The following is a 144,179-nucleotide window of genomic DNA, read 5'->3' as shown; positions in this document are numbered from 1 at the left end:
TATGAGTGTACAGATCCCATAATGATAATCATAATAATAACAATTGTGGAATGCTAGGTAATAAGCTGTATAATATTTTATATTAGTGTACAGATCCCATGAAGATAATCATAATAATAACAATTGTGGAATGCTAGGTAATAAGCTGTATAATATTTTATATTAGTGTACAGATCCCATAATGATAATCATAATAATAACAATTGTGGAATGCTAGGTAATAAGCTGTATAATATTTTATATTAGTGTACAGATCCCATAATGATAATCATAATAATAACAATTGTGGAATGCTAGGTAATAAGCTGTATAATATTTTATATTAGTGTACAGATCCTATAATGATAACCATAATAATAACAATTGTGGAATGCTAGGTAATAAACTGTATAATATTTTATATTAGTGTACAGATCCCATAATGATAATCATAATAATAACAATTGTGGAATGCTAGGTAATAAGCTGTATAATATTTTATATTAGTGTACAGATCCCATAATGATAATCATAATAATAACAATTGTGGAATGCTAGGTAATAAGCTGTATAATATTTTATATTAGTGTACAGATCCCATAATGATAATCATAATAATAACAATTGTGAAATGCTGGGTAATAAGCTGTATAATATTTTATATGAGTGTACAGATCCCATAATGATAATCATAATAATAACAATTGTGGAATGCTAGGTAATAAGCTGTATAATATTTTATATTAGTGTACAGATCCCATAATGATAATCATAATAATAACAATTGTGGAATGCTAGGTAATAAACTGTATAATATTTTATATTAGAGTACAGATCCCATAATGATAATCATAATAATAACAATTGTGAAATGCTAGGTAATAAGCTGTATAATATTTTATATTAGTGTACAGATCCCATAATGATAATCATAATAATAACAATTATGGAATGCTGGGTAATAAGCTGTATAATATTTTATATTAGTGTACAGATCCCATAATGATAACCATAATAATAACAATTGTGAAATGCTAGGTAATAAGCTGTATAATATTTTATATTAGTGTACAGATCCTATAATGATAACCATAATAATAACAATTGTGGAATGCTAGGTAATAAACTGTATAATATTTTATATTAGTGTACAGATCCCATAATGATAATCATAATAATAACAATTGTGGAATGCTAGGTAATAAGCTGTATAATATTTTATATTAGTGTACAGATCCCATAATGATAATCATAATAATAACAATTGTGGAATGCTAGGTAATAAGCTGTATAATATTTTATATTAGTGTACAGATCCCATAATGATAATCATAATAATAACAATTGTGGAATGCTAGGTAATAAGCTGTATAATATTTTATATTAGTGTACAGATTCCATAATGATAATCATAATAATAACAATTGTGGAATGCTGGGTAATAAGCTGTATAATATTTTATATTAGTGTACAGATTCCATAATGATAATCATAATAATAACAATTGTGGAATGCTGGGTAATAAGCTGTATAATATTTTATATTAGTGTACAGATCCCATGATGATAATCATAATAATGACAATTGTGAAATGCTAGGTAATAAGCTGTATAATATTTTATACTAGTGTACAGATCCCATAATGATAATCATAATAATAACAATTGTGGAATGCTAGGTAATAAGCTGTATAATATTTTATATTAGTGTACAGATCCCATAATGATAATCATAATAATAACAATTGTGGAATGCTGGGTAATAAGCTGTATAATATTTTATATTAGTGTACAGATCCTATAATGATAATCATAATAATAGCAATTGTAGAATGCTGGGTAATAAGCTGTATAATATTTTATATTAGTGTACAGATCCCATAATGATAATCATAATAATAACAATTGTGAAATGCTAGGTATTAAGCTGTATAATATTTTATATTAGTGTACAGATCCTATAATGATAATCATAATAATAGCAATTGTAGAATGCTGGGTAATAAGCTGTATAATATTTTATATTACTGTACAGATCCTATAATGATAACCATAATAATAACAATTGTGGAATGCTAGGTAATAAGCTGTATAATATTTTATATTAGTGTACAGATCCCATGATGATAATCATAATAATGACAATTGTGAAATGCTAGGTAATAAGCTGTATAATATTTTATACTAGTGTACAGATCCCATAATGATAATCATAATAATAACAATTGTGGAATGCTAGGTAATAAGCTGTATAATATTTTATATTAGTGTACAGATTCCATAATGATAATTATAATAATAACAATTGTGGAATGCTAGGTAATAAGCTGTATAATATTTTATATTAGTGTACAGATCCCATAATGATAATCATAATAATAACAATTGTGGAATGCTAGGTAATAAGCTGTATAATATTTTATATTAGTGTACAGATTCCATAATGATAATTATAATAATAACAATTGTGGAATGCTAGGTAATAAGCTGTATAATATTTTATATTAGTGTACAGATCCCATAATGATAATCATAATAATAACAATTGTGGAATGCTAGGTAATAAGCTGTATAATATTTTATATTAGTGTACAGATTCCATAATGATAACCATAATAATAACAATTGTGGAATGCTAGGTAATAAGCTGTATAATATTTTATATTAGTGTACAGATCCCATAATGATAACCATAATAATAACAATTGTGGAATGCTAGGTAATAAACTGTATAATATTTTATATTAGTGTACAGATACCATAATGATAATCATAATAATAACAATTGTGGAATGCTAGGTAATAAGCTGTATAATATTTTATATTAGAGTACAGATCCCATAATGATAATCATAATAATAACAATTGTGGAATGCTAGGTAATAAGCTGTATAATATTTTATATTAGTGTACAGATCCCATAATGATAATCATAATAATAACAATTGTGGAATGCTAGGTAATAAGCTGTATAATATTTTATATTAGTGTACAGATACCATAATGATAATCATAATAATAACAATTGTGGAATGCTAGGTAATAAGCTGTATAATATTTTATATTAGTGTACAGATCCCATAATGATAATCATAATAATAACAATTGTGGAATGCTAGGTAATAAACTGTATAATATTTTATATTAGTGTACAGATACCATAATGATAATCATAATAATAACAATTGTGGAATGCTAGGTAATAAGCTGTATAATATTTTATATTAGTGTACAGATCCCATGATGATAATCATAATAATAACAATTGTGGAATGCTAGGTAATAAGCTGTATAATATTTTATATTAGTGTACAGATCCCATAATGATAATCATAATAATAACAATTGTGGAATGCTAGGTAATAAGCTGTATAATATTTTATATTAGTGTACAGATCCCATAATGATAATCATAATAATAACAATTGTGGAATGCTGGGTAATAAGCTGTATAATATTTTATATTAGTGTACAGATCCTATAATGATAATCATAATAATAGCAATTGTAGAATGCTGGGTAATAAGCTGTATAATATTTTATATTAGTGTACAGATCCCATAATGATAATCATAATAATAACAATTGTGAAATGCTAGGTATTAAGCTGTATAATATTTTATATTAGTGTACAGATCCTATAATGATAATCATAATAATAGCAATTGTAGAATGCTGGGTAATAAGCTGTATAATATTTTATATTACTGTACAGATCCTATAATGATAACCATAATAATAACAATTGTGGAATGCTAGGTAATAAGCTGTATAATATTTTATATTAGTGTACAGATCACATAATGATAATCATAATAATAACAATTGTGGAATGCTAGGTAGTAAGCTGTATAATATTTTATATTAGTGTACAGATCCCATAATGATAATCATAATAATAACAATTGTGGAATGCTAGGTAATAAGCTGTATAATATTTTATATTAGTGTACAGATCCCATAATGATAATCATAATAATAACAATTGTGGAATGCTAGGTAATAAGCTGTATAATATTTTATATTAGTGTACAGATCCCATAATGATAATCATAATAATAACAATTGTGGAATGCTAGGTAATAAGCAGTATAATATTTTATATTAGTGTACAGATCCTATAATGATAATCATAATAATAACAATTGTGGAATGCTAGGTAATAAGCAGTATAATATTTTATATTAGTGTACAGATCCCATAATGATAATCATAATAATAACAATTGTGAAATGCTAGGTAATAAGCTGTATAATATTTTATATTAGTTTACAGACCCCATAATGATAATCATAATAATAACAATTGTGAAATGCTAGGTAATAAGCTGTATAACATTTTATATTAGTGTACAGATCCTATAATGATAACCATAATAATAACAATTGTGAAATGCTAGGTAATAAGCTGTATAATATTTTATATTAGTTTACAGACCCCATAATGATAATCATAATAATAACAATTGTGGAATGCTAGGTAATAAACTGTATAATATTTTATATTAGTGTACAGATCCTATAATGATAATCATAATAATAACAATTGTGGAATGCTAGGTAATAAGCTGTATAATATTTTATATTAGTGTACAGATCCCATAATGATAATCATAATAATAACAATTGTGGAATGCTAGGTAATAAGCTGTATAATATTTTATATTAGTGTACAGATCCCATAATGATAATCATAATAATAACAATTGTGGAATGCTAGGTAATAAGCTGTATAATATTTTATATTAGTGTACAGATCCCATAATGATAATCATAATAATAACAATTGTGGAATGCTAGGTAATAAGCTGTATAATATTTTATATTAGTTTACAGATCCCATAATGATAACCATAATAATAACAATTGTGGAATGCTAGGTAATAAGCTGTATAATATTTTATATTAGTGTACAGATCCCATAATGATAATCATAATAATAACAATTGTGGAATGCTAGGTAATAAGCTGTATAATATTTTATATTAGTGTACAGATCCCATAATGATAATCATAATAATAACAATTGTGGAATGCTAGGTAATAAACTGTATAATATTTTATATTAGTGTACAGATACCATAATGATAATCATAATAATAACAATTGTGGAATGCTAGGTAATAAACTGTATAATATTTTATATTAGTGTACAGATACCATAATGATAATCATAATAATAACAATTGTGGAATGCTAGGTAATAAGCTGTATAATATTTTATATTAGTGTACAGATCCCATGATGATAATCATAATAATAACAATTGTGGAATGCTAGGTAATAAGCTGTATAATATTTTATATTAGTGTACAGATCCCATAATGATAATCATAATAATAACAATTGTGGAATGCTAGGTAATAAACTGTATAATATTTTATATTAGTGTACAGATACCATAATGATAATCATAATAATAACAATTGTGGAATGCTAGGTAATAAGCTGTATAATATTTTATATTAGTGTACAGATCCCATAATGATAATCATAATAATAACAATTGTGGAATGCTAGGTAATAAACTGTATAATATTTTATATTAGTGTACAGATACCATAATGATAATCATAATAATAACAATTGTGGAATGCTAGGTAATAAGCTGTATAATATTTTATATTAGTGTACAGATCCCATAATGATAATCATAATAATAACAATTGTGGAATGCTAGGTAATAAACTGTATAATATTTTATATTAGTGTACAGATACCATAATGATAATCATAATAATAACAATTGTGGAATGCTAGGTAATAAGCTGTATAATATTTTATATTAGTGTACAGATCCCATGATGATAATCATAATAATAACAATTGTGGAATGCTAGGTAATAAGCTGTATAATATTTTATATTAGTGTACAGATCCCATAATGATAATCATAATAATAACAATTGTGGAATGCTAGGTAATAAGCTGTATAATATTTTATATTAGTGTACAGATCCCATAATGATAATCATAATAATAACAATTGTGGAATGCTAGGTAATAAGCTGTATAATATTTTATATTAGTGTACAGATCCCATAATGATAATCATAATAATAACAATTGTGGAATGCTAGGTAATAAGCTGTATAATATTTTATATTAGTGTACAGATCCCATGATGATAATCATAATAATAACAATTGTGGAATGCTAGGTAATAAGCTGTATAATATTTTATATTAGTGTACAGATCCCATAATGATAATCATAATAATAACAATTGTGGAATGCTAGGTAATAAGCAGTATAATATTTTATATTAGTGTACAGATCCTATAATGATAATCATAATAATAACAATTGTGGAATGCTAGGTAATAAGCAGTATAATATTTTATATTAGTGTACAGATCCCATAATGATAATCATAATAATAACAATTGTGAAATGCTAGGTAATAAGCTGTATAATATTTTATATTAGTTTACAGACCCCATAATGATAATCATAATAATAACAATTGTGAAATGCTAGGTAATAAGCTGTATAACATTTTATATTAGTGTACAGATCCTATAATGATCACCATAATAATAACAATTGTGAAATGCTAGGTAATAAGCTGTATAATATTTTATATTAGTTTACAGACCCCATAATGATAATCATAATAATAACAATTGTGGAATGCTAGGTAATAAACTGTATAATATTTTATATTAGTGTACAGATCCCATAATGATAATCATAATAATAACAATTGTGGAATGCTAGGTAATAAGCTGTATAATATTTTATATTAGTGTACAGATCCCATAATGATAATCATAATAATAACAATTGTGGAATGCTAGGTAATAAGCTGTATAATATTTTATATTAGTGTACAGATCCCATAATGATAATCATAATAATAACAATTGTGGAATGCTAGGTAATAAGCTGTATAATATTTTATATTAGTGTACAGATCCCATAATGATAATCATAATAATAACAATTGTGGAATGCTAGGTAATAAGCTGTATAATATTTTATATTAGTTTACAGATCCCATAATGATAACCATAATAATAACAATTGTGGAATGCTAGGTAATAAGCTGTATAATATTTTATATTAGTGTACAGATCCCATAATGATAATCATAATAATAACAATTGTGGAATGCTAGGTAATAAACTGTATAATATTTTATATTAGTGTACAGATCCTATAATGATAATCATAATAATAACAATTGTGGAATGCTAGGTAATAAGCTGTATAATATTTTATATTAGTGTACAGATCCCATAATGATAATCATAATAATAACAATTGTGGAATGCTAGGTAATAAGCTGTATAATATTTTATATTAGTGTACAGATCCCATAATGATAATCATAATAATAACAATTGTGGAATGCTAGGTAATAAGCTGTATAATATTTTATATTAGTGTACAGATCCCATAATGATAATCATAATAATAACAATTGTGGAATGCTAGGTAATAAGCTGTATAACATTTTATATTAGTGTACAGATCCCATAATGATAATCATTATAATAACAATTGTGGAATGCTAGGTAATAAGCTGTATAATATTTTATATTAGTGTACAGATCCCATAATGATAATCATAATAATAACAATTGTGGAATGCTAGGTAATAAGCTGTATAATATTTTATATTAGTGTACAGATCCCATAATGATAATCATAATAATAACAATTGTGAAATGCTAGGTAATAAGCTGTATAATATTTTATATTAGTTTACAGACCCCATAATGATAATCATAATAATAACAATTGTGAAATGCTAGGTATTAAGCTGTATAATATTTTATATTAGTGTACAGATCCTATAATGATAATCATAATAATAGCAATTGTAGAATGCTGGGTAATAAGCTGTATAATATTTTATATTACTGTACAGATCCTATAATGATAACCATAATAATAACAATTGTGGAATGCTAAGTAATAAGCTGTATAATATTTTATATTAGTGTACAGATCCCATAATGATAATCATAATAATAACAATTGTGAAATGCTAGGTAATAAGCTGTATAATATTTTATATTAGTTTACAGACCCCATAATGATAATCATAATAATAACAATTGTGGAATGCTGGGTAATAAGCTGTATAATATTTTATATTAGTGTACAGATCCCATAATGATAATCATAATAATAACAATTGTGAAATGCTAGGTAATAAGCTGTATAATATTTTATATTAGTGTACAGATCCCATAATGATAATCATAATAATAACAATTGTGGAATGCTGGGTAATAAGCTGTATAATATTTTATATGAGTGTACAGATCCTATAATGATAATCATAATAATAACAATTGTGAAATGCTAGGTAATAAGCTGTATAATATTTTATATTAGTTTACAGATCCCATAATGATAATCATTATAATAACAATTGTGGAATGCTAGGTAATAAGCTGTATAATATTTTATATTAGCGTACAGATCCCATAATGATAATCATAATAATAACAATTGTGGAATGCTGGGTAATAAAGCTGCATAATAGTTTTCATTTTACATTTGTCCTTGTACAATAATGATTGTAGTTATGAAAACACTTAGTGCTTTTCATTTTTGTTAGTTTTTAAGGCATACATTCATTTCTTTTACTACCTCAGGCCATATAGACTTCACATAGTTGAAAAGTAAATTTTGTAGACACCGTCTTTCTCCAAATGTATTCTCAAGAAATATAATTTCTGTATTGGGCACTCATTTATCCTGTCAGTTAAGTCTAGTTTTATGGTGACAGTGTAATCCCATTGCAATATTTTGGTATAAAATGCTTGTAAAAGACCCCATATTTGTACATAAGTTTCCAGGGATTCTTCATATGTTAACACGTTCATGATTGCGTTATGTTGTCTATTGGACAACATACAAAAACATGGCAATGTAGTATAAAATGCTGCTAAAGATTAAGTGGTTATTTGCAATTATATGTTAAATTTTAAAAGGCCCTCCATCTATCAAACGGGAAGTGAAAAATCATTATTCATTTACATATGCAAGAAAATAGATTTGTTAACATTAGATTCTTAGCTTTGTTACTCGAATAGATGTGTTAGCATTAGATCCTTAGCTTTGCTACTCGAGTAGATATGTTAGCATTAGACCCTCAGTTTTCTTACTTAAATAGATGTGTTAGCATTAGACCCTCAGCTTTCTTACTTAAATAGATGCGTTAGCATTAGATCCTCAGCTTTCTTACTTAAACAGATGTGTTAGCATTAGACCCTCAGTTTTCTTACTTAAATAGATGTGTTAGCATTAGATCCTCAGCTTTCTTACTTAAACAGATGTGTTAGCATTAGATCTTCAACTTTGCTACTTACTTTGATCGCCACTTTGAGGAAATCTCTTAGTATAAAAATGCATTCCATACATCTTTAGCTTTCCAGATGAGGATGGTCGAGGGATGATGTGAAACTTTTCTGAATGTGCCTCTAAAGGACTCCAAATTTCATGACTGAGCTCATTTTCGGTAATTTTGTGAACATTCTTCCAATCTTCCAGGAATATCCTCAACTTACGTTGTACATGGTCTAGTCTAACAAGTGCTTTTAAAAGCGGATGCTCTTTTTCATTCACGAGTTTAGTGAAAAGGCTATCAGAACCATTGACACCTTCAAACATCGTTGACAACTCTCTAGAGTAATCTGCTTTCTCGGACCAGTTTTGATAGTCATCCTGGGCAATTACAGAAAGGTGGTTCATAAACCATATTTCAGCAGCCAGGTCAATCAGTGAATCAGTGTCTTCCGAGTCATGATTAGCGAATTCCCAAGTCACATCATTTAATTCTCGTGTTACAAATTCATATACTGAAAATATTTCTCTGTCACCTCTTTGTTGGGAGTGTGCCCAGCGTGCACTTAAGATCCCAGAAATGTTACCGGGCTGTGTCAAAGATTGCACATGTTCCAATAGAGAATGTGGATACTTTTTAACTAAGTCTTCAAATGCTTTGCTAGCGACTGGACCCGCTAAAGCTCTCTTAAAATCTGCTAGAGCTTCAGATATTAACTCGCTGTCTGCCATCGTAGAGTCACAGTAGACCTAAAATAGACGAAAGAAAGAGAGAATTGAGGAATAGTTTCAGCTACCCAAATTCATTTGCTGCTAGTCCCTGAAACACGCTCAAGGAAAATTAAGTCACGCTCAAAGAAAACAGTTCAATTCTGGAAGTCGTTTATGTTTGGTCATAAATAGTGCAACACAATGCTAAAAATTTCAGTTTGTTTTTTGCAATAATTATTGCTTAAACTTCATATTTGATCTTTTTTTGAGTTTAATGGTCAAACATGACATTTTTGAAGTAAGAGAAAAGTCAAAATTAAGCTTTTTATGCTAAAAAAGTCAAAATTCTGTTTTTTGTAAATTCTAATAATAAAAGATTTTAAGTTATCAATTAGCTTTCTATTTTATTGCTTGTTCAATTAAGGTAGTTTCCAATTAATCTGCGTAATTAATTAATATTTCAGCTTTCTTGTTCTATTTTTATATGGATGGTGGATGTATGACCAAGCTGATACAATACACTAGCAACGCAACTCTAGAAGCCCAACTAGTGTTTTAAGTAGATGTGATACACTGAAGTAGATTTGATATACTGAAGTAGATGTGATACATTGAAGTAGATGTGATACACTGAAGTAGATGTGATACACTGAAGTAGATGCAATACACTGAAGTAGATGCGGTATGCTGAAGTAGATGTGATACGCTGAAGTAGATGTGATACACTGAAGTAGATTCGATACGCTGAAGTAGATGTGATACACTGAAGTAGATGCAATACACTGAAGTAAATGTGATACACTGAAGTAGATGTGATACACTGAAGTAGATGCAATACACTGAAGTAGATGCGGTATGCTGAAGTAGATGTGATACGCTGAAGTAGATGTGATACACTGAAGTAGATTCGATACGCTGAAGTAGATGTGATACACTGAAGTAGATGCAATACACTGAAGTAAATGTGATACACTGAAGTAGATGTGATACACTGAAGTAGATGTGATATGCTGAAGTAGATGTGATACACTGAAGTAGTTGCAATACACTGAAGTAGATGTGATACATTGAAGTAGATGTGATAAACTGAGGTAGATGTGATACACTGAAGTAGACGTGATACCCTGAAGTAGATGTGATACACTGAAGTAGATGTGATACACTGAAGTAGATGCAATACACTGAAGTAGATGTGATACATTGAAGTAGATGTGATAAACTGAGGTAGATGTGATACACTGAAGTAGACGTGATACCCTGAAGTAGATGTGATACACTGAAGTAGATGTGATACACTGAAGTAGATGCAATACACTGAAGTAGATGTGATACATTGAAGTAGATGTGATAAACTGAGGTAGATGTGATACATTGAAGTAGACGTGATACCCTGAAGTAGATGAGATACACTGAAGTAGATGTGATACACTGAAGTAGATGCAATACACTGAAGTAGATGTGATACATTGAAGTAGATGTGATAAACTGAGGTAGATGTGATACACTGAAGTAGACGTGATACCCTGAAGTAGATGTGATACACTGAAGTAGATGTGATACACTGAAGTAGATGCAATACACTGAAGTAGATGTGATACGCTGAAGTAGATGTGATACACTGAAGTAGATGCGATACGCTGAAGTAGATGTGATACACTGAAGTGAATGTGATACACTGAAGTGAATGTGATACACTGAAGTAGATGTGATACACTGAAGTAGATGTGATACACTGAGGTAGATGCGATACACTGAAGTAGATGTGATACGCTGAAGTAGACGTGATACACTGAAGTAGATGTGATACGCTGATCATCTCAAACACGACACGTTTGCTTGATTTCCTTTGGTATTTTTCAGTGCCAATGCTGCATTCATTTGTCATTCACCTCTAGTTGAATTAGTTGGTGTTTTGTGTTACGCGCATTTATAATCAAGTAAAGTGAAAAATCTCCTATCAGAGATAATCAGTTGGATCTGTTGCTTTAATGACACTTTCATATTACCACTTGAAGATTGGTTCTGCATCATTCAATGTATGTAAGAATGTTTAAACTATGAACTGCTTCTCTTATGGTGTGCATCTTAAAGAGAACTGGTTTAAAGACGCATCCATATTACCACTTGAAGATTGGTTCTGCATCATTCAATGTATGTAAGAATGTTTAAACTATGAACTGCTTCTCTTATGGTGTGCATCTTAAAGAGAACTGGTTTAAAGACGCATCCATATTACCACTTGAAGATTGGTTCTGCATCATTCAATGTATGTAAGAATGTTTAAACTATGAACTGCTTCTCTTATGGTGTGCATCTTAAAGAGAACTGGTTTAAAGACGCATCCATATTACCACTTGAAGATTGGTTCTGCATCATTCAATGTATGTAAGAATGTTTAAACTATGAACTGCTTCTCTTATGGTGTGCATCTTAAAGAGAACTGGTTTAAAGACGCATCCATATTACCACTTAACAAAGATTGGTTCTGCATCATTCAATGTATGTAAGAATGTTTAAACTATGAACTGCTTCTCTTATGATGTGTATCTTATAGAGAGCTGGTTTAAAGAACACTTTATTGTATGAAAACAGTAATCATTGTGATGTGACATTTGGTTTGTGTTTAAAAAAGAAGGCTGTAAATTTTACCATCGCCATTTTATCAGTGTTCTATAACAGGAATTATTTACATTCAATTACTTTGTTAAGCCAAAACTGAAAAAATGAATTTTGAATTCTAAACAACTCAAAAAAGTGTTAAATTGCATTGTAAATTGATAGTGATAACAACTAGAATAAGTCAGCCACCATGTCACATGTGTTTGACAGGTTGTTAATTTCTGTACCTGCATTGGTTTTGGTCTGGCTATATACTACAAATTATAAAGTTTAGGCCCCTGTTATTTTTGGAATGTATAGAAACCTATTATAGATGTAATCATTGAAGGAATGATGAGTCCTACAGTATGCTGTACATCTCTCCTAAATATTCAAACAGAGCAATTGAATGCCTGGGAGTTCTACAGAAATCCAGTCGCTATGAAATACAGCTTTTGTGAAACAGAAAGAAAACTAATGTATACATTATGCATAAGCTAAACCTCAATATCACAAAGCAAATAGAACATTATAAGTTTATTGCGAAGGTAATCTAAAGCTTGCTTATTGGTTACCAAAAGTATCGTAAGCATGCTGGTAAAAAAAGCCTGGGAAGTGTGCAGGCTAAATTTATAGCTAGGCACTTCTGTGAAATAATCCGTACAATTAAATTTACTTTGGCATGCTGAACCAATGTGTAGAGCATTACTGGTCCAGATTTGCTACAAGCAGTGCTATTGTCTGGCATGCTAACAAGCTTAGCGTCCGTTACAAGCAATGCTATTATCCATCATCATAATAACTTTAGCTTATATAAAGACTTTAGCTTCTAACACTTGCCACTAGTTGGCTTACAAGGCCACCTTAAAGAACTATTTGAAAGTGTGCAAATTTTCAACTTCTCATCTACACACATAAGGAACATCTGGTTTTACAGTAAGCTCATCTTTTGCTGCTTTTACGACATGTGTTTTGGGGCATGTTCATCATGTAATTTTGCACTTTTATTAATGTCTTTTTACACATGTATTAAGATGGACTTAACTGTTTTATTCCAGGATGCAATCTTTACTGGCCAATTGATCCACAAGCAACAGCTAGTTTTTATTATATCTCACCTACTTTAACTGAGGCATGTTACAGTCTTACTGGTGTTTGAAGGATATCTCTCCAGGGTTGAAACTCCCCTCAAAAGGCCCATTAGGCACGGCCCAAAATCACGTTTTATGGGGGATTATCAGACCATGGGGCACTGTCAGTGAGTTTGCTACTTAAGGGAGGCCCAAATAAAATTTACTAAGTTTTTCTGAACAATTTCTTTCATTGATTGGCCTGATTAGGTGTTTCCCTAGATACATAGGGGATACATATGCTATAGGCCTAGTGGAAATTATTTTTATAGCTTTTTAATCATATGGGATGTTTAGCGGGGCGTGGAACCTGGGCACCCCCTAGGGAACTCCCAATGTTTAGGGGGTGTATTTCAAATTGACCAATCAGGTGATTGGGGGTACAATATCCAAGTCTGGGCCTAGCCAGGTGAGTGTTTCTTTCAGAGTATCAACCCTGGGGATATCTTCTAATTATTGTAAGTTTTAACAACGTACCATATGTGCAATTCAATGGATGTATTTGCCTGTTTTCTACTAATCACCATGAATATTTTGTTAATATTTGTGCACATTCTTTTTGTGTTTGTATGCATGATTGTTCTGATTTGCTGTATACAGGGCACAATTAAACAAATAAGCCAAATCAACTGACGAAAACATCTATCCGTTTGTTGCCATCCATATATCTTACCCAGATACTAGCACAATTGTACCACCATAGTATGAACATCAACTAATATTAGTGAACAGTCCAATAAACTTGTATCTATATTGGTCTTGGCCAGGCAATATACTACAACTGCCCTACAGGATGAAAATATTTGTTGGTTATAAAAATTCGCGATTTCGCGAAGTCAATTCCGCGAATTATTAAATTCCTGAATAATTAGTTCTATTTTTAATCACAAGGGAGAATAACTACTGCATCAAATTAAAAACTAGCTGCTAGGCTAGTTTTTAATATAAATACTAAACGTAGTTGAGCTCCAAAGCATTTTTAAAATCATTGCCTGGGCTTTGAGCTAACACCATTGCCAATGCATCACATTTCTTTACAAAATTATTCAAGGTTGTCACAAATTGTGCAGAATGGTGTCATCACAAAAATAGTCACTAGGCAGAAGTACTAAACGTAGCCGAGTTCCAAAACTTCTTTAAAATCATCGCCGGGCTTCGATTTTTATTGCCATTGCATCAAACTTTACAAAATTATTCAAAGTTTTCACAAGTTATTCAACATGGCTTCGTCATCGCAAAAATCTCTCCTAGTCTTTTTACATTGAAATCGACTCCATCAATCTCTAATACCGAAGTTGAGGACGATCATGATTCTGATCTGGACATTATGGTATGTATTTGATTTGCAGTGCAGATACGTTTTTCCATAATTAACTGCATTAGTTAATTCTTTTGTTTAAAAACTGATCGCTTTCATTAAATACTTCAGCTATTGTTTTTGTACTTCCTTAACACTTATTAATATTTTTTCTTTTTTGTGTTTACTGCTGTCATACTTTGTAATATATATATAATGCAGGATGCTTGGTGATGATAGAGGTAACAAGTCCAGAGCCTTGTCATTTATTGTTTGCTAGCCAAAGCACAATTTCCGATGTCTGTGGTGCCCATGCACAACCGGACATTACATAACATCATATTTTTTCCCAATACCAATAATAGATCAAAACACAGAGCAGAAAGCCAAAAGGTATATAAATTGGAATATCCTAACTGAAAAGCCTAACTACTGTGTTTCTACACGCTAAAGCCTCCCTATGGTGAGTGACTAGTCTAAAAATTGGGCCTTTATATTGCACCATGCAAGAGTAACAGTAAATGAAAATCAGTATTAACCAAACATTGAAAATGAATTATACGCTTCAAAACAACAGTGAAGCTTAAAAAGAAATACCTATAGCTGGGTAACCCTGCAAGGGCTAGTAGACACAGAGCTTCACATTTCATAGTCTGCAAACCTTACTGGCAGCCTAACTCGCCTGCCACTGCTAGTAGTTTGCTCCAAGCCTACCTTGCCCGGTGAGGCCCCACTAACAACAGGGTCTTCCCGTGGTGTTACATTTCCGGAGTGTACTGAATCAGTAGATTCAATTGTAGGCGTACTCAATGGAACCCGAGGTACCTGAAGGCTTCCCTGTGGATTAACTACCTGACTTGACCGGACATGCATTCTATTTTGCCTAAAGGTATTACCACTAGATGTACTGATTATATATGACCTAGCACTGTCTACACCCTGAACTGTACCTGGTATCCATTTCCCTCTTGCTGGCTTAAAATGGCAAGTTTGACCAACCTTTAAAGGTGACTTTTCAGCACCACTTTTCCGATCAAAATAATATTTCTGCTTCGATTGCCTCTCTCCTAATTGCACCCTTACGCCCTCGATGTCATAGCCACTGACCAGGTACTGAGTAGATGCAACAGGGATATTGTTCCGTAACACTCTACCTTGAAGGAGTTGAGATGGAGAAGGAAAGTTTTGATCCACAGGGGTGTTTCTCAATGACAGCAGAGCCTTCCACCAGTCCTTGCCTTCTGCACCACACTTTTGAATCATGGCTTTAACTGTCCCTACCCAGCGCTCAACCTGACCATTTCTGGCAGGGTGTAAAGGAGAGCTAGTGTGGTGCTCTATTGTCCAGTCTTTACAGAATGTAGCAAACTCATTACAGCGAAACTGGGGACCTTTATCTGAGATTACTACCTCAGGACATCCAAAGTCTAAAAAGACTTCCCTTAGACTACTGATCACCTGAGAAGCAACAGTAGAATGTTGGAGGCATTTAACCACTGAAAATTCACTCAGGTACTCTACAACTAAAAGGTAATCATCGCCACGAACAGTAAACAAATCAGCACCTACTACTTGGAACGGATATTGAGGCACCGGAGTAGATATCAATGGTTCCTTAGCCTTTGCTCTATCAAACTCCCTGCATTGTTCGCAAGACAGACACTTCTCTTCTATTCTTCGTCTGATCTCTGGCCAAAACACTGATGTCTGAGCTTTTTGCAATGTTTGGCTTACTCCTTGGTGAGCCAGATGTAAACCTCTAAGGACCTCATGTCACAGCATGTTTGGTATCACTAAACGAGACCCATAAAAAACTACTCCATTAACTACAGTGAACAAGTTTTTAAGACTCCAATAGGCCAGTGCTCTACCAGCACAGCTTTTTCGCTCTGTAGGCCATCCTTTATTAACATAGCTCATAACCATCGCCAGCTCCTCATCCTGAGCAGTGGCTCTTTGATATTTAGCCAGAACTTCCTCTGAGCGTATCACCACAGAACATATCTGTACCATTGGGTCAATATCTAGCTCGGTATTTTCTTTCCCATCAGGGGGACAACTCCTTGATAGAATGTCGGCTAAAATCATTTCTTTACCAGGCTTGAAGGTTAACCGCATGTCAATAGGATAAGTCAAAGGTTCATGACTCATCTTTGCTAGCCTGGGAGTCAGATCTCCCACATCTTTCTGAAACAACCCTAAGAGGCTTCTATGATCTGTCTCAATCTTGATCGGACCCCTTCCCCATATGTAGTATTTGAACTTCTGCCAGGCAAATACAATGGCCATAAGCTCCTTCTCAATTTGAGAATAGTTTTGCTGTGACGCCGTCAAAGACTTGGCAGCAAATTCGATGGGTCTGCCCTCTTGAAGTAACGCTGCCCTTAGACTGTGAGCACTGGCATCGGATGAAAGAGTGATCGGTTTGTCAGGGTGAAAGTATGCCAAAACAGGTGATTGCAGAATAGACTTCTTGATACTCTCAAAAGCATCAATCTGTAGCTTTTTCCATTGAAACTGGACATCCTTTCTACACACTTGTCGAAGTGGCACAGTTAGCTCAGAGAGATTTTCAATAAACTTGGACAAATAAGCGACAAAACCCAAGTAGCTCTGTAGTTCCTTTTTGTTCTGAGGAACCATCATATCCTCAATAGCTTTCAGCTTACCCTGCTGCTTGATACCTTGGGCTGTCAATAAGTGACCCAAAAATTCTACCTGCTCCTTACCTACCACACACTTATCTTTGTTGAGGGTATGCCTGTGCTTTTCAGTTTGGCCAACACCTGCTCTAGCCTACTATTATGTTCACTAAGTGTACTGCCATGAACCAAAATATCGTCAATGAATACCTCTACTCCGGGCACTCCTGCCACTGCCTCCATCATTAACTGGTGGAACAGTTCCGGAGCTACACTGATGCCCATAGGCAGTCTTAAGTACCTATACTTTCCATAGGGAGTGAGGAAACCCAACAGCTTTGATGATTTAACATCCAATGGCACCTGATGAAACCCTTGCTTGGCATCCAAAGTACTAAAGAAACGTGACCCCGATATGCGAGAAAGTATTTCCCCACTGGTTGCTATCATGCATTGAGACCTGATTAGTTGTGAATCGAGATGTTGAGGAATGAGGCAAACCCTTATTGCTCCATTAGGCTTGTTCACAATAACTGCCGGTGACAACCATTCTGTAGGCTCTCTATCTTTACAAATAATGCCACTCTGCTCTAGGCTGTCTAGCTCTTGCTTGAGTTTTGTTCTAACACTATACGGAATGTGTTTAGTAGGCAATGCTTTATAGGAAGCGCATCTGGTTTCAGTTGAAGAGATACTGTTTGTTTGTATTTGCCCAACCCCTGAAAAACCTCCCCATATTTACCAAGTATACTTGTTATGCTAGGGTCCTGTGTTACCTCAGACACAATGCCAGGCAATAAACCCAAATCCCTGCTAGTGGATAGACTCAATAGAGTAACAGCTGACTGATCAATTACATAGAACTGGGCTACTGTATCATTTGATTTGTGCTCAACCTCCATTGCTAACCAGATGGGCAATTCTACTTTACCAATGACCGATATTTTGTACCCCGAATACCCGGACAGAGTAGCTCCAGAGCGAACTACAGCGTTAACTCCCAGTTTTTTCAGATTCTCGATGGACATTACATTCACTTCTGCTCCAGTGTCTACTTTCGCCTTGCGGGGTAAACCTTTAACAACTAGATCTACTAACCACTCACGATCTACCTTACTAGAACTATTGACAGGAGAAATACAATTTACGCTAAAACAGTCTTGGCCATCATCAAAACCTTCTCTACTATCATGTACAGTAATAGCAAGTGCTTGATTGCTAATGCGAGTTCTAGCTTTACACACCCTAGCAAAATGGTTGAACTTATTACAGATTTTACAGCGCTTGTTATAAGCAGGGCATTGTCCTCTGTTATGGTCTAACCCACAGAAATTACAGTTTGTTATGTGGTTTGACTTAGCTGCACTGCTTTGAGACTGCCCTTTGTAGTTTCTAGATACTGTACTGCTGCCTTCTGCTTCTGCCCGCTGACTACCATGCCCCAGGGACTTTTGGGACAACTGGTTCTTAGAATAGTGGTTGTCTCCCATTGACAGCTGATGAATCAAGAGCTCTGCTACTGCCATAGCAGCTCCATCAATCTCGCACTTCTGATTTTGCAAGATAACCTCTTTCGATCTCATGGCTGATTTAATGTCCTCCAATGTGACATTAGGTTTTAACTGCAGTTCCCGAGATAAAGCTTTGTCACACATTCCAGCCAATAATCGTGTTTTTATCATGTCTTGTTTAATAGCATCTTCAGTCCAGCTACATTTAGCTGCCAAGTCATATATCTCTCAAATGAACTGTTCATTCGTCTCCTTACTAGACCGCACTCGCGAACTAAACAAAATTCTGTAGTGTAACGTATTCTCTTGAGGTTTGAAATAATCATCAAAAGCCTCCATTGTTCTGACATAAGTTGTATCTGCAGCATCTGCTGTGCCTGATACCACTCTTTGTGCTCTTATGGTTAACTGATTATGTATAGACTCGGCCTCTTCTCCCATGACATATACCAGAATATTGACTTGATCATCTGCACTCTTTTCAGCCAATCCATTAGCTATTCTATATACCTTTCAAAGCGTTGTTTCCAAGCTCTCTATATACTCCTAGCATTAGCAAAGTCCATTCCTTTGGGAGGATGTATTCCCGCCATTGCCATTTTTTCTTAGTACATCAATTTACCTTATAAGTAGAGTCAGTGCGATTTTTCTTTTCTAACTGGTGATATTTCGTTTACAATATATCCATGATCCTGTCTACGACGCCATGTCATACTTTGTAATATACATTATATATAATGCAGGATGTTTGGTGATCATAGAGGTAACAAGTCCAGAGCCTTGTCGTTTATTAATTGCTAGCCAAAGCACAATTGCCAATGTCCGTGGTGCGCATGCACAACCGGACATTACATAACAACTGCAGATTGAGAATGAAACAACCTACTCCGATTACAAAACTAGAGACAAGTAGTAATATTCATCAAGGCAGGAACATTGGCAGAGAAGCAACCGGTCAACCTAGACCTCTTCATCGACAACAACTCCTTGATATCGCTGCAGCAAACATGATTAAATTATATATTTTATTTCAAGTATAGATATATTATAATTTATTACAAACTTGAGTGTACAAATAAAATATTTCAAATACAAATAAAATTTTACAAACGATGAATGGAGTAAATATAAACAGTTTAGTCTATATGGCGGTTGTCTAGAGCAATAAAATTAAACTGATACTCTTGATAAGTGAATACTAGTGTGTAATGGTGCTCTCTGATTAGTTATTTTGGTAATAGCAGCTCTATATCGCTGTCACTGTCTTGGGTAGATGTTAAAGGCGATTATCTTGCTACTACATGGCTGGTAAGGAAGTTATCATCAGAACTCTCCTCGTGGCTTCCTATTGCAAAGTTCTGCCGGTTGGCCAAAGATTTGTGCTAGTAAAGGCGTTTTTGTTCCTTTTTTAAAACAGATATATTCTCCTCGCGAGTAGCTGCAGTCACTTCTACCTCAATTTCCAGACTTCCCTGAATGATTGGTGATCTTCTAAGAATGACATATACCACCCTTGCAGCCATTGTGCATGCGTGTATGATGAAAAATTTCTCTCTCACACTAAAACAAATAATGAAGCGCTAGGGATGGAAAAAATAAATATTGCGTTTTACCGAAGAACCAAAGTGAAATTCAACTAATTTAGTAAAGGGTTTTGAAAAAACTCATTACTTACCACAAATTGTTGGTTCATCAAAGGCCTCCAAATCTATGAATATTCGTGAAAACCTCTGAACGCAGCAAAAAATTTATAGCTTAGCACGATCGACCCGTAGTTGTACGCTAAATAGAAAACGAAACACGCAATGCACGCATGCGTAGGGTTAAATCTAATGCTAGACGTAATAGAGTTAACTCTTCATAGAGAATGACAGTTTTCAGCTGCGAATAAATAAATCTGCGAATATGCATGAAATGGCAATTTTCGCGAAATTTAACTCCGCGAATAAATTCATCCTGTAGGGTAGAACTTGAGGTCTTTTTTATTTTGATGGATGGTATAGAAACCTACATGCAAGTATTGAAGGAATGACGATTCCTACAATATACATCTCTCCTAAATATTGAAAGTAGGCCTAATGGCCTAATTAAATCGTTGAGCTCGGCTGAAATATAGTCGCTGTACATATGCAGATTTTGTGAAACAGAAAGAAATCTACACAAGTCAGCGGAAAGCTTGTCAGCAGCGTCTCATATTCATTGTTACATTCCATTCTTATGCTAAATGCAAATTTAGTGTGAATTCATGGGTACTAAAATCAACATAACAAACTAAAACAGTGTTTGATCTCAGCTTGTGGTCATCATAATAGTTGCTAAGCTAAGATGCAGGAAACCCTGGCTTGTTGTTAGCATTGCGAGGTTGCTACTGTAAAATGAGACGCTTGTATAACAAGCAAAACAATGTCTTGCTATATAGTCTAATGATGAAAATAGCCCGCATTCATTAAGACTAGAGCAAGACTTTTGTGTTTGCTAAACTCTGTAATACAGGTTAAGAATGAGCTTGAATCATGGCCACAAAGATGGCGCCAAATAAAATTACTCATTGCTGCTTCAGTAGGGAGCTAATGGTGATCAATGTTTTATCATTGCTGTCCTGAGCTGTAGCTTCAGCTGAGGCATTTTGATGGATGCTATAAAATTTAAGGCCAGTTGTTTTTCTACAGTGCCTTTTTTCAATAGGCAGTGCAGTTTTTAGCATTATATAATATATTGTCGCAAAAACCACATGTGGTTTTGTGCAAAACTCTTACATTTTCCTGTAGTTTATGAAACGGATGAATTTCTATTTGTTGAAATTAAATACTTCTATGTAAAACTAATCTCGGCAGTATTAGATTTCTATAACTGGCTGAATAATATTACTACTAGAAAGTGAGAACTTGCTTTACATGCCAGAATCACTTTTGAATGGTTTTCCTATGATTTCAGGTTTTTGCTAAACTCTTCCACGGATTCAAGTTAACAATGAGCTTGAATTATATGTACAAAAATGGCATCATATATAAACACTCACTATTTCTTCTATAATGAGCTAATGGGATCAATGTATTAACATTGAAGTCCGAACCTGTAGCTCTGGACTTCTGTTGGTCACAAATTATACTTTTAAACTGTGCCGCCTTTTTACTAAGTAAGCAATGCTTTTAGCATTGTGTAACCTATTTCTCCATATCTTTGACCTCGGCAGCAGTCACAAGCTGTTGCTCACCGAAATTTTCTCTCAGTCCATTGTAAGAGGAAGTTTCAAATGGTTGGAAAAAAAAATATTTGCTATGTAATACTGGACAAGGTAGTTTTTGTGCTCTTTTCTTTCCTCGAAACACAATAATACTACAAGTGAATAATGGGTGATTGATTGACTTACAATCTAGGCTCTCCTTTGATTTGTCTTTTAATATGATTCGACGCTGTCTCAAGGCGCTCCGGTGAGACTGGATCAAACTGAGAGAGCGTAAAGACCACCTTACTTGAAAGCTTGATGCTCATTGGATACAGCTTACACGCTTGATACATAGAATAGGCAAGGCGAAGAGTATGACCGCATCAACCAGTTCCATTTCTACATCTTTTACTTTAATGTTTGCAAACTGGTTTTACATTTTTCAGCGTGAACAGCAACCACTGTGACACGGGCATTACCTCTTTTGTAACGCCTGATTCTCAATGGGGCGGAGCTTTGATAAGCAAAACCAGCAGCTGTTCATTTTAATAAAACGGTTTCAAGTAGTTTCATTTATGCAAACTTTGATGTGGGCTGACCATGAGATACGATATTACCAATGAACGCCAACTGTTTATCTAAGTGGAGAAGGGGAGAGATTACCTACCCGTTACACCAAATACCCATTGTACTTGTCCAACGTTTTTTTAAAATACATGTAACTTCACAGAAATGGCCTATCAATCTAACTATTGTGAGATTCTATTAAAGGGATAATACAAGCTTTGATAAGTAAAAACACCAGCTATTCATTTAGATGCAATGGCATCGAATAGTTTTATTCGTGTGAACTGCAAGTCACACAAACATGGTAGACTAACTCCTAAAAGAATTGTATTTGTATTATTGCATGCTGTACGATTTACCAAATGCAAACACATAGTAAATGATGGTATATGATCACTGTACTATTCTCTGTTCCATACAATACGCAACAATCGTGGTAAGAGTAAATCCTTAAAAAAACTCGAGATTATTTTCCTAGGACCATAGATTACAAATATTGTAATCTACGTAGAGTTGGGGCAGCCACCTGCTGCATGTATTAGCGCTAAAAATAGAAATCAGTGTTGGGTAGCTAATGGCTGACTATCGATATGTTTCTGTATTTTAGAAGGAAATACAGAAAAGCTATTTGCGAAGATGGCATCGAGCAAGGAAATGGAAGAAATCTTTGCCTTACATCAGCTGAGCCTCTGTAATAAACAAAACACTGTTATAGTGCTAGTGAAAGGAGGTTGGTTTAAGAAGGCGAAGTGGGCTTTTAAAGTGATATATATATAGTTTACTAAACAAAATATACACCGTAAAACCTCTTATTTAAATGCCACCTCTAATAGAACATGGTCTAATAGAACGCCACTATAGAAGTACTGAAAAATAGAGCACCACCCTTTATTTGAACGCCACCTTTATTTGACAGCCACTTTGACATTCTTTGATTTTTAGAAACCCATGTTAGCAAGTGATTAGTAAAAAGTGACCACAAATGATGCTAAAAATGACTGGATCACATCATTAAAGATGTGGTTGCCTAAAAAAGATCGATTTGATGAAACTAAGACCAATAAAAGGCTAAAACATCAGCTACAATTTGATGTCATTTTTGTCTTTGTAGACCAATCCTGTCCGGAGATATATGCGTTTGAATGAGGCCATCTTTTAAAAAGCCCACATTCCAGCGGATGCTTCATTTGTGACGTAACGAGTGATACATCTGAAAAGAGTTCATGAGCGATAAATATAAGGTCGCTTCATTAGCCAATCATCAGCACGAAATTTTTATGTAGGTCGTAATAAATGTTACCACTCGTAAAACGCATTATCTGTGATCTTGAATTTAGGGATTTTACTCTATTATTAAATCGCATGGACACTGATATTTGCTAAATTAATTAACATCGTTACTTTAATGAATTACTTGATTGACACGTTTTATTGACGAATAACAAAATTGTAAAAGTTACTGCGAAGGTGACTCCGAGTTTTCTGGGCATCAGGTGGTTAGAGTGCTACGGAGGAAAATACGAGAATGGAGGTAAATTTATCTTTTACTTTGAGTCTCCTATAGATAAACCGTTGAGTTTACATTCAGATTATATTTCTCCGTTTGAGGTTATAATGTAAATTCCTGCGCGTGCAAGAGACGTATGTACAGTGAGTTCTTGAAGGCTTCTTTTTAATCCATAGCATCTAGCAATGCAATGGCTTAGACTGATGAATATACTAAAGGTGATAATTTTAGTACTCATTAATACATGTACTAATTAATAAAATTATAACTTTTTGCTATCACCAATCATCGTTACTATTTTTTATCGTTTCACCTAGCTATATTTGCGTCAAATTTTCTTTGGCAGTTTTATCTAGTAAATTAGATTTATGATTTGACTTTAGATGTTCACTTCTCACTTGTAGAAAGTGAAGAAAATTGATTGATCAATGCAAATCTTTAACTTCCAGAACCAAAGCTTAGACTCGTTGGCTTGGCGTACTTATGCTTTTGTTAAACATTTATTCATTTTTAAAATTACACTCGCAATCTATTTAACTCCCAAATTGAAAGCTTTCAGATACGCGTTAGAATGACATATCTATGAATGACATATATTTATTGCATTTGTTTTATTGATTACAGGATGTTTATGTGGTCCCACCAGCCGAAGCAGCTTTGTCAGTGTGGAAACTGCCATAAATGGGAAAGAGACTTGAATGTGTGCTGCATAAACCATGATGTTTTGTGTGAGTTTGCTGCAGTAGATGAATTTGTTGTATTGTATGAGCTGAAACTATGTGAGTGGCCACGACTTGGATGGATATTTTTAATCAAAGCTTGATGCCGAAATGAAAGTTTTTTGCTTGTAAAAATTATATAATAAAATAATATTGTTGAAGATGATGCAAAACATGATTTGCAGAACATTGAATACATCATAGCCCCGTTGACACCTGTGCTGAAATCTTGTCTGAGAGATGGATTTATGAAGTGCAATCAGAGCTGCATGGACAGGCACTTTTGCATAGCTCGACCATTGGTTTAGTACTTGAATCAACTGATCAAATGTGACCAGTGAATTTTTTCTACAATTTGATACCAATAATGACTCGATAAGGTTGACAGTCGACTATACAACGCACATGACTTTTATGGATGTAGTTGGTTTCGCCACATAATCTTTTTAAAGACGCAGCTAGCTTATTCTACTTAGTAAGAAACTAGTTTTTGGTGTGGGCAATGATATACAGCCCTCTCCCCAAGGATAGGCGACGAGCATCATGTGGGCGAGGCTTTTGAGGGGCTGTATATCATTAGTGCGGGTAGCGACGGAACTGTGCCGATACAAAGACCTTTTTCTACATAGTTTGCTTGACAAAATTACCGTAGACTGGTAGAATTGGTAGTCGGTACTAAGATGTTTACACAGCATTTAGAAAAAGCTAATATGACAAGCTTTTAATTTTCCTTGTTTGAGGCGTTTGAGACATTAGTAATAATGTATCTGTAGCTAGATTTCTAATATTATTCTAGCCAACACAAGCAAATATAAGATAAAATTTATGCCAATAGGGCCGCGTAGGACTAGACTTTTATCGCAATATCCGGTGTGATTACGAGAGTTAAAGACAGGTTGTATCACGCGTTACATCACTTTGGGCAAGTCTGGGCATGTTTTTTTGGCTTGAGCGTTTTTACCACGATCAAATTTTGTCGATTTTAATCTTCAAATATCTTGACATTGAGATCGTCTAACACAACAAACAACATATCAACTGATAGACAAAAAAATACTTTCTTTTAAAATCAACTCAAATTTGACGCAACTACATGTTTAACAATTAATTTCTTTGTAGTTGCTGTCCGTATCGAAGTCCGTTTTCCAACTCTAAAGCTTCCTACTTTTTTTTAAAACATGGTAACGAATGCCATAGAAATAATTAGTAACTATCAGGCTAATAGTAGTGCCTTTCATAACGCAGTCTTGATACTTCAACGTATATGATAAACCGTTTACAATTATGACGGAATCTTTAGGTACTACTATTTTCAGACTATAACTTGTGCCTAGTGGTCAACGCCTAGAAGTTTATCATTATTTGCGCTAAAGTTTTTTTCAAATAGTACCACGTAAAAGTTTTGCTCAGCTAAAAAGATTGTTTTTATAAGTTAATATCGACTAGTTCAGCAGCGCTGAAGAAGAGTTGAGGTCGGCCGACACTGTGGAAGGTATGGAACAACTAAAGGAAGATTGCAACCAGTACAAGATGAAATTGTTCCATACGAAAGTAACAATCAGAGCTGCTGAGCAAAAAATGCAAATATTTTGGTTTCAAAAATGCTAATTTTTGTTTCTGCATGTATTATAATTATGGTTGGTAGCATATTATTTGATAACATCATTGCGGTTACAAAAACTCGGCATACAATGGATTGACGCTCATAGCTCACCTTCTACTGCACATAAAGATCTGTTTTGGCTGCAAACTGTAGCAAACATCAATGAGTGTAATGAGCTTTAATGCAATATTGTTAAATATAGTTATAAAATAAAAATATGCCTTTACATAAAGAACGAAATAAAAAATTGACAGCTCCACCAAATTGCAATGCAGGCTATAAGATCATCGTAGGTTGATTGTAAGCAATAGATATCAACTGATATAGATATTTCTCAGCTTGCCAATGTATAATTATTCAGAGATCCATGACTAGTTGGAGGTAAGTTATAGCAGATTTGTTGCACCTAAGGATTAATGTCGCTCCACTTGAAGGAGTGTACATAATAATATAGGCGACATTCACTTCCCCCGTAAAAGAGTTAAATGTAGCTGCGCAAAATTGTGACGAGCTATTGAAAAAATACAATGCCACCCTCTATTTGAACGTCACCGCTAATAAAACGCCACCACAGAGAAGGGTTAAAAAAAAGAGGGACATGTCGGTCATTCAAATAGAGATTTTACGGAATATATAGAATATACTAGATATAATATACATACGCGATAATATAAAAAGTTACAGATTATTGACAATAGGAACAAATAACTTTCCATGGAATATACGTTAAATTTTTAAATCGTAAAGAAAAGACTGGTTCACAAAAAATTATTTTACAATTAGGCTACCTCATTGTTAAATATCTTGCTTTGAACAAAATTATATTTTCCTAACAACCAACATTTAGTTGAAGGGTCTAACATATCAATTAGCGCTTGTAAAATCAACCAATCAGTGGATATCAAAAGATAATTTCATATGATGACTATAAGACACCAGCTCACCTTGCGAGCAAACCGTGGTAAGGTGAAGGCAGCTTCGTGTATCTCACTGGTGTAATAGTTAAGATTCAACTGCTCGCACTCTTCATCTGTCCATCTGTGAACTGGTTTCTGTGTGACAGGGAAGAGCAGGTGCAGAGTGTCATTATATGTAAAGTCGTACATCCAGTAGAGTCGAAGACTTCATAGAGTTGCTCTTTATTCAACAATGTTTTTCAACAAGTATTTCAATGCATTCAGCTTTACCTGTGGTTTTATTGCCGCTGCCCACAAACAATATAAGCAATATAATATCTGTAATTCTAAAGAGAGCTTCATTTGAATAACTCACCAACATGCTTTGAGCATTGCGAGCTAGAGCTATAGGCATTGACAAACCAATTGGCAATACTAATTACTATGACATAAAATGACACCAAACATATTTTGATTGTAGGAAGGTGTATAGCATAAGGTCTACATTCGAGTAGATTGGCAAGCGCTTAATAATTATGGTGTATGAACTGCAATTGATAAAGAGAAAGTCATCCTCACCCTGAAATTGGTTTCTGGGTTTTTAGAATTGAGGAGGAAGCCAATTTGTCCGCCAATATATGTTGGAATAGATACGTATCCATAGTCTACGACTGGAAAGATCTCCTTGCAGGAGTTCTTCAGACGAGCTATCAACTCCAAGTCAAACCAGATAGTCTCACCTAGTAATAATGTCAGGGTCGTGACCACTATGAAATAATCATAACTGTGCATTGATAAGTCCTCATTGTGTTGTATTATGGGATTTGTGAGACTCAGGCTATATTGGCTTCTGAGTTCAAAGCCATTATGGTGAGTGGATAAAGCCAGTGGATTAGGCAGTATTGGGTAGTATAAAAAGTGGAAAGTGACACGGAGCTTCGTCTTTGCTACAATTCCGTGTGAGTAGATACACTTGTTTATACAACACATAAATGTCCAGACGTAAAATGCATTAAGTTGCAGTGAATTTTTTGCCAGGATAACCATGTTGTTGAAATCTGCGCAGTACATAGCATATATGCAGTACTATTTTCTAATGCACAGTAAACAGTATTGGCGCTGTGGCGGTATTGCCAAATGCGCAGTGTACAGTGGTGGATACAGTGGGAGATGCTGCTAGTGCTCATTTCAGCAGAAACTTTTGCATTACAGTGTACATACACGCACAGCACATTTACATGAAAACTCATCACAGAATTAAGTATTTGAGTTGACTTGGACGCAACCACAACACAATTGCAAGATGTGAATGCTGCTCAAACTTGAATATGAGTGAGCAGACAGATTAAAGGTTGACTTGCAACAAAATTCACATTACCGTTATTTGATATGGAAAGATTCACCATGTCTTACTCTGTTGTATTGTAGGTGTAAAATATGTGGAAAGGTGATTACAAGCTCTTTAAAGCTCAAAAACGAACAGAAAATTGCAGCCACACGAGACCGCCGTAGTTTGGATTCCTTTTCCAAAACGGCTCAAATGTGATGTAATTGTGAGATATGGTTTCTGTTTACACATTCTTGCAACCTTATTCGTCGAAATATTTTCACAAACATACTTCACGCATTCAATAAAACTATGTCTATTGTTCTTACGCGTCTATTTTATCGTCATTGTAATGCTGTCACTTTTAGCACTGATATCTTATAACTTACCATAAAAAATCATTAAACTTTTTAACCTTAGCTCAAAAGAGTACATATCATTGTCTGATAATCATGACGAGCCTGTTAGTCACCTGTGATAATCGAAAAGTGCTGCAAAAATTATTTGCGAAGTAGTGGGTCACATGATCAAAGAACAACTAGACGATTGAATAATGCCAAAATAAAACTGTAACGTAGCGAGCATCTATATTCGATAAGGGGTCTTCGGTAAAACCCGAAGTGTTTGTCATAAACTAGTACTACGATAAGTTTTATATTGAGCTTTTTATTGGCCTTTCAATTCACGTGAGAGCATGCGTGACAAGACGATGACCAAATTGCGTGGTTACGTCATCGAAATAAAGAGATTTTAATCTACGGCCGTTTTTCGTTTTTGAGCTTTTAAGAGCTTGTAATCACATTTCCACATATTTGGCACTTACAACACAACAGAGTAAGACATGGTGAATCTTTTGATAACAAATAACTGTAATGTGAATTTTGTTGCAAGTCAACCTTTAAGCAAAATTAGCATGTTCGATATGGTTGAAATGTGAATCTATTATGGTTTTAATATGAATGTTAATGAAAATGTAAAAATTCCACTTTCATCGGAATGGTGATAATGCTTGGCTGACACCCTATGCCAAAATGCTATGGGAGTGTGAGTTCATGAGATTGCACTCCCATAGCATCTGGCAATGTACAATGCAGCACACTTGCTTGAAAAGCCAATAGTGCCAGTTTATATACAGTGTCAACTTCATACAAATGCACAGTTGCAGCAAACAAGCAGTTTCTAGTTTTGAAGAATTTCTGGTTGTAGGTAATGCACCATGACAGTAAATGCGAAGTACACGGCAATGGGTAATTTGTAGTGGGAGCGCAGGCGCAGTAAATGTCTACTGTGCATTAGAAAATTGTAACGCACTGCAAAATCTTCAAGTACAGCACTGCAATGATGCAGAGGAATTCTAATGCGCCACAAACGCAATAGTGCGGGCGACCAGAGAGAAAGAGAGTCTGTAATGTTATAAAAAGACCTAGTAGTAGAATGACAATTAAGTTGGTACCAACCCTGTGAGCAGGTCAGGCCTCCATCTCGTAATGCCTCACTTAGCAACTTGAAATATTCTGACTGAAAGAGTGGTGCTGCTGGGGCTGAACCCTCGGAATCTAGACGAATGAGATTAAACGCACCATTAGACAAAGAACATACACTTGTAGATGCATAATACAAGAGAAAAGCCTGCCATCAAATTGACAGCACCACACATGAGAGGATATAAAATAACAAGGAAAAGAAGTGAAGTAGTAGTAGGAAGAGGAAGCTAGTAGTAGTGAAGAGAGGAAGAGGGAGCTAGTAGTAGTGAGGAGAGGAAGAGGGAGCTAGTAGTAGTGAGGAGAGGAAGAGGAAGCTAGTAGTAGTGAGGAGAGGAAGAGGAAGCTAGTAGTAGTAAGGAGAGGAAGCTAGTAGTAGTAAGGAGAGGAGTGAAGCTAGTAGCAGTGAATATAGAAAGAGGAAGCTAGTAATAGTGAGGAGAGGAGGCAATGGTCAGTAGTAGTGAAAGATAAACGATGTTAGCCTAAGTGGGAAGAAAAAGATAAAACGGCAGAAGCATACTTTCGGGGTCAGATGAGTCAGTTATGATCACATCAAACTGGTCTTTCTGTTTCTTCAAATACTCAAAGCCATCTCCAATAACCAACTCAAGTTTTGGACTGCTTAATCCAACAGCCATTGAAGGTAGATATTTTTTTGAGACATCTATTACCATCTATGGGAGAAAAAACCGCAATAGATAATTCAAATACTACATAACGTCGGGCATCCCCTAGTATTACATAATTGCATGGAGGAGATATTCAATCTACCCCTAAATAAAACCAGCCATAGGATGAGTATTTGTACAGTGTATACCAAAGAACAGTCATACCTCGACATAAGACTGCACCAAAATACCAGAAAATCAAGATACAAGCAAAATTTCAAGCAAGTCACTGCCATGAGATAGGAGAAACCTTTGAGATATGAGTCGGTTCTCGATGGAATGGCCAAGTCTACAAAAGGCTGCTTCTTGAAACTTGAAACTTAGCTTTAAGTGCACGCTTAGTGAGCTAAATTCGTTGAAATTAAATTCAAAATATATGTTATGTCAGGTAGAGTCACAAAAATTCTAGCATACCAAAAATGTTGCTGTAAAGAGTTTCCTACTGCTGTTAGCTACTACATCCGTCTCGAAGGTAAGAACTCCAAGCAGTACTGTATATAGTAATATTACATTTTATTGCAGATCATAATCCCTAAAGAGGTAATTGTTTCGCATCTTGATCGTATGTACTGAATTACAACAATCAAAAAACATTTTTCCATAATAATATCCTGTTTTAGGTGGTTATTCATAATATGAGAACGGATTAATTTGTATTTAGTTACTTCATATAGGTAATATATTAAACTGACATGCGAGCACATTAACATACGGGCTCAGTCCCAGAATGCATAAAGCTCCTATGTTGAGATATGACTGCATGTTTATCAAACAAAATGTTTATCAAATTGCAAGGTACGTTTCACTCACAATAAGACAAAAAATTAAAAGCTGTAAAACAAACATGGATTCAGTTAACAGACAATGCATCCATCTAGTCGATAAACAATGCTGGGTTCAATAATATTTGCAGGAGGCATGGACAACAATAGCCATGCATATCCAGCGCTCAGCACATAAGAGCTGGAATTGAGATTAAGCCGGCACTTCACTGGTGTGGCTACATACATCAATGAAATGCATAATTTGCGTAGCCAACATTTCGTCGATGTACTTCATCAAAACAAAGATTATGGTCTCCATAGGTAGAGACATACATGCAACTGTTACATAGATCTGTGATTGACCGAAACAGCCAATTCCAATAAAAATCATCTCGATTCTATTTTAACCATGTCAAGTGCTAGCTGCCTAATATATGATTTGCTCTTGATGAGAATGGCTATTAGTTAATATGGATAAGATATTATCACTTGAAACAGATAAATGAATGCCACATATATAATTCCAAGCTGGAAACCTTTCACGAAACCATTCAAATAATTTTTTACGTAATTGAATCAGTTGAAGCACAATTTTATTCATAATTTGGCCAAAGTTGTGCTTTCACTGTTTTCGTTGCAAGAATGTAGTGCTTTTTCTTCGAGAAGAAATATCGCAACGCAAATGGCCGTACAAACATTATTGTTGCAACAAATTGTCGATGGTCTATATTAAATAATGAGAATGCTACCGGTAACGGAAAGTACATCATGACCTTTGCATGACGTAGGATATATCTCATTGGTCAATCTACAGTGTATATGTCCACAGTGTGTGTCCATGGTGTTTGTGTAATCACAGTGAATATTCACAGTACACATCGGTTATGCGTTTCATCGATCTAAATAACCAGGCAGTTAGTCGATGACTGAACAAAATTAAAGAATAGCAAGGTCTGTTTTTTGCGAGTTGTACATATACAGCGCTATAAGTTGTACATATACAGCGCTATAAGTTGTACATATACAGCGCTATAAGTTGTACATATACAGCGCTATAAGTTGTACATATACAGCGCTATAAGTTGTACATATACAGCGCTGGTTCAATTAATTATCACCATATTCAAGATGAACTTACACAAAATTTCAGTAGATTTTATCAGAAAGTATCAGTATTTTTCTATTATTTGCGATTCTTTTTTGTGTTTGAGGTGATCTAACTGCTAAGGTGTTTCAAGATTCAAATTGACAAAACTTGATTGGGGGAGGGGGGTTAGATAAAAAAGGCCGAAATGATGTCACTAGTTGCTATTGTTGATATCGGCTATTGCTTCAGATTGCAGCGTTACGCGCCTCTATTCTGTCCGTCTCTTCAATATAGTAGAAGTCACAATCGCACTTTCACTTGATCTGAACTTTTTACAGTGATCACGTTTTATCGAATTTAATCTTTAAGCATCCTGGCAATCAGATAATCTCAAACATAAAAAAAAATCACAAATGATAGAAAAATACCGATACTTTCTAATCAAATCTACTAAAATTTTGTGTAAGTTCATCTATAGGATTGATTACCACCAGTCGTGAAGTTTCCCGTTTATTTTTAGCTCCAATCCATTAAACATTTTCATAGATTCTCAACATGTGTGCTTTAGATATAACACGAAGTGATGTGTATTCAGTCTGGTAGTTTACGCTACAAACAAATAAATGTCAAACAATATTTCCACAGTAACCGTTTTGTATTTGTAAGGGAAAAGAGGAAGTTTGACTGACTAGTAGTTACCTGATCAATTTCACAGAGGACAACCTGTTTAACCTTTGGATGCTTGACTGCCTCTCTTACAACGCCTCCATCACCTCCTCCGATCACCAAAACCTGTTGGTCAAACGATTTAGAACAGTAGGCTTCAGAAACTAACCAGAGATTTCAAGAAATTACCAACTTGGGAGACTTTCGATAAAAAAAGTTCTCTGAGGAATCATGGATACATATGAAAAGCCTGGCCTAGTGCCAGAGGCTACCCAGCCTTTAGTTAGCTATCTACCTTTTCTGGGTTAGGGTGACTGTTGAGTGGTAAGAAGGTACACATCTCCTGGTAAGCGAACTCATCTCTAGCTGTCACCTGTATGCAGCCATCCAGGACAAGCACGGTGCCATAGCTTTGCCTGCAGTTTGCAGAATAACTTAACAACGCGTGGAAAGCTTTCACTTTAATTTCACCGACTCTAACAAAAACAATTTATGATCTTGTTAATCCTAGCGGTGAACGTACGTGTTCAGCACCATCACATCCTGATAGAGTGACTTCTCATGAAACAGCACCTCCTCAACCCTCAAAGAAAGAGCTTGTCCCGGCCACATCTTCTCATTGATATCACTAAACCAGCCTTCGCGCAGGGCATTCATGGTAATCTGTAATCTGAACAAAACTTTTGTACAAAAATCAACATTTACAATTGAAGCTAACTACATATAAACCTCGAAAAATATTATATATTTACATGCCTAAAATTGCAGTGGTCCAAACCCTGGTATACTGTGGACATACATAAAATGATTTATGATTATCCATCGTTTGATGATTTTGACAAATTTAGTATGTGAATAGCAGTAAGCTTGGTGAGGCTCCGGATTTCTTATATTTTCAATCGTATAACCTGAGTATAGGCTGCAGGTAGATGTTTAACTCATTCGCTAAGAAACAACCGAAACGTCTTTCATCGGTTGCGTGGGAAAATGATGTCAACGTCATTCATCCATGTGCGTAGAAGGTTAAAAAACTGCCACCTTATAACAATCCTTCGGTTTTTGACGCCATCAATTCTTCTGCACATGCGCTTGTTTGCAGAAACGCCACCATATTTGTATAAAAACAATCGTCATTCTTGTTCACTTTATGTTATTGAATAGTATTTTTGGGTGTTGTTTCGATATTTGATAGAACATTCTCAGGAAAAAGTATTCAGTGTTGCTATACAAAATTGCGAACGACAGAGTTGCAAAAGATTAACAGCAAAAATTAACGGCAGAAGCTTCCTGTTTTCAACGGTGAAAGTTGTCTACAAAGATGGTGGACCACGATAGAATGACGTCACGAAAAAAAAAGGATAAAAAGGAATATGAACATTATGAAGCCCTAAATATTGTTGGCAAGATATTCATCTATGAATTATAAAATTATTATTGTGAAATTTATAATGTCCAAACTGCTGTCCAAACTGCATTTCTGGAAAGGTATTACAGTAGAGCGACCAGGGGCATTTGTTTGTGGATGGCTCATAACAATGCAGCTTAATTTGATGGAAAGTATAACAGCCAAAACCACCCGGTATTTCGAGAGACAATGAGGACCCAACCTCATGCTCAGATTTTTACATGTTTCTGACAGCACTAGAAAGCCTCCACACTTGAGCAGAGGTTATGATCCTCATTACAAGTTTAGGAAAGTTCTAGAACATTTAACAGCTAGGAGGCAAAGCATGATCGCTTTGCCAAGGCCAGGTGGCTAGCTAACATGATCTCTACAAAGTAATCTCAATAGATGAAACAATAAAAGAATTTAAAGGCCGCCACCAACTAGTCAACTACATCCACATAACACCACCAGTGGGGCCCGAAGGAGCACAGTCTTGTCAATTCAAAGACTGGATACACGCACAGCACTGTCTACCATACATCAGACCTCAAAATATCTAGCAAGGGGTAGCCATTCGATGTCTGTAATAAACTTTTAGAAAATCACAGTAGCAAAAATCATCATTCGGTAGTTGATAACTATTACACTAGCCGAGTTCTCTGTGAAGAAATGCCCAAAAAGCAAATAGATGACTGGCATAGCACGTACAGGCCACCAAGGTCTGTCTGATGGCGTCAATGCTTAGCCTGTCAACCACAGGACACATGACAGTGATGAGCGATGGCCAGATTTTGGCATTGTCTTGGGTAGATAGGAAACAAGTATGCATGCTATCTAAACCCGCTTTTGCACACTTGTGAGAAGGCGCTTTGGAATGCTCAGGTCAAAACCTTACCAGCTGTAGTGGCAGAATACAATGCTGGAATGAACGATGTCAAACAACTACACTTTTCTCATGATATGTAGTTTGAAAGTTAGAATGGCAAATGTTGTTACATGTTAAATAGAAATAAATTTTCAGTCCAAAAAACTTTATTACTCAGGTAACGCCGGGTAGTACAGCTAGTTATGTATAAGGTAAACTCCAATGTCACAAAGCAAATGGAACATTGTAACTTTATTGTAGAGGTAATCGAAGGCCTGCTCTTGACCAGGCAACTTACTACAACTTATAGAACTTAGGTCTCTTCTATTTTGATGGACGGTATAGAAACCCACATGCAATTATTGAAGAAATGACGATAATGAAACAAAGTAATTAAATGGTTGAGAGCATCACTAAAATCCAGTCACTATATAAATTGTCCTATTGATTATCGCCTCGCATTTTTATGCTAAATGCAAATTTAGTATGAATTCCTGGGCACAAAAGTCAGCACAACAAACAAAAACGGTGTTTGATCTCAGCTTGTAGTCATAATAGTTGCTAAGCTAAAACACTGGAAACCCTAGCTTGTCAGCATTATAAAGTTCCCAGCGAAAGCTGAGAGAGCTGTATCACAAGCTCCATATGAATGTTAATAAAGATAATCAAAATCATGAGACATTAAAAATATACAGTGATCCCTCACTTATCAGCAGTTATTGTGTGGGGTTAAAGGGTTTTTGCCTCGCGTTCACTACAACTTTTAGCCAACTTTGTAAAAACCTTTTTTATACTGATTTGAAGAGAAAGACCGAGCGGTGCTGTTCTCGAAAGCGACCTCTTGCATACTTGGCTATGTAGTGTAGTGGTGATCAACAACTGGTTTGTATGCTCGTATCTCATGTAAGAAACTTGCAAGAAAGTCAACCCATATTTCAAATTTCTCGTGTGTTGGGGCGCACTCACATGTGGCGGTATGACTGTATTGTGCTTATTACTGTGTAATTCATACAGAACTGGCTGCAGTGCCTATTACAGATCTATACTGATTGCAATTCATCAATCTCGTGTAGGTAAATTGGTAAGGGTTTGGACTAGTGAGCAGGAGGGTCCGAGATCAAATCTTCTGTGATACAAATCTTTTATTCCAAGATTTTAATAGCTATAGCTGGACAAACACAAATAAAACACAGACAAACTTTGATATATATATATATATATATATATATATATATATATATATATATATATATATATATATATATATATATATATATAGATGGTTGATAAAGAACCTCGTAAATAAACAAAAGAATCGTTTTGGGAAGAACTGTGTATAAACGAGTATTTGAACTGATGCACTTTTTATGGAAATAAAAATTAGCAAATTCATAACATTCTGAAACTTGCTTGAGTATTCGACAGTTGTAAAAAAAACATTCTTTAAATACCATGCGTTAGTGCGATAAGGGCTGCTCCAGTCATAAATTATTACCTTAAATAATGCTGATGGTATAATTCTAGAAGTAATTGATATTCTTCTAAGTGTAGTCTTAGAGACTTAGACCCATTCAAAGGAACTATGGAGACAGTAGAAATGAGAGAAAGGCTTCTGGTTATTAACGAATTGTCAAAAGTATGGTAAGGATAGGAGCAAAAGGAGGCATAGAGATAATAACGAAATGTTTCCAGCTAAGGAGTAGGATGTAGAGAACATAATTAGGAAAGAGTTTGCAGCAGTTGCAAGCTAAGTGGCCATAAGATGTGTTATCCTAAAAATAAAATGCTTCTCTTGCGGGCTGAGAGTCCATTTATCCCGAGACTGCATGGATAGGTTGAGAGATGCGATTCACGATAGAAGTCACGGTACTAACAGCAGTAGGTATGTTTGGTAGTGGCAATAGCAATTATGAGCGGCATGGTGTATGAAATGGCAATAGGGAAATATGCAACAAAGTGCGCAATAACACCAGGGAGAAATATATGGACAAAGAAAGTCCTCATGACATATGAGATAAATGTCATACATCTACAATTGTGGACAAATTGTTATAATTTGGTAATACTAAACAGTTGTAAGTTGGGGGTTGTGAGGACCAGTCTACATTGTTGTCTGAGGTCACAGCAGTTGCAATAAGTTGATGTAGTAGTAAAGCAGTACATACACGTATGTGAGTGGAAAGGGTAATACAAGCCATCTTTGAGAATATACCATGTAACTTATCTTTATGCAATTACTAATTTACAGTATATCGTATATATGTAAAGTATATTTTTTTCAAAGTTGAGTGTAAATAAGTATTTTATTTTAAAATATAGAAAACATCAAATTGATCAGCATCATATTAAACTAGAAATTCCCTGTCATACATCCCACGACCTGATAATGGAATAAGTGATAATGGAAAAAAGAAAGGGTAGTGCTGGTTGTTGAAAAAGTAGTTGTCAGCAGGAATTGACAGAGCATAATGTAAATGAGAGTTGTTCGAGATGATATAAAATAAATTTGAGGGAGCACGACTTCAAAAAGAAAATTCTAGTAATCTAGGAATTTGATGTCTGCCTAGAAAGTTGTTACGCAGTTCTTGAAAATCAGGATAATCTAAAGATTGAAAATGAGTAATGTGATGAAGGGGACAGCATTGGGAGGAGCAATATTGTTTTGTGCAATATTTTCATGGTCAATGATGTCCATAAAATCATGATCATCATCTGGAAACAAAGGGGCTGCCAAGTCCATGTCATTTACATCACCTACAACATCTACTAAAGAATTCTCTGAATCAGATGAGTTGTTGTTATTAATTTGAGTAGCGAGCTGTTGAACATTAGCATTTGATGTTGATGGTTGCTGTGAGGACCTTCTATTTATCCTCCTATTGAGCTGTAATAATTGAGAGACATGTGGATGGCTACTGCGTCGGCCACGACGTGGTGTTCTGGGATGTTGTATGTCCATGGTAGTTGTAAAGTTGTTTTGAAATTAAATTCAATAAGTCAATTATGCAAAACAAAAGGTTGTAAAAAAATCACACCTAATCTGCTACTATCTCAACCCTATGTTTTACAACAACATAAATGAATCTTAATTAAAGCTGTAGGCCTAACCTACTGTAATGTATGTAATTTAACAACAACAATAAGGAAATATGTCCATTATATCTCTGAAATGCAATATTAGCAGTAAAATGGCAAGCTGTTGTGTAATATGCAGTTTGAAAGTTGGTTGTGTTGAACGTAGAATGGTTTTGATAGCGATCTAGCAGAAAGCCAGTATGAGCGTTCACACGTCTGGAAGTTTTCTGCAAGCTGGAGCAAAATAAAAAAATGTTCTCGTCATAAAGGGGCGTTGTAGTTCGGCCTTAGCTTGTACATAAGATGTAAAGAATTTTGGCTAACGTTCTAAATAATTTAATGAAACCTTCGGTAATTGGGAAAAAACATAGGCTGATAATCTGTGTACCACAATTTCGTACCTGTAAATCGGTCTCCGCCTCAAACGGTCTACATTTATTACAGAAACCTTCGGATAAATTCGATTACAAGTACACAATGCTATAGACTGGTGAAATGAGCACATTTTTTTCGTGAAATGTGCTCTGCTTAATAGTTCTACTATCTGTCGCACTGCTTTATTGGCGTACCGTTGGCCGGTCTTAATTTTGATTAAAAAAGCTTGTCAAGTTTGTTTATTGCAAATTTCGGCCAAATTAACCTGTCTTTTTGTGTATAATCCGATCAGATGGGTAAGTTTTAGGATATTGTCGACAATTTTCAAAGACTTGGTAACATATTTAAATAGGTTTATATGTGTTTTGTATCGTTATTATACTTAAACGACTCCATTGAAAAATGGTTAAATTTGTTGATGAGATTTCAGTACAAGGGTTTACGACGGTGTTGATGAATAATTTTCAAGGGGTCTGTGCACATGCATTTATCATAAATCTCTCAAACAATCGCTCCACTCGTGTTTGGTCGTGGGAATAGTTCATTTTTTTTAAATATGATATACTTTTCGAGGGAATGTTAAGTTCAAATGATGAAATGAACGGTGTTGACATTTTGTTAACTTCCCTTTAGAATTGTGACCTTTCGCATTATATTATGGCTATATTTAAATTTATGATTTAAACATTTAAAATGCAACATTTAAAATTTCATTTTTTATGAATGAGCATTTACCAAAATTGCATTAATTAATGCTTAGTTACAAAATATTACAGAGATGTAGAGTTCGATAATAAGGTTGCATTAGCCATCTATTTTTTGAGGATTTGCTCCATGTTTTAAATTTGATCAGAAAATAAATAACTGCTTGTTCTAACTACTCTGGACACATTGACATCTGTTTCAGATACAACACAAATGACAAGTATCACAGATGTTACCTGTACAGTACAAGTTTAATTTTCAAGTTCTCAGCTTTTACTAAGTGGCTTTTTACTCATAAAAACAGAAGTTGTAAGTAAAATAAGAGTATTCGGAAGCAGCAAACCCTAATTGTGCTGTCATAGGTCTCTTGAGATCATTTTACAATTTGCTAATGAGTGTATTCTGGTTCGAGCAAAAATGCATGTCACTTGATGACCAAACATTTGTTAGATCCTGATTTTAGTAATAATTTATGCCAGAATTCCATGGCTAATACATGTATATGGACATTAGTTATGATAGAAGGGGTCATGAGGTTGATTGGTCTAGTTAGTTATCTTGATTTCTCTTTATGTGCAAAAACATTCATGGTTTATGCGATAATTTTCATGAGTAAATGGTCACATTGTAAACTCTGATAGCTCCAAATTTTAATTTGTCCCTGAAAGTTGTGAAATACTTATACTACAGTAATGAAAGATTATCAATAATCAACACAAAATAGGAGTTCTCATATAATCACATTTTTCATTATGAAGGCTAGGAGGAATTATGCAAGTTAAAAAATTTTATGGAGTGTGTGGATTGAAACATTTAGCTATAACATAATGAAAAATTACAATACAGTCATACCTCGACTTACGAGCTTAATGCGTTCTGGGACTGAGCCAATGTCAATTCACTCGCGGGTTGGTGCAATTTATTTGTATATTGAACAATTAAATAAACAGTCTAACATGGATAACTCAAACTTCACGGGACCGAGCGAAAGTGTTTAAGTTATCAGAGCGTTCAAGTTATCAGAGCGTTCAAGTTATCAGAGCGTTCAAGTTATCAGAGCACTGTCACAAGTCCATGTATTTATTTATTTATTAGTAGATACATGCACATATACAAACTAGAATAGAAATCAAAAGCATAAATGGCTTGTTTCAAATTAAATGCTTCTAATGTAAAGTTTAAAACTTTTTTATCAAAAAGTATAGGAGATTTTTCTATCACTTGAGATTGTTTTGTTGTTTGAGGTGATGTTATTGCCAGGACATTTTTTAGATTAAAATTGGCAAAACTTGATCGTTGCTGGAATGCTCAGAAAAAAAGACATCTTTTTTTAGCGTTTTAACCGAGATCACTTTTGCCGATTTTTCTTCAAGTTTATGCAAAGGTCACCTCACTTTTCCATGCTTCCGAAAGGCGATCGCTAAGCGGATGTTTGGTAAAAATCAAAATTCACCAAACCTTTAGAAAAGTTGTTGACAAAAATATTTTACCGACGGTGGTAATAACGACGTCTATGATTTACGAAAAGATGAGGTTCACCTCTATGACTTGGAATAAAGTGATTTTCTAAAGCGATAACAACCGTCTCGGTAGGCGTTGGGCAAAAAACTGTTCGAGTTAACAGAGTTGAGGTCGAGTTATCTATAGCAATTTATCATTACGTGGGAACGGACCAAAGAAACCATTCGAGTTAACCATGTGTTCGAGCTATCCGTGGGCGAGTTATCCATGTTTGACTGTATATTGATTGGTTTCTATACTTTGCAAAACACAAGCAAAAACACGTAAAACAAGAAATTGTAATAGAAAGAACATGTTGGTAATTGTCCTAACTTACCACATGCTTTCAAAGCAACAAATAAAAAATAATGCAAAAAAATGTGATTAATTAAAATGTAAAATTAAATATATACAATAGCAGCTAACGCTAAAATTTGCCAAGGAGGAAGAGAAAAGTTGTCTTTATTTGTTTCATTACAACATTTGACTCTGATAAATTTGGATTCTGATGCAGACTTAGAAGCAAACTCTATTTTAAACCTAACGTAATTAAAATTTCTTTGGTGCTCAGTTTTAAATTTCTTCTCGCGATTTAGCAAATTTTTCTTTTGTTTCGCTCTCATGATCAGCCAGCCGTTTTAAGAGAAACTTATCTTTGGACGTTTGACTTTGTCGCCCTTTCAACATGTTGTGAAAAGGACGAACACATGTGTTGTCGCAAAGGGCTAATGCACGATCACTAGCCAAGTTGTCCGAATGTTCATTTTTATTGTCTTGATGGATAGCACTGGCATTTTCCCATATCGTCTCAATTACGCTGTGGCCAGCCAATTGTTTGTCTTTTATCCAAAGCATGAGCAGTCTCTCCATCTCATTGTGAAGATTGCTACATCGTTTGGAAACTATGGTTAGTCATTTTGCAGGCTTAATGCCCTTAATATTATCCTTCTGTTTGGTAATTGTTTAGATTGTAGATATATTTCTGTCACATTGGCAACCCAGCTCAATCACGCGTTCACTTTCTCATATTTTTTCATAATTTTACGTTTAATATAAATTATCCCACGACCAAACGAGCGGATGCGAAGTTTGGGAGTTTTTATGATAAACGCATGTGCACACAACTTACGAAAATTATTCATCAACAATGAGACGAACCCTTGTATCAAAATTTCATCAACAAATTTAACCATCGTTTTGTAGATTAGTTAAAGTATAATAACAATACAAAACACATATAGGCCTATTTAAATATGTTACCAAGTCTTTGTAAATTATCGAAATTCTCTAAAAACTTACCCATCTGATCGGATTTTACACAAATAGACAGATTTATTTGGACGAAAATCGTCACAAAACGTTTGAAAAGCTTGGTTTAATAAAAGTTAAGACTGGAAATTGAAACGCCGGGCGACAGAGAATAGAACGATTAAATCGTGTGCATTTCGCGAAAAATAACGTACACATTTCACCAGTCTATGGCATTGTCGACGGTTTCTGTAATTAATGTAGGAGTACTGAAATCGTTTCATTTTTGCCGATTTCAAATTGACATTTTAGACACTTGAGTACTTTGATATTCTAACCGATGTCCAACGCAGTGTAAGTAAAGGAAATGACGATATTTTTTCTAACGATTCTTTTGAGATTATTACGATATTTAATTATAAGTTTGGATGACTACAGAACAATGACTACGTAGTACAGATTTTCTAAAAATTTATATAAATATCACAACTTCTTAATATCGCTAACTATGACGTTTTTAAATGCAAACAAAATTGTGCATTGGTTTTCTATTATTACTATATTAATAATATTGGTTATTCTAATAATACCAGTGCATTTTACTGCTAATATTGGCCAGTATTGCATTTCTCCTATTGCAGGGGGAGAGATGTAAACATATAATCTTTTCCTTTCATTATTGCTGTTTGTTGTATATAATAACACCCACACCCAGTACATTACAGCTACCATTGCAGTTATCCTATTGCACAGCAGTGCCATTTGACTGCTAATATTGCATTTCTCAACCATCAGTACCCGTTCTTTTTTCCAATATCACTTTGGTCGTGGGCTGCATGACAGTGGAATTTCGAGTTATTATTATTCGATTTTTCTTTGCATTATCCTTTATTGGATCGGTTGGCTTTAGGTCTGCGCACGGTACTTTCAATTCACTTAATTCTGCACTGATAAACATGCACAAAAAAAATACTGCAAAAGTATAACCTGAGCAGTTGAAAAATACAGACTGATGTCGTTCTGATAAGACAACTCTGACATACTTGGCCACTGACTCGAGTGCTCGTATCGCAAAAATGGCTCGTATGTTAGTGCTAAAACTTGCTTAAAAGCTGGCTCGTATCTCCAGTTTCTCATTTGTTGGGGCATTCGTAAGTTGAAGTATGACTGTAATTCAAAGCCACTTCATTAACGGCAACCAATTTTTACTGCTTCATAAAAATCCGGACCCGAATACATGAGATACGCAGTAATTAATATGTTGGTTAGCCAGTTTGCACATAACCTTTGACCTTTAGAAAAAGATTAACAGAGGAAATTTTAAAATTGCAATTGATTGTAACAACAAAATCATGTGATTCATTTTTTAGCAATGGGTTTGACATTAGTGTAACCATAGTCCTTTTGTATAAATAAATACATTTATGCCAAAGCTTCAGCCAAATGTAAACACACAAGCTACTAGAATCTTCTTTACGTCAATGGTGGGTAGCCAATATGATTTATAATTACCATACGGCGGGAGTCATGGTTAAAGATTTCTTGCGTATTGAGCTAGGTGCATGTTTTAAGCACACGACATTGAAAAGAACCTCCAAAAAAATATTCTAAAAGACTTGAAAGAAAATATTTAGTTCGAGTTTTTGATAAGCCAAAGTATTGTTTTAGCCAAGTATGTTTTACTGCCAAAGTATCGTTTTAATCAAGTATGTTTCACCTCCAAGGTATCTATTTAATCAAGCATGTTTTACTGCCAAGGTATCTATTTAATCAAGCATGTTTAACTGATGTTGATTTAGTTGGCATAGCTGTAATGAATTTAACCCTCATAAACATGATATTGTGCTCCAAATCGCAATTTATTCATATGTAAAATGGTTAATGGTGTTCATTGAAAACTACGTAATACTAGCAGCCTTTTTTGTTTGCCTACTTTTGCGAATACTATGCTGGTTCAATTAGTTATCATCATATTAACACTTTAATAGGACTGATTACCACCCCTCCTGAGTTTCGCTCATTCACGTAGACCCATTTCAACATTGCTCATAATGACAGAAGCGACTAGAATATGCAAGAGCAAAAAGAGAAAGATGCAGACAAAAAAGATGAAGAAGAGTGGCTGAAAAAAAACAAGAAAAATGGAAAGAATAAGACCAATCATTTGAAGACGAAAGAAAGAGAGAAATAGAGAGAAGAAAAAAAGGAAGAACAGGTAGTAAAGGAAGCAAGAAGACCAAAAGGTTTCAGAAGAAAAATAGGAAAAAAAGCAACTGCCTGGTCTTAGAGTTCAGCAGAGGTCATGTGACATGGTTTGTAACGGATCAAATTTTATATAATCAAAAATAGCTGGTTGCAACCCTATGTTAGAGTTGAGCAGAGATCATAAGCATGGTTTGCAGCAGGCTAAATTTTATAGATTGCAACATGGTTTGTTGCGAGTAAAGTAATGAGAAAAATAAATAAATCAATATGACTTGCATGCACAAGAACTAAACAACAATAATATAAAACCAAAAAAATTTGAACAAAAAAATATGTGAATGAGCTAAGTAGATTTGACGGATATAGCGAGTGAGATGGTCGAATCCTAGAGAACAAACCATGAGAATTGGTGGGGAGGCTATATGAGTAGGATGGATACACCGGCGACGTTTGACTAATTAAGAGAGCTTGAAAGTTAAAGGCGACCATGAAAGACCTTCACAACCTCCTATAGATAACCAAAGCACTAATGCATACTTTTTAGTCTTTCCCATTTAAGCCAATTTTAAATACAAAAAAACTAGATCTGTTGACATTTGCTACGTTACAAACATTACATTCCAGTACAGTATGTACCAAAAGTGTGATGTTGCTCAAATACAACTCGGGGTATGGGTTTAAAATAAACAAAAGCATTAGGCGAACAACTTTTAATTGCAGTCGACTACACAACAAATATATAGAAGCAATATCAAAACACATTGTTAAAAAATTATATTCACAATAAAGGCGTTAAGCTATAAGCACGAGTACTGCATGCTTTGCGAAAGCCACGTAGTTTTCGTAGCTGAAATATATGTGATTTTAATTCTGTTATAGGATAAACCATCTAGAATTATTCTATATCCCACCTTTTTTTCAGCTGCAGTCCCGTTAGAAATGTGATATATTTTTCACAGGGATTTGCTCCACCTATCTGTACTGTAGTCTACACACGTTAGGGTAAGCAACTAAATGCACTTTTTGTCAAAGCATGATCGACAGCTTTTTAGTCGCTAACTTTTCAACTCAAAATCACAAACATATGGCTCGCTAATTTGAAATAAAATTACTACTGATAAATAAAAACGTTTACAATAAAGCTGAATGCATTGGAGTAATTCTCTAGGTTAGTATCTCTAAATATTTTAATATCTGTCGGATATGGTACTGGAGACATAAGCGGCAAAGCACTGAGGAAAGCATGGGTTAGCCAAAGTTTTTTTTGTAGTTTTGTTTTTGACATAAAATCAACGCAGGGTTTTGATAATAGATGGATCAAAGGCGATAAGCTCAAAGACTATTTAGTTGTACTTTGTCATGTCTCTTTTTATATAATCACAACTGGCAATGATTCTAAGGCTAGAACTATATTGCGCGATGTTATCAAACTAACGGTAGGCGACAACTCTATTGGTTGGTACGTAGGTAGCTTACGGTAGGTATAGTACGGCCAGCGCCATATAGCGCAGTCCCGTGATACAACCAAAACAAAAGTGCTCGTTTCGTAACAACCAGACCATTTTAACTAAGCTATAATGGAAAGACCCCAACATTAATCAACAAAAATATCTCCCAATTGCAGATGCTCTAAAATAAATTTTTGTAGTATAGACCATTTAAAAGAAGACAAAATTCCCTACAAAATGATACCAACTTGCAACAAAATCCAAATTACAGTTATTTGATATGAAAAGATTCACCATGTCTTACTCTGTTGTGTTGTAGGTGCCAAATATGTGGAAATGTGATTACAAGCTTTTAAAAGCTCAAAAACGAACAGTCAATCGCAGCCACACGATACCGCCGTAGTTTGGATTCTCTTTCCAAAACGGCTCAAATGTGACGTAGTTGTGGTAGATGGTTTTTGTTTACACTTTCATGCAACCTTATTCGTCGAAAAATTTAACAAATATACTTCGCGCATTAAATAAGACCATGTCTATTGTTCTTACGCTTCTATTTTATCGTCATTTTGAAGATGACGATAAGAAGCGTCAAAAATTCGATTTAATGAAATTAAGACACATGAAAGGCTAAAACATCAGCTACAATTTGATGCCATTTTTTCTTTGTAGACCTACCGTGTCCATAGATATATGCCATATATGCGCTTGAATGAGGCCCTCTTTTAAAAAGCTCACGTTTCAGCGGGTGTTTCTTTTGTGACGTCACTAGTAATACATCTTAATGCTGTCACTTTTGGCAGTGATATCTTATAACTTACCGTAAAAATTCGTTTGATTTTTTAGCCTTAGCTTGAAGGAGTACATATCATTGTCTAATAATCATGACGAGCCTGTTGGTTATTTGTGATAATCGAAAAGTGCTGCAGAAATTATTTGCGAAGTATTGGGTCACATGATCAGATTACGACTTGCCGATTAGACAGGGTTGCCAGATTGGCCTTTTTAGAGGCAGTTGGCACAAAAAATGATTGTTTGACTCCTTGGCTCTTTTTTTCAATATTTGGCTTTTTTTGGAAGCAGTTGGCACATACTATCAAACTAGCTATTTAAAGGTCTTTTTGAAAATTGTTATTAGGCTTTTTTAGACAGTGCTTGGTTTATTTTATCAAAAGTTATCTGGCAACACTTATCTCCCAAACACAGGATTCGTTCACTTTAGTTTTTGTCGTTGTAGGTACAGTGATGTGCAAAAGAAAGGGCCCACCCTAAATTGTTGTGTATTTCGGACAGTAAACCGGTGCTGAAGCAAAGGTGTTTGCTCCAAGTATAATAATGTATATATTTTTGGATTCAGCAGCTTCTGGGGAATCAGAACCTGATGTCATTTTTGATCTATCCTGCAAAATGTAATGTCTGGGATGGAACTTCCAATGCTCGAATTCCTGAAGTCCCAATTTCGCTGCCTTATATACACAAATTCTAAATTTTGCAGAATGCTAAAATTTTAATATCATCTTAAGAATGAGTTGAAGTGTCAGACAAACTTCAAAGTGAGTGAATATCTCACTTCAATCAGAAGCTAGAGCGAATTAAAAATTGTCCATTGTTTGACGGGATTAGCGAAAATAGAGTAGGATCAAAGGAGGCTAATTAGTACTTGCTCATCCATTGCTAATCTATTTACACTAAAATTACTCACACCAAAAAAAAGCTGAGTAAATACTGAGTCTATTGATATATAGTTTAGGTAGATTTCAACAAGTTGGCACAATTTTATGAGCATTTGAAATTTGGTCTACATGTACATATATTGGCAATGAGAATCAGAGGTGGGCCTTTTCTTTTGCACATGACTGTATACTAGGTATCGTTATACACCATAAGCTAATTCAATTTATGAGTATGGCATCTGCAAAGTGGAAGAGCAGTTATGATAAAGGGCGGAAGTACAATAGTTACTGGAAAAAGACATTTGTTTTGGTGAAGAAGGCGAGTGATGGTTCAGAAGATGCATATTGTAAGTTATGCCATACTACAATCATATCAAAGCACAATAACTTGATAAGGCATGAAAAAACCGAAAAAATATGAGGAAAGTTCCATCAAAAGGACAAACTGCGCTCAAAGTTGTTAAGACTTCAAGCAGCAAAAGTGATAAACTCAAAATGGCTGAACTTCAGATTGCCGTAAGCGTAATCTGTCACAGTGATATTCGTTCTATTTATCACCTTGGAGAAATCCTGGTAACACATGGAAAAGGTAGCACTTTAGAAGAAATCAAGATGCTTAGAACTAAGTGTACATGCTTAATAAAGAACATTATTTCACCTTCCAAGAAATCAGATTTAATTGATGATTTTAAAGACAAGAAATATGCAATTATTGTCGATGAATCAACTGACATCTCCATCCAAAAGCATTTGTGTATCCTGGTTTGCTATTTTAGTGAACAGAGTAATGAAATAATCACTGCATTTCTGGGTTTAATTCCCGTACTTGAGGCAACAGGAGAAAATCTTTTCAATTTGATTGAGAAAGAAATTACAAGCAGCGATCAAACTCTGGCAAACTGCATTGGTTTTGCCTCAGATGGAGCTTCAGCGATGATTGGTTGCAACAATTCTGTGTGGTCTAGGTTGGAGAAAGTGTCCCCACAATGTGTGCAACTCAGATGCACCTGCCACTCACTTGCATTATGCATTCAGTATGCAGTATCAAAACTGCCATCAAACATTGGATTCTTGCTTTCAGAAATACCATGCTGATTTTGTAACAGTGAGTTAAGAAGGGAGGCATATAAGCAGCTATTCATTGTCATGAATACCACAACACCTGTTGAGCCCATGTCAAGTATTCCACTTCCATTTGAAAAACTCATCTACCAGATGGTTAGTACGGGGGAAGGTGATGTTTAACATTTTAATGAACTGGCAGGAGCTCAAGGCCTACTTTACCTGTGCTGAATTAGCCACAAACAAGATGGATGCAAAGTACAAGGCTCGACTTCTGAAGGAAATGCTATCTGATGACAGCAATTACTTATCTTTTGTGTTTGCAACACCCATTGTTTAAGAATTTGAAAGGATGAAGTCTTTTTCAGCAAACAAAAGCTGATGCACACACTTTGTACCGGGATCTACATTTGCACCAGCAGAGCCTTCACAATAGGCTTTATGACACCAATGGAAGGAAAAGAAACATACATGATGTTGATTTTGGAGTCAAATTTATAACAGAGTGTAACCATGTCCAAAAAAAGAATTCCAAAGCACTCCAAGAAGTAGACAATGTTAAAACAATGTGTCTATCTATGCTTGAGGAAGCAGATCGTCAGGTTTCTAAGAGACTTCCCCCTTTCAAAGATACTTTCCAGAATTTGGCAAAACTGAATCCTATTGTTCTCTTAACCAAATATTAAGACCATCTTTTGCAAAACTGCCATTTCTACACTTGGCAGGGGATAATATCTGTATGATTGAGGAACAATACAGAAAGATTATTTTCATTGACTGAAAAGAAGAGGCACCATTCAAGGCACATGGAATTCCACACGACAATGAAGAATTTTGGGTTGGTGTGCTTAGTCATGATTCATTCAAGGAGCTTGCAACGTATGCATTAACATGCCTTGTGACTCCAGTGAGCAATGCTGTTATGGAGAGAATATAACTGTAATGTGAATTTTACTGCAAGTCAACCTTTAAGATAAAATAACCTTTCCTAAGCTCAAAACAAGGCACGTTTTACCTAAATTGCCAAATACTGGTAGCTAAAATTCTGATAGGTTTTGTATATGCAACGAGTTTATAGTTTACGTTGTTAGAGAAATTATGAGTTTTTAAATAAAATTAACTATTTACTTCATATTCAAATTAAATTATTGTAATATGTTGTTTATAAGTTGTTCAAGTAAAGAATGTTGCTTGGAGAATTGAAACGCAGTTTATTGTTCGCAGGTCTAGACCAGAAGAAAGTTTCAGTACAAGACATATAGTTATGAACAAAGCTGATAAAGCAAAGCTGATAAAGCTAACACATAATATTATAATACAAAGCTGATTAAGCTGACACATAATATTATAATGAGAGCCACGTGATTAGTAGAGTTAAAAGGCGCCGATGCGTAGAATATACATTGAATGTTACATCCTTCCCCTAATCGTGATATCGAATTGGTTTAAAAACTGCACGCCCTGATCTATTCACTGTCACAGGAGTGTCAGTTGCGGCGGCGAAGTCGGCGGGTGTCGAGCGTGCTGGCCAGTCACCTGGCTTGTCATCTGAGGTGGTAGACATAGTAGGTGGCGGCGGAACCACAGTATCAGCAACATGTTTGTCAGCAGGAGTTGGTACGTGTAGCAGGTGGCGACGGTTACGTCTGTATGTTTTTTCGTTCTGCTGCACAATATACGATCGGAGGTTGGTTGTTCCGACAGTAGTGGTGGTGGTGTCACAGAAGCCTTTGTCGATCTGCATACGCACGAAATCACCTGGTGTGAGTGTCGAGAGTGTAACAGCAGAGTGATCAGCGTATGATTTCTGACGAGCACGCTCTTGTGACAGCTTGTGTTGCACTGCCTCAGGGTCGATGATTGTGGGTCCTAGAAGCGTCTCGGCGGTCGGTATCGGTGTGCGAGTTTGGCGGGATATGTTTCTCTAAGCTGGCGAGCCCATATCCTTTCTCGGCGTGTTGCGTTGGTTAAGTATTTGTCATGCAGATGTCTCCACCCTCCTTAAACGTCTTCTCAAGCGGGCGTTTGGCTGTCTGAACAGATTTCTCTGCAAGTCCGTTGCTGGATGCGTGGTAGGGGCTAGATCTTATGTGTTTGATATTTCACGCTCGCATGAACTTTCTGAATTCCTCTGAGCTGTATGGCTGACCACAATCAGATATTATAGCCACTGGTCTACCAAATCTTGCGAAATGGGCTTTCAGTTTCTTAATCACGGTCGCTGCAGAGGTGTCGTGAAGTGTGTCAATATCATACCGGCCTGAGAATGAGTCTACAGTCACCAAATACGTAATCGATCTCCAGTAGAACATGTCAGTGGCTACGATGCTCCACGGATGCAATGGTACAGGATACGATAGTAACGATTCTCTCGGCTGGTGATTTCTGGATGTCTGGCATATACTGCGGAGAGCTAGTGCTTTGTCGATGTCAGTACTCATGCCTGGCCAGAATACTATGTCGTTGGCACGTCGCTTGGTTGCTTCGATGCCAATATGTCCTCGATGGAGCTGCTGGATTTAGTCGTCTTTAAGCGATTGAGGTACGATAGCACGCTTAACTCTGTAGACTACACCATTCTCAACAGCGAGTTCATCACAAAATGTAAAATACGGCTTGATATCTTCGGCTACGCCGGCCTCCTTTTTAGGCCATCCAGTCAGTATGAGTTCACTTATCTTACTGAGTGCGAGATCACTGGTTGTGGCTTGCTGTAGCTCTAGATACTTCCAGTCAGTTATCGGCGTTACGGCAAGTACGTGAAAGTCTATGTGTTCGTTATTGTCATTGTCCAGTAGATAGGCGCGAGACATTGTATCAGCGAGGTATAGTGTCTTGCCCTTTTTGTATATGATGTTTAGATAATACGGCTTCAGCTGTAGTAACATACTTTGAAGTCTCCTAGGCGCTGCGGATAACGGCATTCATAATTGATACAAGCGGCTGATGGTCGGTTTCTGTGGTAAAGTCTCTGAACACATAGTCTCTGAATTGGTTGCAGGCGAATCTTACGGCCAGCAGTTCTTTTTCTATCGGAGAGTAGCGTTTCTCGGTATCCGTCATGGCTCGCGAGGCGAAACTGACAACTCTTTTGTCCTGAAGGCAGGCTGCCCCCAGCCCAGATTGCGAGGCATCGCAGGTAAGTGTTACTGGCTTATTGACATCGTAGTAGGTAAGAGTCGTTACGTTAGCGACCTCGTCTTTTATGGCTTTCAGCGCTTGTGCCTGCTGTGACCCCCAGGTCCACGCTGTGTCTTTACGGAGTAGGTCATTTAGTACAGCGGTCTTCTCGCTCAGGTACGGTATAAACTTGGCGAGATACTTGACCATGCCCATGAATCTTTGTAGTCCTTCTACATTAGTTTGGTTTGGCATGTCGGTGGCCCAGGTCGATACAGATACGTACGTCGTTACTGTCCTTCTTGGCGGTTACCGCGAGTGCGGATACCCAGTCGGTAGGTTCGGTTACCTTGGTGATAATACCACGATCCTCTAGTCGGTTTAGAGCTGCTTCTACTTTGTCACCTAGAGGCGCTAGTACAGAGTGGACAGGTCGAATGACTGGTGCTATTTCTGGATCTATCGTTATCTTGTAGTTACATGGCAGTGTACCTAGTTTGCCATCAAACAGCTCTGGATAGTCTTCTAGTAGCTTAGTCGGAGCCTGCGGCTTTTGCTCTACTTCGAATATTTCCTGACTAAGTGTTACAAGTCCTAATCGTATACTAGCACTAAGTCCTAGTAGGCATTTGGCGTCACTATCGACTACTTCGAATCGCAATTTCGACTGAGGGTGCGGTATAACTACGGATCCTACTGTCACTGTCTGAGCACCTCCAAAGCCTAGTAGCGTGCTAGTACGTGATCGGTCAATTTTATTGTGTAGTCCTATATGGTGTTCTTGATCGAGCGAGATTACATTTACTTTTGCACCTGTGTCAATCTTAACCTCTTGTTGGTGTCATTGACAGTAAGATGAGTTCGTATGTCTCCATGATTGTTATACGGCAGTGATACTGTTTCGATATGGAACTTTTCATGATACGATTCTGTGAGTTCATCTACAGTTCCTGGCTATTTGGCACCTGACCTGCACAGTTTTGCATAGTGATTGAGTTTACCACAATTGTTACATTTACGACCATACGCTGGACACTGTTTCGGTGGGTGCCATTTCCCACAGTTACGGCATGACGATGTGCTATGACTACTTGAAGTTCTGGGTCGCATTGACGATTTAGCGTGATTACTACTACAGTTAGTGTTACTGATATTCGGGCACTGCGTATACGATTTGCGTTTTACTACGTCTATGATCGGTTAACTGAATTCGGCTGCGTTCTGCTTTGAAGACTCGTATATCTGACAAATCTGTATAACTTTGGCTAGTGTTAGGTCACTGTTTCTGAGTAGTTGCTTACATACATTATCACTACGGAAACCGGATACAATTCTGTCACGAAACAACTCATTTTGCAAGTCTGCAAAATCACATTGCGCAGCTTCAGTTCTAATGTCTGCTAAAAAAGTTTGGAACGGCTCACTTTCCTTTTAGCTGCGTGCATTGAATCGATGGCGTTCTAGAAGGACATTGGTAATCGGCCTGCAGATCTTTCTGAGCTTCCGCTTTAAAGTTGCTACCTGCTCCCTGGTTTTTTGAGGTACAGCTACAATGCCATGCTCCGCATCTTCTGCTATTGCTTCATTGTACGTAAACGACCGTTCTCTCTCTATCGCTTTTGGCCCTGCCAGGTTAAGCAGCATATACGCCCTGGCAGCCTCTGGTTTGCCACTATATATGGCATTGACATAAATGTCATATTCTTGGTCAAATATCCTCCAATTGTCGGACACATTTCCCTCAAACGATAGCAGCTGTGGCCTCCTCAGTCCACTGTCCATGATTGACTAGTAGGCAGACTCTTGACACCATGTGATATGTTGGTTATAAGTTGTTCAAGTAAGGAATGTTGCTTGGAGAATTGAAACGCAGTTTATTGTTCGCAGGTTTAGACCAGAAGAAAGTTTCAGTACAAGACACGTAGTTATGAACAAAGCTGATAAAGCAAAGCTGATAAAGCTAACACATAATATTATACAGAGCTGATAAAGCTGACACATAATATTATGAGAGCCACGTGATTAGTAGAGTTAGAAGGCACCGATGTGTAGAATATACATTGAATGTTACAATTATGCATTGAATTAACAAACTCATTTTGTCAAAAAAAGTACATTCATATATATATATATATATATATATATATATATATATATATATATATATATATATATATATATATATATATATATATATACAGTAGATGCAGTATGAACAGTCTCTTGCATGAAAGTGCTCAATATTAAAATAGAGCAATGTAAAATTGAGTAAAAATGAAAGTTAAAGTTAAGTTTAAAACAACTTTATTACTAATAGTTTCATATTGCCATGCAATAATCATCAGATAAAATTGTTAGCACTGAAAACGACTTATATATAGATGGAAATAAAAGCGTAGGTCTTAAAATACCTAAATACACCACTGATACGTAGGATTAAAATTAGCAAGCAACACGATTTAAAGCCTCAACAATGCAGAAGTTTAAAAGTTAAGTCTTAAAATTGCTTAAAAGGAATTTGCCAGCATGTCTACATGTTGAAACTAGTTCGCAGCGTTTGTTTAAGGTAGCAATGTTAGGATTGTATATAATATAAAATTTCTCATACAGACATAGGTTGCATCTGCCTGTGGTCTTGTTGTATGATGTAGCTCTTTTGACTATGCTCCACTTGATGTTATATTCTATGCCTTGGTCTTTTAAGGTCCATATGTGCTTACTGAGCTCGGTGCTTGATCTTTTCTCTACATTTCTAAAGGTTGTCATATGATTGTAATAGCGTTGTTTGAATGTGGTGTCGGTCAATCCTATGTAATGTTCGTCCGCAGATTGATCATTGGTGGTGACTGTCGCCTTATATATAATTGACTTGCTCAGGCACTTTCCTTGTAGTGGGCAGCCATTCTTATGTCGGCAGTTGCATTCTCTTGGTTCTGTAGTTATAGGGGTCTCATTGTGATGCTGCAGCAATCTGGTATTATGAGCGCTAATGATACTGCTCACATTGTTCATACAGCTGTAGCTTAATTTCACAAAGTTTCTATTGAAGATCTTACGAAGAGCGTGTGATTTAGGGAACTCTGTGTCCAGGATATTAAAGAAAATCTTACCGATGTTATTAGCTACATTTTTGCTGAATGGCGGGTTGTACCATAGTATCGGTCTTCGTCTGGTATTCTTGTCTCTGTTTTGCGCATTGTTTGTCGGGGCAGGCTGAAACACAAGCTTGTGTTTGTGTCCGCTTAGGTTGAGTGCCTGCTGGTATATGTCAGTTTCGGTGGTAAATGTGGAGTTGTCTGATGACAGGCTGCTCAGTCTCCTCATATATATATATATATATATATATATATATATATATATATATATATATATATATATATATATATATATATATATATATATATATTCATGCTACAGACAGTACTGTTTCGGCTATTGAAGCCTCATCAGTGCAGCTCAGAGCTTAGGCTTGGGACACAAACCCCATTACCAATGAGAGTTGACTTCCTGCCATGAAACAACGAGGTTGTCTCACAAACTTTAAGAAAGCCAGTGTGCTGGCACCACAGTGCTCAAATCACAAAACTGATGAGCTTTGCACAAAGGCTTATTGTGCCGCACCTCTCACAGACCGCTCAACCAAACCAAAATGTGTATATAACCAAACCGATATATATATTATATATATACTAGAAATTTCCCTGTCATACAGCACACTACCAAAGTGATATTGTAAAAAAGAACGGGTACTGATGGTTGAGAAATGCAATATTAGCAGTCAAATGGCACTGCTGTGCAATAGGATAACTGCAATGGTAGCTGTAATGTACTGGGTGTGGGTGTTATTATATACAACAAACAGCAATAATGAAAGGAAAAGATTATATGTTTACATCTCTCCCCCTGCATTAAGAGAAATGTAATATTGGCCAATATTAGAAGTAAAATGCACTGATATTATTAGAATAATCAATATTATTAATATAGTAATAATAAAAAACCAATGCACAATTTTGTTTACATTTAAAAACGTCATAGTTAGCGATATCAAGAAGTTGTAATATTTATATAGATTTTTAAAAAATTTCTACTACGTAGTCATTGTTCTGTAGTCATCCAAACTTATAATTAAATATTGTAATAATCTCATAAGAATCGTTAGAAAAAATATCGTCATTTCCTTTACTTACACTGCGTTGGACATCAGTTAGAATACCAAAGTACTCAAGTGTCTAAAATGTCAATTTGAAATCGGCAAAAATGAAACGATTTCAGTACTCCTACATTAATTACAGAAACTGTCGACAATGCCATAGACTGGTGAAATGTGCACATTATTTTTTCGCGAAATGCGCACGATTTAATCGTTCTATTTTCTGTCGCCCGGCGTTTCAATTTCCAGTCTTAACTTTTATTAAACCAAGCTTTTCAAGCATTTTGTGACGATTTTCGTCCAAATAAATCTGTCTATTTGTGTATAATCCGATCAGATGGGTAAGTTTTTAGAGAATTTCGATAACTTACAAAGACTTGGTAACATATTTAAATAGGCCTATATGTGTTTTGTATCGTTATTATACTTTAACTAATCTATAAAGCGATGGTTAAATTTGTTGATGAAATTTTGATACAAGGGTTCGTCTCATTGTTGATGAATAATTTTCGTAAGTTGTGTGCACATGCATTTATCATAAAAACTCCCAAACTTCGCATCCGCTCGTTTGGTTGTGGGATTATAATACGTATATATATATATAAAAAAATTGTTTCGTCACCCTGGTTAACCCGCATGGGTGGTAATTTCTGCTCTAACTCGGTTCTCCTACCAGAGACCTGGGAGTTTGAGCACTTGCCTCAAGATCTTAGCTGTTCCTAACAGCACACTTTTCTGCAACTCACCTGAGTTGATTGCTGTCGGTATCTGGGCAAGCAACATTCTATGCGCCGGTGTTATTGCGCCCAGTGCCCAATGACTACTGGAATTACAGTTGGTCTTACATCCCAGCATTTTTCAATCTCTTTTCCAAGAGGGAGATATTTCTCTACCTTTTCTTTTTTTTTGCTGGCTATATTGTAGTCATTGAGTACTGCTATATCTATTATAGTAGCCCTCTTGTTCTCCTTGTCCACCACCACTATATCTAGTTGGTTTGCTAAGACATGCTTGTCAGTCCGGATGTAGAAGTCCTAGAGAATCTTAGCACGGTCATTTTCATTGACCTTACCAGGAGCTTCCCACCAGTGTTGTGGTTTATTAAGGCCATACTCATCCCATAGACTTCTATACACAACACCTGCGACATAATTATGCCCCTCAGTGTATGCTTTTCCTGCTAGCTGCTTGCATCCATTGATGATGTGTTGGATAGGATCAGGTGCATCTTTGCACAGTCTGCATCTAGGATCATCTCTAGTGTGATAGATTTTTGTTTAGAGTTGCCTTGTTGGGAGCACTTGCTCCTGGGCTGCCATGAGTAGCGACTCGGCGTTGGCCGTTTGGTTTCCTTTGTTCAGCCTCATATATGTCTGGCAATGATTGCCAACTTTAGATATTTGTCGGTGGTAAGCACCATGAAGAGGTTTCATGTGCCAGTCAATTTCCTCATCATCAGTGCAAAGCTCCATTGTCAGAGCAGCCGATTGAAAATCAGCTAGCAACTTATCTGAAGTGGCCATGGAGGCTGCATAGGCTTTGATGCTTTGTTCTTCCTTTTTCACTGTCTGCTGTACACTTTTGAGTCCCCTACCGCCATCTTTCCTATCGAGATACAATCTAGTAGTATCAGATTTTGGGTGGAGTGCTCCATGCATAGTCGGCAGTTTATGAGTTGCTATATCCGTTTCCTAGATGGCTTCCTCAGTCCACTTTATTATGCCTGCTGGATATCTTATTACTGGCAGTGCATAGGTATTTATTGCCATGACTTGATTTATGGCATTGAGCTGGCTCCGTAGGACTTGCCGAAGGCATTTCTTGTATTCGGTAATGGCTTTGTGATGTACCTCGGCTTCATAGTTGATGTTGCTTTGCACAATCCCCAAGTACTTGTATCCTTCTTCTATATCTTTGATGGTACCATTTGACATTCTTAGGCCATAGGTGAGCATAGAATGGTCTTTCTTAAGAATTAGCCTTCCACATTTCTCAATACCGAAGGTCATTCCGATGTCCTTGCTATATACCTGAGTGAGGTGTATTAGTGAATCAATGTCCCTTTCTTTGTTAGTGTACAGCTTAATGTCATCCATAGAGAAGAAGTGGTATATATATATATACATGTACATGTATATATATATATATATATATATATATATATAAGGTAGAGAAATATCTCCCTCTTGGAGAAGAAATTGAAAAATGCTGGGATGTAAGAACAACTGTAATCCCAGTAGTCATTGGAGCACTAGGCGCAATAACACCGGCGCGTAAAATGTGGCTTGCCCAAATACCAACAGCAATCAACTCGGGTGAGTTGCAGAAAAGTGCCCTACTGGGAACAGCTAAGATCCTGAGGCGAGTGCTCAAACTCCCAAGTCTCTGGTAGGAGACCCGAGTTAGAGCAGAAACTACCACCCATATGGGTTAACCGGGTTGAGGAATCAATTTTTTTACATATATATAGTAATAGTTATGTAAAACAGTTACACTTAACTTTCAGCTACTTGCAGTTTCATTACTTCTTCTGTCAATCTTCAGGCTGCTACTAAAATTCAAGATGGTGACTCCATCTTGGTAGTCACCAACTTTAGTAGCAGCCTGAAGATTTTTACTTTTTAGTCTAACCGTGTCTGATGAGTGCATCGCACGAAACAAATTTGTAGCACAGTTACTAAAAGTTCACTTTCTTAATATTTTTTTCAAATATATATGTATATATATTGTGGTATTGTTGGTAGATGCTTCTGATAAAGTAGGAGTATAGTAAGCGTGATGCGATCCATGCGATAGGTGACAAGAAACTGTTTATTGACAGGAAAACATAAAGTGGGAAGATAACTTTAAAGTACATAATACAACATCTCTCTTTCTCTGAGAAACATGAACATTGAAAGTGTAACATTTACACAAAGACATATTGATTGGAAAATGATTGTCATAATAATATCAACAATAGTACGTCGACCTACAGAAGTTACAGAACCTTGAGTGCTAGAGTCTGAACCAAAGGTCTGATACGCTGTTGGATTAATAAGTCGAGCTTCACAGGCTGCTGAACCATTTGATCAAGTCTCGATATATAGAGCCCCTTAGGACTGTTCGGTGGCCGTTTAACATCGTCAGCTATATCTTCGATTGGTCATATGTCGATTCGGTTACGATGAATTGAAGTTCCACCCGAGTTTTGGAGAATATAGGACCGAGGAGCATTTGGGGCAGCTGCTGCTTCTTCAGCTACACAGTTTACATCTGGAACGAAGACCAGTTGTCCAGGGTCAAGCAATGACAGTTCTCTGGCGCGGTATCGATTGTCATAGAAGGTCTTGCTTTTCTCTCTCTGGTCCTCCTCCCAAACACAAATGCTTTGGAGATTAGGCTTAGAGACCTCTAGCGTGACGGGGACTGCAAATACATTTGTTCGGAGTTGTCAGCCCATAAGCAGCTTGGCAGGAGATAGTCCATTCTCAAGGGGTGATGTACGATACGCTAGTAATGCAAGATAAGGGTTGGTCTTTGTTTTCAGGATGAACTTTATCATTTGAACGGCTCTCTCAATCGCGCCATTCGATTGCGAGTGCTTTGGCGATCTAGCGATGTGCGTAAAACTATAGCCTGTGATAAACCTTTGAAACTCTATCAAAGAGTACTGGGGCCCATTATCTGAAACCTGTAGCTCAGAAATACCATTGCGTGCAAAGATACTTTCCGTGTGATTACTGGTTTCTAGGCTGTTAAGCTCTTTCAGCATGGCAACCGCGACGTAGTGAGAATAATAATCAACTAGCAATAGATACCAACAGTTTTTAAAATATAATAGATCTCTACCAACACGCTCCCATGGACAAGATGGGAACTCTGATCTCCTCAGTGGCTCCGAAGGAACTCGAGCTAATTTTCAACACAATTCACATTAGCGTACCATTTCCACAATTTGCTGGGACATACCAGGCTACCAAATTGACTTCCTTGCTTGCTCTCTGCACTTAGTAATGCCTAGATGGTCTTGCTGAACTTTCAGTAGCACTTCGAGATGGTCAGCAAGAGGAATGATTATTCGATTGTCGAAAACGAGTAGTCCATCAAATATGGTTATCCTAAAGCAAATCTCAAAGAAAGAACGTACTAATGTCCTTGGAGGTCATATACGCAGGCCACGTCGTATTAACAAAGTGGTGAATTTTGATAACACCTTGTCGTTCTTCTGTGACTCTATGAGTTTGCTGAGTCTCTCATTGGAGGCGGAGTAAAGCAGAGTACTGCGAGCATGATTTTCTACTTCCTCCACGAATGTCCTCCACAGTAGGAGCAGCCTTTGAACAGGAAAGTGCATCAGCCACAATATTTTGTTTCCCAGGAATGTGTTCCATCCGGTACTGGAAGCGTAACATGCGCATGCCAAATAGTTGAATGCGAGCAGGCATTTTGCTAAGTGCAGTGTCACTAAATAAAGAGTTGAGTGGTTTGTGGTCAGTGTGAACACTAACAGTCATGCTTACAATGCAATTTTTGAACTTTTCACATGCCCATACAATGGCGAGGGCTTCCTCTTCAATTATGGCATATCGTTGCTGTGAAAGCTTGCGATGCGGCATAGACTTAACGAAGCAGCGTGTCATCGGGTTGTACTTGTAGTAATGCAGAACCGATGCCATTCCTACATGCATCTACATGTAACTGGATGATAGTTTTGCCGAGTAGGGTGGTATACCACCACCTCTACAGATCGGGACAGCTCGTCTTTGATGTTCGTAAAGGCTTTAGCTTGCCGGTCCCTCCCGTACCACAGACAGTTTTTGCAGAGCAAATCCCTGAGCAGTGTACTGAGACCACCTAGACGCATAGTGAACATACTAAGTTGGTTGGCCATACCAACTTGGGCATACCAACCATAACCAACATGGTTTCGCGAAATCTCGGATGCCCTAGATGGCATCAGGGTTAGGTTTAACGCCACTAGAGCTTATTACATAGCCTAAAAATTTGATGTTGTCACAAGCAAACTGACATTTGGATTCGTGTAGTGTGTTACAAACCTTTTCTGGTTACACACAATTTTTAAATTTATAACTAACTAGAGTGTTGAAATAGATTAATATTACTTATCTTTCTTCCAGATTGATGTTTTTTGGGGTCGCGACAGGCCTGTTAAGCATGAAAGCACAAAACAGATCTGTAATGACCACAAAGAAAAACACCAATCTGGAAGGAAGTTAAGTAACATTAACCTATTCCAACACTCTAGTAAGTTATATATATACATGTATATAAATATATACATGTATATATATATATATACGTACATGTATTTTTCAAAGTATGTCTGTGGATATGCGTGTCATTCTGGCTATGGATCTCAAAATCTTGATATTCAAATTCTGCGTAACGATGGATTTGGGCTCAAGACAAATGCATCATTAAGTTACTTATCCGGACGCTCTACCACTGAGCTAGAACGCCATAGTGATACGATGCTACGAACTCGGTTTTCAAACAACCTTCTGGAACGAATTATGTTCGAGAACCGATGTTCCACTGTACGTTATTAAAAGATATACTGTATGTCGCTGAAAGTTATAAAATTTTGAATTTACATTGGTTTGAAAACCTTTACAGATGTTTTATTTATTTTAAATTTAGTTTTCCTGCTCATAACTTTGTCCTCATGATATAAAGTTTGAAAGTTACAGTTGTTTGAAAAAGTTTGAAAACCTTTACAGTGGTTTTTATTTTTTCTCTTAATTTATTTCAACTACACAAAAAAACTTCTCTCATGATATGTAGTTTCAAAGTTATAATGGCTTATATGTTGTTATATGTTAAATACAAATCAATTTTCGGTCAAAAGACGTTTTTATTACCCGGGCAATGCCGGGTAGCACAGCTAGTATATGTATATATCTACATATATGTACATATATATGTACATACACATGTACATATATACATGAGAAGGCATGTATATCTATTCCTAAAATATTGGACGCAAAACAAACATACAATGTACGAAGCATTCTTTACAACCATGTGGTCTTTTCTTTTGTTCCATGGGTCATTTCAAATGTCCTTAGTTGAGAACTGAGAGCGCTGTAAAATTATGATGGCACATGATAGTAATCCAATAATACATTGTGGCATTAATTTTCGCATTTATAAAGTGGTTTCCACGTATGGAAAATAAGAATTTCTGCAAGGCTTCTGCACACAGCTAAAAAGATTTGAAATAATATTCGACTGACATAATATAGCAAATATATGTAATGATAATGACATAATGACGACAAATATAGCAGCTTCAAATAGTTGCTTCAAATATAACAGAAGATACATGAATATCTTTCTCTGTCTACCACGTAATGTGAGAACGTTGGTGATCATATTTCTCCCCCAGCTATTATCACCATGACTTTATAACCTGTTGGGTGTTTTTATATAGACACCATCGCTAGCTACCTGACCTTTGGTTCACAAAGGAGCTCCTCCATCCTTTGTCAGGTTTTGTTTTTCAGTCCTGCAGGGTTGCTAACCACCCTCTTTATCCACACTGAAAAGCAGACAGGGAGCTGGTTTAGCTGATAACCCGACCAGATTTGGCATAAGACTAATTGTGGTTGGATGCTCTTCCTAACACCACTAATAGTCCTTGTGTGACTCAAACCACTGAACTATTTATTATAAGCCCTAGCCACTGGACCATTGATGCTCATATACATGGAAATACTAGAATGAAGTTATATAAAACATTCTGTTTATACAGTTACATGAATTCAATAATTCATGAGTTCATCACATTAAAACTATTAGTTGCAGAAGGTTTTAGAGGAGCTGAAACCTTCATTGACACGACTCCAGAAATACACCAACTTTATACGCTTTAAACTAGAATGCCACTATACTACAGCAAGTAGGAATAATGAGCTAGATAGATCAACCAGATAGCTAACTATCTGAAAATTGTCTGTAGCTAGCTATCCGAAAAGCTATCTAAAAATCAGATAGCTATCAGAAAATGGTTTTTTGATGTCAACAATGTTGATGTGTACCAAAATGGTTGAATGGCAGCAACACGCCTTTTCGATGAAAATGTGATTCGGACCGTAAGGGTCATAAATTGGTATGTTCAATAGCCATAGGCCTCTTTCTCTATTAACGTGATAAAATATGATAAGTGGTATTCGCTCGCCGTGCCTGACCTTTTCACTAAGAATCACTCAATGTTCCTCACGTTGTATCTAGCCAGATAGCTAGCTATCTGCCTAGATAGCTAGCTAAAAGCTCACAAACATAGTTATCAGGCTGAACTCTATCATAATGGCAGAAAATGAAAAAACTAAAAAGTCAATTGCCGAGTTGTAATGTTAAGTTGGACCACCAGATCTCAATCGAAATGTAATCTTTGGATACAAACAAAACGGTGTTATTAATAGAGGCATGAACAGCTTGAAGCTAACACAATGTACGTATACTAAGCACGTATACTACGTATGCGTACGTATACTATATACGTACGCACTTACCTCTGCCTAATAGGTTAGATGCAAACTAAACAAACCGTTGGCTGAATGGTATCGGTTAGCAGTTGGGCTCCCATGGTAGATATGTTTGGTTGATCTGTGGCATCATCATGTACTTCAACAGGGACAGTCGTAGGACAATATTTCAATGACACCGGGACACTTATCAAGGTGTCGAAACTCATTAATGAACATCAACAAAACACAAAAATGAAAAAGTTTTAATGTTTACCTTTAGGTGCGGACTTTTCTGACGCAACCCCGATTAACGCTACAATTTTTCAGTTACTTTGATAAGTTTCAACACATTGCTTTCACTAATACAATACTTTTATGTCATATGCTACAGGTATCTAAATAGTTAAGTCTCAAACTCTGTGTGTAATTTAGTTTTTCCATTTACAACCATTTAAATATTGGAATGAAGAACCTGTAGCGCAGAGGATTTGATCTCGGAACCTTCAGTTCACCATACGAATGCCTTACCAATTTATCTACACGAGATTGATGGGTTAAATTAGTGCTGTGCGATATGACACCACATGCCAAAACGATATATTGGCCCTGTGAGCTATCGATATCGTTCAGTATCGAAACTTTGGAGTAATGCTCTCAAAGGCTATGCTCTCGATATAGATTATTGTGACATTTCACTAAAAAAACGGAAATACAAGGGCGATAATCGTGTCCAAATACAAAAAGATTAAGAGTTGTCTTTTTTCTCTAACTTTATTTAAGAAACTTTTATGAAACTTTTTTTACCTCGCCGGTTCGTTTCTAGAGGATTCTCAACGATAAAGGAAATCCACGGACGCGCAAAAAAATTTTCAGAAACTAGTGCTGTGCCGATATTGAGTCACGAAAGCCGGCGATAATTGATGTTGGTTTTGCCAATTAAACACATATATTTATCATCTTGACATGATATCGAAAACGCTGATATACTCGATTACATAATCGACCTACAAAACGCCTCAAAATGATATCGTCCCACACAAAATCGCCACCTATCGTGCAATATCGTTTTATCGTGCAGCACTAAGTTAAATGGGTGATATATGTTGCTACGCAGGTGAAAATATGCTACCGCTCTCCGTTACGGCGCAACATTATTTTATGCCTGCTCCTGTTGAAAGCAAATAGTAAGCTCTTATTGGTAAGCTTACTTAAATTAGCCTTTGGCAATGTGCCAGGCTAATGGCAAGTGACAGGCAACTACATTACCTCTCATTGTTTATAAGCTGATTTTTAATACCCAGTTGCAACACCGGAAATTCCACTAGTACAAGTCAAGTGAATACAGTTAAGCCAATGGCTAATGAGGTGATCGATAATTATGTAAACCAATAATTATGCTCATTGTTACGACAACTTCCCTAACCACAAGTCGAGATTGCAGAGAATTTCAACATTGAGCGAATTATATAAAAATGATAGCAATTTTACGACAGCGTTAAGCTACTCAGTTGACATTTTTTCCAAAAAAACAATAACCTGAAGATACCCAACAACATGAGTTAAGCTCAACCCTTGAATATCTCTAGCCCCGACTCATGCCCTCCATGCACGCTTGACCATTGCCAACTCATGATTGCCTCCTGGTGTTCTTCAGGAACATATGCAACTCTCTCTCATTTTCTTCTAACTCGGCGTTAGTTTCATAATTCTAACGAATCTAGCCTCTGTTCTTGACAAAGTGAATAAAAAATGTATTTTATTAAAGATAACTTTAGTCAAAAGTATAAGCCAATATCATTAATTTATATACCATTGCCTGGAAGTAATAGAATTTTTATAAAATCTTATGTACAATTGATCGGTTGTAATTATATATACCAATAATAACAATAATGCACAAAGTTGTTTTGCATAGCGATGCAAAGCTGTATCACTCGATGCAAGTTTTTTCTGCCACGGCTGGGGTCTACATGGAGTACTCAACCTCTGTATCCACATAGTCCTTTAGATTATACTTAGGGGCGTCATAGTGTGTGTCCTTGACCCCCTTATCCTCTGTCACATGGTGTCCATTAGCATACTCGTCAGCCACTTCTTGACTGCTCTTGGGAATATCGTACTGCATCCCATTCGAAACGTTACCGCAGCTTTGCGAGTGATTAGGCATATGCTGTGGACTTTCGTAAAGGTATGTATCATCATCGACGGGCAGGGGGCTCCTCATTACCGGCTCAGGAACATCATAGTGATCGGGTATCACAGTTGGGACAGGTGCTTTAAAATCCGACACATCAGCATAAATGTGCTTCTGTTGCATGTAGCCATCGGGTGTGTACGACCCGCATTCATCCAAGTATCTGCTCTTCAAAGTCGATTGTTCATTGGCCTTTTCATCATTACTCATATTTTCCATAGACTCAGATTGCATCAGCGGTGAATGCATGTACCTCTGGTTTGAGACGGCTAGTGGAGTATCATTAGCTGTAATAAAGACAGCTAATTCAAACTTTGTACCCTATACACACCCTATACACACCCTATACACAGGTGCGGTGAATTGCTCGTTTAACCATTTCATAACAGAAGGAAACAAAAACCGTAAATGACAGTTATGCTGTGCATAATTACACAATCCTCTACGCTCTTACAGAACATGCCTTAAAACCTCTATTTGAACGCCATGGTGCTGCATTTTCCAACCCTTCCCCTATAGTGGCGTTCTATTAAAGGTTGACTTGCAACAAAATTCAAATTACAGTTATTTGGTATCAAAAGATTCACCATGTCTTACTCTGCTGTGTTGTAAGTGCAAAATATGGGGGAATGTGATTACAAGCTCTTAAAAGCTAAACAACAAACAATTAATCGCCGCCATCACGAGACCGCCGTAAATTAGAATCTCTTTCCAAAACGGCTCAAATGGGACGTAGTTGTACAAGATGGCTTCTGTTTACACTTTCACGCACCCTCATCCGTCGAAATATTTTCACAAATATACTTCACACATTCAATAAAACCATGTATATTGTTCTTACGCGTCTATTTCATCGTCATTGTAATGCTGTATTGCGTCACTTTCAGCACTGATATCTTATAACTTACCGTAAAAAATCGTTTAATTTTTTAACCTTAAGTCGAAGGAGTGCATATCATTGTCTGATAATCATGTCGAGCCTGTTGGTCACCTGTGATAATCGAAAAATGCTGCAGAAACTATTTGCGAAGTATGGGTCACATGATCAGATTACGACTAGACGATTAGACCAAGCCGAAACAAAACTGTAAAGTAGCGAGCGTCTATATTTGATACGGGGTCATAGTCAAGTGTTTGTCATAAACTAGTGCTACGATAAGTTTTATATTGAGCCTTTTATTGGCCTTTCAATTTACGTGAGAACATCACTTGACAAAACAATAACCAAATGTAATGACTACGTCAGAGAAATAAACTGATTCCAATCTACGGAGGCTTTTCGTTTTTGAGCTTTTAAGAGCTTATAATCACATTTCCACATATTTAGCACCTACAACACAACAGAGTAAGACATGGTGAATCTTTTGATACCAAATAAATGTAATGTGAATTTTGTTGCAAGTCAACCTTTAAAGGCGACGTTCAAATAGAGGTTTTACGTTAACTAGCATGTATAAACAGGCATTGGAGTCTAGGCTATACATTAGAACTTGGCCTCTGTGTTATGCTAGTCTACATTCTACCGGTGCTGGTAGCAGACGCTTATTTAGCAGACGCTTATTCTCGAATCTTCTCTAATTTAAGCTAAACTTTGCAACAGATTATAAATTGACCACCATTACCGCACTTCAAATATATACAATGATAGGAATTGTTCCTCCTTCGATGAAGTAATAGTCACGAGTTTCTATACTGACAGAGGAAATCAAAGGTGATCATGTTTCCTAAATTCTAACAGAGGCCGTACTCAAGCCAAAATAGGACCTGAGAAACTGATTGTTTTACCTAAGTGCTATTGCGAGCGATTTACAATGCTGACTTACTTTAAAACTAAAATTTGAGAGCTTAAAGCACATGAATTATATAAATTTTTGACATATATTTCAATACATCAGAGTCTTGGCTTTCGAATGAGCCTATATTCAATACACAAAGAATAATAGAACTATAAAAAACAGGGTATCAAAAGTATGTCCTGCAATAAAAAACACTTGGTTGGGTTCCCGCAATGTGATGTCCTAATTATTATTTAGCCTTAGGTAGTCGATCCCTTTCGCTGCCATTGAGGCTGCGCTTTTCTGTGACAATCGGTGCTCTTAAACCCAGAGAGCGTTAATAATAAACTAGGATTCTAGATAATCAACAATACCTGGGATGGTGTTAACGCCGACCAATACAAACACATGTTCTGGGTTAATTAATTATGCTTCAATAAATATACTGTCGTTGATAAAGGTAATGAAATCGCATCGATTAAATTGTGACCTGCAGTGGCATCGCCCTGGGACTATATATGTCAAGTGCACTTTCGCGAGATCACGCAGTGCTTGAAATTAATTAGTCTCTGTTGTGCCCCTCAACATCACAATAAAAAGAGAGGGCTAGTGCATAATATCATCGGGAAAACATAGTATGGTGCTTGGAATCTGAATCTTGGAATTTCTTTGTCATCTTCATTGGTTCTCTGGAGTTGTCCTACCTTCTTCTGCCACTAGCGTCATTATCGTAGTTGATAAATATAAACGGTAAGCAATAAAATAAGCGGTAAGAGCACAAAACACCGAATATTAAAATTGGGACGTCACAATTTTCGAGGCTATACCATAAACATTTCTGCGGTAGAGCTCTGAGGAAATCCTATAAACACCAACCATTGTCTGTCTCACCATGTCAAACAATGGCTCATTTGAAAGCCAAGATATTGAAGAACCTGAATAAGCTGAAACAGTGCTTATGTAATTGATGTGCTTTAACAGTCATAAGGTTTTATGAAAATAGTTTTAATTTGAAATAACTTTAAATTATTTTTTTACTTTAGCAGACAGTAAAAATTACAACATGCTAGTCTTTGATAATAACTGCATAACACTCACTACCTGCAGTTGAAACTTTTGAAGATTAACATTTTCATTTGTCCGAGAAATATGCTGAATGATAAACCTCAGAGGCAAAACATCGTTAGAACGATATTTGCCATGTTTTGCCTGTTTCCAAGTATCACGATGTTATCAAGAAACGATTTTCCGAAAATGGAAATGCCGTGCTATACAATATCACCAGTTCTACGCACCAGTGAATGCAGCTTTGGGGTTGTCTCCCACATCCACATACACATTCACGTTGCCTTCCAAGCCCAGATCTTCGCATGTCGCGTACGGATTGTCATCCCTGTTGAGGTCATTTGTGCATGCTCGGCCAACATAGCAGGGGTTAGCAAGGCTATGTGCCAGAGGAAGGTTGTTTTTATCCCTCCTATAAACACATAAACTCTTAATACAAAACATCCATGACGGCTAATAATAGACAGTAGGATGACACAACTCCATTCTATTCTCCCAATATACCGCAAAACCTGTATTTGGATGTCACCTTTATTTGAATACCACCTCTATTTGAACGCTATCTCTATTTGAGCGCCATTGGGGGAAGGGTTGAAAAATGGAGGGTCACACTGTAATTGAATGCCACTTGCATTTGAACACCACTTGCATTTGACTGCCACTATTTGACATTATTAATCTTTGCGAACTCATAATAACAAGTGATCAGTAGAACAGTGTCCACAAAACCGTACTAATAATGATTTGATTACATCAATAACAATTAATTTGTTTGTTGTTTCTGTTCGTATCGAGGTCCGTTTTCCAACTCCAAGTCTTACAGTAAGAAAACGGACTTCGATACGCTGATACAGAGTCGATATAGACTTCAATCGATATATACTTCAATCGATATAGACTGATATGCAGAGGCTAGAAACGAAAAGAATCTTTACGGTTTGTTCGTTAAAACTTTGAAAGCAACACCGCAAAAATAATTAGTATCTGTATCAGGCTAATAGTAGTTCCTATTTCAACGTTTTACTTCATTGGAACGTCACACCTAATAAAGGGCTACTCTAAGGGAAGGGTTAAAAAACAGAGCGCCATGACGTTCAAATAGAGGTTTTACGGTAATTCTATTATTAGCCAGATAAACCCAAGCAGTATTACTGACTGAGGCCTATTCTTGCAGCTGAATATATGTGTTAGCAACTCTCGATCAGGTTGATTGTTAGGATGAGTCTAATTTATAATGCAGAACAATCGAGTCGAGATGCATAGCAATCGAGTTGAAATGCATAGCAATCGAGTTGAAATGCATAGCAATCGAGTTGAAATGCATAGCAATCGAGTTGAACTGTATAACAATCGAGTTGAAATGCATAGCAATCGAGTTGAAATGCAGAACAATCGAGTCGAAATGCATAGCAATCAAATTTAAATGCATAGCAATCGAGATGAAATGCATAGCAATCAAATTTAAATGCATAGCAATCGAGTTGAAATGCATAGCAATCGAGTTGAAATGCATAGCAATCGAGTTGAAATGCATAGCAATCGAGTTGAAATGCATATCAATCGAGTTGAAATGCATAGCAATCGAGTTGAAATGCATAGCAATCGAGTCAAAACGCATAGCAATCGAGTCGAAATACATAGCAATCGAGTCGAGATGCATAGCATTTGAGTCGAAATGCATAGCAATCAAGTCGAGATGCATAGCAATCGAGTCGAGATGCATAGCAATCGAGTCGAGATGCATAGCAATCGAGTCGAGATGCACAGCAATCGAGTCGAAATACATAGCAATCGAGTCGAGATGCATAGCAATCGAGTCGAGATGTATAGCAATCGAGTCGAGATGCATAGCAATCGAGTCAAAATGTATAGCAATCGAGTCGAGATGCATAGCAATCGAGTCGAGATGCATAGCAATCGAGTCGAGATGTATAGCAATCGAGTCGAGATGCATAGCAATCGAGTCAAGATGTATAGCAATCGAGTCGAGATGCATAGCAATCGAGTCGAGATGCATAGCAATCGAGTCAAGATGCATAGCAATCGAGTCGAGATGTATAGCAATCGAGTCGAGATGTATAGCAATCGAGCCGAGATGCATAGCAATCGAGTCGAGATGCATAGCAATCGAGTCGAGATGCATAGCATTTGAGTCGAAATGCATAGCAATCGAGTCGAGATGCATAGCAATCGAGTCGAGATGCATAGCATTTGAGTCGAAATGCATAGCAATCGAGTCGAGATGCACAGCAATCGAGTCGAGATGCATAGCAATCGAGTCGAGATGCATAGCAATCGAGTCGAGATGCATAGCAATCGAGTCGAGATGCATAGCAATCGAGTCGAGATGCATAGCAATCGAGTCGAAATGCATAGCAATCGAGTCGAGATGCACAGCAATCGAGTCGAGATGCATAGCAATCGAGTCGAGATGCATAGCAATCGAGTCGAGATGCATAGCAATCGAGTCGAGATGCATAGCAATCGAGTCGAAATGCATAGCAATCGAGTCGAAATGCATAGCATTCGAGTCGAAATGCATAGCAATCGAGTCGAAATGCATAGCAATCGAGTCGAGATGCATAGCAATCGAGTCGAGATGCATAGCAATCGAGTCGAGATGCATAGCAATCGAGTCGAGATGCATAGCAATCGAGTCGAGATGCATAGCAATCGAGTCGAGATGCATAGCAATCGAGTCGAGATGCATAGCAATCGAGTCGAGATGCATAGCAATCGAGTCGAGATGTATAGCAATCGAGTCGAGATGCATAGCAATCGAGTTGAGATGCATAGCAATCGAGTCGAGATGCACAGCAATCGAGTCAAGATGCACAGCAATCGAGTCGAGTTGCATAGCAATCGAGTCGAGATGCATAGCAGTCGAGTCGAAATACATAGCAATCGAGTCGAGATGCACAGCAATCGAGTCGAGATGCATAGCAATCGAGTCGAGATGCATAGCAATCGAGTCGAGATGCATAGCAATCGAGTCGAGATGCATAGCAATCGAGTCGAGATGCATAGCAATCGAGTCGAGATGCACGTTAAGCTGAGAAACAGAGCAATGAAGATGAGTAAAATGACAAACCTCCGTTTAAGAAAAATTACAATGATGAGAATAGCAATGATGAGAAAGAGTGCTGCAATGAGGCCGACAGAGATGCTCGCTGTCTTTTTACTTTGGGAGTCGTCTTCATCTGCAATCCATGTACAAATTGGAGAATTGAGACTTCTGCATATAAAGTTACAAGCTGCAGATTTAACTTGTAATTATATTATATTAAATATAATTTGATTATATTAAATTATTACTATTAAATTATAGTAAATCATAAACCGAAAAATTAGAACTACAACTCTGGCAATTAGATCCTATAAAATATTCCCAATAAAGTGAATATCGTCTCTTAACTAATAATAACACAGCGTGTTCTAAGGAGTTCTTGAACTTACATGGTCACTATCAATATTATAACCCGCGGTAAGAACAGGCATGAATTTGCATTTTTTAAAACATCCGGCTTCTCATTCGTCTCAACACAACAGCTTTTGCACATTTATAAAAAGAAGCAATTGGACCTTCAGACTGAAGCACACTAGAGATGAAACTGAATGGTTGCAAAAGGCTAGTACCAGTATCAACTTTACAAAGCTTACTGGAGGTGTCAGGCACGAGTATAATCTATCATCCTTAAATTTAATTTATTAAAAAAATTTTATTACGATTTATTATGATGTATGCAATATAAATTGTATAATTTGCGTGGTATTAGTTCTTCATGATTTTATTTCACAAACAAATTTAACCAGAATGGTGTTATATTACTCTAGCGTGACTAAGTGTTCATCTTCGAGTCAAACTAATGTCCTTCATCGTGTTTGTATATCGTTTTAAAATGTATTCTCCGACGATCTACTAGCAAATCATGACAAATCTGCGGGTGAAAACATCAAGTACTTTTAATATACACAAATTCATCAGCATTCACCACTAGCATTCACTCGATATTTCACCAGGATGTTTCAGCCTTGACACAACTCTTATAACTGAGCAAAACATTGTAGATAATCTGCTAGCCTTTGTCAACATGTAGCAGTGTTGAAAACTTCTAGAGTATAATTGATTACCTGAAGTCACGAGTCCAACCTCAGAATGATCACCTATCTTGTCCGAGTTCCCGTCACTATCTCCCACATCTATAAGGGGCTGGGGAGGAGCAGGTACCTCACTAGTTGTCTCTGTATATATATATATATATATATATATATATATATATATATATATATATATATATATATATATATATATATATATAAGAGTGGTTAACTGCAGTAGTACACTAAAGAGTTCACGCTGGATGTCATTTAAACATTTAGAACAGTGCAAACAAGTGTGCAATTGACATGGATAAACCTTCCCTGACTAATGTAAATATTGTTGGCGTCATAAGGCATCTTTATTCGTCAAATTGTGCTATATTAATCAATTTTAAATTTTAAACATTTCTAACATTTTAAAATATTTTTATAGAGTTCTAAGCATTTTTACTGCAGTTGGCGGAAGCAATGTTTCGGCCATGAGCAAGACAGGTTACTATGACAACACTATGCTTACTCTATGACAACACTATGCTTGAGGTTACTATGTTGTTCATGTTATAGGCTGAGTCTGTGTTGGTGCAAAGGCGCTAAGGCGTTAAGGCTATGTAGTAGAGAGACAACACGTTATTAAAGTGTGTGATACACAGATGTTAATATAGCTTCCTGGTGCTTTAAATGTTAACAAAATATGACTGACTCCTACAGTGTCCAGTGGGAACCACTATGGATCAGCGACTACCATACTAGGTTTTCAAGTCTATTCATCAGCAGACAGTGCACAAGTACCAAGCTGTTGGATAAAAAGGCAAAGCTGGTTAAAAATGAATGTGCACAAAATTTTAGCAGAATTTATCAAAAATTGGCAGTTATTTTTCTATCATTTACGATTGTTTTGGTTGCTTGCGGTGATCTGACTGCCAGACTGCTTTAAGATCAAAATCGATTAAACTTGATCGCGGTTAAATGCTCAAGAAAAAAAAATGATGTCATTAGTTGCTATCGTTGCTATGGTCGACATTGGATATTGCGTAGAAATTACAGCGATACGTGTCGCTATTCTATCGGTCTCTTTGCCACTATAAACATCATCATAATCATACATTCACTTCAATTCTGAGCGTTTTATCCGCGATCAAGTTTGGTTGATTTTAATCTTGAAACATCCAGTCAGTCAGACCACATCAAAACATCAAAAACAATAGCAAATGATGGAAAAATACTCACAATTGTTGATAATTCTACTAAAGTTTTGTGTAAGTTTATTTTTATTGCGCGTGATTAGTTAGTAAACACGAGTAAACCAATCATAACTCCTTCACAATTTTAGGCACATCACTGTAGTTTTTGACTAGGTTGGAGTACACAAAGGTTTGTGAAAACTGTGTTGGCTAGAATTTACTGATAGTCGGGAAGTGCATGAAAGAAGATGCAACATGAAAAGCTGTGGCGAGAGACTTTTATAAATAGTTTGAGATTTTTAGGTTTCGATAACGGAAAGCTTACGTAAACCACATACGATGGCGATATGCCAAACTTGTTTGATTTGATTTATTTTGGAGTCATCAGTGCTGCAGAAAGCGACTAGTAGCAGATAACTCCAAGTGTATGGATACGTATAGCTTTCAACGAACATTTCTAGAGAACCTCCATTACTTAATAGCTTAAGTTTTCTACGTTTGTCAAGCGGAAGGAATCCAAAGGCACCCTCAATGGAAGCATAGCGTGTGAGCATCTAACATAGGGCAAAAGAAAAACAAAGCAGCCAAGCAGCGATTAGTGTTGGTTTGGTGTTAACTGACATGAGGGTAAAGTAAGGGCATGAGCGCTTCGGTTCAGAGAACTACGGGGAGGTCACGGAGAGATTCATGCGAAACCTACTCAACATTGTTTGCGGAACTCCTAGAGTAGTTGCAGTAGTAGTAGTGTAAACCGGTTTGGACACTACTGTCACTGGTTCAACAGACGTCGTGGTAACCGCTGATGTCATTATAGATGTGGAAAGCGTGGATGTTGTAAGAGGATTGCTTGTAGTTAGCAACGCTGCTTGTGGGGCTGCAAGTTTCCAAGGTTATGAAGAACACAGTCTAACTAGCTAAGCAGAATGTTGAGCAAGGTACATAATCTTTTGGAATTCTTAGTTTAAAGAGTACTTCTGAGCTATATAGCAATAGAGAGTAGTACTTCTAAACTATATAGCAAAATAGAATAGACACAAATGAGCAGATTAAGCAAGCATGACAGTTTAGTAAAAAGCCCAAGTGGAATATATTTAAGTCTCTAGAGGAGAACCAGACAACTAAAGACTATACTAACTGGTTGAAGGTGTGGTAGAAGGGGGAGCAGTGGACCGAGGCAGTGTGGGCTTCGTAGTAGGCTTGATAGTTGTAGGTACTGTAGTTGTTGTTGTGGTAGTTGTTGTGGTTGTTGTGGTTGTTGTGGGCAACTTCTCTGTAAAGTATGCGCATAGTGTTATGTTTCTCAATAACTTGAAGTTTATAATGTGGTTATTTCTAAGGTTTGAAATACTGAGTTCTTCCAGTGCTTAAATAACAGTAGTAGTTTATTCGTAACTTGAGATTAGATTAACTTGAGATAAGTACAGAATGTGATTTCATTTACGTGTATATAGCAATTTGTTAGCTTTATAGCTAGAAAAAGCATAAGTTTTAAATATGAACTTACACAAAATTTTAGTAGATTTTAATAGAATATATCGTTATTTTTCTATCAGATACGATTGTTTTTGACGTTTGAGGTGATCTGTTTGCCAGGATGCTTCAAGATTAAAATTGACAAGACTTTATTAAAACTAGATTAGAACGCTCAGAAGAACAATAAATGCCAAAATGATGTCACTAGTATTGCGGCTGCTTGTCACTCTCACTATTGATAATGCTATATCATTGCTATAGGTGATATCGGCTATTGTATTCAAGTTGCAGCGTTAGACGTCTCTATTCTGTCCGTCCTCTGAACCGAAGTGTAACTGTAGACGTCATAATTACACTTGTACTTCAACTTGAGAGTTTTAACAGTCAGATCATCTCAAACACCAAAAACAATTGCAAATGATAGAAAAATACAGATACTTTCTCTTAAAATCTACTAATATTTTGTGTAAGTTTATCTTTGAGACGTTAGTATTTTTAAGAAAACTGCCAAGCTGCAAATTTGCATATGACACATAGTTACATGTACTAGACACATAGTCACATGTACTAGCCCCATAGTCACATGTACTAGTCCCATAGTCACATGTACTAGTCACATAGTCACATGTACTAGTCACATAGTCACATGTACTAGTCACATAGTCACATGTACTAGTCACATAGTCACATGTACTAGTCACATAGTCACATGTACTAGTCCCATAGTCACATGTACTAGTCACATAGTTACATGTACTAGTCCCACAGTCACATGTACTAGTCACATAGTCACATGTACTAGCCCCATAGTCACATGTACTAGTCCCATAGTCACATGTACTAGTCACATAGTCACATGTACTAGTCACATAGTCACATGTACTAGTCACATAGTCACATGTACTAGTCACATAGTCACATGTACTAGTCCCATAGTCACATGTACTAGTCACATAGTTACATGTACTAGTCCCACAGTCACATGTACTAGTCACATAGTCACATGTACTAGTCCCATAGTCACATGTACTAGTCACATAGTCACATGTACTAGTCACATAGTCACATGTACTAGTCACATAGTCACATGTACTAGTCACATAGTCACATGTACTAGTCAACTAGTCACATGTACTAGTCAACTAGTCACATGTACTGGACACATAGTCACATGTACTAGGCACATAGTTACATGTACTAGTCACATAGTCACATGTACTAGTCACATAGTCACATGTACTAGTCACATAGTCACATGTACTAGTCACATAGTCACATGTACTAGTCAACTAGTCACATGTACTGGACACATAGTCACATGTACTAGGTACATAGTTACATGTACTAGTCACATAGTCACATGTACTGATCACATAGTTACATGCACTAGTCACATAGTCACATGTATTAGTCACATAGTCACATGTACTAGTCACAACATAGTCACATGTACTAGTCACATAGTCAAATGTACTAGTCACAACATAGTCACATGTACTGGGTCACATAGTCACATGTACTAGTCACATAGTTACATGTACTGATCACATAGTCACATGTACTAGTCACATAGTCACATGTATTAGTCACATAGTCACATGTACTAGTCACATAGTCACATGTACTAGTCATATGTACAATTTGTATTTGTCATAACAACTAGAGCGGACAACTCTAAAACACAATATTTTACCCCTTACCATACTGACAAGCGAATGAATACGTTCTTCCGATATGCCATGTGTCACCACAGCCGACATCAACCCACTTCCAATTGTACGAGCGCCTCATATAAACGCAGTCCTGTCCTGTGATGTCATTTGGCTCTCCAGGTTTCCAGTAGGACCAGGAGAGACTCGAGTCTACAAATGAACAAGATGAGACATATAGGCACACTAACACTGCAGATGGAAAGTTTGGCTAGTTATTGGTAACTGATACATAGAACACCCAACGACAGGTCGACTAGCAGATCTTTGGCCAAGCGTATGAAAGAGAAATATCAGACAATGAGCACCGTGAGGACCATTGAGCGACTCTCAGTGGAAAGGCCAGGCACGGCGAGCGAATACTACTTATCATACTTTTATCACAATAATGGAGAAAGAGGCCTATGGCCATTAAACATACCGTTTTATGACCCTTACGGTATGAATCACTTTTTCCCAAAGAAATTGCTGCCTTCACGTTGCTGCCATGCGACCATTTTGGTACACGCCAACATTGTTGACATTTATCAAGAGACAATTTTCTTTTTGTCACATGGTATATTCTGTTCTGCATGCCAAGATGGCATATTCTCATACCCACCATGTAACAAAATACAGAACTAAGAGCTGAAAATGTGCTGTCCGATCTTGAGCCTACCTTGGTTGCCCGGACCCTCATCCCACAGCCACCTTCCCTCAACGCTTCTGTCGTGAAGTCCAAGCCAGAAGCCCTGCTTGTCATAGACAGATTTTAGGTTATTTTCCAGGACGCTGACAAGCCAGGTGTGTTTCCTGAAATCCAAAATGAAGCTCGGGAAATGCCCCTCTTACAATAAGGTTGATATTCTGATGTAAATTAAACATCAACCCCCTTACTGCAATTTATACTTGTTGATAAATAGATTTAAGTGACCAATATATTAAGAATGTTCTACCGATAGCTCTCAGATAGCGCTCAACGCTATGTTTAGGTCTAGTCAAGCCAGATGTTAGTAGCAAAAATGTACAAACAATGCAGACACACGGCATCCATTATTCACAAGGAAACAACTCCGGTGCTGCCTGCTAACTCACGCGCTATTCTTGGCGGTGGCTAGGGAGGCTCCTCTAGCGTAACAGTAAGATTTAGCATCTAGCCAAGTTTTCTCTTGCAGTATGAACTGGTAGCACTCATTCCCGTACTGATAGAGATAGCCTGAGCTCTTACTGCTGCTCGGGCATCTTTCGTTATCAGCAATCACACTTACTACAACAAGAAGACAATAAACGATTCTCAGCTGCTCACATGAGTTTCGAAATCGAATGAAATTTTAATTATGAAACATAATCAAGAGTTGAATTACTATTTGATTTAGAAACCTAAAAAGTAAAAGAGAGGAAAGCATGCTTATAATGGCAACAAGAGGAGCAGAGTAGTAGTTGTGCTCCCACACAGAGCTTCCATGAACTGGTATAAAAACACTGAGTTCTTCGGTATGTAATATTAGTCTAGGTTCCTTAACCTAAGCAATGTATTATTTCAAGGCTATTTTGTATAAAACTGTATTACGTGGCCTTATTAAAACAATAAAATAAAACATTGATAACAAAGCAAGTTAATATATCGATAGAACAAAAGCTGTGGTTAGCGTGAGTTCAATGGCGGACAAGTCAAATTCTTTTCATACACGTGCTTGAAGAATCGCCACCTCGAAGCTGGTTGCAATAGAAAACATGGTACTACTAGGGAACATGGTACTACTAGGGAATGTGGTACTACTAGGGATTGTGGTACTACTAGGGAATGTGGTACTACTAGGGAGCATGGTACTACTAGGGAATGTGGTACTACTAGGGATTGTGGTACTACTAGGGATTGTGGTACTACTAGGGAATGTGGTACTACTAGGGAGCATGGTACTACTAGGGAATGTGGTACTACTAGGGATTGTGGTACTACTAGGGATTGTGGTACTACTAGGGATTGTGGTACTACTAGGGATTGTGGTACTACTAGGGAACATGGTACTACTAGAGAATGTGGTACTACTAGGGATTGTGGTACTACTAGGGAATGTGGTACTACTAGGGAACATGGTACTACTAAGGAATGTGGTACTACTAGGGATTGTGGTACTTCTAGGGATTGTGGTACTACTAGGTACTACTAGGGAATGTGGTACTACTAGGGATTGTGGTACTACTAGGGATTGTGGTACTACTAGGGATTGAATTATGTAAAAGTTTTACTATGAAAAACGAATTGAAATGGTTGAGCTTATTTTAGACTCTAACGTTTGACGGTTTGAAGGGGATGATGCCTGACATACACAGAATGCAGTCGAAGGCGCATAGCGCTTGGTGCAGGCAAATACAGTGAAACTCGACCTTCACGGGACCGAGAGAAAGTGTTGAAGTTATCAGAGCGTTCAAGTTATGAGAACACTGTCACAAGTGCATGTATTATTGTATTTATCAGTACATATACAAACTATATATAAATCAAAAACATTGATTGCTTGTTGCAAGTTAAGAGACCTCTCATGTAATGTTTTAACAATTTTTATCAGAAAGTATAAATATTTTCCTTTTATTACTTGAGATTCATTTGTTTGTTTTAGGTGATGTGACTGCCAGGACGTTTTCAAATTAAAATAGGCAAAACCTGATCGCGGTTGAAACGCTCAGAAAAAAAGACATATTTTTCTTTTGAGCGTTTTAACAAAAACCAGTTTTGCCGATTTTTTTCCCGATTTATCTGAAGGTTACCTCGCTTCTCCTTGCTTACGGAGGGCTATCCCCAAGCGGATGTTTGGTAAAATTTGAATTTTTGCAAACCTTTATAAAAGTCGTTAACGAAAATATTTCGCCGATAGTGGTAATAATGACACCTAAGAACTACTAAAAGTTGATGTTTATCTCTATGGCTTGGAATAAAGTGATATTCTAAAGTGATAACAACCGTCTCGATAGCCGTTGGGCAAAAAACTGTTCAAGATAACGAAGTTAAGGTCGAGTTATCTAAAGCAATTTATCATTGCGTGGGAACGGACCAAACAAATCCGTTTGAGCTAACCATGTGTTCGAGCTATCCGAGGGCGAGTTATCCAGAGTTTCACTGTACATGTGTTCCCGCCTGTATCATGTGAAACATGTGTAAACCAGACTAGATCCTCCTTTAATAAATTTATCCTGTCACTGGGTAATACCCTAAGACACTTATATTTCGCTAGTATTTAGTTTCGTGAGTAGCACACAGAGTAAAATTTCGCTGCAACTTAATTTCGCAGCTCTGATGAGTGCGAAAATATAGTGATGTGAAAATAAATACAGTGGAACAAACAAATTAGATTCCTCAGGTCCGGTCCTCTAGTAAAAAAAGTTGTTATATTTGCGACTAGTTTGTATTTGTAACCCGCAGGTATAAATGTATGGCAGAAATCGATAATTCAACGTGATCGCTTGCTGCCATTTGTTTCTTGGACTATCAATGACGTCTCGGTCCTTTCCGTCGTGACCGATATGGTACCAATATTAGATCTCAAGTATTTATAGCAAGCGATGGCCATGGCACGTTTTGAGTTCACAATATTTCAAATTTAAAAAAAATCAAATACAGTACATGTCTCATAAAAAAGAAAATAGATAACAACCAACATCACAACCAGAACTGTATAACATGGTTGGACCTGGTGAGGGTTGTTATCGTTTTTGGTTGGCAGTAAAATTCATCACTACAATAAGTATTATTTAATTGTATGACTTCACCTACCAGACTTTCATCCTCATCAGTTACAAATTCGGTGACTAAACTGATATCATCATCTTCTTCGTTTGTCTTGGCTTTTCCAAAAAAACTTGTTATCTTAATTTGCTTTGTCATGCTGCTCATTCGTTGTATTAACAAATTTACTAGAAATTTCCCAATGAGCTCCATCACACACAAAATTATCTGCATTTCTAATATGACGATTTTGTTGTGGATATCAATGAACTACAGGTCCGTATTTCCTTGGACAGCTGGCCGGCTAAGACGCCCCAACTTTTTAGGAATTTCATAGTCCAACGGCTATAGAAAGGTTTTTATCGCTGTAGAATATCACTTTATTCGAAGCCATAGATACAAACGTCAACTTTTAGTAGTTCTTAGGCGTCATTATTATCTTCATCAGCGGCAAAATATTCTTGTTAACGACTTTTATAAAGGTTTGCAAAATATCAAGTTTTAGCAAACATCTGCTTGCCCATATCCTACTTAATGAACTTGAAATAAAATCGGCAAAAATGATCTTTGTTAAAACGCTTAAAAAAAAGATGTCTTCTTTCTGAGCTTTTTAACTGCATACAAGTTTTGCCTGTTTTAATTTTAAAACGTTTTGTCAGTCACATCAGCTAAAACAAAGCAAATCTCAAAAAATAGAAAAATGTTGATACTTGCCAATAAAATTTTTTAAAACTTCACGTGAGAGGCCCGGCTGAGGCCCTGCATAAGAGAAACCTGTTGGGAGCTTACAGCACCCCCCCCCCTTCTCCACACCCCAGATGTTCATAACTAGTCGTCTAACATTAGCCCCCCCCCCAACTTGCAACCAGTGAATACAGGCCTGCGTAGAACATAGCTATTTAATTTCGAATTTTCGCTAGTTCGTTATGATAGTTTAGTTTCGCGCATGAATTTTTCGCGTGATGATGACTCCGCGAAAACGCGAAAGTTAGATGCCGCGAATACTTAAGTGTCCTAGGGTAAATCACTTTTAGAACTTGAAATTTATGACTGCCAGTTGACGGAGCTCGCTACATGAGCCAGTCAAATGAGAATAACTTGTAACCAACAAATAAGGCAAGATATGCACCTCCATACAAAAGCTTGAAATACCAGTGCCAAAGTCTGTTTATTGGAGGAACACTTGGCAGCGCAGAACAGCATTGCCACATGTAATTGTGTTAAGCACATCAGATATGTGATAAAAAGTTGGCAGAATAGATGTCATGTAGGCTACATGGACAGTCGTCTCATCCTAAAATATCAGTCTGGTTACTGATAAGGTTACAGAAATGTCACGTTCCTAGAGTCCTGGTTGCAACTATATGCATGGCATGATAACCTTCCGTTGGTTAACTAGCAATTGTTAGCTGACCCATGTGTCTAGAAAGAAATACCAAAGTCTGGCTAGTGGAGTCATATATGGATGGTCTCTCTTCTCTTTCTCCCGACTAGAGGATAGTTACCTATCTGACTTAACGATGAACTTAAACCAAATTTTAGGTTTTATCAGAAATTATCAAGTATCACTATTTCTCTATCATTTGCAATTGTTGTTGATGTTTGAAGTGATCTGACTGCCAGGATGTTTCAAGATTAAAATAGATAAAACCTGATCGCGATTAAAACACTAGATCAAGCGAAAGTGTGATTATGATGTCTATAGTTGTAAAGAGACCGACACAACGAGGACATGTACCGCTGCAACTTGAGCGCTATGTATGATATTAACTACAGCAGCCACGGCGACTAGTGATGCCATTTCATACATGCTCCTCTTCTGAGCATTTTAAATGCCATCAAATTGTGTCAATTCTAATCTTGAAACATTATGGCAAAAATGATCACCTCAAACATTAAAAAACAATCACAAATGATAGAAATATATCGATATTTTCTGATAAAATCCACTTAATTTTGTGTAAGTTCATTTTACTATAGAATAGGTCAAAAGTTGATTTCGTTCCCTGCAGTAATTCAATCACTCTATCTGATGTGTCTAAACACTGACAGCTCTGAGTCAATCTACATGTCAATGACAAGCAGCCTTTCGTAGCTCAATATGGCAAGGATCTGGCGGCACCAGGGTATGCGTAGAGATTACCATTAAACCTTTAATTGAACACCACCTCCATTTAGCCACAACTTTGATCTTCACAAACCCATAATAGAAAGTGATCAGTAGAAAAGTGTCCACAAAACTGTGCTACTAATGATTACATGACATCAATAACGAGTAGTTCTTTGTTGTTCCTGTCTGTATCGAAGTCAATTTTCTACCTCCAGGCTCCAAAGCTTTTCAGCTTTTTCCTTAAAAGTTTGAAAGCAGCACAATAGAAATAATTTTCAACTATATCAGGCTAATAGTAGCTCTTTGTTTAACGCGGTCTTGGTACTTCAAAGTATATAAAAAATTGTTTATATATACGATGGTACATGAACGACTAGTTTTAGGCTAAAAGTTGCGCTTGACGCACAGGTGACTAAAAATTTATAGTTACATGTATTCGTGCTAAATGCAACGCGTAGAAGAACTTCAGAAGAGTTGAGGTCAGAAGATGTTGTGGAAGGTATTGAACAACCAGATGATGTTCATTCCATCGAAAGCAACAATCAGAATGCAGCTAACCGAGCAAATGATGCAAATATTTTTGTTTTAAAAACGTTAATTTTTGTTTCTACATGTAATATAAGTATGATTCGTTTATGTCACTTGTTCATGAATATATATTTGAATTATTTGATATATTATTGTTGTTATATAACATATAAATTTGCAGATTTATAGCATATTATTTGATAGCATCATTGCAGTAATCTGATCTTACAGTGGGCCAGCACTCCTTATTCTCTTTCTATTGCACATAGAAAGCTAATTTTGGCTGCAAACTGTAGCAAACATATCAATGAGTGCAATGAGCTTTTATACAGCATTGGTAAATGTACCAATAAAATGAAAACATGCCTTTAAATTCAGAATGAAATAAAACGGCTATAATACCATCGCGGGTTAATTGTAAGCAAGATAGAGATAACAAGATGACTGATAGAGATATCTCTCAGCTTCTCAAGGCATATTTATTAAGAGATCTTTGACAAGTTGGAAGTAGGTTAGCAGATTTCTTGCATCCAAAAGGGCTAATGTCACTTACCACAAAAAGGGCAAATATAGGTGACAATCGCTTCACCCATAAAATGATTAAATTTATCTTTCCAAAATGCTGACAATTTATTTGAAAAATGCAACACCATCCTCCATTTGAATGCCACATCTATTTCACTACCACTATGGGGCAAGTGTTAAAAATAGAGCACAATGCGGTTCAAACAGAGGCTTTACAGTATCTGCGGTTGACAGGGTACAGTGGAGAGGAAGTGGTTAGACGGAAACATACCTGAAGTTGTCCTTTACACATACCTTTCTACGATGAATAATCCTATATTGGTGAGTAATTATAAACTATCTAAATACATTGAATGTTTTGCATAGCTCGGTTTTTAACACCTTGGCAACACAAAATATATTACAAAAATGCTCTAGAGACGGTTTAAAACTGAAAAAATGACATACATCTCATGCAGCCAAATCGACAATTTTCAGTAAAATGGCTGGCAGTAGGCCGTAGGCTTAAGCTAAATTTGTACATGGATGGCAGTGAAAGGGTTAAACCTGCAATTGCTCATATCACCAGTCATCAACCTTCCCTTGCCAGTGGACTCAGACATGTCCAGCCAAGATCGCGAAGTCATTGTTTGTGTAACGAAACTTTTTAGAAAACATGCATAGCCTCTAATTGCAGTGAGCTAAGGAGACGTACTCGACTTTTAAAGGAATGCTCGCACACAGTGATAAGATAACCTGAGAATTCTAATTTAAACGACTGAAAGCGCACGCCTCAAACTTTAACAGGCTTGAATAAGGTTCTTGGGTTGGTTCAATAAAGGCGCTATCATGCTGAATAAAATGTGACAGTGTTCAGTAAAGCCTTTATAAGTAGGCCTATAGCCTTTCAACCTTGATAGACTCGAATACTGTTCGTATGACATAAACGATGTTTTCTTTAAAACGTTGAAAGAGACACCATTGCAATAATTAATAATTGTCCCCCCCAGGGGACAATTTTTTATTCTGGTAAAATAATTGATTTTACCAGAATGCAAGTTTATGGCGGGTAATTATTTCTTATCGATGTTCACCAACGTACAGCAGCGACAATTTGCCATTTTGTTAATATTGAAACATTTTCAGAAAGAACACTGAATTGTTCATAAATTTAATAATAGCACTCTCAGTCCTGTAGACCATAACAAACAAAAATTACAAAAATTCGAGTTGAAAACCAACATTTGGAGTCAATCGTTGCGCAGGTTGACCATCTTGATAACAGTAAATATTTAATATATTAAATGTAAAAAACCACTACAAAATGAAATATGTATAAAAATCGTAAAAATACTACAGTTAAAAATACAATAATTGTCTTTTCTTATGTCTTCTTGTAGTGGAGGCAGTGCACCATCCGTGAAAGTGAGATAGGTTTAATAACAAATGCAGAAGTTGTTTACGTTGTCGCCTAAACGTCGGCGCCATATTGACTTAGCTAAATTTATTAACAACTCCGAAGAAACTAATGATACAGAATTTTATGGGCAGTTTGTGAGCGTGCCCATTATATCGTTTTCTAGTGAATCGCTCAAGTGTATTTATGCACACATCAGCGATATCTCCTCCCTCCTCATGACGCTCGCGATAAAATTGCCTAGTGTGTTTGGACCTTAATTATCGTATACTCCTGTTATTGCAAAACTAGCACGATTTTTATACAAATACGAAAATTACGGGGTGTTCAAAAGTACCCATTGTTAATAGAAGTGCAAGCAACACAACATGATAAGGCTAGGTCAATATCACACACTTGATGACAAATAATATTGAAACCGGATCTCATCTGTTTAGTCTTGGAAAAGCCTGAGTACCATGAATATACATGCCAACCTGGGATTCTTCAAAATCAGTACCATACGCACCAAATCTTGTACTTTATCGTCACTCATACAAAAAGCTCTGTCTAGGAACTATGTTTTTTGAAAGTTGCGCAACATTCCAGATGGGAACTTTCCTATAATATAAGAAGCTTGAATAACAAGCTGATCGAATTAGTAACAATACAGAATGATCTCGGCGCTTGCTCCCATTGTTAACACGCACCCATCAATTGAGCTTCAACAAGCTCAAAAGGAAACTGGGCCGCGAGGCGAGTCAGTGCAATACCAGAAGTACAGCAATGCGTCATCTACAGAGAAACCAACTCGAACACTCACTAGCTGTGTTCATGCCACAGAGGAACTCATTAAAATGTTTTTGTTACCAAACATTCAGGTCATTTGCCCTCCTTGCCTGCATTTATTGAAAGCTACTGCCTAACCAGCCAATTCGTCAAGAAGATTGGCGTAATTGCTGACCCTTGAGAACAAATTTCCATATCAATATGGTCCAGCTACTGCTTGGTAGGTAGGGACAACAGCTGTATACTAAAACCTTTCATAGTAGTCACGGCACAATCACTAGCATCATTAGCTAAGTAAACACCATTGTGGTCAGTGCAGTACATCACCCACTCCATTTCAATCCTGCTGTATTTACCAGGCAGTTAAGTACAGAGAGACAAACAATGCTCTGAGAGGCCTGACTGCCTACTAGCTGACGAATAGAGAGAGAGAGTTGAGCGCGTACACTATTAGATATTCCGTAAATGAAGTATACACCCATTTCCCATTGTCTTGTAACAGGGTACTAGCGACCCTAATTGTAACAAGTAGGGTCGCTAGTACCCTGGATAGAACTAAATTATATAAGGATGTCACAAAATTGTCTGCCAATAGCTGCTATCAACAAGACAATTACATTAGTCACTACTATATAGGAGAGCCTAGGATGGCAGCCTAACATCTGATCATCATGGTCCCTAATGTTAACCATATGGGAGCCTAGGTTGACATGCTACTGGTTTAATGATATTGTTACAGATAACTAACCAAAGTGATCACTACAAAGTGATAAATAACCTTCATCAACAACCAGATATATTTAGTAACAAATGTCATTTGAATTGGAAAATTTGTACACATGATTTTAGTTTCATTGATCAACTAGTTGTATATTAATGATAACAATACAGTAAAACCTCCACTAACAAAAGACCCCGAATACAGTAAAACCTCCACTAACAAAAGACCCCGAATACAGTAAAACCTCCACTAACAAAAGACCCCGAATACAGTAAAACCTCCACTAACAAAAGACCCCGAATACAGTAAAACCTCCACTAACAAAAGACCCCGAATACAGTAAAACCTCCACTAACAAAAGACCCCGAATACAGTAAAACCTCCACTAACAAAAGACCCCGAATACAGTAAAACCTCCACTAACAAAAGACCCCGAATACGAAATGTCAATGTTATGAAAAGTCTTCTCTTAGAAATGTTATTCCGAATAACAAAAGATGCTTTTAAATACGAAAGATGAGAACTGAAAATTTACAAAATGTGCTGCTGGCCGTTTAAGTGGATGGGCAGCTCGGTTCCAAAGTGGTGCGTCCGAGCTGCTCTGCGATTGGCTGACGCCCAACAACTTTCTTCCTTCCTAGACAGCCAACGTTACAGGTAAACAAAAAATATCAATCATAGTTTTTATTCATTATTTTTCTGTTTTTTCTTTTTTCCACGTTTACTTTTTATATTTATACGCAGTAATCTAATTCTAGCATGTATTTCTAGCAGGTTTTAACCATTATATATAATTTATAAACCTATTATGCCTGGGTTTTGTGGGACTTGGAACGATTAGGGAATTTATAGGGTAAAATTCATTTCTACTTACAAAATTTCACATTTACAAATGAATTAATTTCACAAGCAGAGTTTCTACAGCAAGACACAAAATGTAAAAAAATAAATCGAGTGAGTAACGATCAACAGAAAGCTATTTCTGTTGTGACTGTAAGTTATGGACACATGAACAGGACTGGAAGCTTGCCGACAAGTACGGTCAGTGGTAGATGTAGCAGTAGAGACAAACAGAGTAACTTACTCATCGGATAGAACTAGACACGTACAGTCAGTGGTAGATGTAGGAGTAGAGACACACAGAGTAACTTACTCATCGGATAGAACTAGACACGTACAGTCAGTGGTAGATGTAGGAGTAGAGACACACAGAGTAACCTACTCATGGAATAGAATTAGACACGTACAGTCAGTGGTAGATGTAGGAGTAGAGACACACAGAGTAACTTACTCATCGGATAGAACTAGACACGTACAGTCAGTGGTAGATGTAGGAGTAGAGACACACAGAGTAACCTACTCATGGAATAGAATTAGACACGTACAGTCAGTGGTAGATATAGGAGTAGAGACATACAGAGTAACTTACTCATCGGATAGAACTAGACACGTACAGTCAGTGGTAGATATAGGAGTAGAGACACACAGAGTAACCTACTCATGGAATAGAATTAGACACGTACAGTCAGTGGTAGATGTAGGAGTAGAGACACACAGAGTAACTTACTCATCGGATAGAACTAGACACGTACAGTCAGTGGTAGATGTAGGAGTAGAGACACACAGAGTAACCTACTCATGGAATAGAATTAGACACGTACAGTCAGTGGTAGATGTAGGAGTAGAGACACACAGAGTAACTTACTCATCGGATAGAACTAGACACGTACAGTCAGTGGTAGATATAGGAGTAGAGACACACAGAGTAACCTACTCATGGAATAGAATTAGACACGTACAGTCAGTGGTAGATGTAGGAGTAGAGACATACAGAGTAACTTACTCATGGGATAGAACTAGACACGTACAGTCAGTGGTAGATGTAGGAGTAGAGACACACAGAGTAACTTACTCATCGGATAGAACTAGACACGTACGGTCAGTGGTAGATGTAGGAGTAGAGACACACAGAGTAACCTACTCATGGAATAGAATTAGACACGTACGGTCAGTGGTAGATGTAGCAGTAGAGACAAACAGAGTAACTTACTCATCGGATAGAACTAGACACGTACAGTCAGTGGTAGATATAGGAGTAGAGACACACAGAGTAACTTACTCATGGAATAGAATTAGACACGTACAGTCAGTGGTAGATGTGGCAGTAGAGACACACAGAGTAACTTACTCATCGGATAGAACTAGACACGTACAGTCAGTGGTAGATGTAGGAGTAGAGACACACAGAGTAACTTACTCATCGGATAGAACTAGACACGTACAGTCAGTGGTAGATGTAGGAGTAGAGACATACAGAGTAACTTACTAATCGGATAGAACTAGACACGTACAGTCAGTGGTAGATGTAGGAGTAGAGACACACAGAGTAACTTACTCATCGGATAGAACTAGACACGTACAGTCAGTGGTAGATATAGGAGTAGAGACACACAGAGTAACTTACTCATGGAATAGAATTAGACACGTACAGTCAGTGGTAGATGTAGGAGTAGAGACACACAGAGTAACCTACTCATGGAATAGAATTAGACACGTACGGTCAGTGGTAGATGTTGGAGTAGAGACACACAGAGTAACCTACTCATGGAATAGAATTAGACACGTACGGTCAGTGGTAGATGTGGCAGTAGAGACACACAGAGTAACTTACTCATCGGATAGAACTAGACACGTACAGTCAGTGGTAGATATAGGAGTAGAGACACACAGAGTAACCTACTCATGGAATAGAATTAGACACGTACAGTCAGTGGTAGATATAGGAGTAGAGACACACAGAGTAACTTACTCATGGAATAGAATTAGACACGTACAGTCAGTGGTAGATGTAGGAGTAGAGACACACAGAGTAACCTACTCATGGAATAGAATTAGACACGTACGGTCAGTGGTAGATGTTGGAGTAGAGACACACAGAGTAACCTACTCATGGAATAGAATTAGACACGTACGGTCAGTGGTAGATGTGGCAGTAGAGACACACAGAGTAACTTACTCATCGGATAGAACTAGACACGTACAGTCAGTGGTAGATATAGGAGTAGAGACACACAGAGTAACCTACTCATGGAATAGAATTAGACATGTACAGTCAGTGGTAGATGTAGGAGTAGAGACATACAGAGTAACTTACTCATCGGATAGAATTAGACACGTACAGTCAGTGGTAGATGTAGGAGTAGAGACATACAGAGTAACTTACTCATGGGATAGAACTAGACACGTACAGTCAGTGGTAGATGTAGGAGTAGAGACATGCAGAGTAACTTACTCATAGAATAAAATTAATTTGGCTCATACATTTTTGTATCATATTTCCATTACTTTGTTTCATATTTGAATTTTAACCAGCCACACCAATTTCTCGTAAGTAAATCAATTATATGAAAAACTTCAAACATTTTGTGCGTATGTTGATATTATAATAATGACGGGTTATAACTATACGCATCGCTAGACATTAGATTTGCCAGCAAATTCCCATAATTTGACTTCAGTGTGGTAGAGCCTATAAAATGTGGTATGTTTCCACCCCTGTTGATGTCAGAGAGAAAAAATTGAGGTCAACTCTAAACATAAAAACAAAACACAACCGGATAATGATATTGGATGGACTAGATTGGCGTGATTGGCTCCGTGCCAGCTGTTATCGTTTAAGGTCAAAAAGCTAACAATTTTCCCTAATCCGAACAGATAGTGACAGTAAGATGAACTGATCAAACATGATTTACAAGGCTTATGCACCAACTAAAACGTAAAAATTTCCTACTGAGCATTAGAACCCAAAAGGCCCTAGCTCCGCAGATGTTTTTCTTGAATTGGTAAAAATTTACGTTATCAAAACAACAGTTCCCGGCATGAACAGCAACTAATTCAGTGTATGACTAGCTTTTTTGACAATGGTTAAAATCAGTGAGTAGGTCTAAAGATGCATTCTCCAGTTGACACTCTACTTTGCACCGTGAAGTTGATTTGTTCCAAGTACAGCTTCATACGTTAAAATCATATGTTAAAACCATCAAACACTGAGCAATTATTCCAATGAGAATAGACTAAAAGGTTCCTTTCAGATTGCCTATGTGTATGGATACGCAGTTGGGTTACACTTTTACCCCCTTCCCACCCCTCCGTAATTGTAGGGGAATACAGTCAGTTCCACTTTAAATGGGTACATGAGGGTACGCATAAATAGGTAGGGTATATTGACAGAGAGTTGAGGATGTATAGCGACGAAAGACCCAAGAAATTTACAAATATTGTAATATTCAAGGCTATGATAACTGAATGAAAACCTTATGACTGCGCTTGTTGTATGCTATGTGTTTTATTGGACTAATTTACCTGTAATCGGTTATTTCAGGATCGGTCGCTTGTCGGGGAGAAACGCATATACAGAATAATTCCATGTTTATGGATACGAATTAGACTTAGCGGTACGACATTCAGCGAAAAATATTTTTTGCTAGTTTTGTTGCACATATCCCTTTAGGGCATGATAGGACATCTAAAAGCGTTTTTATTATGTTTCGTAGCATAAAACTACAATAATTTGGCAGTAAATGCAGCAAAGAGACAGGCTTAATACCGACTTATTATATAAACTAATACAACAGATTAAACTAATAATGCAACAACCAATAAAGAGGAGTTTTCACTGTTACAATACCTCAAAAATACGCAAACACGCATGTAGAGTAGGTATGGAGGCGAAGGTGGTAATAACTAAACTAAGAGATGTTTTCATTAACTTGTCTTAGATAACTTTTATCGTCTTTTGCACTTGAGCAATTTCAAAATTTTCAAGCATTACAAACTGCTAGACAGGTAAAGTAAAATATTTGCTAGAAGGTTACGATGTAGGTCACAAAATTTGTAAGCAGAGGTTTAACTAGATTGCCTTGGCTTCAAAAGTTAATGGGATACCATTGATTTGCAATCAACCGTGGCAGTCTGAAGGCAGGCAAGTAAGATAACTTTTCAAATATTTAGAACGACTCCAAAAATGATTCCAAGTATAACACTAACAGCACAACACTGCCAAGATCCCTATTCTTAAACTGCAGTTATAGAAGTGTTCGGAATTGCAACACAGCCTCCTCAGTAGATGTTTGTGGGAGTAGTTCTATAGTTCTATGATGAGACTGTGGGAAGATAGTGAGGAGGAAGGCAGAGCAGCACAGTGACTCAAGATGAGAAGAGATAGGATCGCGTCGATTGATACAGAACTATCGAGTGATACAGAACTTTCAAGTGATACAGAACTATCGATTGATACAGAACTGAGATATAGTTCTGACTCTAGTCCGACTCCGGCATTACGGCATGTATGGGGGTGCAAAACAGATTTGGCGACTCGGGTAGATAGGGAACTGTGTGGGAGATTGCCATTCGCAGCAAATGAACCAGCATAGTAAAATGACAGTGAAAGCTGCATTAGCATTATAACCTGCATGTATTTGCATTAGCAATTAGATTATTCAATCGAGGCATCACTATCTCGAGAGAATAATATCGCTTTTGGTATTTGTAGGTTTATTTTGCCACGATATCAATTTTAAGACAGTTTTGGGCTCCCTACCCGAAGACCCTATGTAGAAAGCATGTGATGGATTAATGTATGGCATCCAGATTCCGATCTAGAACTTCTCACAATTGCAGAAGAACTATGGTAGTGTAGGCCGTGATTATGGTACATAAAAGTACATGATAACTGAGTGAGATAGGGTTAAGTGATAGTAGATAATTCCAAAGCTGACCATCTCTGTGTAACTAGTATGATATTACAAAGCCGTAATCAAGCATTTGGTGTATAAAAAATGCGTATGACCTATGCTACGAGTGTGTGGATTTTTTATGGCCATTCTCTAATCATATAAGTGAAAGCCGCTTGTAGGGAATGGATGTTTTTAAATATTTTATCACCCATGCCTCACTTTGCAAGGAATCTGAAAATTGTCAATGAACAGGTAGAGAAAAAATAGAGGGTTGCTTTCACTAAAACTATATCATCAAACTAGGATAGAATTTGAGCTGCTCTCTGCCCAAACAGCTAGAACTGCAACTGTTCCTTTATCATTTTCTAATTTTGGCTTTCTGTTGCCAGAAGCTTCAGCTAAATTGTTGAGTTACTATCTTGGCAATCGGGCATTTACAAAGTCAATAAGTATAGGCATGTCTGCTGTCAGCTTTTGAAGATGCCAGATTGAGCGATTTGAAATTGTTTGACCTCAAGCGGCTCAAATGTTCCTCTCTTATACCAGCTGAATGAAGCTATGCTTTAATGGAATGAGTCAGAGTGGAACGATCACCCCATACAAGCATCATATGCGTGCGCAGTTACTTTACGCTTGTCAACCGTTATCACATCATATCTTAAGCAATCAATCATCTTAGACTTCTCAATTACTTCACACAAATTTCATGCATTTCTAAAACTGCTATTGTTAGACATTGCTAGAAGTAAAGTAGAAATTGTATCTCACCTGCAAAAGTGAAAAGTAGGACAGCAGTATTGAACATCATGTGAAGCTTGAAAAGAGGCACGAGTTGGCTGTGGCGTGTAGGCTACTATGTCAAAAACACAAATCAAAATAAAACACAGATATAGCAACATGAACAGAGTTCAGATAACAAGTGCCTTACTAGTTATGAAAAACTACACAAACAAACAGATCAATTGTTGCTAAATGATTTGTGTTCCATCCTAATAGGCTTATACATCCTAATTGGCAATACAATTGAATCGGAAATTAGTCAATTGTGCGTGTAAACATACTGACTAGTTGCACTTTATTACAAATCTTTGTAAAAACAGCAAAATGTGTCAAAATATTCTTTACAAATTTTTCCTAACCAATGAGGCAAAATAGCAATAATATTGAGTCGTCATGGTGGCCAGTTCCTTAGGGGTGACAATTTAAGCAAATCAGTACTCACTCTCCGTCGCTTGTGTTGTGTGATGTTTACGAAGCCATTAGCTCACTAGCCGAAAGACCCCACTAATGGAAAAATCGAGTCGGCTTAGAAATAATCAACACGTTAGTCGTACTACTACACTAATTAACTAATCAAATGCATTCATAATAAAACTAACGATGAAGCAGAGTAGAAGAACTGTGCAGGAATCCCAGAAGCTAGATAATTATACTAATAGCACATGCCCCGCACAGAATGTTTGTTTCGCTGTTATTATCAGCGTTACCGTTGCACAATAAACGCGAAATCTGCCATATTATAATGCTTAGAAATCCATATACATGTAATGAGTTCCGGTAATTCACGCTCTGATAATTACCGTATACATTTAGTAAATTAGAAAAATGACAAAATATGTGTACATAGTTTGCATACTTGAACAAAAAATACTGACTTACCATCTAACTACGTATGCTCCAAGTTACGTATGAGAGATATAATACAACGACAAGGCAGCTACCAACGGTGTAGTACTCTAGATCTATACAAGCACTGCCACACACTCTTCAAATACGTATAGCCTAATAACATACAATTTACCGAGGCGTGCGTTAGTTACTGAGACAGGTTTATTGAATATAGACTAGCAAACTCTATTTTCAATAGCTCGGATTGATCCAATCCACTTTCGAGTTGAAAAATAAAAAAGTGATTGGCTCAGCTGAAATTGGATCGTTGTCAATAGCTACGAACTTATCTATAATCGTTCTCCGCAATCGAGAGCCGGAACGCGCAACAACTGATATGAACAACCGATGATGAATAATGTGGCATAGAAGTAAACTCTGATAACAGTTTTTTTCATATAATAAGCTAAACCATAGAAACAATCCAGAAACTTTTTCTGAAACATTTTAGTAACACGAGCTTTGCCGAGTTCACAGAGTTTGTAGAGAGAAAACAAACCATTTAAATTATACTTTATTTTGACCCCCTGTTGTCAATATTCAAGACTTCTCAAGTTTGTTAGCAAAATGGCGCCTAACGGCTTCTAAACTGTTGTTTTACTTTGCAAGATGGACAACAACAAAATATTTGATTAAGTATAATACTGAATGACACGAGGCAAGACTGGTGTGGACAGAAGATGATAAAGTAAACTTGACTTTACTTTATCAAATACTAATGCTTCACATTATTTACCAAAAGAAGTTGTGAATAGTTATATTTTATGGTGCATCTTGCTAAACTTGTGAGGGTGAAGCGATCAAGCCAACACTTTGACAATTTTATGATAAAGGCCCCAATACATTGCTCAAGATTTGATAAGATACCATCAGCTAAATTTATAATGTATAAGAAGAGATAAGCGAGTTTGATGGTTACGCGCCAACATTTGTACACAAGTTCAGGTGACCCATATCAATAGTTTGCACTCATTTGTGATGATATGATTTTTGATCACACCAAAAATTGCAGCATTACATGTTTGTGTCATACGTGCACATTACTTACTTACATTACTTACACGTCTGTGTTTAATAACAGCCTCTTTTGTTTAAGTATATATTTGGTAAAGTTTTAGTCGGTGCTAATTTAGCTAGTATTATGCTTTCTTTTTAGACCTCAAACATTTCCAAACACTTATTTTGTGTATACATGTATATATAAGATATATAGGCAAGACCTATATATTCTATCCAATATATATATATATATATATATATATATATATATATATATACCAACAACAATCTACTCAGGTGAGTTGCAGAAAAGTGCGCTAATGGGAACAGCTAAGATCTTGAGGCGAGTGCTCAAACTCCCAGGTCTCTGGTAGGAGACCCGAGTTAGAGCAGAATTTACCACCCATATGGGGTATCAGGGGTGAGGAAACAATTTATATATATATATATATATATATATTCTATAGCATTATGTAAAATATTGTATATAATATTATTATGTAATTATTATATATACTATTATATATAGCCTATGTAATATATACAATATTATATAATATTAAATCCCATATATTGTATATCATTATATATTGTTACATTATAGTATATATATATTACAAATTTTCTATAGTTTCTAATATTATATAAAATACACATTATATATACTACATAATATCTGTTATATTATATGAAATATGTATTACGACATATATATTTTGAAGTATACTCAATCGATGTTAAAGGTTGACTTGCAACAAAATTTACATAACAGTTATTTGGTATTAAAAGATTCACTATGTCTTATTCTGTTGTGTTGTAAGTGCCAAATATGTGGAAATAAGATTACAAGCTCTTAAAAGCTCAAAAACGAAAAGCTGCCGTAGATTGGAATCTCTTTATTTCGATGACGTAGCCACGAAGTTTGGTTATCGTCTTGTCACGTATGTTCTCACCTGAATTGAAAGGCCAATACAAAGCTCAATAGAAAACTTATCGTAGTACTAGTTTATGACAAACACTTCGGGTTTTACCGAAGACCCCATATCAAATATAGATGCTCGCTGCTTTACAGTCTTTTTCGGCCTGGTCTAATTGGCAAGTCGTAATCTAATCATGTGACCCAATACTTCGCAAATAATTTTTGCAGCACTTTTCGATTATCACAGGTGACCAACAGGCTCGTCATGATTATCAGACAATAATATGTACTCCTTTGAGGTAAGGTTAAAAAGTTAAATGAAGTTTTGCGGTAAGTTATAAGATATCAGTGCTAAAAGTGACAGCATTACAACAGCCTTACAATGACGATAAAACAGACGTGTAAGAACAATAGACATGGTTTTATTGAATGCGTGAAGTATATTTCAGAAAATATTTCGACGAATAAGGTTGCATGAAAGTGTAAACAGAAACCATCTCTCACAAATGCGTCATATTTGAGTCGTTTTGGAAAGAGAATCCAAACTACGGCGGTCTCGTGTAGCTGCGATTAACTGTTCGTTTTTGAGTTTTTAAAAGCTTGTAATCACCTTTCCACATATTTGGCACTTACAACACAACAGAGTAAGACATGGTGAATCTTTTGATACCAAATGACTGTAATGTGAATTTTGTTGCAAGTAAACCTTTAACTATTTCAGGCCAAGGAAGAATCTAATTTAAGAGACCCATTTGCTTCCTTTTGAATGAGCAGGTGACCTGTTCAATGGGCAGGTGGGTTGAGGGCAGGTGACCTGTTCAATGGGCAGGTGAGAGGTTGGCAGGTCACTTGTTTAATGGGCAGGCGCAGAGAGGTCAGCTCGCCTGTTTAATGAGCAGGTGCAAATAGGGCAGGTTACCTGTTTGATAGGCAGGTGAAGGGAAAACAAGTTAGCTGTTTAATGGGCAGGTGTGGAGGAGGGCAGGTTACCTGTTTGATAGACAGGTGAGGGGAAAACATGTTAGCTGTTTAATGGGCAGGTGTGGAGGAGGGCAGGTTACCTATTTGATAGACAAGCGAGGGAAAGCGCAGCTACATTTCAGAAACAAGTTCAGGGAGGCTGAATAGCATAATGGACCTCAGGTTGCACCTGAGTAGGCTACATATGGCAGTAGAATATTAGTAATGGCAACACTAAGTATTTTGTAGAGAAATGGGAACTGACAATTGCTGAAGTGGTTACCGATACTATTTGTTTAGCAGAGTAAAAGTCTAAAGACTGAATGTGTGAGTATACTACTAGTTTATTAGTAGTGAAAAAGGATTCAATAACTAGTCAACTTATTACAGTTCTATTAGTCATCGCTCACAGTCTAACAGCTCCAAACCCCATCTAGTACCCTCCACTAAAAGAGTTAGTTGACTAAATTATCAGTTGATTTACGTGTTATATAGCCTGTGATTGATATAGCCTGTTGATATGGCCTGTCAGAGCAAGCATTAATCCGTGGCTGACCTATAGCATTAGTGACTATGGCTATGTGTGGCTATGTAATTACCAACTATGTCTGCTTTTTTTTAAATTGTAATTCCAGAAAAGACCATCAGTTAAGCAAGCATAAAAAGACTTGAAAGATTTAAAAATCTTACAAAAGCACTTGAGAAATGATCTATTATTGTTGACTTGCTGAGTTTTTTGAAAATTAGAAGCATATACGATGATGCGCTGTTGGCATCATGTAGAAGTTCTTCAATGGCTAAAATATTTTGTACATGTATTATGAAGTCGAGAAAAACACCAAGACATCAGTACCATGAGTATAAAAGGCCAATCTTAAAGACACCAAGACATCAGTACCATGAGTATAAAAGGCCAATCTTAAAGACACCAAGACATCAATACCATGAGTATAAAAGGCCAATCTTAAAGACACCAAGACATCAGTACCATGAATATAAAAGGCCAATCTTAAAGACACCAAAACATCAGTACCATGAGTATAAAAGGCCAATCTTAAAGACACCAAGACATCAGTACCATGAGTATAAAAGGCCAATCTTAAAGACACCAAGACATCAGTACCATGAGTATAAAAGGCCAATCTTAAAGACACCAAGACATCAGTACCATGAGTATAAAAGGCCAATTTTAAAAACACCAAGACATCAGTACCATGAGTATAAAAGGCCAATCTTAAAGACACCAAGACATCAGTACCATGAGTATAAAAGGCCAATCTTAAAGACACCAAGACATCAGTACCATGAGTATAAAAGGTCAATCTTAAAGACACCAAGACATCAGTACCATGAGTATAAAAGGTCAATCTTAAAGACACCAAGACATCAGTACCATGAGTATAGAAGGCCAATCTTAAAGATTTTTGTTTTACTCCATTTAATCAGAAAAATGGCTGGCTTACTTTTTCTGATACATTTTAAAATTAAGAAGTGTATTTGTTGATAAAATTACTTAGCCACTAGAGATGCTTTCAATATAACAACAACATGCTGAAACTTGTTATGAATGCCATAATGAACATAGGCTAAACGCGCCAAACGGCTAATCACTGCTTTCGCGGATGTAAAGTTTTCAAACCTTTTGTTGCTCAGACAAAGCGATTTGTAAGAAATTTCTCGTTAGCCTTTCAACTGGCAGCGATCAGCCACCAAGTATTACACTAACAGCCTTTAACTACCGCCTTACCTAGCCTTACCTCACTACTAGCTACAGGCTGATATTCAATACTTACTCTCAGCTTGGCCTGGGCAGGTGTCTCTTGAGCAATAGCAGGCAGGCTTTCCTTCCCCTAGTAAATCCCTAACAAGCCGTAAAACAATAGCCTGATAAATACCAGATGAGCATATTTAAATTCTAAGTTGAGGTGCAACGAGTGACTCAACTATGGTCGCAAGAAGCGCCACTTATGATAGGAGCAAAAGCCTCTTAAGGTCTTGTGATTTGCGGAGTGTTACCTAAATAATTCTGATGTGGTAAAAATAAAAATATACCCGATGAGTTGGAGACCCAACTTTGCAATAAAATCTCTTTAAATAATTACAACAGAAGGTAAAAAGAGATTCACCTAATTACACACAAAAAATTAGATATTATGCAAGTCGTCTTATAAGCCTTAGTAAGTTGTACTCAACCACTAAGTGTACACGAACCTGTTTTATGTTCTGAGTGAAGGCTTGTAGAAATGAGCTAGCTTATCATATAGAAAAATACATGTATCCTAATCTCTAGTTGACACAAGGACGAAACTTCGCCGCGCCTTAAAATAGAGAGAAAAATTAGTTTTGTCTGACAGACCACACCGTACCAAAGTTTCTTTAGTCGTTTTGTCCGACTCATCGACTCAGCCAATGATAATGCAAGCTATATTATGCATGAGCCTGAACTTCATTACTTTCTTGTAAACAATCGACCAATAGCATAGATTTGATGGGGAGTCGACAAAAGCTATAACTAACCAATCATATGGCTCCTCTTCCCTAAGGCTCTTGCGAACTCTAACGTCGCTTGATTCCCATGAAACCTTAACAGAGTCATCATTTTGGCTCAAGCGAGTTTGTTAAAATGTTTCATTGGAGATTCATCTTTGGGTGAACTCGGCATGATGGATGTACTTTAGTTAATCATCACAAGTTTGCCGAAGAACTGGGTCGATCAGTAGATGGCTTTTGTGCGCGGAGGGAACAATCAGATAGACAACAATGAAATACTCTTGAAATATTAAAATGATTTATACCTTATTACCTGTTCTCTCCTATAAAACAAACTAAGATTTGAAAAATGCGTTTGACGCTAAAACTGATAACTTGTTAAGACTTCCGTATATCAACCAATGCTTGCACATAGGAACTCACTGTGTTGCTCAACACGCAATGATATGACCGAACCTGGGTATTTATCACCTGACAAATGGCAGCTTAACTTCAGACTAGCGCAGATGGATCGTTGGCATTTATATAATATCAATCTGAACAACTCGCTATTCAAACTTGAGATTTCACTAGTAAAATATTTGAAACAGTAAAGTGCTGAGAGAGCGTTGAAGATATTAAGGATAGGTTTATCCAATCGAAATCAGTGAATTGAATTAGGATGAGGTGAAGTCAGGATTTGTATAATGAAATTTAACACTAGGAAAAGTTTGCTTTATGAAAGAAACACACATGTACTTATTGAGGAACAAATCCTGTTGGTATAGCTTCCTGTTACAATGCTCATCGTCTTCAAATGCAACTCGATGCTCTACTAAAAGACAAGAATGCTATAAATTTGAATCGCTAACTTATATGTTTGTAGTTTTGTTATATTGTGCGACGATTACACTAGTCTTCATTGCAGATGGGAGATTACTTCAAAAATAATTCAATAAATAAATCAACTTGGTTCAAGCCAAGTTTAATGGAGCATCATGCAGCCATGGTACGTCAAATAAGAGTGTTTGACATTGTTGAGTAGGAGAAATACGTACCTCTCAGAGGTTCATTTGTTTTTCAGTCGACAAATGAAAAGGTGTGATTCATCGACTGAAGGAACATGATAACCAATCATTAGACTTACACACATCCATAAATTAGAAGTTATCTTCTACATACTGCTATTAAAATATATGATTTGATCAACACAGTGACTACTCTATCGATTAGAAGTGACCCATAGACTAACCAAGAAAACATCTTTAGCATTCCATAAACAAACTCATAACACGGCATGCAGTCTCTTATCATAGCCTACAAACACAACTACTTAAATAAATTTTTGGCTATGATCATTAAAGATGCTTTGAGAGGTATTTGCTTATCACATACTGTCTTATGACTCATCTCACCATCAATATCACAAACACCATCATCATTCTTCTACAATTGTGAGGGGAATTTAATTGTAATACAAATGTTATACACATACATCATATATACAGGGCAGCTGCAAGCAACATAAGATAGTCCTTGGGTATAACTCAACTTCAGAATCTTTACTGTATCTTTACTATAAGAGCCGTGTGCATCCGCCTGAAACCATGCTATTGATTGGAATAGCGTGGCTTCACATGGGAATAGCACGCATGAGAAGCAAACCCGGATATTCGGATACCCAGCCAAGTAGCTATTATCTACACCAGTCAATCTCCTTTCCACATTTATGCATTACTGTGTACATACTTATTCCACATGACGATCTCTCACTAATATCGTAGTAATATTGCCCGTATACTAATATAAATGAAATTACTATCAATAGAGCTTTGATTTTCATATTATTGCTTATCACAAATATTCTCTTTCGCTAGATAATTTTATTTCGTCAGGAGATTCTTCCAGTTTTAAGATACTGCATTCTTAGCATGTGGCAGCAGTCCGTGAGTGTCAGTCAACTGACAGATGAAGCCCAACTCAAAAAAGATTGCACCGCTCGGAAACCAAACCTGGATACTCGGCTACTCAACCAAGCACACTACTATCTATGCCAATCAATCTTCCTTCCATATTCATGAATAATTGTCCACATATTTATTACACACGCCGATCTCTCACGCTGGACTGTCTGGGTACTAGTTTTATATAATAGCAGAGGTGACAATATAGGTATGCTCCATGAAATGATTGTAATTATAAATATCTTGTCATGTAACTTCTCAACCCCGCAATTTGCTTGCGTTCTCTGCAACCACCAATTGGTTGTGACAGGCGCTAAACACTTACAAATACACACCGATGGAATGTGAAATATTCACAGTGAATAAATAATTTTGATGGTAAATTTCTACATTTGTACATTGCAAGAATGGAATGTCTGTCAACGGATGTGAATGTAGCAGCTAGTGGTTGTTGTGAATTCTTGCTATGTATAATGAATCATACCTCTTCTATGTTTTTGCGAGCATCTATGCAATACAACAATAGCTGGTTTCTGTGTGACTAAAGGTGCACTCGACTTGTACCTATCAAAATTTCATCTTGTAGATAATAAATATGTTTTTAAACTAGCTGTAACCTCATCAGTTTTACGTGCTGATCCATGATGCTGCCTAGAAATACAGAGAATCTATCAAACAATTACACAATGATCATTGTAAACCAATTATTATTTTTTACTTATTTACTAAAACCATTATGTTTTGTATTTATTTACAAATCTTTGCAAAAAAAAGTGCTGTTTAGTTCTAAAATAAAGCAAGCACTGATTAATAGCAAATCTTTCAGTGTTATCATAATTTAAACACAATGTTTTAAGATGAGTGGCACATGGAAGAGCGCAGAGGAATGTGTCAGTCACATTGAAGTATCCAATAGAGGAAGTCCTAGAGACACGCATGCTTTTCATCGAAAGAAAAAATTATACCAGCAGGAAATCTTATAGCAAATGAAAAACCATTGAAAGTCTGAGGATTTTCAAAATCAAACTTGTTTCGATCCCATTAGTGTACAAAACAGTCAAAAACTGCTCCTCCCTACCTGGTGGTTACTCAACTATACTTCCATTGAGATGGAAGCATTACTGAAACAGCCCCTAGACCATGACAAGTGGTGGAAGAAACAAAGGCTACTCCATATTGCACACATACTCCTAGTTCTGGTGACTCGATTACATCTGGCATTAATGCCCTAACGATTATTGAGAGATCATGTTAATGGAATTGTCACCCCTTGGCGACGTAGTTCCTTGAGAATGCCAAGTATAGAGTCTAGTTCCCCCCGGAAACGTTCAATGTCTTTATTTTTTGAGTGGACAATACTCTTCCACTTATGCACCTCAAGTCTCAAGTCCTCGTGGTAAGTAACTTGATTCTGTGTTATAACTCTCTTCAGTTCCGATTCTCTCGCGCTAAACCTCTCCTCCATGCTCGATATCTTGTCCTTCAATCTCTCAAAGTGCCTCATCTCCTGCAATAAATATGCAGAACATATGCAATAAATATGCAATACATATGCAATGCATATGTAATAAATATGCAATACATATGCAATAAATATGCAATACATATGTAATAAATATGCAATACATATGCACTAAATACACAATACATATGCAATACATATGCTGTCATAAAGGGATGGTCATAGAATAGGCTAAAGATAATGTGTGCCAAGTTTTGGTTGGTCTGAGATTATAAGAGTAAACCACCAGGAACTAGATGAAGAGTAATGATATCACCACTTTCTTAGACACGTACTGTAAATAGAGAGAAGCTGAGAGTGGAGTTGTTGTCACCCGTTTGAACTGACTAAACAACCAATGACAAATTTTAATTACTGCTTTCATTTTCTAAGGCTACTGCATGGCCATTTCCACTCACCACTCTCTTGGCTAATTGATGGCCAAATTTGAAAAATAAATAAACAATTTATGTCTTCTTTCTCATCATTGGCTGGTTTGTAAGAATTCTATTGGTCAACATCATAGATAAACAAATGACTGATGACATCATAGATAAACAAATGACTGCTGATATCATAGATAAACAACTGACTGATACAAACTAGAAAATCAAAAGCTGACAATTTTTTAAAGAGATTTAACATCAAAACTTGCATCTTGAACTTACCCAGAGTAACCTGCCTTAACAGAGGAAGTCAAGCAATCTGAACAGATCAACAGAAAAAAATGTTTTAATTCAACTTGATTAGCTAAGAATTATAGAGAGACAGATAACAATAACACTTCAGTAATATTAAGAATCCGTTGTATATTTCTATAGTTATAGACACCCAGCCAATCTCTACAGAATGGCGCTATTTATACATGGGAGAGATAAACACTTCTTCTGTCAGCACTCTGCTGATACTCCACTGTGGTAAACAAAAGAGCAGAAGCTGACAAGATTCATTGATAGAGATACGAGGAACCGCAGCAATAGTGACAATCGCAATCTTTCCTGGCGCTGGTCTTATCATATAGTAAATACTAGGAGTAAGCACTGGCATTGCCTGATAGTTCTTTCATTCTCAACAAGATAGCCTGCAGGTGGGTGTTTAAGAAGTTAGTTCCCAGGAACCAGATGGAGTTTTAAGACCACATATTTTGGCGACTTGGTGGAAGGCACAGAGCACATATGTGTGAAGTCTTAATGAAATCGGCCATAAAATTTTAGTGTTTACCCAAACTACAGTTATAGAGATAGTTATAGAAAATAGTGTCTTAAAATGATTTTAAATGATAAACCTTCCTGAATACATTACTCTTATGCATTTTTAGTATGAGAATTGAGCTATCATATATCCCAAATACTGGTAGTTCACAACAAGGAACAAAGGCTATTTATTCAGGGTTGCCATTCCACATATAGGAGAAGCCATGATCTGGCACTTGCATGGCCTCCAGAAATCGAGCGCGTGAATGTCAAAGACTTTCAACTGTACCTTAGAATGTCAGGCGAATGTTTTATTCGCCAACTTAGTTAAACTTCAACTTATAATCACAGATATGAATTCTTCAACATACAAAGTAAAATTTGAGCAAACTTTCGCTTTGACATGTGAAACCTCCGACACAAGATGTAAAATTTGAGCAGATATCTGTCATGATAGGCTATACCTAGTCATTTCCAACACATCTGAAGTTTCTCGAAACATTAAAGTTTTGTATGAAAAAGTGAAAACAGTGGGTAGATATTATACTAACTGTAAAAATAATAGTTAAGCATATCAATTTGGTCTATTTAACCTATATCTAGTGTAAATTAACCTATATCTAGTGTGGGTTAAATTATATTTAGTGTAAATTAACCTATATTTAGTGTGGATTAACTTATATCTAGTGTAAGTTAATTTATATCTAGTGCAAGTTAAACTATATCAGTGTAAGTTAAACTATATCAGTGTAAGTTGAACTATATCAGTGTAAGTTGAACTATATCAGTGTAAGTTAAACTATATCAGTGTAAGTTGAACTATATCAGTGTAAGTTGAACTATATCAGTGTAAGTTAAACTATATCAGTGTAAGTTGAACTATATCAGTGTAAGTTAAACTATATCAGTGTAAGTTGAACTATATCTAGTATAAGTTAAACTATATCAGTGTAAGTTGAACTATATCAGTGTAAGTTAAACTATATCAGTGTAAGTTAAACTATATCAGTGTAAGTTGAACTATATCAGTGTAAGTTAAACTATATCAGTGTAAGTTAAACTATATCAGTGTAAGTTAAACTATATCAGTGTAAGTTAAACTATATTTATTGTATGCTAAAATATATCTAGCGTAAGTTAAAGTAAGTTATGAGGCAAAGGTTTATAAGTACCTCCACCGTCTCACCTACATATTGCCAAGCCTGCACTTCCATTTTATCATTACTCTAGGCTAGAGTGACAATACAAACTTATTTGTACTGATTATCATTATCACCATATAATTTAGTTTTAGGTTTCATGCTTAGTTTTCCGCATGTTTCCATATTATGCATTTGTTTTACCATTATACATAATTATTTAGAGCATCTATTATTGCTTTGTGGAACAAATTAAACGTAATACTGTGTATTCTTATGGGAACATTTGCTTTAAAATGCTATGGTTTTAACAGACAAAACAGATATTGGAATAAATCAACTTCATATGTTGAGGTTGCACAGTGCTTCCATGAAAATTAATGCCAAATCATAAAACCACCTCCCAATAGTACCAGCTCGTGAGAGGAGAGTGTGTGTGTTGAAACAAGACTATTAGGTGACAAATCAGAGGGATGGAGAACTCATTATGGTTTAAAGATCACGGAAACTATGTAAAAATTGATAACACGGAAATAGCTTGGATATTTTTATTCACAGATCTGTCTTTATGATATGTTGACTAGACAGGGTACTCAAGTCCGAGTGAGTTGTTCCCAAGTAGAATCAACAGAAGAGAAATAGAAGCTATAGGAAATAGAGAGGGTGGGTTGAACACAAGGGGATAGGCGCCTGTCACATTCACAGGCTTGATGGGTCGAGTGGCTCAAATATGCCTGGACCCGCCATGGCACAATGCCAAAATTGTAAAGCGCTTAGCAGCTTTTGGCAGTTTATAAGCCAAAGCAAACAGCTGTTATTCTTTCACGATAATACAGATAGTGAACTTCATGCCGTAGCATCGCCTTATTCATATCATGCAAACTTCTAAAACACTGATCAGGCCTGATATGATGACTCACTGTCAGGCCATACAGTTTTATAGCTTTTCTAGTTTTAAAAACACAACTAGTTGGTATCTGTAAACAAATTACTACAGCCAGGAAGCTTTATGCCTTGGTTGACTGGCAGCGACACGACACTTGAATAAGCTGCAAACATAACACAATTAGCGACGAGGCTTTCACTTACTGACATCTTTATTAACTTAGTACAATAATGCCTTCATAAAAGTAGTGCTTACAGTAGAGTCCATTTCTACATCAACATTTCCAATAACTAGGTGTATAGCGGCTACTAGACATACAGAGGGACTTACAGATGTTTGCAATGTCCATTACCTTTTGCAAGCATGTACAGTCATGGCTGTACTTATGGAAGTGTACAGTCATGACTGTACACTTCCATAAGTACAGCCATGACTGTACACTTCCATAAGTACAGCCATGACTGTACACTTCCATAAGTACAGCCATGACTGTACACTTCCACAAGTACAGCCATGACTGTACACTTCCATAAGTACAGCCATGACTGTACACTTCCATAAGTACAGCCATGACTGTACTTATGGAAGTGTACAGTCATGACTGTACTTATGGAAGTGTACAGTCATGGCTGTACTTATGGAATTGTACAGTCATGACTGTACTTATGGAAGTGTACAGTCATGGCTGTACTTATGGAATTGTACAGTCATATCCTTAGTTACAGTCATAGCTTAAGTACAGCCAGGTACATGTATGATAAAGGACCTACTGACAGGGGTGCACAGTCATACCCTTACTGATAGGGGTGTACAGTTGTACCCTTACTGATAGGGGTGCACAGTCATACTCTTGTTGATAGGGGTGCACAGTCATACCCTTGCTGATAGGGGTGCACAGTCATACCCTTACTGCCAGGGGTGTACATTCATAGTCTTACTGATAGGAGTGCACAGTCATACCCTTACTGACAGGGGTGCACAGTCATACCCTTACCGATAGGGGTGTACAGTTGTACCCTTACTGATAGGGATGCACAGTCATACCCTTGCAGATAGGGGTGCACAGTCATACCCTTACTGACAGGGGTGCACAGTCATACCCTTACTGACAGGGGTGTACAGTCATACTCTTACTGATAGAGGTGCACAGTCACACCCTTGCTGATAGGGGTGCACGGTCATACCCTTACTGATATGGGTGTACAGTTGTACCCTTACGGACGAGGTGTGCAATCATACGCTTACTGACAGAGTTGTACTGTTATATATACCCTTGCTGACATTAGTGTACAGTTGTGCCCTTCCTAGCAGGAGTGTACAGTTGTACCCTTACCGACAGGGGTGTACAGCGCTACACTTACTGACAGGGGTGTAAAATCACAGTTTCACTTACAGGGGAGTGGGTCTCCTTAGCATCTTCAAGCTGGTCTTCTAAGCATTTAATCCGAGAATCCAGTGTTATGTTCCGTATACGTAAAGCAGACAACTCCTCAGTGTCATGCTGCCATCTCTGCCTGTCTTCCTTTAAGTGTCCGACAAGTGTCTGCGAGAGTTGAGAGAGAAAGAGTGTTATGATCATACTAGACTAGTAGCATAACAAACTAGAAGGACCTAGCACTATTCGGGTAGGCTGCAACAATCACTGTTTCCACTGTGCTGATTACGTGAACTTGGAATTGTGTGCCCGTTGAATTACAGCGCGATAAGTGTACCAATGAACATTCACATGTTGTGGGTTAATGCAGGCGCTTTGTTAATAAAAATATGGAATTCTATCAAATGCCCCGATGTGGATACCAGCTCACTCCTGTCTCACTTAACAGCACACTTTTGAAACAGAAACGACTGAAGTATGGAACTGTTTAAAATAGAATAGCTTTTTCTGCGTATCATTTGCAAGTGCCGTTTCGTTCGTAAGCAGGAAAAGTTCGATAAAAATTTGAAAGTAACAAAACTCGCTTGACTTGCAGGCTTTTGCTGTTTACATCTTGGAAATATAGTGTAGTCATGGAAACATAGTGTAGTCATAGAAACATAGTGTAGTCATGGAAACATAGTGTAGTCATGGAAGCATAGTGTAGTCATGGAAGCATAGTGTAGTCATGGAAACATAGTGTAGTCATGGAAACATAGTGTAGTCATGGAAACATAGTGTAGTCATGGAAACAGTGTAGTCATGGAAGCATAGTGTAGTCATGGAAACATAGTGTAGTCATGGAAACATAGTGTAGTCATGGAAACATAGTGTAGTCATGGAAACAGTGTAGTCATGGAAACATAGTGTAGTCATGGAAACATAGTGTAGTCATGGAAACATAGTGTAGTCATGGAAACATAGTGTAGTCATGGAAACATAGTGTAGTCATGCAAACATGGTGTAGTCATGGAAACATAGTGTAGTCATGGAAACATAGTGTAGTCATGGAAACATAGTGTAGTCATGGAAACATAGTGAATGAGAAGTAGAGATTTTAAGGAGTTGTTAGCAGTTTATATTTTATATTTCCCATGTTGAATATTATTCAATTATAAATTTAACTGACTCGCTGTTATAGATTTTAATCAAATTTTAACAACAAAGTTTTGAACTAAAAAAACTTAGCATGTAGTGTCTGTGGAAATCACAGCGTCTTTTTCACCCAAATAACTGACCAGCCAACAAAGCTCACCAAGATTGACACAGATTTATTTGGTCATACCTCAAGGCTGCTTATCTCATTCTTGTACTTGCTCAGTTCACTGTCAGACTGCTTGACAGCCAGCCTCGCTTTCAACTGCTCCACCTCTCTGCCAAGCTCTAGCTCTTTACGTTTCATCTACGCCATAAAAAACATAATACAGTTCCAACATCTACCACAAGTTATCCAATCTTTTGGAAAGTGGTATTTTCAAGGCGGTGCAACCAGTGATTAAATGAAGCAGTGTTTTAGCTCTCTCAGCTATAAAGATTACCAGAGCTTGTGTGTCTGATTGCTGCTGCCTCATCTCTGACTCCAACTTTGCCAACTGCCTCTGATGACTTACTCTCAGCTGTGACACCTCTATCTGAGCTTCTTCATACTAAGATAAATAGCATTAACTCTATTTATTCATAAGAGAGAATAAACCTTAGAGCTAAAATAATGCTACGCTTAGATTCCAGACATTCAAAGCATCTAAAAAACGTTCAGCATTTATACACCGCAGTTTAATTTTCTTTCGACTATTTTGTGGCAAAAACTAACCTTGACAACGAGCTGTTTATTTAGAGACACAACACGAGTTAAGTCTTCATCAGTCTGTCTATCCCCAGTTATGACTCTTGTTCTGCCTTCAACCGACTTCTTTGGTGACTGCTGGCTCCTGACAGCATCTAAAATAAAGAAAACCTTAGTTTTTTTACTAGCATATCGAAATGGTACACAAGAGAAGGCAACTTCAGGAGTAGTGATCTCAACAAAATAAACATAGACGATTGTATGAGATGGGCTCCTGTCCACTTCTGTAGCTAGTATCATGTTAGGGTAAAATCAGTCTTACCAGGTTTGTTAGGACTGACTGACTGAACATGGTTTAGCTCCACTAGGAGTTGTCTTTTTTCCTTCTGAAGCCGGTCAACCACGCCATGCAGCGAGGCAATCTCTTCCATCTTTTGCTGCAGCTGTACCTCCAACTCATGACTGTGTGACTGACTCTGTTCTTTAGACTGTCTCAGGGCACGAGTGGCTGATTTGAGATCAGCTTAACAAAGAGATACAAGCAACTTTGTAATACGTTGTCTTATACAAGGTAACAATTGTATACAATCTGTTACATTACCATATACATGTACATTTGTATTTACAATGCACATTGGCACCGGTATGTTGAAAAGTGGACTCCTTCAAATGATCAGAGAATGATTACTAAAACTTCACAGCATCTATAAGTGATTCATTGCTGAGCCAAATAGCTCTTCTTCCTCGCTTGACATCACGAAGATGCTGCTGGCTATAATTTAGAAAATACCCGTGTGCAAATTACTGTTTAGGGGAATTTTTGAAAACTGAAGAGGAACAAGTTTTTAGGCAGCCTTTACACCTACTAAAATAATCATTCCTACAGCAGTCAGTGACAGCTGCCAGATATCCATCCATCTCCCAAGCATGCTCACAAGATATAGCATGCCCCACCCTACCCCCCCCCCCCTTGTGTGCTTCCGTGAGAGGAGCGCAGACTTAACACAAACCACAATATATGATCTAAAGCAAAGTGTTACTGTTGTAGCATTTTTTGCAACAAGTATAGTCACTCTGACCAATAAACTTATAAATCGACTCATAACTCATAAACACATTTCCTTATTTTATTACCTCTGAAGTAATGGGAATATTTGGTATTCTATCAAACTTTTTTTGCAAAGCTACCAAAAATGGTTGATAGCGGCTTATCTGACCGGGTAAACGATGAGATCGGCAAAAAACTGCTGTTGGAGATTTCTGAGCAGAAACTTGATGAGTGCAATGTATAGGCCTATGTATTTGTACATGTATTTGTAACAACTGCTGTGACAGAGTATAAACCTCTAAGTGATGTACATGTATATGATTAGGTGCCTGGCATTATAGGTACAGTGATAGGTGCAGTATTGTAATTGATGTTATATGTACAGTAATAGGTACAGTATAGTACCTGATATTAGAGATGCCCCGATTCTAAATTCACCAGCCGATTCAGATACCGATCCGATATACTATAATCCTAATTGAAAAATAATCCGATTCAGATACCGATTCAGATCTTTTGTGTTGCATAGATAGTAGCTCATTTTATTATGCAAATACAAACATAATGCAAAGAAAACATGAATATTATTGTATTTATTTGTTTGCATTTATGGAAAAAATATATACATATTCACATACTGACATACCGTGCATGTAGTAACAAAACAGTCCATGTTTCTTGTAATTTGTAAATAAAGGTAATTACTGTTAGTGGTACAGTTCTATCTGTGATAACGAAGTCCCTCTTCTATTGTTGGATGAACTGCTGTGCCTGTACAAGTTAAGAGCAAATCAATGTTTCTTTTAAAAACCGTTAGTGATTCAATTATCTCAGTAAGACGTCTCTTTTCTTCCATCATTATCAATGTAGCCGAGCGTACTGAAGGGGGATTCCCTTGCAACAGATGTTGGAGGACAGGCTACATACCGATACGCCACTGGGGTTACCGTTTTTTGTACAATACAAACGATCCATTGTATCGTCAGGATCAAGAGAGTGATGGATAACTTTATGCGTCGACTGTTTAAATTACTTTCGTTATGCTAGTAAATAGAAATATTACACTGCGTTCTTGTTTCCCACTTTTGTTATCTTGTTCGTGATTGCTTGCAATAAAACCTATCGCTGTAATTGGGAAATACCACACTTTTTGTTTACGTTCTGGCTAAAAAGTTTCCTTCGCTGTATTGATCAGGCTATAGACATGAAATAAATTGTGTGGCAGGCCTGAAATTCATCAAGTAAAAGTAAGAAGCTTACAGCTGATGATTTTTTATTAGTATAGCAGGCTAAAATACAGTTTTCTGCTAAATGGTTGATCTGTAAAAAGTATCGGAAGGTTCAGATTTTTTAAGAAAAGATCGGCCGATACCGATTCAGATACTTGACACTCATATCGGCACCGATACCGATTCCGACACCAAAATCGGGGCAACTCTACCTGATATTACAGGTACAGTAATAGGTGCAGTGTACTACCTGATATTATAGATAGAGTGATAAGTACAGTATAATACCTGGTGTTGCAGATGCAATATACCCTAGGACACTCTTATTTCGCTAGTATTTTGTTTCGTGAGTAGCACACAGAGTAAAATTTCGCTGCAACTTAATTTCGCGGCACTGATGAGTGCGAAAATATAGTGATGTGAAAATAAAAGCAGTGAAAACACAGATTACATTCCTCAGGTCCAGTTTGCCAATAAAAAAATTTTCAATTTGGGACTAGTTTGTATTTTTAAACCGCAGGTTGAAATGTGTGGATGAGATCGATAATTCAATTTGATCACTTGCTGCCATTCGTTTCTTGGAATATCAATGACGTTTAGGTCCCTCCTGCCATGAATTTCACACTCAAACCCCAAAAAGAAGAAAATAGATAACAACCAACTTCGCAACCAGAACTGTATAACATGGTTGGACCTGGTGAGGGTTGATATTGTTTTTGATTGGTAATAAAATTCATCACTACAATAATTATTATTCAATTTTATGACTTCACCTACCAGACTTTCATCTTCATCAATTACAAATTAATTGGCTAAACTGATATTGTCATCTTAATATGCTTTGCCATGCTGCTCAGCAGGCCCGTATTCCCTGGGGCGGCTGGCCGGCTGAGCCGCCCCAACTTTTTAGGATTTTTCAGTGGCTAAGTACAGTCAAACTCGAATAACTCGCCTTCGGATAAAATGTAAAATTTTATCTCGAACACTTGGTTAACTCGAACGGATTAGTTTGGTCCGTTCCCAAGCGATGATAAATTGCTTTAGATAACTCGACCTCAACGTCATTAACTTGAACAGTTATATGCCCAACGGCTACGGGGACGATTTTTATTGCTGTAGAATATCACTTTATTCCAAGCCATGGAGATAAACATCCACTTTTAGTAGTTCTTAGGCGTCATTATTATCATCATTGGCAAAATATTCTTGTCAACAATTTTTAAAAAGGTTTGCAAAAGGTGAAGCTTTACCAAACATCCGCTTAGCAATGGCCTATCGAAAGCGAGGAAACCTTCGGATGAATTTAAAATAAAATCGGCAAAATTGATCTTTGTTGAAACGCTCAAAAGAAAAATAAGTTTTTTCTGAGCGCTCTAACTGCAGTCAAGTTTAGCATATTTGAATCTAAAAACGTCCTGGTAGTCACATTACCTAAAAGTAACAAATCTCAAATACCGGTAATAGAAAAATATTTATACTTTCCGATAAAAATTTTTAAAACTTTACATTAGAGGCCCGGTTGAGGCCCTACGTGAAAGAAACCTGTTGGGGGCTTACACCCCCTCCTCGAAACCCCCGGAAATTCATAACTAGTCGCCTAACATTGGCCGCCCCAACTTGCAACTATGTAATACAGGCCTGCTGCTCAGTAGGTGTATTAGCTATATAATGAGTTTACCAGAAATTTCCCATTGAGCCAACCACACACGACAATTACCTGCATTTCTATTATGACGATTTTATTGTGGATATCAATGAATAAAGCCATTTAACTTCGCCGTTTTGGCTTGTTCGTTATGATAGTTTAGTTTCGCTCATGAAATTTTCGCGAGAGGATGACTCCGCGAAAATGCGAAAGTTAGATGACGCGAATACATAATGTAAGTGTCCTAGGGTAAGGAAAGGTACTTGATATAAAAGTGGAGAGATAGAGATAGGTATATAATGTCATAGATAAGCTATAGGCGTGGTATATGGATATGTAACTGATGTCAAACTGTAGGTAGAGTGAATGAATCAGCAGATGATGTTGTAGATCAGGGTACTGGAATCTTTTTGACTAAGAGAGCCAAAAGTCTCAAATGTCTCAAAAACCCAAGAATATCAAAAACATAAAATGGAAAAAGAACTCTAGAAACAAATTTAGTATGTTTGAGCAATTTTAGAGTATAAAAAAAATTGGATTTATTTTGTTCGTTCATTTTGTATTAACTAACTAACAAACCATTTTGTTTGATGTTCAAACAAAATAAATTCGATGTTTATTTACAACGATTTGCTTATTTTTTCTAAACAGTAAATTTTACTCTGCAAAGTAAAACTAATAACAAGATTTTATACGTCTATCAGAAAGGAAAACAACTAAATATTTTACAAAAATCGATACTATCTGTTGGTCGTCTATCTGTGTCTAGGGTAAAGGTTAGGATAAAAGAGAACTTTCGACAATACTCTAACTCGTGACATTCGGATTGGTGGACCGACGTCGTAACCGTGGCAGCTGCCTGCTATTCATCCATCTTCCAAGCATGCACACAAGGTATAGCATGCCCCACCCTACCCCCCCCCTATTCCCCACCTGTGAACAATACTTGAAGACGATCGATCGCCTGTAAGTATTGATTAACAATTGCGCAGCTACCTATTCTCTGTATTGTTGACACATTTGCTGATCTATCGACAAACTAGAATGTCATAAAAGTTGTATATATGTATCTATATATTGTATATATATTGTATATATGTTCTTTCACAAGTGCAACGAGATAGATTATCATTCAAATTTAAATTAAGAACTTGCCTGAATTGACGCTTCACGTATGAAATTTTTTACGTAATAGGAAGCAAAAACTTCACATAAATACTTTAAATTATCTGGAATTTACGTTATAGAAGGTTTATGTTATATGAGCGTCTACTGTATTATGTTAATTAAATTAACAGCAAAAATTGTGGATTTTTTTCCATTGATTTATCGAAGAGACAGATATTATCATTAAAAGAGCCGCATATGGCTCGAGAGCTATAGGTTTCCGACCCCTGTTGTAGATGAAATATAGTGAAAGATACCTAATGTTATAAGTAAGGTTACAAGTAAGGCACATAAATAGGCACCTGATGTTGTAGGTAAAATCTAAGGATATGTAGCTGATGATGTAGGTACAGTAAAGAGATAATAGACTCATATAGCGATAAATACCTGCATCTTTTTGTTGAAGCCTCGTCAGCTCCTCTCTCAGACTATCTATAGTCAACTGAAGATCATTTTGTTTTTTCTTATGCTGTTCTTTAGCAGCCTGCAGATCTTTTTCTAAAGCGTAGACTGTGGTATGTCTATTAACGTTTGATTTATCTCCCCTGCTCTGACCCTTTTCCAATTCCTCTATTCTCTGTTCGTACAAGGCCTGCCAAAGTAGTACAGGATAAATTGGTATCCATTTGATAGGTAGCAAATACCCTTATGACACTCTGATAAATAATGCAGGTTAAGAGCTGGACATGACACTCTGACAGTTAATGCAGGTTAAGAGCTGGACATGACACTGACAGTTAAAGCAGGTTAAAAGCTGGATATGACACTGTCAATTAATGCAGGTTAAGAGCTAAACAAGACACTCGGACAGTCAATGCAGGTTAAATTCACATTACAGTTATTTGGTATGAAAAGATTCACCATGTCTTACTCTGCTGCGTTGTAGGTGCAAAGTATGTGGAAATGTGATTACAAACTCCTAAAAGCTAAGAAACGAACGGTTAATCGCAACCATCATGAAAGGTTGGTTGGAATCCCTTTATTTTGATGACGTACTCAACTTGACGTGGTTATTGTTTTGACACGTGATGTTATCACGCGAAATGAAAGGCCAATAAAAAACTCAATATAAAATGTCTCGTAGCACTAGTTTATGACAAACATTTCAGGTTCTACCGAAAAACCCTAATCAAATATAGACGCTCGCTACTTTACAGTTTCGTTTCAGCTTTGTCTAATCATCTAGTCGTAACCTGATGATGTGACCCATACTTCCTGTCAAATGGCGTGAACAATTTTTGCAGCATTTTTTGACTATCACAGCTGACCAACAGGCTCTTCATGTTTATCAGAGGACATATGCACTCCTTCGAGCTAAGGTTAAAAAATTAATTTAACTTTGAAGCTAGGTTTTGAGATATCAGTGCTCAAAGTGACAGCATTACAATGATGATGAAATAGACGCGTAAGGACAATAGACAGGGTTTTATTGAATCTGTGAAGTATATTTGTGAAAATATTGCGACGAATGAGGTTGCATGAAAGTGTAAACAGAAGCACATCGTGTTCAAGTACATCCCATTTGAGCCGTTTTGAAGAGGGATTCTAACCTACGGCGTTTTTGTCACGGCTGCGATTAAATGCTCGTTTTTGAGCTTTTAAGAGCTTGTAATCACATTTCCACATATTTTGCATCTACAACACAGCAGAGTAAGACAAGGTGAACCTTTTGATACCAAATACCTGTAACATGAATTTTGTTGCAAGTCAACCTTTAAAAGCTGGACACGACACTAATAATTAATACAGGTTAAGAGCTAGATGACTGAATCAAAACTTTCTATTATTAATAACCAGACCTACATGTATAAGTAATGAAACTAATTTTACTGTCTTCTACATTGAATTGGTGAGAAGTAACCTTGTTAATGACCACCACCTGCTGCTAATAGGATAAAGTTAATTAACCAATCATTATCTCTTAAACCAAGTATTAATAAAATCTAACAATATAACGCTGCCCGCTTTACCTCTTCTTTAAATTATTTCTTCGATTATTGCAGGGTTGTAACAGAAGTCTTGTTCAAGGTTATAGTAGGGTTAGAGAAAATTTCAACTAATTTGTGATAGCTTCGAGTTTTACTTGACATCAGCTGTCATGATTACAGACACAATAGCCCTGCAGCACCTTTTCGATCGAAACTACAATATATTGACCTTTGATCGATTACACTGCTGTTCCATTGACCTCAGAATCCTTGTGGTTTCCTCATCTTTCTCTTCCAACTCTTTCTCCAATTGTGCAACTCGTTCCTCTAGAAACTTGATACTTGGAGCCCGAGCACCGTCATTGTCGGGCATTATGGATGCTGCCCATATTAGTGAAGGAATGCTACAACAATGCAAAGCTAAGCATATACATTTGTGTTTACATCAAAACTTGCATCCTCTGATGGTCAATAGCTCTTGATAGCAAGGAATTGTCACACCCTGTTTCCTTACACGCCTATCTGTAAATGAATATGAGGCACCAATGGCCACCAATGAGGAAGCAAAACTAAGTTGTAAACAAGTGAGTTGCCATAATTATATTAGTGCTATCTGGTGATTGTATTAGTGCTATCTGGTGATTCTATTAGTGCTATCTGGTTATTGTATTAGCTTTCAGGAATGATCAAAACTTTATTTTAAAGGTCGTAAATCGTAATATCTTTGTTTTCCCTAATTCCGCACAATACTTAATGCAAATATGCTGTTCCGATTGATTAGACATGACGATAAATTTGTTAAAAATAAAAAAACCGGACAGACCTTGACATATCGTCGGCTCACATGCGAACGCGTTGTCATAGCAACCTGAAATTTTGTGACAACACTCCAGAGATGTTTCCCAGCCAACCCTGTAATGGGTTTTTCCATCGTGTGAATATACACGAGTATACAACTCCATTCCGGGAAGTTTTGGATCGGACCTCGTATGATCTATCCTAGTATTTAGTTACCCATGGTTATCTCAATTGAATGACTAAATCACAGTCGTACAACATTCCTCTCAACTGTATATACACTGTACATGTAAACGGTAATATAATAACACCTCTGTGGTGACGACAGTCCTCTTTGATGTAATCTTGACAACATAATCAAATGACTTGGCTAAAAACTAACCATTTTCAGACATAAAAGAAGCTTACTGACAAACATTGAGAACACACTGACAAGTATTTCTTCTCTGCAGCCAGGAACTTGACTCTGTGAAACTAAAGATACTGTCTTACCAAAATAAACGGACAAAACCCAAATCATAGAATCAAAGTGATGCTAGCACCTGTTTGGATTTCGCTTTCTGACGATTTGTTCCATCTCCTTGACCTGTCGTTCAAGATCTTTAATTCTCTTTGTGTCAGCGGCTCTGTCCTTGGCCCTCTGCTTGCTGTCATAAGACCTGTGCTTCTGCAACACCATCATTATTGATCATCTTAAAACTATTATATTTCATTGGTCATTTGTTTAGCAATTATAAGGGCTTTATAGTCCCCATTTTGACCTACATGATAATCTCAAAAACACACACCTGCTCCTCGAGTTGCTTAATATTGTTCTTCAGCTGGTTGATTTCGCAGTCTTTTTGTCGAAGTTTCTCCAAGTCTGAATCAAGAATCTTTTGGTTGTCTATATACCAGCGTATCTGGAAGCCAAATCATGGGATACATTCAAGCAATAAATATAATATATGGATAAACTTTATCTGGCAGTTGACTGACCATCATGGACTGCTGTGAGATGTACACAAACTAGTAACTTGAAGACTGAAAGAATATCCTGACAAGATCAAATTATAATAATGAATAAGAAAATATTTGTGAAAAACATTAAAATGAAAATAAAAAAGCTCAATTGATAGTGATTTACATAAGTACGCCGGCGGTCCTGTGAAAGATCATCATGTGTAATAAGTATGTACACAAATATTCTTAGATGTGAAAAGGTGGTGAACTGGTGCAGATGACAGAGCGTTTGGCTGTAAATCTAAATATCCGGATTTGATTCCCATGTGGTGCAATGTTTTTCCTAAAGCTCTCGGGGTAGCTTCGGACAGACGGACAAAAAACAGACACGGCTCTTACTATAGTAAAGATTGCTTAAGCTAGGTCATATTTTCTGATACTTGTGCACATCTGTAAAACGGAATAAGACAAGATTTAATGTTCATTGTCACTGCACTGTATACATGTCTGCCATAAAACAGTCAGTTGACTGACACAAACAGAACGCTAAGATGGTAAAACATGAGACGCCGACTATTAGTGCAACAGTATAACACCTCAACTTAAAGCTCTGTCTGACCACAGCAGTACAGTCACTTCTTACACATGATTGTTTGAGAAGGACAAGAGAAGACAATTTCAAACTTATTAAACTTCTTAACAAGTGATTGAGTTAAATTATTTGCTTACTTTATGCCGTATATGACTTGAATACGTATATGACTTGAATACGTATATGACTTGAATACGTATATGACTTGAATACGTATATGACTTGAATATGTATATGACTTGAATACGTATATGACTTGAATACGTGACTGAAATGCTTATTTAGGTCATACAAACATATGGTATACGTGTATATGACCTGAAATAAGCAAATAGAAATGTATGTGGTGTGATCATATCTGTACGGATTGTTACATTTAGCCATTAAAAAAGGAAATACTCAGGATTTAGCCTACATAAACACTCAAAGCATAATTTTACAGCCGTTGGGTTTACATATTTAAAATCAAGACAAAATGAAGTTTAATTTAATACATAATTTACGGTTATTGATTACATTCACAATGAGTAAATGAGAATTTTAATTTTGTGACAAAGGGGTCCAGTTTTTTTGCCCACCAATAAAACTTCTCTCGATGTTTCTCACATAAAACACAGCATTTCATTACTCAAATCAAACTCATTCTGTTAAAGGTCTAGGGACCGACTACAAACCCTTTTTTCTAAGACGTTGATCTCCTGTTGATATCTCTCCTGGATGGCTCTGATCTCAGCAGGCTGCTTGCTAATCATGAGAAGTTCTTTGAGCTGGTCTCTTTCCTTGCACACCTGATCTAGCTGAGAACTCAAGCTAGAGTTGTTCTGACTCAAGACTGTCACTTGGGCAGCGAAAGAGCCAGAGTCACTCTAGGAAAATAACCATAACTCTCTATTCACTACCATGTTGCAAAACTAGACAACTTCCTTTGTACGGCAAGGTTAGACAACTTCCTACTCAACATACATCTTTTGCGCTAGAAAAAGTTTCTTACTAATCAAAACAGATTAATGCATGTTTTATTAATTCTAATATAAATAATCATGTGAGCAGTAACAGCCAAGACACACTCACCAGATGCTTTGTTTATATGTACAGAATAAAATAATCACCTTAAAAAACTATAAATGCCAGCACATAATATTTACATTTGTTAGTTCCCTATCATTATGTAGCTCACGAAAAACGGAACAGAATCTTTTGAAGGCAACCAAACGTTGTATTTGCATTTCTTGATGTGATTGGAGATAGAAAACAACATTGTCAAAATAATGCATTTTGACGGTAGTTTGTGAGGTGAGAGGTTGTGAGGAGGTGAGAGGTTAAAAATAAACCAAGCATAACTCAAGCATCAAACCTTAAATTTGTGAATAGCCTGAGGCTCTAACTTGTTATCAAGTCAACAACTGTTAACTGCATGCCCTTGCTAGTAAACCATGTCAGCGCTAGTAGCCGGTCTATTTGCTAGAATATCAGTTAGCATGTTAGCTCACTTTCAGATCATACCCAAACAGCTTGTGGTACTCACCTTAGCCTTAACCAACTGCGTCTTGAGATCAGCAATTCTTCCAGCCCCGAGAGCAGCCGTCATCGGAGTTGTTGTCTCTCCTGCTTCAAGTGGATGAAGCTCTCCACCGACTAGTTGACCAGTTGAAGGATGCCCGTATCCGATTGTAGGAAGTCCCTTCATTTTCAGTTCTGCCTCTCGCTGAGACAGCGCCTCCCTGGTTGTACAACAAGCTTTAGTAACGCAGATTATTTCTATCACCCTACTTAGAGAATGAAATGGCTTTTTGAAGCAGCCAATAGAAAACCTGCCTAAAAAGCGTGCACATTGATTTACATAGCGCTCTACTTCCTGTACAGGAGACCGAGCGGAGAGTTATACTCCCTTTTTCCTTGAGAATGATAGTTATTTCTATAATATAACAAAGCATTAAAAAGTCTGCGCAAATCAAGTAAAAAAGAATTTAGTGCTTCAAAGAGAAGACAACTCAGTATAGAATACTTATCAATATATATATATATATATATACATGTACATATGTTTGTAGGGCAGACGATATAAACCAAAACACAGTCAGATGATGCACTTGTAGCGATGTGCATAATAAATAAAACACAGCGAAGAACTATCAATTACTGAGAGGGTTGAACTCAGGCTTGTCACAGGGATCAAAGCAAAAAGATGTATAAACAAGAAACAGTTGAGAGTTCAACACACCACACAATGAAGACTGGTGAAGCTAGAGCATTGCAAGCAGTAGTAGGAAGTAAAGTGTGGGTAGTCTTATAGGTGAGTAAATTGGAGAGCGAGTGAATTGTAGTTGGGACAGTAGAAGGTGTGTAGATGTATAAGAGGGCAGGTAGAAAGGAGGACAGGCAAAAAGGAGGGCAGGTAAAAAAGAGGGCAGGTAAAAAGGAGGGCAGGTAATAAGGAGGGCAGGTAATAAGGAGAGTGGATAAAAAGGAGGGCGGATAAAAAGGAGGGCGGGTAAAAAGAAGGGTGGGTAAAAAAAAGGGCAGGTAAAACGGGGTGCAGGTAAAAAGGAGGGCAGGTGAAAAGGAGGGCGGATTAAGAGGAGGGCGGATAAAAAGGAGGGCGGGTAAAAAGGAGGGTGGGTAAAACAGGGCGCAGGTAAAAAGGAGGGCAGGTAAAAAGGAGGGCAGGTAAAAAGGAGGGCAAGCAATGAGGGCGGATAAAAAGGAGGACGGGTAAAAAGGAGGTTGGATAAAAAGGAGGGCGGGTTACAAGGAGGGCGGGTAAAAAGGAGGCCGAGTGAAAAGGAGGGCGGGTGAAAAGGAGGGCGGGTAATAAGGAGGGCGGGTAATAAGGAGGGCAGTTAAAAAGGAGTGCGGGTAAAAAGGAGGGTGGGTAAAAAGAAGGGCAAACCAACTAATTGAGGTGCATTAAAGTACGGTATAAAGTATGACCAACTCTTCATACAGGAAGATGAAACAGTGAGCCAAAGAGGAAAGAGAATGTGAAGGTCTTCTGAGAAACAAGCATATGAGAAGGAGAAAGATTGCTTACTAACCGAAGCTGCGCAAGTTCTGAAGCTTGCTTGTGATTTTCCTGATACAGACGCTCGTAAGTGCTCTTATGTAGCGAGTCCATCTGCTTCATTTCTTTATAAAGCTTCTCATTTTCAAGTTGATAACCCGAAAGAAGTTTATCTTGACTCCTAATCTCAGATTCTAATCTAGCTATGGTTTCTTTAATATGGGGACTACCTCCACCTTCCTCTGCTGTAGGCTCTGGCCCAGAACGAAGAGACGCCTGTAGAAACGATACACCATCAGAAATTCACAATAATTTCATTGAATAAATGAAGAATATTACATTTCATGATAAGGCCCATTTGAAATTTTTTGTAGGATTTGGTGAATGGAAAATTTTGATAAGATTTCAGGATAAGGTGTATTTTAATAAGATTATGTGATAATGCGTGTTTTAACACAATTTTGTGACAAGGCGTACTTTAAGAATATTTCATGATATGGCATGTTTTTATAAATTTAATGACATGGCGTATTAATAAGATTTGACGATAAGCCTTATTCTAATAAGAATTTACCATAAGGCGCATTTTCATAAGATTTCATCATGTATGATCTTATGTATTTTAATAAGACCTCACAATAAGACATATTTTAATAAGATCTCGCAACAAGATTTGCAATTAAAAGTCGACAAGAGGGCTACATAACAGGAAGAGCTTTAAGAAGCTGATGACCCTTTATATGTAGTCAGACACTAAGCGCTGCCTTGCAGGTATGACACACGGTCAGCCACCAAAAAAACAATATATGCTAGGTTAGAATGTTGGCATTGTGTCACAGGAGTATGAAATTATGAATAAAACAAGAAGCATACAGTTAAAAGTGAGTTAGACAAGGAATGTGTGTCAGCAAGAGGAAATGGTGATAGTAGGAGAGTCTATGACACGCGAGTGAAAGAGAGCAAAAACTGAGGCTATATCAAAGACTGATAGAAACAGACTATCAAGAAAAACCTCCAAGTTTGTATCCCGGTGACCATGCTCATCAGTGATTAGATAGAGAAGAAGAGAGAAAAGAAATGAGTGAAAAAGGAGAAAGTAATGATGAGAAATTCACACCAGACGCAACTGACACATACAATGCATCATCATCAATATTATTTTGATTAAAACATATTAAAATACTCTGACCCTAGTGATTGTGTATATCAGGAGCTACTTGAAGTAGTAGTGGAGAAGATAATATACCAGCTCTTTAAATTTCCTCCATGTTAGCATTCTAGCTATTCTAACAAAATGCTTTTCAAAAAGTGTAAATCAGTAAATATCAGCAAGAATGCTTCACCCACTACACATGATCAGCATGCCTGAACACCTCAGAGCTAACACCACTGCTGACCTGATAAAGACTTTATTTTTAAAAAAATTTTAAGACTTACGAAACTTTCAAAATAAAAACTATGAAAAAATTTAAAAAATCAATAACAACAGCACAAATAATACGAGTGAAACTCAGTATTGCAACTCAATTCAATATTTGTGCCAGTGACTAGCCAACCATGCAACTCAATTCAATGTGTGTACCGGTGACCAACCAATCATGCAACTCAATTCTATGTGTGTACCAGTGACTAGCCAATCACGCAACTCAATTCAATGTGTGTACCAGTGACTAGCCAATCATGCAACTCAATTCAATGTGTTGTGGGAGTGGGAGTGGTGGTGCACTCTTGTAATCCAACTACGTACTTGGAAGCTAGGTTTGGTGGTCTAGCCAATCAGCCAATCTAGCCAAGCCAGTGACTAGCCAATCATGCAACTCAATTCAATGTGTGTACCAGTAACTAACCAATCAGCAATTGATCCACTTTTTGATGTCTTCAAGCCCTTTGCAATTTATAGCAATCGCAGAATCATAGTAATAGCTAAATTGTGTCACACAGCATTCACACTAGACGCGACATGACACATGACATGCGTATTTTTGACTCTGTGCATCTTCAAATCAGCACTGATGAGGAATTACCTTGGCCTCCAGTATGTAGACCTGCTGTCGTAGGCTGCCAAGTTCTTGCTCGTGTTTAAGGCGTGTCTCTTCCGCATATCTCTCCCAATGCTTCTGAGCTGATGCAAAGTCAGCTGCCACCTTTTCCCTCATCCTACATTCCTCTCTCCACTTCTGCTGCCACTCCCTAATCTCATTCAGCAATGCTGCCTCTCTCTCGACATGAGTTCCTGAGGCTGTATCACTTACGGGCTGATATACCGTCTCCCCCTGAAGAAGTTTTACTCAGCTAGCTATGAACCAGTTCATGACATAAAAAAAACAAAAGCTTTCAGCATTTTAGAAATTGTCTTCTTGTTGATATCAATACATTTACAAATATATGTATATGTCCTCAACCGAGTGACGCCGCGAAGGCCTATAGAGAAGACCTAAAGAGTAATAACTTGAAATACGAGCTTAATGCGTTCTAGAACAGAGCTCGTATATCAATTCACTCGTATTTCAAATTCATTTTTCCAATATAAAATAATAAAATACAAATTAATCCATTACAATCATCTAAAAACACATAAAACATGATATTACAATGGGAAGAAATGTTTTTAATTGTTCTGATTCCCGACCTACACCCACAAAGTAACAAATATCTATTTAGTGGTTATGGGATTCAATAGAATGTGGCATTATGTACAGTATGGACAGTATGCAGTTACCTTCAAGACAGACGTAGCGGCTAATAACAATACAAGAAAGACTTGCTGCCAACACGTTCGGTATGCTGCACTTTTGTAACATAATATAAACTTTAAAATTAACTTAAATGAATGTAGTTTTATTAATGACACACTTGGAAATAAGTTTTAATTTTACACTAAACTTAATTCTAATTTCGTCTTCCTTTTCATCATTTTATTATCATTTTGTGGCTTGGCTTACTTAGACTCGCTTTTACCTTCACATTTACCTGGCCTTTTCAAAGCCTGTTCGTATCTCAAGGTATCACTGTCTAGGTTGATCAACTAAACTAGTGCATGTACTAGCTATTTTTCATGTCTCCTTAAAGGACAACTCAAATAAAACTTTAGTAGATTTTGTCAAAAGTATCAGTGCACTACTTTCATCATTAGTTTTTGATGCCCGAAGTGATCTGACTACCAGGATGTGACAAGGTTAAAATTGACAAAACTTGATTGTGGTTAAAGCACTCCAAAGACAAATATGTAGAAAATGATGTCACTAGTTATTATAATTGTGATAGCTGATATCAGCTATTGCGTTCAGGTTGCAGCATTACATGTCTCAATTCTGTCGGTCTGTTTGCCACTGCAGACGTCATAATCGCACTTTCGTCTGACCTGAGTGGTTTAATCGAGATCAAGTTTTGTCAATCTTAACTATGAAACATCCTGGCAGTCAGATCACCTCAAACATCCAAAACAGTCGCAAATGATAACAAAATACCGATACATTTTGATAGAATTAACTAGAATTTTGTGTATGTTCATCTTTAACACATAATTCTAGTTAGCGATTCATCAGCAAACGTTCAAATAAATTTTTTCGCATTTGATAAGAACAGTAATGTGCTAGTGAGTAAACACAGCAGGAAGTTCCATCAGGCAAATAAAATGATTAAAGTATAAAAACTTTACAAAATACTAGAAAACATGAATTGAGATGATTTCAATGTTTTTCATGCAACCTACACATTCCATATCATTGACAGTCAGCTTTGACTTTAAAAATATTACCTTGGAAGCTGGAGTCGATGAGACGAACTGATCCCTTAGGTAGTTGGCGAATGACTCAACTGACTGCAGCACTTTGATGGGGCTCGACTCAACCGGTAGGAGTTGCTCAGACTCTGTATAGCAAAAATCAACCGTCATAAAACAATAGACACTGAAGTAACTACACCGTTCCTCGCCTACTATTACTCTGAAGCTATGGCCTGACTCTTAACAGAAAGTTTGGGTTCAATTCCCAATAAAAGCCACCAGTAGTGACAGGAATGCCATCCAACCTAAAATTGCTGCTGTCCAGCCAAGATCAGACATGTTTAGACAAGATTACATATGTCCAGACAAGATCAGACATGTTCAGACAAGATCAGACATGTCCAGACATGATCAGACATGTTCAGACAAGATCAGACATGTCCAGACAAGATTAGACATGTCCAGACAAAATTACAGAGATACTATTTGTACGATATTGATCTTAAAAGTCACAAACAGCCTCTGCTTGCTGGAAGTAAAGCAGACAACATACTCTCTCCTCGAGGGATTTTCCAAACATTAATCTGCAGTGTTATGTAGAAACAAACACTAATATGCTCAACATAAAATATCACAAAGGTCAGATAAACATGAAACTAATATACAAAATTTTTACATAAATTGTCTGCTATGTAATAAGACAGTCTATTAAAAACTGTGAACTCGTGGAATCGTAACAAAATAAAAACTTGTGAAGTTTAAAAATAATTTGCTATAGACTCGGAGTTGCGATACCTTAAAACCTATCACTAAAAATTTGTAGGATGCTAATTGTAGCGGTTCAAAGCAAAGCTATAGCTTTCAGATCAAGTAACCAAGTCTATTGTAGTTTATACCTCTGGTGTCTTTATTAGTTGATTTCTGACTAGATGGAGAACTTTTCTTCTTTGTAGCTTTTTTAGCAGATCGAGCCTTAGGACTTGATGACCTGTTTCTGCTTGGGGTCGTATGTACTACCCCGTAGCCGCTACTTTTCACATGTCCAAACTTATCTGTCGAAGACTTGCCAGCAGAAACTGGTCTGCGTATAATCTGTGTCCTCGCCATAGACTAGGAGAGAAAGAAAAATGCAACAGAAAGCAACCGCAGCAGTAGTCCATCTACATGAGGATGTCTAACTTGAGTTTTACTCAACAAGACAACTAAAGTGCTTACGATCAGCCTTACCAACGAAAAGCGTTAAAAAGCCTATTTATTGCATGCATTTACTAGAGGTTGAACGTACGGGAATATAATGTCTATGATTGCTGACAGCGCGTTAAGTCAAAGGACGTTGATTCTAGTCAAGTCAGCTTGAAGGGTAGACTGTCCAGTTCTAATTGTCTAGGAATTATTCAAGGGTCGTACAATGTTGAGTATAAAAGATTGCTAAGTTCTCAGTAGGTAAATGCATGATTTATAACTTGCCAAAGCAGTTCTCAATTTAAATGCAAGTAAATCAGATTAACTTTATAATTCAACTTATCCTAGTAACTGATCTATGAACTATAAGCAGACAGCGTTGAGCTAATCGTCTACCCGATTGCACACAAAATTTATTAGCAAAAGATCAATCTACAGCGGCCAAATTCTTTAATGTTGTCTTAAAAGAAATCAATTGTGAAAATGGTTAACGCCGATGCAGCTTCCATGCTGTCATTTGACACAAGTGCTCCACCAAAGTCTGAAAATGGTGTAGACCTAAAACTCTTAATAACATCATAATAACAGTATGCGATTAGTTGAAAGAATAGCCAAACATGAGATAGCTTGATTGTGAAAATTGAACAAATGACATAGAGCTGTCTTATCTTATAAAATGGAAGCGCAACTCCAAAAGATGAAGCAAAAATAAATCTAGATTTATGCATAGATCTATTAGTTTTTGACAGACTTATAAATCACATGAACAAACACAAATTATTGTACAACTAGTTTTAGTAGAGTTTACAAAGCACTTTCAGAATATAGTACACCAGCTTGGTAAGTGTCCGACAGCTTTAAAAGTCATTGATATTAAAATGTCAAAATAATAACATATTAAAATGGGTAATTAAAATGCTTGCTTATATATCCATACCTAAAAGGTTAACAAGGAAATTACTAGCTGACCCATATTTCCCATTTGTTTCATTATACAACATACGCAGTATAAACTTACAAATTAGCATATAGTATGGCATTACTAGGTGCTTAACTTTGCAATAACATTTACTACACAAGTTTTGAAGCAGAGATACTATCCGTGTACCAAAAACTCAAAAACAATAGTTTCCTTATTTCCAAATTTATTTAATAAATTGCGATCATCTATTGACTGAATTTTTAGAAAAAATTTTCTTTACAAAAAACTATGCGCTGTATTCTCCGATTTAGTTATGTTCATTTTTGAGTTGAAGCAATGAAAATGTGACAGCGAACTTACAGCTGTGGTTGCAAACGTCTTCCACATTTCTAGATTTTTAGAACACATGCTCTGTTAGTTTTCACCTATTAGGAAGAAGCTGGCTTAAACAAAAAAATACAGTTTTCTTAGGAAATTAGCATGCATATCTTGCAAAACCACTCAAAGTGTGTAATTGTGACAGACTAAACAGGCATTGGTTTAATACCGTAATAACATACACAAATACACAGGCCTCTGTGAGACAAAAGGCACAGCAACTGTAAAACTATTGATTAAATGAATAATGAACCGAAAGCAAACCGCCTGCCTCTCCACATCAAGCACGGGTTGACAAACACTTTTCTGAGTTGTGTGTTCTGCTATATGTGTGTCACCTGTCTAAAATACCATCTTGTTCTCCACAAGTGGTTTAATACACCACGTAACAATCTGTCATCCTTTCAGAATACCACCTTACGCTTTGTACATGTATACCATAACATATGGTACCATAATATATGATAATGATATATATTACATAATGACATACTGCATAATTACATATATTACATATATGATAATGACAATATATATGGTATACCATAATATTTGGTATACCATAAATATGGTAGCCTGCACTACCATAAATGCTAGCTTACCATTTGCCATAAAACAACAACACCCACCTTTTTTAACGAGCGTTTTGTGGGAGTGTTAGTCTGGGAGTCACGAGTGACTGGGAAATCAAACTCTCTGTCATGGGCGATAGGAGACAACTGGTCAATAGTTTCATAAGCCATAGCTGTGGGAGGCGTAACCTTTCCCCCTCTCCAGTCGACCTCATCTAGCATGTGCTCCCTCTGTTGATTTGTACTCGAGTGACCTATGGGTGTGAGTTCAGGGGGCGCTTCCGCTTGGGACACAGGCTCGAGGTCCCAAACACTGGGCTGTTGGCGTTGTTTGGGAATGGCCTGAGAGCTGTTGGACCTCCTTCCGCTAGATGGAGAGGATGGCTTAGAGTCCTGCTCAGAATCATGGAGAGTTGCATCCTTAGTCTGAAGGTGAAACAACAGTACTTGCTATCCTACTAAAGCTACTAAAAGGAGGGCTATTTATAAGCAAGTTGGGTAGTCAGGAGAGTGCCCATAACATACATGACTGTGACAGACAGCGGATGAAAAAAACCAAAAACCCTCCTACAACTTGAAATAAAACTGACTGATGGTAAAAAGAAGTCACTTGAAGTAATAACACTACAACTATTGTTAAGGGCAAAAATCCAATAGGTCAAGAAATTACTCTCTAGGTAGGATAATGTAATGGCTCCTGTTGGAGGCAAGGTTTGGAACCCAATGCAGAAAATAATTTGTCTGAAATGAAAATGTAACCTACTGGAAGAATAAACTGGAGACATCAGTATGAGTGTATAGCAAAGGCATCAATAAAGAATTATAACCTTTGAATTTCAGTAAAACAATTCAAAGTTTGTCTAGCCTGTGATCCTTTGCTTACTAATATGGCTAACTATGAGTACCTCTGCAACAGGCTGAAGGTCCCAAACACTAGTTCCCTCCGACTCGGCCTCTCTTCTGCTCGTGTTCTGCCAAGCAGGAACTTCTTCTGAGACAAAATCAAGTGCTGCTCTTCACATAAACTATGTGCTTTATCTCATATGTATACGCAATGACAAAAAGAAAACACAAAGAACCACACACAGAACTACAGAGTTAAGGAACTTTGAAGAGATCCTTTTAGCACTCAATAATCAGAGAGTAGAGCAAAATTCCAACATTCAACGTGCATCTGAAAATAATGTATAGGAAATCTAGTTGTATGAACTCATCTTTCAAGTTTTTTTAGAACGTGAAAAACTATCAGTAATCCGAGAGTTGCCCGGGGTTTTTTCATTTTCAGTCAGAAAACTCGCAGCCGACATAGATTTTTATCGCAGCTGCCACACTGCGTTCATGACAACCAATTATGAACATTTTTATTGAACGCAATTATCCTTCATGCATACAAAGGAGTACTTGATTCTCTAATCTTGTGGGTGTTTACGAAAGTGGTTCGCAGAAACCAGAGTTTGAAACCAATTATTTTAGGAACATGACGGAAGGAACGGAGCGTAGGCGTGTGGAGTTTCGATAAAAATGGTCAGAAACGAATGAAACACGAGTGACCCACCTTCATTGCCATCTGTCTCTCTGTCAGTTTCATGAGCTGGCACAGAGCTAGTAAAGGGAATAGTCTGTGTTCCCTCTTTGTCGTGCACCTCTTGATACGCCTGCTGCACCGCCTCGTACTCTAACTGTGAAGTGTTGCCCATGCCACCTGCGATCATCTCAGCAATGATAACAACTGCGGTGGAAAGAACTTGGACTACATTTTTGTTTTACTGACTGACTGACTGCAGTGACTGTAACAGTCACTGCAACTGCGTTCAATATATTGATGACTTCAGCAAGATTAAACTTAGCTGCAATGTCCAACATTATACAGTTTGAGGTCATTTTTAGCTTTTCAACTCCTTAAAGTATCGTCAGGACATTCTGAAGTGAATACAATGAAAAGAGTAGAAACATTTTACAGCAGATCTCAGGGAACAACTCAGTGTGTAAAATATAGTAAACTAGTCTTGGTGAATTGAGAATAAAGGCTGTAGCCTGAGTACCTGATACGTCAGCTGCATGTGCGGATGTAGCCTGAAGACTTGTGTCGAGAGTGTCATTGAGAGAAACTACAAGCACACGGAGTAACTTCATGGCCATATCATAGAGTAGGTGAAACAGCTTGTACATTTACCTGCTAGTAGGAAGTTATGAATACTGGTTCATACGAGAGATCAATACTAGCAAGTGTTTAATGCTCGTAGTGCAGTCTATATAAAGTTATGTTACATCAGTTTAAATCAGTTTTACATTGAAAAATAAAGCAAAATTTTACAAAACTGACAAAAACAATACCGTAATTTACATGGCATCGTAAAACCATCAAAACAGTAAAAAGGTCTGAAAGAGAGATTTTACTGAATAAACAATTAAAGAAAACTATGGTTTGTATTTAAACTTCAGTTATTAATTTCTTAATAAAACACTACAGTGTTAAATTTTTTATTGCTAAAGGAAATTTGATAAAAAAACTCTGGAGTAAGCTCCCAATAATTCCTACAACACGTCTGCTAAAAAACCACACATAAACTTCTCAATTGTATATAGTTCAGTGCAGCCCATAGACAAACTACTATTTCGCGAAAGATATAGTATTTCCTCGCTACTTCGCGGCTCTCCTTTCACGGCTTCAGGACTTCGCGGGGCAACAAATATTCATTAAAAAACTAAAATTCTGAGAAAATGAATAAAAAATGAAAAAAATAAATTACATGAAATATGTTAATCTCGCTCATGGTCTGACCCGGTGAGATGCCTTTGCGAGCATCACTGTGCTAGCGGCTGTGGTAACATGTTTAATCTCATATTTATACGCAATGACAAAAAGAAAACACAGCAATACAGAGTGAATGAAACTTAAAGGGATTCTCTCAGCACTCAACAATCAAAAAGAGCAAAAAACAAACATTTAAAGTGCATCGGAAAATAATGTGAAAAGCGCTATTGGAAGAGTCTGACAAGCCAGGTGCTTGTCAGACTCCTTAAGTGTCCCCAACTATCAAATCGTCCAATAAACCTAAGCGGAAAAGGAAAATATTTAAAATTTTTAAACAAAGTGACTTTAGAAGTAAGTTTTTATTTCGCGGATTTTCCCTTATCGAGGGAGGTGAGTGCCCGTCCCGACTAACCACGAAAAGTGAGGGATCACTGTACCCCTTCTGTCATCCCACGACAAAACAAGCGGGAGCCAAGTTTGAGAGTTTTTATGATAAATGCATGTGCACACAACTCACGAAAATTATTCATCAAAAACGTCGCAAACCCTTGTATCGAAATCTCAGCAAAAAATTTGACCTTTTTTGTAGAGTCGTTAAAGTATAATAACGATACAAACCACATACAAGTCTATTTGAATATGTTACCAAGTCGTTGAAAATTGTCGACATATTCCTAAACCTTACCCATCTGATCGGATTATACACAAATAGACAGATTTATTTGGCCAAAAATCTTTATTAAAACTGGCCAAGCCTTACTTTTATCAAAATTAGGACCGGCAAACGAAACGCCGAGCGTCAGAGATTAGAACCATTAAGTCGTGCATATTTCACGAAAAAATAACATGCACATTTCACCAGTCTATAGCATTGTCGAATTGCCGAAGGTTTCTGTAATTAACGTAGAAGTACAGAAATTGTTTCTTTTTTGCCGATTTCAAAGTAACTGACATTTTGGAAACTTGAGCACTTTGGTATTCCAACTGATGTCTAAAGCAGTGAAAGTAAAGGAAATGACGATGGTATTTTTTTCTAACGATTCTTAGAAGATTATCACAACTTCTTGATATTGTTAGCTATGACGTTTTGAAATGTAAACAAAATTGTTCATTGGTTTTTTTATTATTACTGTATTACTATATTAATAATATTGGTTATTCTAATAATATCAGTGCATTTTACTTCTAATATTGCATTTCTCCTAATGCAGGGGGAGAGATATATTGCATTTCTCCTATTGCAAGGGAGAGATATAAACATATAATCTTTTCCTTTCATTATTGCTGTTTGTTGTATATAATAACACCCACATCCAGTACATTACAGCTACCATTGCAGTTATCCTATTGCACTGCAGTGCCATTTGACTGCTAATATTGCATTTCTCAACCATCAGTACCCTTTCTTTTTTCCAATATCACTTTGGTCGTGGGCTGTATGACAGGGGAATTTCTAGTATTTAAAATTTCAGAAAAAGTTGACTGCATAGCGCTCAGCATACCGTTAGCAAGTAGGTTAGGTCTAGCTGACACCTCTGGAATTTCTTCCTCGGGAGGCTCCTCCCCCATGTAAGTACCAGGCCTTCCTTCTTCTATTTTGTCTCTCATTTCCTGTTCCTCATCCACCTGAAAGCTCTCTTCCATAGTTCCTCCCTAAACAAAGCAAGAAGGAAACACTGGCAGCACCAACTGATGCTGACATAAACATACAAATACATATAATGTTAACTTATGGTTGATACTGATCTTCAATCAACAAGAATGACAAGGCTCAAACTGAATACTGTTACTGAAGAGAGTAAGATCAGGCAACTCCCAAATACAGTGAATAATAGAAACAGACATAAGTGTGCAATAAATAATACAGTAACATGGCACCTAGACCCTTACGAAACTGCATAGCTATTTACAACAAAATTTGTTACAAAAAAATATGCAACAGAAAACATTCTTATTTTTTCCTATAAGTATTCTCAACACCCATTAATAAATATAGCCAAGTACAATCAGGTGTACATAGTCAGGTGTACATAGTCAGGTGTACATAGTCAGGTTTACATAGTCAGGTGTACATAGTCAGGTGTACATAGTCAGGTGTACATAATCAGGTGTACATAGTCAGGTATACATATTCAGGTGTACATAGGCAGGTATACATAGTCAGGTGTACATAGTCAGGTGTACATAGTCAGGTGTACATAGTCAGGTGTACATAGTCAGGTGTACATAGTCAGGTGTACATGGTCAGGTGTACATAGCCAGATGTACATAGTCAGGTGTACATAGTCAGGTGTACATAGTCAGGTGTACATAGTCAGGTGTACATAGTCAGGTGTACATAGTCAGGTGTACATAGTCAGGTGTACATAGTCAGGTGTACATGGTCAGGTGTACATAGCCAGATGTACATAGTCAGGTGTACATAGTCAGGTGTACATAGTCAGGTGTACATGCTCACGCATGCAGTTTTGATGACAAATACAAATAGCAACTAGTCCTGCTATGCAATGTTGCTAACTCTATAATTCTAGTCTGAATAGGTAATTCAAAACAAATACCTGATCATCCGGAGTCTCAGAAACATTTGCTGTCTCAGAAACATCCGCTGTCTCGAAAAAGGACGTGTTTTCGGTTTGCCCAAGCTGCTTGTTAAGCTGTGAGTAATCAACTGTCCCCTCAGCATCTGCATGTAATTTCTAAATAACAAAACAGAGAGCAAGCTCTGAATAATACTCCTTCTTAAAAAGATAAGACAACTTCAACTATCATCATGAACTGAGAATCATCTCATAAATGATGATGACTGCAGAGCCGTAAGGCTATTGCAATGGCACAGTTCAAGGAGGGACAACTACAATTATTTTCTTGTATAACTTCAGTCATAGACACTCAGTCATAGACACATGGTCATAGAAAGACAGTCATAGACCCACAGTCATAGACACATAGTTGTAGACATAAGAGAACCTTGAAAAAACGACTTTTATCAGCTGCCTCTTCCAGAGTTTCTTGACCAGTTTCCGTGCTCTGGTCTGCAAGAAAGAAATTAGACTGCATATAGATGTTAGTGTAACAACCTGGTATGGTATACCTACTCGTACATACTCAGCTAAATATGTACCTAAATAGGTACATCTAACAGCCTGGTATGGTATACCTACATGTACCTGTACATATTCAGCTAAATATGTACATTTAACAGCCTGGTATGGTATATCTACTTGTACATACTCAGCTAAATATGTACATAAATAGCCACAAATTTTGTTCCTATTTGGTGGCCAAAATTCGGAAAAACTGCACAATTATATTTGCTATGAACATGAATGAACAGAGACACGTAATGTTTAGCTAGTGTCATAGAGCCTTGATGCCATGACCATTTGAGTAAGTCCTGGACAAGTGGCAAAAGTCCTGGAATAATCAACAGACTAGCACATACACACCTTTAACTCTGCTAACGTAAGTAGATAAACCACATAACTCTATAGCATGGGGCGACACAACTGTGACTCTAAGGCTAATGAAAAGTGAACAGGCCAACTCTAAGCTCTAATAATACCTGTATAGAGTCAATCATTTACAACTCACTACCAAAGTTGTCTAAAATATTCTCTCATGAATTCTTACAGCTAAAATGAAGGTGATTCATAACGGTGGTAAAAATAAAATAGCATAGATAAATGCTATGTACATTCACAGTAGCAGACTTCAAAGATAATACCTGCTAAAACAGACTCATAATTCTCTTAATGGAGCTTGAAACGAAATGAAAAACTACACCGGAGTTATCGAAAATGGAGCGCCTGCTCATAAAATAAATACTGTGTCACACCAACTAGATTCACAGAGCACCTGCTCATAAATGGCATGCTGTCTCACACCTACTAAACTCACAGACCACCTGCTCATAAATGACATACTGCATCAGACCTACTGAACTCACTGAGCACCTGATCATAAATGACATACTGTGTCACACCTACTTGAACAGGCAGCACCTGCCCACAAAAGACATACTGTGTCACACCTACTGGAACCATACAGCACCTGCCCACAAATGGCGTGCTAGTTGTAGGTCAACTGCTGAAAATGACATACCAAATGAAAGCTGGGATTCCCTGAACTCATCCGTCTCAGTTAGTCTAAAAATTATAACACAAGAATTTTGAGCAGAGTCAGCCATAATTATGAACGATGAGTCTGACAGCAGATCAAACACAATGAAATGGTGAATCTTTCACTCTCCCAGAGGCCAAATTTAGCATCAAGATAGAAAAATCAAAATTTTTATTACAGCTGTTTGTGGTAAAGTTTATTTTTAATGACACTATTATATAGCAATAAAGAAGAAGAAACTAGACAGAAATCTTACTATATTTAAAAGAAAAATTAACTTTAAGATTGCACTGCAAGGTAAATGATTGATTTTGGAAACTAAGATGACCCAGAATCTGCTGCCACTATTGCGATGCTGCCTCCGATATGGTAACTTTGAGAAATAGTTCAAAAGAATATAATATATTCTGTATCTTTGTGTGATATGTAAATAACATAAGAAAGTCTAATTCTATGCGCGACAAGCTGTATCAACTATGAACCTTAAATTTACTTACAATTTGGAGGTACGCTGAGGTTCCGTTCCTGACATTCTAGCCGAAAATGGTCCTGTACTATCATCCATGAATTTAGGAGCGGACGACTCCCTCAGCTTACCCAAATCTGCCTCTGCAATGAGAACGACTGAAAAGGTCATTTTCGACTATTCTAAAAAGGATCATCTCCATCAGCACCTTAACTAAAGCTACAAAAAATTATGTAAGCGTTGAATTATTTTTAAACATAATAAACAATATGTAATTAGAATTTTACCGTTATTTGTCATCATTTATTTCAAGTTTATGTTCATTGAAAATAAGGAACCCATGCAAGGTGAGACATTGAACAAAACAGAGTCAGTAAGCCACGCGACCCAATTGCTGTTCTCCCAATGACAAAACAAACATTTAAAGAGGAATGGCCAATATCACAAACGAAGCACTTGAAGTTATTTATGACATATGATATGGTATTATTATCTCCGCGCGTCTCTGCAAAAAAATTTCTTTACCAATCCATCGGCTTATATAAGCAGGCCTCTAAATAAACACCTGCTCACACTTTCGCATGTCTGTCATCTGTTTGAATTGATGAGATTATACAGCCTTTGGAGTGTCTATTAGCAGCACTCTATTGACACTGCAAGCTTGTACATATGTCATAGATATCTAGGCTTGCAAACTCTGCGCAAAAAAAACGGAGCGTCTTTAGATAAACTTTTAGAGACGAGGTGAGAGAGGAGCTCGAGAAACACTGTATCAGCATCAAGGTAAGCATATGCACATTAAATTTTATTACGATAGTTATAACAGCTTGACACGATGTAGTGCTTTTTTAGTCATTTACCTACATATATCTATATATATATATATATATATATATATATATATATATATATATATATATATATATATATATATATATATATATATATAAATGACTATATATAAATAGTCATTAGTTATATATACATATAATTAAGTACATGTAAGATGAAAGTTTAAGTTCAGTTTAAAACAATTTTATTATGCGTAGTTTCATATTGCAAAGCAGTAATCATAAGTGCTCTATTTTATTATTGAGCACTTTTACACAAGAGACTGCAAATACTGCCTCTATTATATATATATAATTTTAAAAAAAATATATAATATAGTTATATATATTATATATACATTATATTCAAAATTAATATCATATAGTTATGTATATATTATAATATATATAACTATATATGTAATAACATAATATAGATATATAATATAGATATATATATATTTATATATAATATATAATAGAGGCAGTATTTGCAGTATCTTGCATAAAAGTGCTCAATAATAAAATAGAGCACTCATGATTATGGCTTTGCAATATGAAACTACGAGTAATAAAATTGTTTTAAATTTTATTACTGTTCATCCTTCATTCTAAAGATAAGATATATCCTATCTTTAAATTGAAGGAGATCAGTTGCTATTTGAAACAAATATTCAAATATAAAAATAACCAAATTCCAAAGGAACAGCCAAGAAGCAGTTTGATAAAATATATTGCTGATCGCTTGTGATTGCAGAACTAAAGAATGGTGGCATCCGAAAATATTATCACTTTAATATTGCTGGCCTGGAGCTGCCAGGTCTTGGCCTATTCGAGAGGAGCACCAGCAGAGGCCTGCCAAAGCATGACACCTCAGCACCCAATATTGCTGAATGTACAGAGTGGAGATGATAGCTATGCCTCCAAACAGGAAGGAGCAAGTCCCTATGAACTGATAGTGGACACTGTAACTTATGGCAAGGCAAATCAAGTAACAGGTATTTTATGATAATAAAATACCGTAAAACCAATAACGTTTAGTAACACATTTACTTACAATACTTACCTTCACATGAACATTTAAGATTTACGCCTGTGGCACTTGAACTCTAATATAGATGATAACAGCTTTAAATCATCTGTCATCAAAACTGCTGACCTTAATAGGGTGGAATGCTATAGTGGTTTACATGCTTCATAGAACTACTAATCATTGTTTTTGTTATCTAAATTTTATTTACATTCCCTATTAAAAATGTAAAAAGAAAATGGCAATTAGCAACAGTATTAAAATGCCATTTTGACAGTAGTTGGTCCATGTAACCTTACACCTGCCTCAAGTACTCTGGTGGCCAGGTAACTTGGGCCAATGGTTATAATTGTGACTACAGATAGTACATTGGATTATCTCAAGATATAACATTGAATTCTTGAGAAGAGTGCATGTGTTTAATAAAAACCTACCAGCTTGTTAGACAGTTGCAAAATTCTTGAAAATACTATTAATAATAATAATAAGATATGATACTTTTCATGCCCCCAACACTTCCCTCCTGATGAAATCATAAATAAATAAATCTATGAATAATAAATAAATCTGTATATGTAGATCTAAGTGTTTGTCTGTCTGTCGTTCCCATAGCCATAAAGTTTAATGAACGAAAAATCTTAGCCCTAGATTTGAACTCAAAACCTCCACGTCTGAAGACCGCCGAGCTGAACTGTTACACTGCGCTGTCCAACTGGCCATACCAATAAATAAATGTGCACATCTTCATTACATCGGTTAAAATACTCACACTTGAAACACTTGACAAATTACTATTGATTATTCCGAACACGCTCGGCTTGATCATTACGATTATTAAGCTGGCTAGCTAGATTTAGGCTAGCTTAAGTTACTAGCTTAAGTTACTAGCTTAAGTTACTAGCTTAAGTTACTAGCTTAAGTTACTAGCTTAAGTTACCAGGTAAGTTACTCCAATTTATTTGGTAATTATTTAATTACCAGTTGGTTTTAATTGGTTATTTTATCACTAGTGGATTATAACGCCTGAAATTCTTCTAAGACTACAAAAACTAATCAGGATTGAACACCGAACACCGCAGAGAGAGTCTATAAAATAGTTTAAATTAAGACAGTCAAAAATAAGAAAATTATTTAAAAACTCTTCTTTATCCAGTAATATATTTTATCTACAAAGACCTTTAATTTAAAGACCCGTTTTAAGGGTTATCAAGTTTTTTTAATCAAGATTTTAATCTTGAAACATCCTGGCAGTAAGAACACTTTTAACATAAAAAAATTCAAACAATAGAAAAATACTAGTACTTTCTGGTAAAATCTGCTCAAATTTTGAGTAAATTCATCTTTAACCGCGTGATGTCACGATTGGTTCAATAGCTTTCAAATAGAATTATGTGTAGCACTTGACACCTAGGCAGAGAACAGCGAGTGAGAGCAGGTGAGAGCAAGTGCTCTAATGCTGAGTAAAAGTACCAGAAAGCAATGTATAATCAAGGCTCAAGGTCCAGAATTATAGTTCTTATTAGTATTATCAGATAAGCAATGTTTTAGTGACTCTCGAAGGCCCTAATTTCCAAGGTTTTCTTCTGGTTGCAAGAAAGATGTCGGATGGAAAACCGACAGGTCATTTTAACCTGGCCAATGGCACAGAGCATGTAGAATGCATGGGCAGCAATGAGGTTGGTACACCGCTTGTTGTAGACTTATATATTGAACAACATACAGATATCTAGATACCGCGTATATCCTGTGTATGGGAAGGGTTATGTGAACATTAGAAAATAAAATGAACTTAAAAATGGAACACAGGCTTTGAAATTTTTTGGTCACAAAGAGCCTATGTTGCTAATCCATCAGAGGCAAGCTGTAAGGATTATTGCATCTAATATCTAAGGTAGTAAATTGTCAACGCGCTTTCTTATCAGAGATTTGCACGGTCATCATGTTTTCATGACTTTTAACTGGTAGGTGATAGCCTCACATGGTATTTGGAGCTATTTGGCTAAATTGTTCAAGATCTTAAAACTTTGTTTTGTCAAAAAATTGAGCATTTTAAATTAAAAGAAAATGCTGTAACTGTAAATGCATGGTTCAAAATAAACATGATAAATTTTGATAGAGAAGAATTTCACTGCAAACAGAAATTAATCATTGCAGTGTTTTATAACTGCTGTTTGCTTGCAGGCTGCAGTGACCCACACCGCCACATTCAGCATGGAGGACCACTCTCAAGAAGAAGAGGTAAGAACGCTTATTTTAGGGTTAACAAGTGTCTAGTGAACTGTCTGCTTAATAACAAGAATTATACATACAGAGTGTGTTTTAAAGGCGTACCAGCTCTTCATAGAATGAGGTGAAGGCCATTTTTGATAAGCTCTGAATGCTATGCAGACATTTAATCATATAACATAATTTATTGAGCAGCCATATTTGCTGTTACAATGGTGGATTATATAACAATAAGAACAAGCAATTCTGCAACTAAAGCTTTCTGTTTCAGACAATCCACCATCAGGGGACGGAGAACAACCCTACAGCAGTAAGTTTCTCTTACAAAAACATTTAAATGAAAAAATGTATACTTCATATTTGCTAACATGTTGTTAACTGAAGACATAATTGCTTATTGTATAAAACATATTGAAATTTTTAGTGTAGAATTATTCTTTTTTTATAAATGTGCCAATTTTACAAATTATATACAATTATATACAATACGAGCGATAAGCTCGGCGTGGTTCAGGATTTAGTTCATTTTAAAAGTGAATGGCTATACCGCGTTTTTGAAAACAACACATAAAGGCAATTGCCCTTAATACATGTTTTGAGTTTCTAATCTGATAGAGGGCACATTTATATGGAAACCGAAAGATTTTAAGATGGTCACTTGAGCCGGGCATTGCTTGACACGGGCCTGCTTTTACACAGTAAACAAACTAGAGGTAACGGGTGGAATCTGACAGTCTGCTTTTATAACTCTTCTCCAAACAAAAATATTTTAACATCACAAAACACCGCTCTTATTATAGTAAAGATTATTCTAGTTTTGGAAGGTGGTAGACTAGTGCAGTTAGTAGAGTGCTGGTTTACTCAACTGAATGTCCACAGTTCAACACCTGTACTAAGCAATCTTTTATAAACCACTTTATTACTGCCTATATAGTTTTTTCTGCAGCGATTTCAAGATTACTAGGTAATAATTTGATAAGTATATAGATAGATAAACAGGGAATAAATGGGCTTGAAGAAAAGTGGTTGAGGACTCGAATTACAATAATATTGTAATATATGGAATATATGAAATATATATAATATGATAACAATGATTCACACAGTTAAACGGAGAGACAAGCATTGTCTAAAACCAAACATGAAAAATGTGTTAGTAAAAAACATCTACGATGAATGCATCAAAATGAAAGTGCACACTGACTATTCAGGCTGACATGCTAGGATATATGATAGATGATACCGGACAAGAACCATCTAACTAAAGATTAATGTAACATTTAAAACCGATCTGGACCTATTTGAAGCTTTCTAGCTACAGTCTTTGGACTAAAAATTTGTACATGCTAAACCATCTATCTATTGTAGGACCCTCACAGTGATGGGATGGCGAACTTAACAGTAAGTATAAACAGCAGGAGATAACTCTCCATCGGCTAAGTAAGATGCAAAAATACATTTTGGAGTAAGGTTAGTAGACAGTTATGGTAGACCAATGATGGTTTAGCATATGTTTTAAGCAATAGTGGATGAAGCGTAATGAAGTCAAATCTGTCAACCAACACGAATATTGGAGAAAGCAACTTCCATGAGAAGGCAACTCTGAATGACTTGTAGCAATGCTAACTTAATCAAAACTACATGCATATAACAGTATTTAATTTCGTAAAAAGAGGATGCAAGAGATAATATATAAAGCAAGTGATGGGAAGACCAACATAATGGTAGTGATTCCCTTTGTTGTGTATTACAATCTTTAATGATAATAAATAGTGATAACTGTTGTGAAAATATGGATGGCGAAAAGTTATCCAGTCCCAATACAGCATGATTACAGCCTCGCTTTCAAAGTAAACTTAATATTATTTTAGACACTTGAAGCAATAAACAACGCCTTTCAACTGTTACCAAACTTTCTTGCAGGAAGACTATTCTGTCCACCATCCAAATGGCGCAGGTTCTGATGCAGATGAACACCACACTGATGGCATGGGTCCTGAAAATGAATTTCACGATTCGCCAAGCCTTGATGGCTCCAGCAGACGGGTCATGCTGCATTGGCATGATGCTGAACACACGATGGCTGACATACAGTTTGAGTAAGCTATTGCCAACCATTTACAAGATTTAAGCTTTTTGTCAGTGCTCTGAAAATTAGGAGCCATTTTTGATACCTTGGTAGGCTCACCTATAGATATGGCAGCAAATAATGTCGCCAACATAAATCGGCCCAAGTCTGAATGTGTGCTATAAAATGTGAAGTGTATTCAACCAGGTAATTTATGATACAGGGCAACAGTCGTGCAGCACAGAACAGTCTTTTGGGTAGAACTACGCAGTAAAACCGTAAAGTACAGTGAGGCTGCCAGCATTACCTTTGCTCCCACGATTCTGCTCATCACTCTATGTGTGCTAACCCTGCTCTGAGAGAGATCCTCAGCCTACTGGAAGTCAACTTAATATTAACTTTTACTAAGCTTTAGCGCTTTTAAACAGAGCTTCCAGTTTGCTCACTTTACGTGAGATTTTCGTTTAACCGCTATAAATTTATGTGAGATGTATACATAGTTTAGTAGTCTTGTAGGAGACAAATTAGGATTTGTCTATCTATGCTTCTGTCTCGACAAAAGCTAATTAACATTGAACTTTCACATTATTGCTAATATTAGAGAATAGGAGAGAACTCACCCTTCACTGATGATGTAACAATGGGACGGCTCGTGTCTGCTTCTGGTGTCTGTAAATACAATGATCAAGTTACACTGGTGAGAGTTGTTCATTCTTGAAGTGCAGTCAAAAGTACTAGTCAATGAGAAGATAAGAAATATTATGTACCTTAGGAGCAATAGGTGGAATCAATGGCCTTTTCTCTTTCTTCTTAAGAAAGCTCATCGTTGATGTGCCAAACCCTATAGAAGTGATGAAACAATATTAAAGTCTGAACACAAAAGCTGACAATTAAAAGCATATGTTTTGAATTAAAATAGAAGTTACAAAAGTGTAATCATCCAAATTGAGCTTCCTGGTACAGCAAGAACTCAGCCTCGAGACCTGCATGAGCATTACCCATTTCCATACTAAGATCAAGCACATAAAAGCTGCGATTATACTACTAACACTATCAGACATTAAAATTGTACATGTATTGTGACAAAATTAACAGCAAAATTATTTTAATCGTCTAATGATATCAACAAAACAGACATTTACTAACAGAATATAAGCACATAAATCTATAGCACCAGATATGCTATATAATTTGTGCGTCAGACCAACTCGTGAGATCTGAGAGAGGGAGGGAGAGAGAGGGAGGGGGAGAGAGGGAGGGGGAGAGAGAGATTCAAGGTACAAAGTTGGCTTACCAACATCCTTGTGAGAGTCAAACTCCTCAGAAGAGTCAACAGACGACTGCCACCAGGGCTTTTCTTCTTTTTTCTTAGTCTTCGGCTGAATGTACTTGGAAAGAGATGTGTCTGAGTCAGAGCCCATTGACTGCACAAGAAATCAAACTTCATCATGTTTAATCCAACATTGCCAGCATTTTACACAATGAAGCGTGTATCTCAAAAAACTAAAAATTTCATAATTGGGTTTAATTGCAGAACAATTTGAAACCTGAGCATCATGCATTGCACCAAATTGAGAACAGTAAAGCGGACCAACTGTTCACATTAGTCATAAAAATTATTGACAGTATAACAATGATAAAAAGCTAACAAGACAATACAGTTCTTTCTTTTAGAGATGACAAGCCATCCTTCCCACGGTTTAAACAGACATAAAACCTTACTTAAAAACTACGACATATAGGAATAGTTTAAAAAATGAAAGATCT

At 36.6% G+C, this 144,179-nt stretch overlaps 3 protein-coding genes and 1 pseudogene across 5 annotated transcripts; all 4 read right to left on the bottom strand.

Annotated features, from left to right (window-relative positions):
* Positions 1–19,768, bottom strand: part of LOC137405294 (uncharacterized) — a 24,085-nt pseudogene extending 4,317 nt beyond the window's left edge.
* A 3,724-nt stretch (positions 19,769–23,492) lies between these two features.
* Positions 23,493–46,094, bottom strand: LOC137403863 (spermidine synthase-like). The gene is made up of 9 exons (XM_068089956.1): positions 45,895–46,094; positions 34,147–34,293; positions 33,919–34,039; positions 33,657–33,749; positions 30,959–31,112; positions 30,412–30,510; positions 28,207–28,367; positions 27,676–27,783; positions 23,493–23,591 (listed from the first exon to the last, which is right to left on the bottom strand). Exons 2-9 carry the CDS (start codon positions 34,278–34,280, stop codon positions 23,580–23,582), a joined length of 882 nt encoding a protein of 293 aa, XP_067946057.1. The 5' UTR covers positions 34,281–34,293; positions 45,895–46,094; the 3' UTR covers positions 23,493–23,579.
* A 19,556-nt stretch (positions 46,095–65,650) lies between these two features.
* LOC137403791 (uncharacterized) lies at positions 65,651–94,683 on the bottom strand. 3 transcript variants are annotated; one of them, XM_068089837.1, is made up of 11 exons: positions 94,555–94,683; positions 93,664–93,748; positions 78,484–78,655; positions 78,068–78,201; positions 77,401–77,562; positions 75,363–75,497; positions 74,928–75,101; positions 73,077–73,187; positions 72,037–72,145; positions 69,176–69,357; positions 65,651–66,392 (listed from the first exon to the last, which is right to left on the bottom strand). In XM_068089837.1, exons 2-11 carry the CDS (start codon positions 93,701–93,703, stop codon positions 65,878–65,880), a joined length of 1,734 nt encoding a protein of 577 aa, XP_067945938.1. In that variant the 5' UTR covers positions 93,704–93,748; positions 94,555–94,683; the 3' UTR covers positions 65,651–65,877. The 3 variants fall into 3 exon arrangements, with proteins under 3 accessions (XP_067945938.1, XP_067945936.1, XP_067945939.1); XM_068089835.1 differs by having other exon boundaries at positions 93,664–93,745; positions 94,555–94,653; XM_068089838.1 differs by lacking the exon at positions 74,928–75,101 and having other exon boundaries at positions 93,664–93,745; positions 94,555–94,651.
* Positions 94,684–102,739: 8,056 nt separating this feature from the next.
* LOC137405292 (centrosomal protein of 162 kDa-like) lies at positions 102,740–136,375 on the bottom strand. Its single transcript, XM_068091521.1, has 25 exons — positions 136,290–136,375; positions 135,775–135,818; positions 134,641–134,705; positions 134,232–134,369; positions 133,176–133,326; positions 130,961–131,026; positions 130,474–130,620; positions 129,824–129,909; positions 128,976–129,344; positions 126,761–126,974; positions 125,898–126,010; positions 124,165–124,395; positions 122,175–122,416; positions 120,665–120,860; positions 119,814–120,005; positions 118,394–118,507; positions 118,148–118,272; positions 117,037–117,211; positions 115,267–115,471; positions 110,113–110,313; positions 109,818–109,945; positions 109,546–109,653; positions 109,293–109,409; positions 107,987–108,136; positions 102,740–103,381 (listed from the first exon to the last, which is right to left on the bottom strand). Exons 1-25 carry the CDS (start codon positions 136,355–136,357, stop codon positions 103,121–103,123), a joined length of 3,906 nt encoding a protein of 1,301 aa, XP_067947622.1. The 5' UTR covers positions 136,358–136,375; the 3' UTR covers positions 102,740–103,120.
* Between the last annotated feature and the right edge of the window lie 7,804 nt (positions 136,376–144,179).

The sequence above is a fragment of the Watersipora subatra genome, chromosome 9 (assembly GCF_963576615.1).
Source record: "Watersipora subatra chromosome 9, tzWatSuba1.1, whole genome shotgun sequence".
NCBI lineage: Eukaryota > Metazoa > Bryozoa > Gymnolaemata > Cheilostomatida > Watersiporidae > Watersipora > Watersipora subatra.
This window is presented reverse-complemented; position numbering and strand designations above follow the sequence as displayed.

Bases quoted from the DNA above. Each gene is read 5' to 3' on its own strand.
- LOC137403863 (XM_068089956.1), bottom strand. From the start codon at position 34,280: ATGAATGCCCTGCGCGAAGGCTGGTTTAGTGATATCAATGAGAAGATG. The intron at 33,750-33,918 runs GTAGATAGCTAA...TTTGACCAACAG, and splicing joins GTCACCCTAACCCAGAAAAG to GTTTTGGTGATCGGAGGAGG. The intron at 28,368-30,411 runs GTTGGTACCAAC...CATTATTACTAG, and splicing joins AGGCCTGACCTGCTCACAGG to GTGAGACTATCTGGTTTGAC.
- LOC137403791 (XM_068089835.1), bottom strand. The intron at 75,102-75,362 runs GTTAGTATAGTC...GGAAACTTGCAG, and splicing joins TTCTACCACACCTTCAACCA to CCCCACAAGCAGCGTTGCTA. The intron at 72,146-73,076 runs GTAATCAATTAT...CATGGATTGCAG, and splicing joins GGTTGGACTCGTGACTTCAG to ATGAAGACGACTCCCAAAGT.
- LOC137405292 (XM_068091521.1), bottom strand. From the start codon at position 136,357: ATGGATGATAGTACAGGACCATTTTCGGCTAGAATGTCAGGAACGGAA. The intron at 135,819-136,289 runs GTAAGTAAATTT...TATAATTTTTAG, and splicing joins CCTCAGCGTACCTCCAAATT to ACTAACTGAGACGGATGAGT. The intron at 126,011-126,760 runs GTATAAACTACA...TTTGCTATACAG, and splicing joins AACTAATAAAGACACCAGAG to AGTCTGAGCAACTCCTACCG.